The sequence below is a fragment of the Carassius carassius genome, chromosome 40 (genome assembly GCF_963082965.1).
Source record: "Carassius carassius chromosome 40, fCarCar2.1, whole genome shotgun sequence".
Taxonomy (NCBI): domain Eukaryota; kingdom Metazoa; phylum Chordata; class Actinopteri; order Cypriniformes; family Cyprinidae; genus Carassius; species Carassius carassius.
This window is the reverse complement of record NC_081794.1, coordinates 21,208,650-21,346,633: the sequence shown is the minus strand read 5'-3', so window position 1 is coordinate 21,346,633 and position 137,984 is coordinate 21,208,650. Positions and strand designations below refer to the sequence as shown.

At 37.3% G+C, this 137,984-nt stretch overlaps 3 protein-coding genes, 1 long non-coding RNA gene and 1 pseudogene across 4 annotated transcripts; 2 read left to right on the top strand and 3 right to left on the bottom strand.

The window, feature by feature from the left end:
- The first annotated feature begins 28,636 nt into the window (after positions 1–28,636).
- Positions 28,637–30,997, top strand: enpp7.2 (ectonucleotide pyrophosphatase/phosphodiesterase 7, tandem duplicate 2). Its single transcript, XM_059531551.1, is given in 7 exon segments — positions 28,637–28,889; positions 29,036–29,180; positions 29,363–29,953; positions 29,955–29,991; positions 30,079–30,322; positions 30,628–30,751; positions 30,860–30,997. Coding segments are annotated over 7 exon segments (1,449 nt in total). The 5' UTR covers positions 28,637–28,642; the 3' UTR covers positions 30,921–30,997.
- A 1,056-nt stretch (positions 30,998–32,053) lies between these two features.
- Positions 32,054–36,779, top strand: LOC132121888 (ectonucleotide pyrophosphatase/phosphodiesterase family member 7-like; annotated as a pseudogene).
- Positions 36,780–45,840: 9,061 nt separating this feature from the next.
- On the bottom strand, positions 45,841–47,592 carry nog3 (noggin 3). The gene has a single exon (XM_059531550.1). The coding sequence runs from the start codon at positions 47,117–47,119 to the stop codon at positions 46,448–46,450; it is 672 nt and encodes a 223-aa protein (XP_059387533.1). The 5' UTR covers positions 47,120–47,592; the 3' UTR covers positions 45,841–46,447.
- Positions 47,593–55,421: 7,829 nt separating this feature from the next.
- Positions 55,422–132,713, bottom strand: ankfn1 (ankyrin repeat and fibronectin type III domain containing 1). Its single transcript, XM_059532573.1, has 23 exons — positions 132,665–132,713; positions 132,409–132,561; positions 125,649–125,863; positions 114,618–114,847; positions 99,048–99,085; positions 91,501–91,629; positions 89,522–89,714; positions 88,159–88,369; positions 83,861–84,055; positions 82,357–82,470; positions 81,727–81,824; positions 81,551–81,641; positions 80,724–80,831; positions 70,324–70,423; positions 68,909–69,041; positions 68,037–68,153; positions 67,249–67,464; positions 66,937–67,103; positions 65,160–65,301; positions 64,169–64,337; positions 63,339–63,505; positions 58,178–58,391; positions 55,422–56,798 (listed from the first exon to the last, which is right to left on the bottom strand). The coding sequence occupies exons 1-23, from the start codon at positions 132,676–132,678 to the stop codon at positions 56,035–56,037; spliced, it is 3,978 nt and encodes a 1,325-aa protein (XP_059388556.1). The 5' UTR covers positions 132,679–132,713; the 3' UTR covers positions 55,422–56,034.
- Positions 132,714–132,740: 27 nt separating this feature from the next.
- On the bottom strand, positions 132,741–135,507 carry LOC132121797 (uncharacterized). Its single transcript, XR_009426318.1, has 3 exons — positions 135,048–135,507; positions 134,859–134,940; positions 132,741–132,777 (listed from the first exon to the last, which is right to left on the bottom strand). It is a non-coding gene; the product is annotated as an uncharacterized LOC132121797 (long non-coding RNA).
- Between the last annotated feature and the right edge of the window lie 2,477 nt (positions 135,508–137,984).

The following is a 137,984-nucleotide window of genomic DNA, read 5'->3' as shown; positions in this document are numbered from 1 at the left end:
CAACATATGCAATTTTCATACTTTCAATGTAGTTGTACCTACACTTTTAAGCATTTAAAACTACCATATTTTCCAGAATAAATATGGTGTTATTTTTATAATCTGAAATGTACTGCGACTCGTATTTCAAAGCGACTTGCAATTAATGCAGTTAACATCAAGGACACAAAACACGCACAAGAGCACATATTTGGATTCATGCCAAATGTGAGGTATGCAAGCCAAAGTTTATGTGTACAGCACATTTCCCACACGCCGGTAGTTTTGCTTTCAAATAAATTTGTCATAATATTGTGATTTCCTCATTTACACATGAATGACATTTCCACTATTGGAACTGTCCACTATTGCTTTGAGCCTAAACCACAGCAACATCCATGCCTCCTCGTCAATGTATCCACACCAGCAGGTGTCAACATAAAGTCAAAGACTTTCTCTACTCTGTTTCCAGGGAACTTAATCTTATGAATTTTAAAAAGAAAAAAACACTTGTCATTTCTGCTACAGCCACATGGAATTCCAATAGTGACCGGATCCACCGCAGACGCATTAACACGATAATGACTGAGAGCACTTTTTTTAACCGACCTTAACGGGATTGCATTTGCATTGCTGCCTGGTCCTTTTCCCATGCATTAAAACATGAGAATAATTAAGGGTGTGTATGATAATCGATTCACGTCATGTTTCACCCTGAGCCATGAACATGCATCGAAGAGGACGTGACCTCGACTGCAGGAACGATGAGAAGGCCTTTTCTTTGCTACCTTTTTTGCATTGTTGATCAACCCCCACTTCGCTCACAATCAATCAAAGTCACCACACCATTATTCATTACAAGTATTTGTTTTATGAAATCTCAGCCCAGAGGTGTGTTGTTTGTCCCCTTCCACACAGACATAAGCACATATGGACATACGCCCCTCCCACCTCTCGTAAAATTGTGCTTGTAAATGAAATCAGGCTTAACCATGCGTTGGCTTTTCATCAATCTCTGTGTGATGGCTGCTCGCCCTTGATTCATGGCTTCCACCCTTTTCGGCTCCTCCCTGTGTGTGCAGATATGAGTAATGACCCTCCATACCTGGCTCCCCGTCGAGCTGTCGACCTAAGGGACAACCACAGGAACCGAGGATCACCCCTATCCATTACCCTCTCTAAACACATTCATAATCACACACGTGCAAGTATACACAATGTTTGGCTCCTCCCTCCTTCCACAAAAGTCCCGATCCTGCAACATTCCCATCAAATGGATAGATTTCTATCCAGCCATCTGAGAAATAAAAAAGCAGTTGGAGGGTGTTTGTGTGTGTGTCTGCGCGCAGCCCTCCCAGATGCCCACGACATCTCTATCTGGCCGGTCCGACATGCCATTAGCATAAACAAGCACCTGTGTCTGTGTCTACCTGTCAGGGCCCTGTCAGCACAGGTCTGCAGAGAAGAGCACGGTGCATTAACCCAGGCAACTTATCTCCAACGCTGTCCACAAAGGAGGATTACAGTGCAGGAATTGCTTTTGGGAGAGCTGTCACTCAACCGCTGATTAGAGCCCCGCTCCGCTCCTCTATCGCCTCGCAAACAACAAGGGGATCCCGACGGCCCTGGCGCCATCATTTCTGATTGGACACATCACATTCCTGACGTTAATTGGCTGCTGTCCTTATCCTAAATCCGGAGAACTTGATGTGACCCATTTGGACGTGCCACCTCTTCATTAACAGCGTTTGCACATTGCAGCGATATGGCGATTCAAAAACTCTACAGCTACGAAAGGCTAATCTATCACAAAGAACTCGAGGTCAAATCGAACCGGCACAGAACTGCGCAGCTATACCGCCTGCTTAATTAAGCCTGGAACATAACGCTGATGGCTATATTTTTCTTCTGTCAGAAAAACATATTACGGCCAACAGAGGACTGACAGAAAGCAAGCAAACCTTTAAATTAGGCTTTAATTAGCTCTGTGTAAAAATGGAGAATGAGACGAGGCAATATGTAACCGATGACAGTTATCTGACGCTATCACACACAGAGACAAAGCCTAATTAGCCAAAACCTATGTAGCCTTTTCAAGAATCAAACAATCATTTACTTGTGTACAAGATCTGTTCATTCTTTCTGCAAGTACAATGTGCAATAGCTGAATGCAGAATGGAGAGATGGAGACAGTACAGTTATGTGCAGAAGTTAAGATAGCAAAATAAATATGCTTATCACATATAAGATGCTGATAATCAAAAAATAGACAAAAAAACAGAGATCATATTTCAGTGAAAAAGCTTGTTACTGGATAATATGGTTACTAGATAGAACATTTGGCCCAGTGTTAAGGTGGTAAATCTCCATTCTGTAGATGTTTATAATGTACATACAGTATAAAATTGTAAATCTTCCTATCCAGTTAAGTTCGGCATAACGCACCTGCAGATCCCACATGCAAACAACAAATTTACATTCATGGTATGCTGTTGTACGACCAAAATCTTAGTTGGTCAAACAGTGACTCTTCTTTTATGAATTGTTAAAATATTGGTGTCTGTAGATGGTAGTGTACACCATGAGATATTAAAAGCTTAGCTTAAAGTTATCATGATGAAATTGGTGAAAAAATGTAGGGTGAGACTTGATTTTGTATTTTGGAAATTGAATTGTAGGATCATTGTTGTTTAGATTAAATATGGCAATATTCCATTAAACAAAACTAAGTCAATTTTGATTTTAAAGACTTCAAATATGTTATACCGTATTTTCCGCACTATAAGGCGCACCGGATTATAAGGCACACCTTCAATGAATGGCCTATTTTAGAACAGTTTTTATATATAGGGCGCACCAATTATAGGGCACATAGAATAGAAGATGATGCAGTCAAACGTTTGACTGGGTTTGCGTTATGCATCCACTAGATGAAGCTGTGCTAAAGGGAATGTCAACAAAACCTTGATCCATATATAAGGCGCTCCGGATTATAAGGCGCACTGTGATTTTTTGAAAAAATTAAAGGCTTTTAAGTACGCCTTATAGTGCGGAAAATACAGTACCGTATTTTCCGGACTATAAGTTGCACTTTTTTTCATAGTTTGGCTGGTCCTGCGACTTATAGTCAGGTGCGACTTATTTATAAAAATTAATTTGACATGAACCGAGAGAAATGAATAAAGGGAAAATATTACCGTCTACAGCCACGAGAGGGCGCTCTATGCTGCTCAGTGCTCCTGTAGTCTACACTTGATATCATAGAGCGCCCTCTCGCGACTGCAGACGGTAATGCTTTCTCTTGGTTCTTGGTTCTAAATAAATGCGATTTATAGTCCAGTGCGACTTATGTTTTTTTCCTCGTCATGACGTATTTTTGGACTGATGCGACTTATACTCAGGTGCGACTTATAGTCCGAAAAATACGGTAAATGAACAGTGCTCATAAACGACTGTTGAGACAGTATTATCACTTGAAACATAACTGAAATTTGATCACAACTTATGTGGATTAAAGATATGTGCAGTCTGTGTCCTGAATCAAATCCAACTGAGAACCAATACTTTTGACAGGCTTTGTAAACTATATCAATTAGTGGTCGACCGATATTGGTATTTTGACAGCGAAAGCTGATGCCAATGTCTTGGAAAGCTGGGAGCAGATAGCCGATAAAAAAAAAATATATATATATAAAAAAATAATATATATATATATATTAGTGTTGGGCGATATGGTCATTTTTCAGATCGTCATATCGTCAGCCTGTGAGATCGACGATAAACGATATTATCGTGGATGGGTGGAGCCAGAGAGAGACTCTTTGTCCTTGTCAAATCATAACTATTGAGTGTTTTAAACCGCACAGGTGCGCGAGAGAGGCCTATGGAATCATCAATAATCGAAAAAATATACTTTCAAACATACTGATAAACTAACGTTAAATATAAAAATACTGTATTTAAAACAGCTAGTTCATACATATTCGGACGCAACTGTCATATCGCGCGTCCGCATCTGCGCAGGGAAGTTATCAGTCTAAATGTTCTGCAAAATCAGTCAACGGTGATAATCAATAGTAGATTTCATTTAGAGTCCAGCAGTTCAACACTACTATTGGGCATAAACGAACACATTGAATATAAAGTATTTAAAACAGGTAAGTTCATATATTTGGAGTAAGTTGAGTTGAACTGATGCATCAGTCATACAGCGCTCCGGACCGCGCGCCTCATGACGAGTCTGACGCACCGCCACAGAAACAAGAATGAGATGCGTTCTAACATAACTGTGGCATTAAACTCAGTTAGTGAGGGCTCGTTTAAAATATTACACATATAAAGGCCGTTCAGATTACTTGTTAAAGTTCAATGAAATACCTTTTACCTGCAGGCCATCTACGTCTGTTTGTGGATGGAGACTTTGTAACGGCCGAAACTATGTATTTTGCATGCATCATATTATAGTGCGGAGTGCATAAAAATAATAACTAGGCGGCAGATTGAATTTATTATCCATAGTGGTTCTCACGTACTCCTAAGTCATCACCACATAGTGCGTGTTATAAGTTAAGTGATCAGTCTTTAAGAGAAGGACTACGTGAGAACCACTATGGATGATAAATTCGCTCTGCCGTCTTGTTAATTATTTTGTCTTTACTTTATTTGTGACGCCAAGAAAGAGTTAATCTCTCATGTCTGAGAAGAGCGCGTTGCAGTGTAGCAGCCATTAAATGTGTGGGACACCAACTCCTCGTTTTCTATCTCTTTCATTTCATGGATTTATGAGTTATCCGAGTCAAAGCGGACAATTTCAGTGACTATACAGGCTCTAATCCTCCTTCGCTCGCACGCGCGCTGTGTGTATGTGTGTGTGTGTGTGTGTGTGTGTGTGAAATGCGGTGCTGAAGTGAAATAACTGGGCAGTTTGATAGCCGAATAATAATAAGCAGCCTAATAAAAATAAAAATAATAGTTATTATTATAATCTAATACATTAATAGGAAAATGAGCCTAATATCGTCTTGATTATCGACAGAGAAATCTGCTTATGTCGATATCTCTGACGATCGTTGATACACGATACTATCGCCTATCGGCACAACCCTAATATATATATATATACACATTAATATTTAAGAAATGTTAAACCAATTGAAAATGTATTAACAAATAAATGTGTAAAATAAACATACTTATACTTTAGATGACAAAGTATTTTTCACAAATAAATAAATATTTAAATACAAATATATTAAAAAGGAAGTAAACATTGTAACCAACAGGGCACTCAGTATTAAGGTAAGTTTGTGTGAATTGGGAATCACATTTTTCAAATAAAGCCAGGTTAACACTCATGCACAAAATATGATCATGTTTTTGCGCAGCTTGTCAGTGAACAACGGCTCTGTGTCGTTAATGCTGCTCCATGTGAAGTGCGCAGGGGATGGAGATTTACCACTGATTACAGAACTGGCTTTACTGACAAGGTGCGCATTAAATATCGCATTAAATTACGTGCAGCCCTATTTTACATACAGCACAACGAGAAAATTACATGAATATGACAGTGGAAAAATGCACAAAGCGCAGCATAATTTAAAATCATGAGTTTAAAGTTTAAAGCAGTGAGTTCACACGGAACGACCGTCACACAGAGATCACACGATCATGCTGGATAAAAATGCACACTTCACAAGATCTCACCACAAGATTCAACTAAATTTGCAAAGTCTGTGATATTAAATGTTCATTAGCCATTCAAACATTTGTTTAAATCAGGGTTCAGCAACAGAGTCATGTGGAGGGATAATCCCTGGCACGCGAGCAATAGGGAAAACTGCATGCTGAAGTACGGAGCCCCACACATGACATGCAGGAAAAAATATTAGGCTAAATCGTGTGCACGATTTACTAATTCGTTCCCTCAATGTACTAAAATGTGCACACGATTACTATTGCGTTCCCTCGATTTACTATTTTGTTCACTTGATTTATAAATTGTGCGCACAATTTCCTAATTTGTTCCCTCAAATTGCTAAATTGTGGGCACGATTTAGCAAATAGAGGGAACGCAATAATAATCGTGTGCACGTTTTAGTACATTGAGTGAACGAATTAGTAAATCGTGCACACAATTTATTTATTTTTTCTTGTATGTCATGTGCGGGGCTCAGTACATTTTAAGTTAATAACTCCTCATAGTCACACAGCCTGTTAGGAGCTATAAATACTTTTAAAGTGTGAAAATTAACTTGCGCTAGTCTACGGATGCGCGCGCAAGCGCTACATAGGCATTTCAGATCAAAGCCTCAGCGGACTAACAGTGCTCGTCAATGTCAAAATGACTGAGATGGCCAATCAAATCACAGTAGACGGGGTTTACTGTTGATAGAAGCAGAGTGCGAATCGTCAGTTTAACGTTAAAGGGTTCTCCACCCCCAAATTAAATTTTTGTCATTAATCACTTACCCCCATGTCATTCCAAACCTGTAAAAGCTCAATTCATCTTCGGAACACAATTTAAGATATTTTGGATGAAAACCTGTAGGCTTGAGACTGTCCCATAGACTGCCAAGTAAAAAACACTGTCAAGGTCCAGAAAAGGTATGAAAAGTCATTGTCAGAATACTCCATATGCCATCAGATGTGCAATCTGGGTTATATGAAGCGACGGGAACACTTTTTGTAAGCAAAGCAAAAATAATGTCACTCCATATCACCGTGCTGCGTATGCTCTTCTGTGTCCTCCACGCCACAAGGATGTGCTGTATTATTTTGAATCAAAGCAAAATACACGTAGAAATAACCTATCCTTGTGGCGCAGAGGACACAGAAGAGCATATGCAGCACGGTGATATGGAGTGACACAGAGTAGGCCATTGACAAAGGAATTATTGAATAAAGTCGTTATTTTTGTTTTCTTCACTTACAAAAAGTGTTCCCGTCGCTTCATATAACCCAGATTGCATGTCTGATGGCAGATGGAGTATTCTGACGACAACTTTACATAACTTTTATGGACCTTGACACTGTTATTTACTTGGCAATCTAGGGGACAGTCTCAAGCCTCCAGGATTGACAGAGAGAGAGAGATGTGCAAATTGTCTATGTCTGTCTCTGTCTACAAACTATGAAGCTCAGTTTAATAAGGCTACCTAAAAAAACTGATTTTACCCCACTCATTGCTGAGAAATATAATGTAGCAATTCAGTATTGATAAATAAAAGTCGCATGGCAGTGCTGACAATAAGTTTATGAGCTTCTGATTGTTACTTTTGCACAGCGCGATGTCAGATCTCTGTGTCTAAGTGATGTGTGTTTGTGTGTGTTTGTATGCGTGCAAATCAATTAAATCAATGCATTAATATAGTATAATATAATATAGGTCTAACTCACTCAAAGCAGCATCAATCTAGAAGAAATGAAAAAAAATACCTCTAGCCACATTAACTGCACAACCCTTCATGTGGCTTATAACTACATCAGTTGCTATAGTAATGACTTAAGCATCAGCATGACGTACATAAGACACAAGAGAGTAACTGTGAAAAGTAAGTACTCAGCTGAGGTCCATTCATGGCGTCTTGCCATCAGCGCATCAGACAACATATGCGTCAGAGGCAGGGATGGACTGGCCATTGGGACTCTCCGCGGTAGGCCAGTTGCTTTGTGGGCCAGCTGTTGAAAACCAAATTTAGACACAAAGTAAATATCCAAAGATTTAAAGTAAACAATTATCAGCATCACAAGACTGGACGTTTAATGTCCAGATAAAACATAAGAAGCAGAGATATTTTCCTTCATATTGTTACATACAGTACATCCAAGTGTAACAGATAATCAAAGAAAAAAAAATGTAGGACAGGGACCTTATTCAATGCATCAGCTGTTGATTGGATTGGGAGATGTGGACATTATACTCTAGAACAGAGGCAGATAAACTCGAGCTAGCAGTGGTGGGGTTTAAGTGACCAAATGATTTGAGAAGTCCTGCATACGTCATCTGAGAGAAGTTTATAATTTTTTCAGAAGACATTTATTTATTTACTTCAAATGACAAATGGCAGTTTGCCTAACCTGCTATTTAATATGCTGACATATTACAGCATATTGACAACCCAAGACTTATCTACGGAAAAGGATTAAGGCCAAGCAATAATAAACAACACCATTGCCCATCGTTTCCTCCCTCCGTTCAGCTCGCACTTGTTACTGTTGTACCAAGTATCAAAACCTGGGAGTGCACACACTTCTACCTTATCAGTACTAACCTCCTTTGCATTAACAGCATTGTCAGCACACATAAATTAATCAGACAGATCCACAGTATCCCTAAATTTGCGAGCTTGAGCTCGGGTCACAATGCATGTGCTAAATACATCAGGAAACTCTTCCTGCAGAAGATCACCCTCGTGCAAAATAGGAGTATCTATTACCTCAGGCAGACAAAAAACTTTATCACCTGCCAGATCATTGCCAAGAATGAGCGACACACCTTTAACAGGTAACTGTGTCTATGGGTATGATTCTCGCTTTGGGTGCGAGAGGTCCCGGGTTCAAATCCCGGACGAGCCCCCAATTTCTGTTACGACCACTAGGGGTCAGCCGTAACTGGAAAAGGAAGAGAGTCTCAGAACCAGAGAGATGTTGAATAAACTTATTTACAAGTTGGGGCTAGCGTCAGGGGCAGACAAGGCCAAAATAACAAACAAAATATCCTCTTTGTTAACCCTCTACACTTCCTAAATCAAAATTAGAGAAACCAAAAGAAATAAAATACAGTTTCAACTTACCTGACTCCCTAAACCCAAAACAATGTGAAAAGTGATATCAAAATAAAATGGCGTCTAACCCCCTACGTCCCTCAACTTAACAAAAACTAAGATTAACAAAATGTTTACAAGATATATATACACGAGTTAACAGCAAACAATTTACAATCAGAATCCAAAATCGTAGTCAATCAGGCTTAGGTCAAGTTAACCGGGAATATCACAGAATTTAGACAAAAAGAAAAAAACAATACAATATAATTATCACAGAACACAATCGCAATCTTATACACCAACAAACTATCTCTCTGGTAAGACACTCAAAACTTCAAACAAACAACAATAACAAGGCAAACAGCAAACTATGGAGTCACACGCGATGGCACAATCATGGCCCCGATTGAGTGTTTGGGGCAGTCCTTATATCTGGATCAGGTGAAGAGGAGAACCAATCGCAGCCTCCAATAAATTATCCCCAGGAACCGCCCATCTGAAACAAACATACACAGAGAACACAAGAGGGCTGAATGGAAACAACCAACAAATGACTTTAGCTCATAACACACTGGACCCATTAAAATGGGTGGTCTTTGTGTTGGACCATAGTAGATGGACTAACCTGTTGAGAATTGCCCATTATCATCTCTTGGCAACGCGCCATGGGAGCAAGGATCTTCTTAAACAGGTGTATGGCTGATTTCCTTGTTCACTACAACTTTAGATTTTATTATTATTATTGTTATTATTTATTGCAGTTGTTGTTGTTGTTTAATCTACAATTTTAAATTATTTTATTTTAAGTTGTTCATTAAAATACCAGAAGAGTTGGCATTGTTTGCACTGTATTTATGTGTGTTTTTAAGTCAATTTTATTGACCTGCATTATTTTTTTATTTTGCTCAGATAAATAATTATTTAATTTAAAATACCCCAAGTCTCTTCTGCTTACCAAGCCTGCCTTTGTTTGATCCAAAGTACAGCAAAAACAGGAACATTTAGAAATATTCTTAATATATAAAATAGCTGCTTTCTATTTTAATATATTTAAATGTAATTTATTGCTGTGATCAAAGCTGAATTTCAGCATCATTACTCCGATCTCCAGTGTCACATGATCCTTCATAAATCATTCTAATATTCTGATTTGCTGCTCAAAAAGCATTATTATAATTATTATTATTGTTATTATTATTATTATTATTATTATGTTGAAAACCGCGTATAACCGAGTATAATCTTTTCAGGTTTCCATACCTAAAATACATATTTTACAGTCACTGTTATGCATATTGATCATATCCACAGCTAAAAAGCTTCCTATATCCTTCATCTGCCATTTCCATTAGAAACCTTTGAAAAATCCAGTCGCCCATGCGTGGGCTTTTATCATCAGACCTGACCAGTGTTGGGAAGTAACTAGCTACATGTAACTAAAATACTTAATTACAAAATAAATGTAACTGTAATCTGTTACAGTTACTAAGGGGGAAAAAAGTGTAATTAAATTGCAGTTGTTTATGAAAATGTTAATGATTGCTAATTTAATTAAAATCTTAATGGTTAATAAAGGTTTTATTTCCTATTTTGGATTTTTTTCTTTTTTCCAAGGCATTGTTAGATGCCAGTGTTTCTTGTCACGACTGCAAATATTTGATTTCAAAAACAGTATCATAGCTATTAAACTATATCTTAAGATTTTAAATCTGTAACCTAAAAAGATCTCAAAGTAAAAATACAGGGCGGGATTGGACACAAAAATCATGGGATCGGGCAATAATGGTCAGAAAGAGTGGGATCGGGATTCAGAAAACAGTCCCTCGCAGTGCTCTAATACAAAAACGCAATGGCAACTGTAGAAAGCAAAAGCCGAATCCCTGACATTTCGGGTGAATCAGAAAACTAGTTCACTGACGAGATAAGACGAGACTAAAATGTATTCAAAAAGATAAAAAAAAAACTCTTTTTATTTTCGTCAATAAAGGAGACAAAATCTTATTGCAGAATGCTCTACACACATCTACTATTGCGTCTACGGAAGCTCATGCGTGCGGTTGCCAGATATCAAAAGTTCTAATCCCCGAATCAGAGCTTTTTTTTAATTATTGATCATACATAGTACAGAGGTCAAAATTATTGTACAAATACGATAACTATTGTACGTCTGGCAACACTCTTACTCTCCAACCTCTGCCACGGCAAACAATTTTTTTTCTAAAGAATTAACAACTTTTTTCTAGTTTATTCTCAGCATTTTATTTAGAATTTAAACATAGTTACTTTATTCTTAAAATTGAATAATCAATATTCTTTCTAGAATTTTCTCTTGTAATTTAACAAGTTTTTTTCTTGAAGTTTAACGACTTTAATCTTGAGATGGTTTCATTTTATTTTTATTTTTTTTATTGCTTTGCCCTAATCCTCTTCCATACCTATCAATTAGATAATAAATTAAATTAAATTAAATTAAATTAAAAAAATATTTAAATTTTAAATAATTAATTATTATTTTAAATAATACCTTAAGCAATAGTTTACATCAACGCTTCTCAACAAGGGAGCCTAAGCAAACTTCCTTGGAAGGCAAAGGATGACAAAAAATACGAAAACAAATGTAAACTGATATCAAATTTATTTTTCCTCTTAACTATTCTTTTTTTAATACAGAATCGTACACACACACACACACAAAAGAAATCACACAACAAATAATGTTACATTAATTTAAAATATGGTTTCTGTTAATAAAAAAAGCTAGAAAACAAGCTTGGTTGCCAGTGCCACAAATACAGAAAAATGAGGGATTGGGGAGGAGGTCTTCGAGTTGAGAGAAAAAAAGTTGAGAACCACTGGTTTATATTTTATGCAGCTGTAACAACTATAGCACAGAGCATCCAAAAGTACTAATACGTCCCATTTAGGAGTAGATAAGAGACAAAGGCATATATTTGAGGTTATTGTCTCAGTGACAAGCTGTCATACACCTTTCCAAAAATCTAATTTCAAGTATTTTTAGCCACTCGAACCAGAAGCGCAGGAACAGTGTAGAGAGCACATTATAAATATTATCGGCTTGGTTCATAAATATTAATTAGGTGACAATGACATTCTGCAAACTGATTTGCTGACAGGCAGGTAAGTGAGCACGAGCCATAGCAGGATTACTGCTCACATATTCATTCAGTCAAGCCTGATGTTACCAATTATATTTCTTCTTTCCACTGTTGCCAATCCAAAAAAAACTCTCAAAATATAATTATTATTTCCTAAAAAGTAGAAGGAAAAATTTCACAGAGCGTTACAATGCAACCTCTGGTTTAGGCTTCAAATTACTTAACGTGTTTGCATATGATCTTTTGTTTTCACTAACTGCCTGAACAAAATCCATCAACAGCATGGCTATACTCAGGGGCGCCGGACTGGGGGTAAAACCAGTACTGATTACCAGGGCCCCAAAGGAAGAGAGGGCCCTTGAAAAGTCTGGAATATATATTTTAAAGGGGGGGGGGGGGGGGGCCCTGTGCAGCGCCCCTGGCTATACTCTACCTAAATCACATGTTCCTTTTCTAATTTTCTCTTCCATTTTGGTCAATAACCAATACAGAGTCTAGCCATTGTGATTTTCAAACTCTTCTTACTTCCCAACAGCTCAACACAATATCCGACCAATATGCCATTTTTCTAATTGCCTGAAGTCCTTCTTCTGTAACCACTTATTACAAGAACCTGCCCTATTCCAGGGACCTGTTAACAGAAGTGTGGTTTCCTGACAAGAACATGGCCCTGTGACCCGAAGAGACCAACCTCACAGTTAACGAACCTCACGAAAACTCCTTCTCATTACCAGCACTCAACAAATAAAGATGTGAGGTACATTAATATTGTAGGAAAAAAAACATGAAATGCAGCATGTGTAACTGAAATCAATTCTGGGCCCTAATTTATTGTGAATTGTGCTAGCACAGAGCTCATAACATTGATCCTTCGTAGCGTTATTACTTGCTTTGAGCTTTAATGTCCCACAGTCCAACTTTTCCCCATTTTGTTCAGCATTTAAATGACCACATAACTCAAACTTCTGTACTCGATCTTGTTAATGTGAGAGATAATCAGTATATTTGGGTTATTTGTGTGTTCTATGCATAAGCCCACGGCAGAAACACAAAGAAGATGCAGCCACATTAATGTAGATCTGATTTGCCTTGATCTGTAAAGTACATTTAAATGAGTTTTTTCTTTTTCTTTTTACAAACTGCGTGGGAATGGGCTGTGGTTGGATGCCCTCTCAGCAGCTGGCTGCTTTGAAAAGAACGACTTTTTAAATTACCCATATATCACTGTCAGCACACAAGGGGCTGCTGTTCAGTGGCCTGCCAGCAGTCAGTGGAGGGCGCTAAGGTGGCACGGCAATCTCAGACCCTGCCCCCATCCCTCACTGCACCAGTCCAGGTATAAGCACACACACACACACACACACACAAAGCAATAGATTACACAGGCACACAATTTACTCTCACACCAAGTACACAATGTTCCCTGCTGGAAAAAAAAACGCTCTGTAACAATGGATTAAACAAAGCAGTGGATCACAGCACCTTCTAGGAAATGAGGATGGACTTTTTGGCTTGATAAGTGTGTGCACTAAAAATGCTTTAAAACATGTTTTTTTATTTATATTATATTATATTTAATTTATTATTTTAGTAGTTATATATTATTAATTACAGTGTCAATGGTCTTCTCTAAGGCAAATTTGATTTATTTGGTTATATGTCAACAAGTAAACAATATCAACATCAAGACAAAAACTTATTTAAATTAACAATTACATTTCTTACAGCATCAATATAACTCTACACAGTATTTATTTTTTATATACAATATTTTAACTAAATAGAATAAACGTAAATAGAAATTCTAAGATAAAATTCCAGGTAAAATCTCTGAATTAAACTGTTGGTTTTATGTATGCATTTATGGATTGTCGTCTAGTTATTGATTTTATTCTATTTATTTATTGAAATCTATTTATTTAAGTTTATTTATTGATTGCATGATCACCTGATTTATATCCAAGGCTTTATTTAAGGTAAGTATCTAAATAAATGTTAAAAATTTAAATTCATACTGCATTAATGTAACTATAAAATCTTTCAATTTAATTTGTGATCACAGGTGCAACCTTTTTTTTTATTATTAATGAATTTTATATTTATTGTTCTGGACATGTTGCATGACATACAGCTCAGAAACACACAAAACTGAGCCTTACCAAAATGTGCACCAGTATGATTGGATCTATCAACATGCAGCCCATTGACTACAAAAGAATCCAGTTAAAATGAGTCAAACCTCTGGGTCCAGAAAAATTGGCCTCCCCTGACCTAAAGCTGAACTAAACTCCAAACAAAGTCAGATTAACGTTCATGTTTCCATCTTTAAACACAGTTTTTTGAGAAAGAGTTCAACCTGAGTGGCAGGTAATTAGCCAGCTGCGGCTTTGGTGGAGTCTGAAAAGCCGATGACAGCTTATGTCCCCGTGATAAACAGCGTGAACGGGAGGCAGGAGAGGAATCCAGCCATACTGCACTCATCTGTTATACTCACAATTAACGCACTTAATTAATGAGAGAGATCTCGGTATTAGATCCGTATGTGACTGCTGCTGTGTAACAACATTTGCTGTTAAAACTAATTAAGCAATAAGAGTTGAATGCAAAGTGGTGTGGCTCAGAACGCATTTGCAACAAATGAGCGTGACGCAGGGCTGCGATAATGTCTCACAGCTGCCTCGCCAGCCATACGCCCTCAGTGATACAAGCGCAAATGGCCAAAAACGACAGGAAAACAAACATGCTACGATAAAGTGTACGGCATTATCCATTATATTTTACTATTACTTGTCTGTCCCAGCACCATTTTGTCGCTGATGAGTCACTATAAGACAAGATGACACATCTCCACAGGAAGCCTCTCTTCTCGCTTGATTACAAACCCTGGTTGACTGATACAACCACTTAACAACTTGTTTTCATAGGTTTCGCACAAACAATATCAATTCACACTTCCTACACGCATTCATTTTCCCCAGCATTATATAGTGAATGCTATCAAGTGGCTATAAGCGAGTGCAACTTTAACAACGTACTGTAAAACAATGTCTTCACTCGGTGGTATTTAACAAGCGTTAACCCCCACCCCTTTACCCTTTCAATTCAGGTTCGTCTTCTTGATTAGTTTGGACTGAGTCTTCAGCGAGGTAAACCCATAAAAAGGAGAACTATTAAAAGGCTCAGAACAAGTGTTACAAGGTGCCTTTGAAACTTGTAATATGATAGATGAGGATGCTTGACAAAGGCCGCAGTCTAGTATTTGGGGGCTTAGGATGTGTTATTTGAAGTGCCCGGTGCAGGCTTAAGACTAAACCTAACCAGAGCTTTACCCAGGCTTAGTCCTAATCCTGCTTGCACAGTGCCACATGGAGACCTCCACCCTCTTGGCCAACTACCAGGCACACCGGCTGTTCAGACCAAATAAACATTGCAAATATAAACCATATGGTCGATGAGCACAAAATTAAGTTTGCTATGACTTTGACACTCAGAAGGGGCCAAAACAGACCAATCATCCAATTCAAACGCGTGAATTTATTCTGGTATTGTCTTTCAAAACTTAGCAGCAACTGAGCAATTCATTATACAGTGCTACTTAAAATTGAGATGATTATTGAAACGAAAACAAAAGCTGAAATGTAAGGCATACAGCAACTGGACTAAGATGAAACTGAAGCGCGCGTCCGTGGACTATCTGCTTTAAAAACTATGCCTTTGATTGTGTGTGTATTTTAGTGTACGCATTAAAAACCAAATTATACTTTGGGCTTAAATGACTGGAAAAGTCCTGCACACATCATCAGAGAGAAGTTGTTTCATTTTCACTGGAAGATCTAGTTATGACATTTTGATAAAAAACTACAAGGTCAAAAAATGTAACATATGCACAATAAATCGTTCAAATTATTATCTATAACGTGCATTTGGAAAATAGATAGGGTGAATTTTCATTCCACATCGCCTTTTAAAGCTTCATAGGCACAGAATGAAAAACTAGCACTCTCTCCGTCTCACATGCCTTTCGCTATCTGTTCATGTATGTAGGTGAATGCAAATGAGAAAAATGAGCCCTGATGACAGTAATATCTTATCTTCCAAGAGATTAGGTGTTCACCTTGAACTTGTCCCAAGGCCAAGAGCAAACCCCATCTGAGCAACTAGCTGTCAGATGATTTGATTGACTTCAATAAGGTCACATCATAAAACACTACTGACCAGCCTCCAAGATAAAATACTCTCAGAGTGATATACGAATAGACGTCATTAGCATCGATATGCGATTCTACCATTTCTTATTTTATAAAAGGTCAAAAAGGGCAGTGATTTTAAACTATGTACTGAAGGATCCAGATAGTGCTGCTCTAAACACCAACACACTGTGATTTGACTTAAACAGGTAATACTTTAAACAGGTAATACTGATTTGTTAATCGTAGACTTAATTTTGCCAGTCTATTTTTGAGTCACAAAAAAAAGACAACATCTGGGCACATATGGTTAGTCCAATCCTGATGGTCAAACAAATTTGAGGAGCAGAACTAACTGTTGTACACAACCAATATGTTCAGGTTAGTCTATAATGGACTTCAAAAATAAAGCAAATGGATCAATATATGGTTACCAATAATCTAAACAAATGCACATAATGGTTGACATGATTCAATATCACCATAACTGCAATGAAACAAATGCCTGTATTACTGGCCATCACATTCAAATATTTAAGTTAGGTTGTAATCACTGCTGTAGATCTAAATTGTCCTTTCAATTTACCACCAGTTGTTTGCAGTACTCATCATGATACATTACCATGCGCTCAAACATCTAGAATTTGATTTGTCTTTAACCTAGCAAGCAGGCAGGGCAGGGGGGTGGGCTTGAGGGTAGAGGCAGGGTCTGGGAAAGTGCATCATAAACTGCATTATGAAATGAGATGAGTTTTGAGGTCATGAACATGTGTCACATGGAGGTCATAATATAAAACAAGCACATGCGTTCCAGTTATTGAAAGCCTGGGTCAAGACCATGAAATTACCAATAACACAAGTGAAGTAAATGGAAACTAAGAGGTTGTGTGTGCCATACAAAGATGTTCAAATGTTCAAAACATCTTGCAGGTCTAGACTACATTTCTAAGGTCTTTTTAACAAATCTGTATATATCTCACAAAAAACACCCCAATAGGATTTCCTGCAAAAATATAAGAGAACATGTATTTGTTTGTTTGTTTGTTTGCCTAATTCATAACACCCCTTATGTCTTTTATCATTTTTGTTGTCTGTAGTATGCACTGATCTATAATAGTCATTATATACAGGTGCATCTCAATAAATTAGAATGTCATGGAAAAGTTCATTTCAGTAATTCAACTCAAATTGTGAAACTCGTGTATTAAATAAATTCAATGTACACAGACTGAAGTAGTTTAAGTCTTTGGTTCTTTTAATTGTGATGATTTTTGCTCACATTTAACAAAACCCCACCAATTCATGTTCTCAACAAATTAGAATACTTCATAGGACCAATTAAAAAAAATAATTAGTGAATTGTTGGCCTTCTGGAAAGTATGTTCATTTACTGTACATGTACTCAGTACTTGGTAGGGGCTCCTTTTGCTTTAATTACTGCCTCAATTTGGCATGGCATGGAGGTGATCAGTTTGTGGCACTGCTGAGGTGGTATGGAAGCCCAGGTTTCTTTGACAGTGGCCTTCAGCTCATCTGCATTTTTTGGTCTCTTGTTTGTCATTTTCCTCTTGACAATACCCCATAGATTCTATATGGGGTTCAGGTCTGGTGAGTTTACTGGCCAGTCAAGCACACCAAAACCATGGTCATTTAACCAACTTTTGGTGCTTTTGGCAGTGTGGGCAGGTACCAAATACTGCTGGAAAATGTAATCAGCATCTTCAAAAATCTGGTCAGCAGAAGGAAGCATGAAGTGCTCCAAAATTTATTGGTAAACGGGTGCCGTGACTTTGGTTTTCCATATGGTTCATACCATAGAACAACTTCAGTGGTGACCCTTGTACTTTTAAGCTGGGCTTGGGTTGTAACTTCAAACCATTAAGAAACATCATTTTATAACAATTAAATAAATACAGTGGCTTATGTCATAGCGAAATTACAGTACAAGATATGCCAAAAAGGCTCACTCACTTAAGTAAACAGACACTACACCACCATCAAACATAGTGCCCTATCATACACCTGGCACAATGTGGCGCAAGTGGTTTCCCGTCCTGCGCTGTGTTGTTTAAATAGCAAATGCATTTGCGCCCATTTGTGCACCCATAGGCGTGTTGGTCTAAAAAAGAGGTGTGTTCAGGCGCATTGTTGGCGTGTTGCTATTTTGAGTAACTGTGGTGCCATATTTTTTTGTTATTTAAAGAGCGCATTAGTAGAAAATGTACCTCTGGGCAGGTCCACAACGCGCATTCACTTTGCTTTTTACACACAAGGACGCACAGTAGCACACAAACATGCCACATATTAAAAATTAAAGGATTACAGTCCAAACGCTTGGGCGAAGGCAGCGGACGGGCCTAACTAGTGATGGGTCGTTCTTGAACGATTTGTTCATTTGGAACTAACCTTTAATGTAATTTGGGAAGAACGAGTTGTCTCGGGGAGTGATTAGTTCAGTCGCGCATGCGTGAAATTCTATAGGCTCTGTACTGGAATAGTAGTTCACCTGTTTCAGTCAATGCAGTCTGAGCCGGAAAGAGAATTGATTAGTTCGTCTCGAGTCTTCAGGTTTTTCCGAGTCATTCTATCATCACGTGACAGACTCATAAGCATAACTAATGCAGTCTCGATCCGGAAAGAGAATTTATTAGTTCATCTTTCGAGTCTTCAGGTTTTTCGAGTCATTCATTCATCACGTGACAGACACATAAGCTTTAACCTATGCAGTCTGAGTCGGAAAGAGACTTAATAATAATAATAACCAACTCTTTATTACCTTTGTTACAACATTCAGTGTACGTATGGTTAATAACCATCATGACAGAAATTCACACATTAGAAGTAAAAAGCTACATTTGAGACCAGAAACGCAGTAACTGTAAGAGTAAATAATAATTATAATAATGATGATGATGATGATAAGAATAATAACTATGCTCCCATTTGTAAGGAGGCTTCTATTAATTTCTCTATCCATTGCTGTCACGTCATGTGACAAAAGAACGAAGATAGGTTAAAGCCTATTATACAGTATATGGTCAAAGCTTATGGGGCTGTCACGTGATGAAGGAATGACTCAGACCTGAGGACTCGATAGATGAACTAATCAATTCTCTTTCTGACTCAGACTGCATAGGTTAAAGCTTGTGATGTCAAGTGATCCAAGTAATGACACAAACCCGAAGACTTGTCAGGTGAGGTGAGCTAATCATAGACTGCAGACCCAGGTAAACAATTAATTAATATTTTCTGTTTCTTATAGCATTATAGTTTGTATTGTTTGTAGTGTGATCAATGTTTGCGTAAGTACTAGTAGACATGTAAAGGAAGTAACACATAACATTTTAATTATATTTTGATAAAAATGAACAAAATGACTCGAAAAAAGATTCGTTCATTTTGCTGAACGAGACTCAAAGGTCCAAGTCGGTATAATGATCCGAACTTCCCATCACTAGGCCTGATGGGCACAGGCCTGCCCACTATCATGAAATGCCCCACCCCCCAGTTTATTATACACACATAATATTTGTTAAATAATTATTGTTTAATCTATTTTAACACAGAGAACTATTATAACATATCAAATAACTAAAATAAATCAAATGTGTTTTTGCATAATTCTTGATTAGTTTTATAGCAGTGTTGTTTTTATATCCAGGCTGTTTAGGCATGTGGCGCATGTAAATTTGTGAGTGTGTACCCATTCAATTTGACTGTAATTTGCAGCTGTGTTAGAAAACAACAGCAATGCATAATTCTGTAAAATACTTTTAAAAACTCGCAATGACACGGGAGAGAGCCCGACCATCAGCCCGCGATTAATGGAAAGACTTCCGGTCCCACGCGGCGAACCGGTTTATTCTGTGAAGCCGGAAACTCTACTGTCAGGCCGACTATGAATGTAATTTGAGCTCAGTCAGTGTTTTCAGTCATCATTCAAATTCGTTTGGTGTGCGGTGTCTAAAGAATTTAAAACCAGCTGTTCCCAGCTGTCCTACCTATTTACTTATTTTATATATATAAAACGTTATATAACGTATAATTTTTTTATTTCGACTAATTTAATTTGTTTTTTGTTTTTTTCGACTAACTGCACCTGTTTCCTGTAGGCCTATTGTTTTAAATAACGAATTAACAAAAAATACATTAATTAATTAAAAATCACAAACATGACATTTCTGAATAAAATAATTTTATACACTTTAGTTATATCTAATTTGGTATTTTTTAATTAACATAGGCCTGTGACATTCTTATTAGCCTATTAGGCATATTATTGTTATTATTATTATTATTATCAAGTTAATTATTTAAAAGTTTAATTATTAAAAGTTTAATATTAAATTAATATTAGGCTACAATTAATTTGCCCCGCAATCATTTCATAGCGCATCAAGGATAATAAAGATTAGGCTAGTTTATGCTTAGCGAAGGTCTTTCAAAACAGGTTTATTAAACAATGAATTATAGACCTATGATTAAAATGATTAACACTGCAGTAAGCAGTGAAAACGCTTTATTTAAAAAAGGACACACTGTAGTATATTTACCTTATATTTTTGGGATCTTGTGAGTGAAGTAGTCAGGTGGCCCAATCTGTCAGCAATGTGCTCACGTGCTAATTTCTGTTTCCATAGAAACTAGAGTTGTTTGTCTTTGATAAAATGTCATATTAAAAGCCTTTTTTTTCACTGTTAATAATTAATATGTATATTAAAAAAATATATTTTAAATAATATCAAATTGTAATTCAATTAGCTTATTTTGTGTATCTCAACATTGTGACATGAGTTGTGTGACATAAACACAAAAAATACAGTCTATGGTTTGGACCTATAAATGGCAGAGCTTGCACGGCTATAATAAAATTTATTTTACTGTCTATGCTATAATCATGAATGGGTCCTACATGATTTCCTATTAACATTATACCAGATATGTTAATTATAAAAAACAGTCCAGCACTTTCAAAAGACTTGCACAAACCTTTCAGAAATCTGTTTTTTTCCAAAAGGTACTTTACATTGAAAATCCTGCAGGAATACTACAGGAATTCTTCTCTATATCCCACATGATAAGCAAGTGGACAAACCTACAGGCCACATGTAGAGAGCACCCTAACCTGGATTTTTATTCTGTACTGTTTGGTTCCTTCACGATTTCAATTTTCAGCACACAGAACTACAGACAGGACTCCTGCAGGGAACCAGAAACTAAAAGGTGTCTGGCACCATCAAGTGGCTATAATTGGAAACTCAACTACCAGTCATTTTAAGTGAAGGTAAATCATTTGGATATATAGGAATCAATAAGCACAATTTTTAAGGCTTTTGATGTCTTCCCAGAGGTCCAGAAGTCACAGCCGCAGCTATCCCAGAGATTTCTTTAATGACTTCCCAAAAAGTTCCTGTCATGGCTCTAACAAGAGCCAGTCTAGTCCACAGCTCAGGAGGTGGAAGACAGGCACAGAAAACAGGATTTACAGGGGGAGACTGAAAAGTAAAGACATAACAAACATTTGTATAGCTTTGAGAACTCAATTCATTGTTCAGTGTCCTCTGATGCTGTGTCCTCTGAACACTGATGCTGTGTTCAAAATGCCATACTATCATACTACTCTTACTATTTCTGCAGTATCCAGTATGTATGCTGTGCATAGTGTGCAAATGTTCTGTATGCATCAAATACCCGGATGACCTATTATATTTACCAGAATCAACTAAATATAACTCAAGTACACTGAAATCAGTACAGAAGCTGTGTTCCGAATGGCATACTACCACACAACTCCTAATATATAGCAGCGTGCTGCGTGTATACTGTGAATAGTAAGTGAATGTTCTGTATGCATGGAATGCCCGCATTACCTGCTAAATTTGCTGAAATTTGATGTAGGCCTATGCATCTGAAGACACTGCATGGGGTACTTTTTTCCCAGAACGCAAGGCTAGGCTACTCCTTTTTCCCACCACATATCAGATCAGAAAGGCATTTATTTTCATTAAAAAAAAAGAAAATATTTGAAAATAGGAAATGAGAAAACATCTCATTAATAATACAATGTTATTAGGTGATTAACAGTATAGGGAGGTTTTTTTCCCAATAAAGTTGCAATCATTTAACAATATTTTTAAGTATGATAATTTAAACACACTGTTATTGCTTACTGTTTTATAATGTACTACAATACTGAAATATAAATATCTACCACCTAACTACTATTATTATTAGTTCTGCTCAGTATGTAAAGTCCGTTAATTATTAAATGAGTTAAATTGGGAAATATAGCATTCTTTACTAGTATTAATCCTTAATTAACAAGCCTTTGTAAAAAAAAAAAACAGTTAGTACATTTATTTGTGAGGCAAAAACCTCAGTAGATGTGCTGAATTAATGTTTTGTAATGTGACAACATTTTAGCACACTACTCTGAAACATTTGTCACTTATTGTATACTGTTTCACACACTATTCTTAAAAAAAAAATAGTAGGCAGTATACACTGTGTACTGGGCAGTAAGCAAGTATGCCATTTCTAACACAGCCCCTTTCTCAACAGAGTTTGAATATTCACCTCCCTCTGGTGGTCAAGTTCATACAGCACGACGTGTAACAATTTGGTCGTCTGTTAAAGCAACCATCATGTAAAATGAATATGTAAGATACAGATGGAAAATCTGGACTCAGTCTTAGAACTCCGCAGAACAAAGTTTGGGAAACAACAAAAAGTAATGCCAGGCACACTTTAAATTGGCACACTAAGAACTGTACAAAATAAATGAAGGTTCTAAAGATTAATAATGTTTCATACACCTACCCAGGGCTTAATTTGTGCCGGAACAAGCCGGATCCGGCACCTCCGAAATCCGATCCGGCACCTCATTTTGGTGGATCCCCCTCCTCCAGGGGTGCCGTTTCAGTATGGCAGACAGAGAATAGCCAGATATGTGCCGTGAAAAACTATCCAAAATTCATATCTCTATTATAATTCGTTATTATTATTTTAAATCACATGGTTTTAGAAATATTTAACCAATGATAAGTATTTAAAGGAGCTTGTAAAACTTCGTAATGCCATTGGATCCTCAAGCTCTCGCGAAACCTCGTCACTTCACCCCGCCTCCACTCAGATTGATGTGCGCGCACAGCCTGCAGGAGACAGATCTCCGCTTATTTGCAAAGCAAGGGTAAACAAATAACTTTGAATAGTACAGCATTTCTTTACTCAAACACTATGTCTGTAAAGGCTATTGTTTTTGTGTGTTTGAAGACTGGAGAAGTAGTTTTTTTGCCATCTAGCCAATATACTTTTCTACGTTTAAAATATCCTGTGCATAAGTGCTTAATCGTTTATATCATGAGATTTTGGCCAAGTGTATTAAACAACAACAACAAAAAAACTTTATATCCTAGAAGGACGGTAGTCTGCGCATGTGCGTAGACTACCGTCATTTAAATTCTAAGACCAGGAAAGATGCATTTCTTCTACCTCGTATTGAGGAAACATTGGACTCGCTGGCGGGGGCACGTTGGTTTTCTACCATGGACCTTGCCAGCGGGTACAATCAGGTTCCTGTTACAGAGTGTGATAGATCTAAGACTGCTTTTTTTACTCCGTTTGGCCTCTTTGAATGGAACAGGATGCCATTTGGGCTTTGCAATGCCCCGGCACCTTCCAACGATTGATGGAACGGATGTTCGGGGACCAGCAGTGCCAGTCTCTGCTCCTATACCTGGATGACATTGTTGTGTTTTCCTCTTCAGTTGATCAACACCTGGCTCGGATGGAGGTGGTGTTAAGTCGGTTACATAGGGAGGGTTTGAAGGCCAAACTATCCAAGTATGCCTCTTTCAAACAGGAGGTGCAGTGATTTCGTCGGAAGGGGTATCCACAGACCCAGGTAAGATTGAGGCGGTTTCACAGTGGCCTCTTCCAACCAGTGTGACCGAGTTGCGGCCATTTTTAGGGTTTGCTAGCTACTACCGACGTTTTGTGGAGGGGTTTGCTAGGTTAGCTGCCCCTCAGCAAAGGTTGGTGGCTGAGCTAGCAGGTCCGAAGAGTTCGAGGCGGCAGAAGGGTGTCGCTGATGCCTGGTCTGCAGAGTGTCAGAGTAGCTTTGAGGAGTTAAAAAGGAAACTTACCACAGCCCCAGTACTTGCCTATGCTGATTTTTCACTTCCTTTCATCCTGGAGGTGGATGCCAGCCATGGGGGGCTGGGGGCAGTTCTCTCACAAGAGCAGCAAGGTAAGGTGTGTCCCATTGCTTATGGTAGTCGGGGTCTTAGGCCCACTGAGCGCAATACATCTAACTACAGTTCTATGAAACTGGAGTTTCTTGCGCTCAAGTGGGCCATGACTGAAACGTTCCGGGAATACCTACTGGGACATAAGTGTATAGTGTATACAGATAATAACCCTCTTAGCTACCTGAACTCTGCCAAGTTAGGGGCCATGGAACAGCGTTGGGCTGCCCAGTTGGCAGCCTTTGACTTCGAACTTAAATATAGGTCAGGTAAGAGCAACCGTAATGCTGATGCCTTGTCGCGGCAAAATTTTCCGGTGATGGGAGGTCAGGATTTGTGCCTGGGTGCCGCTGTCCCAGTTGTTTTGCGTCAAGCCACTCAATGTGGTTTCGTGACTTGGGTGCAGGGCCGGCTCTAGTTTATTTGGTGCCCAAGGCGAGAACACCCGCTGGTGCCAAGAGTGTGAGAGGTGCCAGTGTGCTAAGGGTGATCAGCCCATCCATGCTAGTTTCATGTGACATTTGTTGGCCGCACGGCCAAACGAGATTTTGGCTTTAGACTTCACGTTGTTGGAGCCCTCAAGTTCCGGCCTTGAGAATGTTTTGGTCATGACTGACATTTTCACCAAGTACACCTTGGCTGTACCTACTAGGGACCAACAAGCTGAGACTGTGGCCCAGGTCCTGGTAGTTGAATGGTTTTGTAAATGTAGGGTGCCTGGTCCATTCAGACCAAGGCCGTAATTTTGAGTCCGCCCTCATTCAGCAGCTTTGTGGCTTGTATGGAGTTGAAAAGTCGCGCACTACACCATACCATCCAGCTGGAAACGGCCAGTGTGAACGTTTCAACAGAACTTTGCATAATCTTTTGAGCACATTGCCAGTTTCGAAGAAGGGGGATTGGCCACTCTGTCTCTCTCAGGTACTATTCACCTATAACACTACTCCTAATCAAGCTACGGGAGAGTCCCCTTATTTCTTGATGTTTGGGCAGGAGCCTAGACTCCCAGTTGACTTCCTGCTGGGTAGGGATGAAGAACCACTTGCTGGTAGTGTACATAGGTGGGTCCTGGAGCATCAGGATCGGTTGCAGTTTGCTTTTGCGGGTGCTCGTGAGCGGTTGGGGGCTGTGGCAGATCGTCGGAAGGCCAGACATGATCTGCAGGTACGAGAAGCACCACTGAAGGAGGGTCAGTTGGTATACCTCCGCGACCATAGCGTGAGAGGTAGACACAAAATCCAAGACCTGTGGAGTTCAGTGGTGTACCAAATCTTAAATTCACCCAAGGAAGGGGGTGTGGTGTATACCCTTGCCCCCGCCACCGATTTGGGTAAAGTAAAGCACTTGCACCAATCCTTGCTGAAAACTCAGATTGGTAGAAACTTGTTCCCCATCTTGCCGGACCGTCCGGTAGCTGAACCTGTGCAGTTTCATAGAAAGGAGGAGTAAGATGAGGGAGACTTATTTGTTTTGGTGCCGGAAACACAAGTTGGTTTTGGGCAGGTGCCTGGGGGTATTGCCCCATCTGTTCCTCAGAGGTCAGAGGAGGTACCATCTGGTGAAGCTTGGAGGGCAGAAGAAGTTCTAGAGGCAGAGGTGAACTTGCAGCCTGTAGTAAGTCTTCCTTCAGGTTCTGCTGTGTTCAGGAGGACAGGAAGGAGTACTGCTGGGCAGCATCCTAATGTACATCACCTCCCACGATCGGTGGGGGCCGGTACAGTGTCTAGTATAGTGGGTGGTATAGCTGTTACTTTGTTTCGGCCTTGGAACTGACAACTCGGGATAGGTTCGGTTTAGTTCACCGCCGGGGTGTCGGTGCAGAAACTGGGGGTGGATTGTAACCGAATGAACCAGGTGAGTGGTGGTGATTGACATTTTAGTGAGCACCTCTCAGCGAGGAATTCCTCCTATTTAAGAGCTGGTTGGCTATAGCCTGGGATGCGTCACTTCTGGCTCCTCCCCTTCTTCTGTTGTTGACGGTAGCTGTAGCCGGTCTTTTCCCCTCCGTTTCCTTCGGCTTTTTTAATGGATTTGAGGACTGCTTACCTCTCAGGTATGTGTGACTTTTGTGGAAAGTGGATTGTTCGGTGTTGTGGTCAGGGTTCACGATTGGCTGATGTTTCGCGTTGTGTGCAGTATCCCTGTATTCCAGCTAAACGGCGGCTTCTATGAGCTTAGAATGTCTTGGCCTGTGACGGGATAAGCATCTTGTGTAAACACATTTGTCCCTTCCCGTTAAGTGTTGTCGTGCATGTAACCATTAGTTATGAGCCGAAAATTTTAACAAGTGGTGCATACATTTTATAGGTCTTTTTCTTTGCTTGTATTTGACTTAGGATTCTCCCTTTCATTCGTGATGATTGTTTTTCCTGCTAGCATTACCACTATAGCCCTGTCGCTTTTCTGCTGAGAAACTGAGAGAACACCATATCTCCCCACTCATAGAGGGGATTGTTGCTGTCTGGTTTTACTGATTTATAGTTTTTTTTTCTTCTCATTTTGGGGTTGACGCTCACTGGTGTTTTGAACAGGAGCGCAAAACTGTTTGCTCTGTGTAAGCCCGTCTCCACTGTTGTTGAATTGAGTTTCTTTTATTAAGTTTTTGTATAACATTTTTGATTTGCTTATTCATTGTTACTGTTTGTTGTTTTAACACTACACTGTGATATCATTTGATTGTTTGTTTATATGTGTGTATTTTATTATTTTTCTTTCAGGAGCTGGGGTCCCCTGGGTGACGGATTTCTTGTGGTGGTGGTGTTGCTGATCCAAACGTTTGCCGTGTGACACTTTTGAAGCATTTTGGTGGTGTGATCTGAGTGCACGGTGTTGTGTGTGTGGGAGTGCTTTTGGCCAACCTGCTCGGTGATCACTCCCCCTGTGGTGTACCTCAGCCCTGTAAGTTTGTAGTTCATGGTGTCTTTGTGTAAGTATTTATTTTTTGTTGTTGTTGTTTATTTGAAATTATTAGCCATACTGTACCCTTTTTCTTTTTTTCCCCAAGTCTTCAGCTACAGCCTTGTACAATGGCCGCGTTTTAACGTGATGTGTCTTTCCGCTTTAAATTTTGTATTAATAAAGATTTTGTACTTTTGATACCCACGTTTCTGCCTACCATCTTTTTTTTAGAGAATCGAACCTGGGTGACCTAATTACAATCTTGTAGGTGTCATTTATATTTCCCTGGGTGAAGCTCCCATGGGTGGCATAGGTGAAATTTCTTGTCTTTGAAGTTTGTCCCACTCCTTGCCACATACGCGCGAGCTTTGGATGTGACTGTGAGGGCACATAATACAGCCTTTGGAGCGCGTGAGTACCGAATGGCTTAAAATTCTTAAAAAAGGTGTGCAAATTATTATACATTTTTGTTACAATGCAACAATGACCCGATTAGTCAAGTGACAGTTCTGTCAGCTGTCCTGAAATGTGAGTGATATGAGTGTTGTATCGCAGCGTGCAGGTCACTGATGGGCTGATGAGAAGCCGCTCTGAGAGAGTTCATGGATTCAAATGACTGATTTAATCTTAGACTTTGTGTGGATTTATTTTATTATTCAAAACTACAAGCTCTGTTGAATAAATGCAGGAAACTCCCCCATTCTAACCTTGAAAGCTGCGATTAAAACCATGCGACACATAGTCCCCCTCATAAAAGTTTTTAGGCCTGGAAATTGCTGTTTTAAAATCGCATGGCATTTCCATGTTATTCATGACCTTACAGACCCTATAAAAGCAACTGATGCACGCTCTTAATCACTTAAACTGGTCCACCAATGTGATTGCGCAAATGCTCCGTTACCTCTCCCTTCTGTAGTCCCGTGCCGGATCCATTGCCCCGCTTTGTTTCGGTACCTCGCAATTTACAAGTTAAGCACTGCACCTACCGATTTTCTCAAAACTGTTAACCCACGTTTTATATAGACTGTTGGTTCAAGTACTGTATAGGTGTCTGAGAAAGAATGGTGAAGCCGGAGCTCTAGGTAACCAACAATGATTAACTGATTCTAAATATTATTCTAAACCAATTTTACCATACAGGTAGTTTACCAAATATAAACTCATTGTCATATCGCTTACATTTAATACTATAAGCCATAAGCTATAAATGAATTTTAAAACTATATGAAAAAAAGATCTGAGTTATTGCCTGTGCCCTATAACTTCTGATAAGACTGTCAGATAAGGCAAGATAACTCAAACATGCAATCCATCCCATAAACCCCAATGATAATGTGAACTTAAGTCTGCAAAAACTGATGGCAAAGCACAGAAGAATAAAGAGCAGAGAGCAGATACATTTCTATCCGTCAGATCATTCTGTGTAAAACAGTAGTAGTGGAATACCTGTCATGTTACTGGCACTGAGTGTCTTGCTGCTTATATTCCCTCCGACTCTCTCTGCTCCAACCAGAGATCTCTGCACCACAGGCAAAAACAAACTACTGCTGACCATCTTTGATGGGTTCAGGTGGGACTATGACCGAGATGTGGACACCCCAAACCTGGACAAAATGGCTGAGGAAGGAGTAAAGGCAGCATATGTCACTCCACCTTACCTGACCATCACTAGTCCTACAAACTTCACCCTGTTATCTGGTAAGGAGGAAAAGACAACAATTTTTTTAGACAACATTTTAGATCATTTTTGGTAACCCCTTAAGCTTAAAAGTCTTAAGCCAAATAATAATACATGCCAGAACCAACAGTCTAATGTTCATTTTTATTTTTATTTATTTTCCTAGGAAGGTACATTGAGAACCATGGTGTGATTCATAACGTGTGGTTCAACACAACCACACAACAAAGGAAAGAGTACTACATGACGCAGTTTGTGGATGAATACTGGGATAATGGCAGTCTACCTATTTGGATTACTGCTCAAAGACAGGTGCATCTCAGACCCTAGACAAAAATACTTAAGTTATCATCTTTTAAATCTAAGTGCAAGTTACAATAACAGTCCACTAATCTTTCTGGAAACACTGGTGCAATTAAGTGTTTCATTTATAATAACTCGATATTACACATGAAACAGATTTCTGTACAATAAATCTTATGTGCTTTTTTTGGGGTCTTAAAACAGGATCTTTACACTTCCCTGGCACTGCGGCCACTTACCAGAAAGAAACAATTCAGGTGAGGGAGGTAGAGCCAAAAGCCTATGACTACACCAATGAGACACAATGGAGGGAAAATGTGTATAAAGTCATGAAGGAATGGTTTAAAGATCAAGACTTAGACTTTGTCACCTTGTATTTTGGCGACCCAGATGAAGCTGGCCACAAGCATGGACCCGATTCTTCTGAGCGCCGTGAGGCAGTAAAAAAAGTTGACCGAACTGTGGGCTACATACGGGAAACTGCTGAGAAACACGGACTTAGTGACCATCTGAATATTATAGTCACAGCAGACCATGGCATGACCACTGTGTTTAAAGGTGGGCAAGTAAAAGAAATAGTTCTCACTGACATTCCAGGGTTCTCTTACAAAGATCTGCTGTTCCACCTGTTGGACTATGGACCTTCTGCGATGCTCTTGCCCAAAGAAGGGTTCCTTGACAAGGTTTATCAAGCCTTGAAAGGAGGGCATCCAAACCTTCACGTTTATAAAAAAGAAGACATGCCTGCCCGACTGCATTACTCCAAACATCCACGCATCCTACGTTCTCTTCGCAGACCCTGGCTATGTCATCAATGGGGTGAGGATTCAGTAATGGACAGAATAAACAATAATGAATGGAAAACATTATGCTGTATTTTATCATATGTTTTAAATGTTCTTCCAGTTTTACCCAATTCAGACCAACAAAGGTGAGCACGGCTATGACAATGAGGTCATGGACATGAAGCCTTTCTTCAGGGCAGTGGGACCAGATTTCCACAGTAATTTGTTGGTTGGACCATTTGAGACCGTCAATGTTTACCCTCTAATGTGCCACTTACTGGGGATAAAGCCAGAAATCAATGACGGGTCACTTGATAACACCCGACACATGCTGATATCCAACGGAGAGCCATGTGATTCTGGAGGTAGATCCAAATAAAAGTTGTTCACCTGTTTCTAAATTCAAGAAAATAAAAGTGGTTTGTTGACAGGTAAATATTTATTCATTGTGCGGACAGTTTGTCCCACTTAGTCTATAATATAAAAAAACATATTATCTGTGTTGTCCGTGAGTGAACTTCTGAGTTAGCTTGATAAAATTTACAGTAGATGCCTCCCTTCAACCCTATATTAATTACATTAACATACACTGCGATCCAATTCATCTTATCATCTATAAGATAACCTTTAGGTCAATCAATAAAAGTTTTTTTTTTTTCTTTTCTAACAGACGTTGCAGAGTCAAGTCTTCAGAATGTGTTCATTGGTCTTGCTGCCGTTGCTGGACTTTTATTGCTTGTGTCTGTGGTTGTTACATCCTACAACATGTATAAAAGACGCAAAATTAATCCAAAGTATGGCAAAGAGCTAAATTAAGACTTGTTTTTATTTTTGAGCAGTTTTCTCTTTTTTTAAGTTTTGTGAAAGATCTGATGCATTTCTTTACCTTTACTCTCCAACAGAGTGAAAGACACAGGAGACGAGGATGAGATAAAAGCCGACTCCAAGCAAACATCATTCTAAAAGGGACAATCAATTTTTTCTTAAAAGATCAAAGACAAATCATTTGAACTACAAAATTTCTATTACTTTTAAGAAAGTTTGTAATATTGTTCAGACTTCTAATATCATAAAAAGGAGATGGATCATTATTTATAGATACCTTTATCTCCAATGGAAGAGCATAAAATAAGCCACTTATTATTACATTTGTTTTCAATAGTCATCATAATATACCCTGAAACAGCAAGCATTTGACTGGATTTCATAGGTGATGGTGGGAGAGCGCATCATAAAATGCATTATGAAATTAAATGTGTTTTGGATTCATGAATGTGTATCACAGGAATGCAGCCATATTAGCATGTGCGCTTCAGATATTGAAAAATTCAAGCTGATGCAAAGCATATATGTGTGTCAGACAGCTCTGCATCATACCAGAAAAGAAACTGGACTGCAAATGTTATGGGACTGAACTTCTTGTAAATTAAGTTTTAAAACAAAAACATATCTTTATAGGTGCTTTTCTAATATAATTTAAAGAAACAGAAATGGAATACTGTGATTATTATTTTATTATTTTTTAAGAGAGAGAGAATCATCATAAAAGCAGCATAACTTGCATAATAACATAACTTTTAAATTTACTTTGAACATAATGGAAGACAGTGAAATATACTCATGCATCACGGATGAGCAAATTATGTCAAAAAGAAAGGCCTCAAACAGAGGAAAACACCATAGACCGCCCCAGTTTAGGTCTTGACTTCTAACTATAATTGAAATGCTACGCAATGTCAACAAAAGAACAGAGATCACATCAGAGTTTTATTAAGAAAAACAGTACAAAATTACTCCCAATTCTTGTGCAAGTCTGAACCACAATTTAGATTACCCTAAATTAGATTAAGAACATGAAACTATCACTCAAATGCATTACCATACAGTACTCATAACACAGACATTCCTTTAGGCCACATACTTACAATTTCAAATGTGCATAATTTCAAAATCAAATAAACCAAAGAATATGTATAATTTTGTGTGGTTACAAACAATGGAAATGGATTTTGTCAGCAATGACCATGCATAACTTAACATAACCTGATGGTTAAAGAACTAGACTGCAGGATTCCATGCCAAAAAGACCAGCAGGAATGTTCAAGCTGTTTAGTGTTGGGCAAGTTGGTTATCCAAAGAAACTGTGCTAGGTAAGAACTGGTGGGAATAAAACACAGAAAGATGTGGTAGTCATTTCAACAGGGATGATTCCCAAGTTGGTTAAGAAATTAGTCAACAAATCATGGGCCACTGTACTGTTCACACTTATACAGTTTTTGCAATGAAACAGCCCTTATGCAGCTTACATTCTATAGCTCTAATTTTATAGCACTGTCTGATTGATAAAGTCCAAATGCTTGGGTTTTCCATCCCAATTGCACAAGCATAAATAAATAGCTCACTTAAGTCTAATTACTGTTTAGATGATTATCTTTACCTACACACAATACAGCCCTGATACGAAACACCATGTTTCATTTTATAAGCAGTGAGCTGTAAATCAAAGAAATGCTTTTCAGAAAAGAGCTTTATAATTGCTTTTGCTTAATAACTTCTGATAACCCACTTGATAAGATACAAAAAGATAGCATAAGCATGTAATTCATCCCATAAACCTATATATATATATATATATATATATATATATATATATATATATATATATATATATATATATAAATAATGTGAACTTTACTTTGCAAAAAAATAAAAAACACACACAATCAAGAGTAGTAGTGGAATACCTGTCAAGCTGTTGGCACTGAGTGTTTTGCTGCATATTTTCCCTGTGACTCTTTCTGCTCCAGTCAGAGATGGCTGCACCACAGGCAACTACTACTACTAATCAGCTTTGATGGGTTCAGGTGGGACTACGACCACCAAGATGTGGACACCCCAAACCTGGACGAAATGACTGAGGAAGGAGTCAAGGCAGCATAAGTCACTCCACCTTTCTTGACCATCACTAGTCCTACACACTTCATCCTCTTATCAGGTATATGATCTTCATCCTCCTACAAACTGGTAAAAGAGAAAAAAACGATTTTTTTTTTGCCTGAATGCACTGCAAGTCACTTTGGTTAAAAGCATCTGCTAAATGCACAAACGTAAATGTAAGGAGAAAAAGCAAAACACTTCTAATTTAAAGTAACTTTATTTGTGACAAAGTCAATAATCAGGGAGAAGGAAGAGGATGGGGTCAGATTGACTGCTGCCGGTGATTTTAATTCACATTTAATAAATAAACAAAACTTCATGCTACCAGCGCTCAATATAGCACCGTTGAAAGTTCACAGGGCTCTCCAGATCAGGCACGGTCTCCCTCTCTCTCCTAGCTCACTCCCGGGCTCTTTATGTGGTCTTTCCATGCCAATTACTGGAACAAGACACAGGTGTTTGTCATTTGCATTTTACCCAATTAGTCACCGTTTGTCTCCCAACTCTCACGTGATTCTGGAGGTAAATCCAAATAAAAGATTTTCACCTGTTTGTAAATCTGATCTAGAAAACTGATTTTTTTTCTCAAAATGTTAAAGACAAAAAAATAAAAATTTAAACTGCAGAATTTGACCTTTTAAGAAAGTTTAAAATATTGTTCAGAACTCTAACATATTAAGAAGGAGGCGGATCATTTTTTATACTAATAGATATCTTTATCTCCAATGGAAGAGTATAAGATAAGTCTCTTACTGTCCAAAAGTTTTACCATATGTACATTTGTTTTCAATAGTCACATGAAACATCACCATACCCTCAAACAGCTAGCATTTGACTGAACTAAGTAGGTGATGGTGGGAGAGTGCATCATAAAATGCATTATGAAATGAAATGTGTTTTGGAGTCATGAATGTGTATCACATAAATGCAATCATAGCATAGCATAACAATGAATACTAATGGGATTGTGGATTTTAAGGAATAAAGAGCTTGTACTCTGAATATCTTAAAGCCCTGTAAATTTAAAACTAAAAGATCTGTCCAGTATTTTTGTGTTTCTTATATAAAATGAATAATGATAGGAAACGGTTGTATTCTCTTTGGTCTTGGTCTGAACATAATGGAGGCCAGTGAAATACTCGTGCATCATGGATGAGCAAATTATGGAGAAGTGAAAAGCCTCAAACAGAAGAAAACACCATGGAGTGGCCAAGTCAAAGCCCTGACCTGAACTATGATTGAAATTCTTTACAATGACCTCAAAAGAGCAATTCACACCAGTGATTTACAAAGAGGAATAGTACAAAATTACTCCTGACTCCTGTCTGAACCACAATTTAGAGGATTACACTAAATTAAATTAGGAACTATCACTCAACTGTTATACCACACTCATTACACAGACATTCCTTCGGGCCACATACAGTATGAACTTCGGCCATCCAAATAAGCACGTTCACACAGGCGATACATTTTAAATTTTTAACGGGTTAAAAATATTTAACGCAATTTACGCAGGGGCGGAGCTAGGGTTGGCCACCCCACTTATAAATGCAGCTTTTGTCTCTTTTTTTCTTGACAATAATTGTTTATTTATACACAGAACAATTTCATAGAGACATCAGTAGTATTTGGTATCAGTGATACTCTATTAACAAATATAAAAAATATATGTTGTTTCTACGTTAATTTGAAGATTGTGAAGTTATTCAAGCCATATAAAAGCTTTAATGTTATGTGGGAATAATCACGATTAATGTCGTGTTAATAAAATGTGCGATTAATTAGTTGTTGTTTTTTTATTGATTGACAGGTGAAGTCTCAGCAGAACACAAAACATAAAATTAGTGACAATGAATTAGGCCTATGTATTTTTCCCCAGGAAGCTACATTGAGAACCATGGTGTGATTCATAACAATTGGTTCAATACAACCACACAAGAGAAGAAACAATACCACATGACGCAGCTTGTGAATGAATATTGGGATAATGGCAGTCTGCCCATTTGGATCACCGTTTAAAGACAGATACATCTCAAAACATCACATCTTGACATAAATAAGAATAAAAATAATATTACATCATAAATATACATGTTTTCATGTTTTAAATAAGATATAAACTGACTTCTAAAAGTGTACACTTCCCTGGTACTGTGGCCAGTTACCAGAACGAAACAATCCAAGTGAAGGAGGTGGAACCGAGGTTTAATGACCGCACTAATGAGACGGCATGGTGGGAAAATGTGGATAAAGTCATGAAGATAAAGATTAAAGATAAAGACTTAGATTTCGTCACTTTGTAATTTGGTGAGCTAGATTCTACTGGTCACAAGTATGGGCCCGATTCTCCCGAGCAGGGCGAGATGGTCAAGAAAGTGAACCGAACTGTGGGCTACATATGAGAAACTGCTGAGAAACACGGACTCAGCGACCATTTGAATATTATCATCACAGCTGACCATGGAATGAGCACCGTGTTCAAAGGAGAGGACGTAAAAAGAGATAATACTCACTGACATCCCTGGATTCTCTTTAAAAGATTCCACATGGTGGACTATGGACCTTCTGGGCTGCTGTTGAATAAAGAAGGGATGCTTGACAAGGTTTATCAAGCCTTGAATGGAGGTCATCCAAACCTTCACATTTACAAAAAAGAAGACATGCCTGCCCGACTGCATTACTCCAAACATCCACGCATCCTGCCTATCATTCTCTATGCAGACCCCGGATATGTCAACAATGGGGTGAGGATTCAGTAAACACCTAATGGACACAGTAAATATGCATTATGCTATATGCGATAATTTCATATGTTCTAAATGTTGTTCCAGTTCTGCGTATTCCAGACCTACAAAGGGCAGCATGGCTATGACAATGAGGACATGGACATGAAGCCATTCTTCAAGGCAGTAGGGCCAGATTTCCACAGAAACTTGTTGGTTGGACAATTTGAGACCGTCAGTTTTTTCCCTCTAATGTGCCACTTACTGGGGATAAAGCCAGAAAATCAATGTCGGGTCACTGGATAACACCCGACACATGCTGATATCCAACAGAGAGCCATGTGATTCTGGAGGAGAATCTGGAGGAATCCAAATAAAAGTGCAAATCGGACCAAATAATTCAAATACTTGTTATACTGTATATATTTGTATATGTATAGTGTATGTATATTTAATATCTTAGAGGTCCGATACAAAAATTGTTTTGATTATTTTAAGAGGAAAAAATTATCACACTTTAGAAAATGTATACAGACAACAGCAATGATCTGCTATAATGCTATATTATACTGTTATATGATGTCAAACTCAATCTCTGCTTTGCTCTTAGCTATCTTTACAGTTAAAGACAACTTATTATAGTCATCAGATCTGGTTATTTTATTAAGGTCTCTTGATAAACCTTCATGTAAATTACACCATTAAAAAAAAAAATACCGTCAAATTGTATCACTTTGTCGGTTAAAAACCTGCAGGGAAAGTATTACAACTATTTTAATCTGTCTTTCACCACATGGCCCTATGAACCAATAACACTTGATGAACCAGCACTATCATCATCTTATCACAAATTACATAAGTTAAAGGTCATCAATCAACCTTTTTTTTTCTTGAAGATGTTCTCAAGTCACGTCTTCATAACGTGTTTGTTGGTCTTGCTGCTGTGGCTGGATTTGTACTGCTTGTGTTTATGGTTATTACATTTTACAACATGTATAAAAGACGGAAAGTTAATATGAGGTACGATAGAGTTCCATTATTGTTTTTTTTTTCAGCACATTACCTCTCTAGAAAAATCTGATGTATTACTTTACTTTCACTCTTCAACAGAGCAAAAGTCAAAGAGGACCAGATAAAAGCTGACTACTTGCAAACATAGTTTTGAGAGGGACATTCATTATTCTTGAATTGCTTGTCATTAAATATTACACTGGGATCCAAAAATCTGAGATAACACTGAGACAACATTTAAGGCCTTGTTTGCATTTAAACCTTGCTGTAAGGTTTTTGGAATTTGGGTGTTGGATGAATGGATGGATGGATGGAAAAATAGTTTAAAATATTTAATATTTAAGTATTAAGATCAAGACATCTCAAGTACATTTAGAGATATTTAGAAATTCATATTCAATGTACATTTTGACCCTTCATTCATATTGTTATACTGATAAAATAATTTGTAAATTAAATTATAAATGCTGAAAATATAGTTTGTAATTGTAAAAAGTGGTTTTAAAAAAGTAAAATAATTTGTAATCAAAATGTTGATTTAAAATAGGAGCATTTTGACTGGTTGTGTCAGACTCTCCACTGCTTTATGTTGATTAATATGCAGCAAATTTTATACAGTATATACTGATGCCATCTAGTGGAAATAGTGGAAATATTCAAACTCAAAACAATTGTGACTGTACTGTATGTGAACCAGCTGCATTCGAATAAATACTAACTGTTAACAATGAAAAATCACACATTATTTACTCAGTTCTTGAGATTTTCATTTCTTCCAATTCCCTTGCATGCACACGCACATTTAATTTAAACTACACACAATAGGCTGCACAATACCAGTCAGTTCTATGGGAAAACACAAAGCAGAAAAAGAGCTTATGAGGACTACATGACTGACAGAAGTTATCATTGCACAAAGCTGCAGATTCAGTGATTTATGGTGAAATCCCGTCCAGTCATGTGGAATTTTCCCAAAATAAGTTTAAGTAAACAGCTCATGACAAAGAGGCACTCAGAGCAGGCTGGTATGCATAAACAGTTTGAACAGTGTGCTGCAGTGTAGCCCCCTCCAAACACATTCACACATACACACACACGTAGCCTACACACACTCAGTCACCCGCCAGAGCAGAGCCAGTCTGGAAATGTGGAGTCTCCCCCTGGCACGCGCGCCAGACTCCCATCCATCTTCCAGTGCAATAACATTTCTCTGTCTCTCTGTCTCTGTCTATTGCTCTACTACTGTTGCAGGACACACACTCCTCTCCTGTCTGCAGAGATCATCCTTTATGCTCTTGGATGCAGGGTGCTTTTAAAGCAACATAGTCTTGAATGCAGAAATTTTGCACACTACAATCAATGAGATGTCTCTCAGCGGAAATATTAAACCTAAGCATATTATAAATTAAACTCAGCTGACAATACTTGTTGAAAACCACAAAAATTCATTTAGACTTTTCCCTCCTTTTATTTAAAAAAAGCAAAAATCTGGTGTACAGTAAGTCGCTTACAATAGAAGTGAATGGGGACCAATTTAAACTTAATACAAACGTAATATATTTCAAAAGTATCAAAGTGGAAACAATGTGCATGTCAGTGTTCTTTTGGTCTTTGTGTAGTTTATTAATATTTTGAATCATTTCTTTTTTCATTTTAATTGTAGTTAAAGTTTTAGAAATTGAGTTTTTTGTTATTTGTATTAGTATTTTCAATGTTTATATAGTTTTCATTAATTATTATTATAAATTAATAATTAACTAATATCTTTAAATTTTGCCTTGGCAACTAGCTGAAATAAAATATGGTTTTTATATTTTATTTCAATTAACATTCATTTTTTGAAGTATAGCAACATGTTTTTTTTGTTTTTATTTTTAGTCAACTAAATGCAAGTTTTTTCAAGATTTTAGTGAGAAAAATCACAAATTGCTTACTAACCTTTTCTGTAGTCATTTGCAAAGTTATATGCAATTTTAAAACTATGCCACATGAAAACAAAACCATTAAACAACCATTAAAATGACAAGAACTACTGTTAGTTTTAATCGAAGAAATAATGCAAGGTCCTTTTAGTAAATTACAACCTGCATTTTAAGCCTTCACAAATTGGCCCAATAGCTTCCATTGTAAGCTTCTCACCATTATATAATTTATTGCATTTTTAAAGAAATTTATAAAAAAAAATTGACAATTATTATGCCACAAATGCTTTCAATTGGGCTTATACTGAATATGTAATATTCTCTTTTGTCAATACAGACATGTATCCTTTTAAACTTCATCCAGTTTTGGATCTGTCAGTAACGACAGATAGGAGACGAGTGTTAACTGCTGTGTTTCCTCTTGAGACCTTGTTATGACTGTCTTTTTGGCCGGTCATAGTGTAAACACTTGGGAATTTCCCTCTGAAGACCTACATAGCACTTTTATTCTATCACAACATGTCAGCTCCGGGCCTCTCTAATATTCTCTGCTCTCATTCATTATTAGCTGTAAGAGCACATGTCAAACAGTCACATTCTTCTGAGTGGATTTTCTCCTTCCCTCCGACTACGCCCATGTCAGAAGAATGGTTGAGCCGGGAAACAAGCATGTTTACATCTGAGGCTTAACAAACGTGCTGAGCTGAAGGGAATGCTGAATGGAGTATCAAGAGGATCATGTGGATTATATTTCAGGTTCATAGTTTATTGTTTTTTTTTGAGTGCCCCCTTTATTCCTCTCAACGGGCAGAAAACCGAAATAGTCGTCTTATATTAATTTGCACAGTCATATAAATCGAAATTCAAATATAGAGCCTTTTTATTGTGGTCTATCCAATAAAACTCTCATTGGATGAGGTTTGCAACCATTTAAACTATTTCACAAGGACCGGCCAAGATGCACTGGTGGTCTTGGTCAAACGCCATGTCTTCCCGCGGCCTTGTCTCGTGGGGGTGGACAAGAACCGTGTCGCCTCGCACTCTGGTGAGACGTCTTAGGGGTTTGCGACGACAGATTTACTCTGACAAGCTCTGTGGTACGGCCGCCTGGCTCCGGACACCAGCACACCTCTCTGACATACCTGTCAATGAGGTGTCACGGCACAGAAAGCGCGCCATGCTTTCTTCTCTAACGCCACCATGGAAACACTGACTCAACACCTCCATATCCTCAGCTAGCTCGCTCCTACAGTCCCGCCCAAGCAGTTCTGATGAGGCATTCCTTTGAGCTGAAACAAGGCGTTAATCCATGATAACTTCTCCTCGTGCCAGCATGTGGGTGCAGGTCTCTCCTCCAATGCTTGCCTCATGCTTTCATGCCTGCCAGGTTGAATAACTCTAATGTAGCTGCAAGATTTAGGAGGTAATATCTATGTAAAGAGGGAAATGGTCTCAACAGTGAAGCCATAAATCTGTCATTCGTGCTTTGATGGATAGATGCTTCAGGATCGTTTTTACAAAGCAACCGAACACAAAAGCTGCCATTCTTCTGTGTCATATATGGTTTAGTTGTCTGTATTTGTGTGAGCAGTGAGGTGTGCAATATGGCAGTAATACGCAAGATGCTTTTTGCAATGTAAAAAACAAATGACGTCCTTCTGGGTGAAGGTTTAATCAAAATCTGGTTATGGATTCTCACGTAGGCTACATAAACAGTCAAATCAGAGTACAATGAGTCATGTGCTAAATGGAGCCAAACCTCTCTGACTGTGAATATCTAAGGCAAATTAACAAGAGGGCAACTGGCCATATGCCCAAAGGCCTATGACCACCTCACTTGACCATGTCCAAAGACAAACCTTCAAGGAATTGGAAAATGAAGCTAAACGTGAAGAGCTGCTTCACCATCTTACCTGGTCATGAAGAAGAACTATCAGACAGTATAGTCCAAGCAATCACAATCACTCTTCAATGTAAAAAAAAAATAATCTAGCGGTATAAATATACTGTAAATAATTAGCCTACCTATTTGCAGATGTGAATAGCCTCTCAGTTTATAATATTCGTGTATTCTAATAATTGTGTTTCTAAGTTTTATAAATTCATACATTTTCTAGATACAAAAGTCAATGACACGGGCACAGCTGTACAGTGTCTGTGCAATCTGTTTTTGGATTTATTGAATTAATTCGTGTTTTATATGGACCACTAGGGGGTGCATCGTGCATTGCATACACACAGTAGGCTAACAGAGGATGCTGCTCTCCACGTGCCTCAAGGCACTATGGCATTGATCATTTCAGTGTCCGTAATCATGACGACTGATCTAAAGCGATTTTAATGTGTCCTTCTGCAAGAGATATAAATTCAGAAGAAAATGAATCATGCTAAAAGAAGTTTAACTGAGTTTGGTTACCTAAATGCTGGTTAAAATGTGAAATGAAATCCATGAGCCAGTTCATGTCTTTTCTTAATTTGCCTACTAATTCTTCATAGTTATACACTAATATCATACAAATATATTTATGTATTACTGGATGAAGTCAGTACATTCACTAAATAAGACATGATAGTACAGAGTGACAGATTCTAAAACAATTAGATAAACCATCGCAACATGTTTGTTTTGTCTGGCAGTGAAAGAGAAGAAAAAGAATCAAAGATGAATTCATTTAGAAAAGTGGATTACCAATTCTCCTGCCGTCTCTATCCATCAAAAACACCACTCGTTTACTTTGGAAAAGGCAGCCGAGACATTAAATGCCAGTGTTCTTTACGACTGTTCACATCTTCGGCTACACCACTTCTCATGTTAAGAAAGGCTGTGATCCATAACATTTCAGTCCTGAGCCTGCATTTGGAAATAAATAGTGGGGCTATCATTCAAGACGAATTACAAACTTTGATTCCATTACATATACAGACACAAAAACATGCACTCAGATGCTGTCTCACAAACTCACCCAACACACACACACAAAGCAATGCTCATATGCAGAAGCACACGCGAGAGTGGCGCCACAGTCTGCTGGGTGCATTTATTATGGATCAGCTTTGCCAATACTTTTAACACCAGTCCAACCTCAGTGATGGATCCCGCTTTTGCGTAGAGAATCAATGCAGGACAAATAGTTCCTACTTCGGCCCGTGTCAGTACAGCCATCCAAAACACCTCTCAATCCAACTCCTAAATTCTATGAGTAATATTGATCTGGACAGCGAAATGCTGAGATTTTGGGCTTTGCTTGTTCAGTTTGCCACAGATTTCCCTGGTGGCTCAGTTGTTGAGCTCTTGATGAGCTTCCATGATGTTAATTAGCTTGAACACAAACAAAATACTGTTTTCACACGGACTGAAGGTGATCTGTTCCACCTCATTACAAATTAAACCTCCATACATTCATCTAATCTCCTGTAAATATCTATTGCAGCAGTCGAGCATGACGACAGCGCTGTGAAATTTCAAACTGAGGAACTTGATCTAGACCTGAAAATATTGAGAACGAAGCATACGGGTGGCAACTCTGTACACAGATATTTTATCTTTCAGTAAAGGATTAAAACATTCGTTCGCAGCGTTATGAATACAGAAGAAGAGAGCCTTCCTGCGCTAGGAGAACGAGTCCGTTTTTAACAATATAGACAGCGATGGGTGGAATGATGGCACAGAGCCCACATTGGCCTGGCGATTGGGGGAAAATTATAGGGCTACGCTGCCAATTTCTCAAGGGAAAAAAAGCAAGGAGGAACAAAAGGGAGATGAAGCTTGCGGTTTGATCAAACCTCAGTTGAGTCAAGTATTTGCCATCCCTCATGTTTGTGTAGTGTTTTTGGTGGGGAATAAATGATGAGAGCTCAAACTGAAGGCTGAAGGGGTTTTAGTTATTTCTATCTGTCAACCTTGAGGTAAAGTGCTCAAGATTTGCTTTCATATTTAAACAGTTGTTTTTCTTCCTCAGTAAGGAACCAGAATTCAAGGTTGCAAGACATTGAAAACATTTAAAATAAAACAATACAAATCTTAAGAAAAATTAATGATTTTGTATTAAATTAGAAAATCATAATAAATAAAAGTCAGCTGCATGCATTTGAATCTTTTTGGATTTGGATCAATTTGCAGTCTAGATAATTGTGCACTGATGTTCCCCTTTCATTAATAAGGAGACGTTCTTTCATCATATCTGGTACCGGCTCTCTTACACTTCAAAGTCAGTTTTTAGACTGCACGTCTGCAAATATAGCTCTGATCTTCCAAAATCTGACAGGCAATCATTGCCCTGACCCCATCGCTATGATCTCTGGTATGAACTTGAGATCACACTGACCTTTTTCTCGGTGATATCATCCTCAAGAGCACACTCAGAGACCCTGATAACACCTGGCCGTTTTCAAAGGTGCCTAACAACAGCATTTTAATGAAGTCCAAGACATACACAGAACAAATAATGCTATTGAGATTTTAAGAAAGAGGAAATAAGAATGCAAAATGAAGTGAATTTCCTTGTAGCAGAGTACTGACAGACATCAGCCTGAGGCTTATGTTGATACATGTCTCTTCCTGACATTATTCGAATAACTATAAATGTAAGCTATAATAAAGTTTTACCACATGTTTTTGAATGTCGCACTCTCATAAAATATGAGAAATGTTGACAAGTCAAGGCTGTAAAGTGACACATTTCACTGCCAATGTTGAAAACAACATCATGTCTCAGTTCTACAGATATGCTTTCACGGTTGGAGGCTGATTCGGTTTTTAAGAGGCTGGTTTGGTCCAGCTTTAAAAGTAGAATAGCAACAACAACCAAAAAGCTAATGGAACTTCACAGCATAGGCTACAAAAACAAAAACATATATGTCGTATATTATATGGTGGGATCCAAATGTCTGAGACTAATACTGAAAATGTTTCATATTTCATATTTTACATACAAAGTGTAAAGTGGATGTATATGTTATTGAGCATGATTTAATGGACTATATATATATATATATATATATATATATATATATATATATATATATGACCCTGGACCACAAAACCAGTCTTAAGTCGCTTTGGCCAAAAATCATTAGGATATTAAGTACAGATCATGTTCCACGAGGATATTTAGTAAATTTCCTACTGTAAATATATAAAAACTTTATTTTTGATTAGTAATATGCATTACTAAGAATTCATGGACAACTTTAAAGGTGATTTCCTCAGTATTTAGATTTTTTTTGCAACCTCAGATATATTCAAATATTTGTATCTCGGTCAAATGTTGTCCAATATTGCCCTAATAAACCATACATCAATGGAAAGCATATTTATTCAGCTTTTAAATGATGTATTAATATCATTTTCGAAAAATGAACACTTAAGACTTAAGCTTTGTGGTCCAGGGTCACATATAAATATTATATTACTTTTATATTCAAGTCTTTAATTCAGATCTTTTTATTGTGGCTTTAGGCCATATTCTACAATTTGACATTTAGCGAAAACCAATGTGTTTTATATCTTATTATTAAAGTCTTTTTTATTATAGGTCATATTCTTTTATATGATATTCACTTTTATATTTGTTTTATTAATATATATGTATATATATATATATATATATTAATAAAACAAATATAAAAATAATAATATATAATATATATATATATATATATTTTTTTTTTTTCATGATGCTTTAGGTCATCTACAAAAATTTGACATTCAGCCAAAACACTTAATATCAGTAACCTTTTAAGGATGGACATTGTATGAAGTTTAAACCCTGAATTGTTAAATGATTATGTAAATATAATTGTGAATGATTTTAGAGCACTTTTTTTTTAGTAAGGAGTTTCCAGCCCATTGGTATTGCCCACAAACCTACTCACGTCCCCATGTTCCTTTGGTTTGGGCTTCCTCCATCCTCTGCATGCCAGCTATTTGGTCCAGGCGCCAGGAAGCATGCACAAGGTTCAGACCAATGAGAGGCTTTTCTCTTTAAGGGAGTGTCTGTGCAAAAAAACAATCTGAACGTTTAATGACTGGTGGTTTTTCCGCTCTGTCATGGTTAGAGAGAGCGCCTGGGTGGCCAGACTGGCTTTCATCACGGGAAGGGTGCAGCGTGTAAGGGGGCAACTGTTCCTCACACCTGATTGTTAGTGATACTGGATAGACTCCAGAACTTGGGTGGCATGTTACTATGCGAGATGTAGTTTCCAGTTATATCTCCTGGGATGTGATGCCCTGAGAGTAATGAAATGGGATCATTCAGACCATCTATGAGTGTTTAGGTTCGAGGGTCGCAGACTGAGATGCATTAAGCCGGTGTTGAAAATCATGCATGGTGCTGCCCAGCTATCACTGTGGGAAAATATACCTCATGAAGAGAGAAAGAAAGAAAGAAAGACACTGGCACACAGCATTTCTTGTTAAGTATAGTGGAGTGACAGGTCCATAATCTTAGTTTATTGGAAAGCTGGAGGAACAGGTAGTGTTTTATTCTGCAGCAAGCTGAGAAGTAATATAAAGATGTAATGTTCCTTCACGTAAACCCTCCTTAGTGTGCAAAACCAAGTGATGCTGGACAATGTGCTGGTGGATCAAGTCAAAATCTATGTAACAAAAGTAGGATTCACTTTTTGCCATGAGGGAAAGTTTCATTTTGGTTTTAAAGCTGTGTATTAACTGTTACATTGAAGCTTATGCATTTTTACTCTTGGGACTCTTTGAAATGCTGCAGTGTGATGTAGAAATGCCTGATTATTGAGAAACAAAAAAAAGACCAAAGCCATCTCCATTACGTTTGTCAAAAAAGGAGCTTAAACCTAATCGATACAGAGCGGAACTTCGGTATCTTCATTCCTTTGTGAGGTCAGGTTGTTCTTTTCATGCCAATAGACTTTAGGCAGCAGACAGAGCAGAGAATGTTTTTACATGTGATCATCCATCCAGCATGTGTTTCAGGCGCCACACAGATTAAATGAAAGAATCTGAAAATGAAGGTCTTTAACTTTTAATCCTTTTACAAAGACCCTTCAGACTGTCTGAGGACGGAATGGCGTCTCAGAGGAAAAAAAAAAACAAAGTAACTGATCCACTCCCTCCGAGGAATACGAATCACCAATTGTCCATTACGATCCAGACTTGACTTCATACGTCAAATTAAAATAATATCACCTTAATTAGCGTCACATCAGCATGGAGGGCTTTATAAATAGCAGCTGGCGGCTTTTACTGCATGCAGTGTATGTTAAGCGGATTGCATATGTACAGCAAGTGAAATAAGCAAAAAACAGTACATGCCATTTTTAGTGGTTTTATTTTAAATGCATTTCGACTACATGGACATGAAGAATAAATAGTTTCTTTTAATTTACATGAGCAGTTATTTTCCATTCCCCTTATATTTACAGCACACCAAGACTGTAATCTATAATCTCCCGTCTGAGGTGTATAAAGATAAAGAATTTTTTTCCGAATAATGGAAAAAGCTTGGAATTCCTTCAATAAACGCACTTTGAATGCGAAATGTTCTTTGACATAAATATGTATATAGTTACATTACAACCAAAGTTACAGTAGACACTGGATATTATAGGCAAATACTGACCTTTTTTCTTTTTTCTTTATAAATGAATCAGGCACTACTTTACATTACAGTGTCCATGTTAGACATATTACTATAATTATTTACTATAATGACTATAATACCAAGCAGCTCCACAAAAGAATCACATGTTAAGTACACAAAGTTTTGTCAGCATCACTCGTCAGTACTTCTGTATGAAATTACACAGTAACATGAACACCAATGTAAAGTGTAACCTAGAATGGCACCACATATACATCAAATATACATTCTTACACTGGACAGTGCATGTGAGAATGAGAATGAGCACGGAGCTTATTTCAGTTCGGGCAGGAGCATTTGCACTCTGATATAATGGGGTACTGAACTGGTATCCAGACACATTTGAGCCCACCCTTTCTCTGCAGGCATCTCCATCGCAAAACCGTAAAATGGCTGGATTTGGCAGGTTTGCAAACCATCCCTTCTGGAACCGAACAAGACCTTTTATTGTAGCAGCTGCCCACCTTCACATAGCGGGGCCAGAATCGGTTCCCCAGGTCCTGCCATGTGTGCACCACCGGGCAGAAGGCATAGGACCACAGCCACAGCTGAAGCCTTCTTCTGAGTTTCTTACTGGGCTTGTGTTTTTTCCCATGCTGGATCTCAAACTCCATGGCTTTGATTTCTTTGGGCATGGTGCCGGTGGGACGCTTGAAGAGTTCGGACTCGTTCAGGTCGTCCTGTCCTGCGTATTTGTCCTCCGGTGGACTGATGGACATGAAGTTCTGGTCGAAGTGACTGCCTAACATGGCTCTGAGTTCGGTCTCGTTCAGATCCCGCTCCTTAGGGTCCAGTATGGGATCCGGGTCCTCCTTGAGTTCCACTATAGGCAGAGTGTCACTGGGAATGGGACGGAGGAGGTAGTAATGTTGACACATCCCTTCTTCTATCCTGAATCCGAGGGAGAAAATGAGCACGTATGTAGCCAGAAAATACGGCACGTTATCCATCTTCTCGGCTGATTAATCCTCGCGCTTGAGTGTTAGCTTGAGTTTTTGGCGAGCCTTGAGAGCGCACTCCAGCGCGCGCGGTGTCTACACACGAGCGTTCTCCTTAGAAAGTGTTCGCTCAATTCAAACGGCACTGACCTCGTTGCCACTTCGCGCTTAAATGTGATCGGAGATCTAAAAACGCTGTGTCAGTTTCTACTTTGTGGTGATTGCGCGCGTCTCGTTCCGCTTTTACGCACAGGTTCCCATCAGCAGAAGGGCTCATGACAGCATCAGGCGTTTTCAGCCGGATCCGGTCTCCTTTTTGAGCTCGCGGGCTCCTCGCGTCTGAATCCGGAGTCCTGGTGTTTGAGGATCCGCATGGTTTCTGGTGACGGGCGCCGAACTGAGAATCACCTGGCTCGTCTGTTTTATCCTCGTGGGTCGCGACAGAACCCAAAGACCCATTCTCAATTGTGGGTCTGTTGCCAGAGCTCCACGACACCTCCTTCTATTTAGGGAGGGGAGGGGGGTGGGATGGACCGGAGTGGGGTATGGGGGTGGGTGGGGTAGAAGGGGGTCTGGAGGGATGACTATCATTGGTCGCCCTCTGCCGGTGCGCGCACACATGTGTGACATGTCAAAAGATGAATGACTGCAGCGAGGTCTAGAAACGAGACTTTAGGATCTGTGTGAACTGGACTGAACCGTCAGTTGGAAAAATACATTCATTCATTTATTCATTTTAAAGCAACATTTTATGCTCATGTCACATATCAGCAAATATTATTAAATATAAGTAATATTTAAGTAATATATAAGTAATAAAAAAAATTTATTTACTGTTTCATTCCTTCATTTTCTAAATAAATATTAGAAGACTGAAAGAATATCAGAACTTCCAAGAATTCTATCCGTTTATTATAACTTTCTGCACAGCCTTGACATTTTAGACTCACCAAAATAAAAACAAAAAACTCTTAATACAAAAATCTTTGCATTATCGATGATAATAAGAAGTTTTTGAAACTGATGCAGACGAAAACATTTATTCAAAGATTTATTCAATTGTTCATTACTTGTAGGCCTGTTACAAAAGTGACATGAAAGATAAGTAATGTATGCTGCAGTTTAAATCATTCTCAATTGATATCAGCTTGCTCTGAAACGCGTTGTCAAATCAAATCAATGGGTGCCACTGTTCACATGAAATGGCTTTTTTTGGCTTCTCTTCCAATGACAAGGTTGCATTCAGACATCCTATGATATTCCTCTGCTCCTCTGTAACGTTTAAATTGACCTTAGAGCAATTTTCTGGATTGCTCCTGTGTCAGTGAGTGTCCGGCGCCAGTAGAATGCGAGTTCTTTTTTAAAAGAAAGGAAGTGGGCTGAAATTATGTTTTTGAGATAAGCTTGCCAACCGACTGTAGTGATGAAGGAATCTGTGGCCCTTGAAAATGGCCTATCCTCCGGCTAGAATTACAGAATGCAGGACCGGCACAGTCTCCCGGTGAACAAAGACATTTCTGAGAGCCAAATAAAGAGCTATGCTGTTTTCCAGAGTCCTCCATGTGAACATAAAACTGATTAATGCATTTGTGATGAACAGACGCCATACTGTCTTAGTATTAAATGTCACTCATAATAAGTGTTTTAACCTGTGAACTGTGGCTCAGTTGATGTATGCTGTTGAACTCTCGTGGATTCCTTCGTTCTGTCTTGTAATTTGTATGTATGACTGTTTGACTGTGTTACAATGGTTTCCATGGAAGTGTGTGTTTGGAGACATAGCAAAGTGGATAAGAGGCCATATTCAAATAGGCTCCTGTCAGTTTTAGCTGCGAATTGAGAACATTGCGTCATTCCGGACCTAATCAACAGATCATCTTCTTGATAGCAATATTCGCCACAGTTTGAGTTCGTTTCCAACATACACATACATTCTCATTTCTTCCCCTGAACTGACGGCCAGATCCACATGTTTCAAATCATCTGGAGGTATATTTGTCCTTTGATTTTCGTGGAATATCTGGGCAAAGGCCAGTCGTGCCTCCATGACCATCAATGTCTGATCCGACTCTGAAGTTCACTTAATCTTAATGACGGATCAGAAGGCCTCCCAGCTCGAGGTCAAAATATTCCTGATTCTTTCATGACCCAGCTGGATAAAAATGTCATTTGTTTTTGTTTAGTTCCCTGTGAGGACCTTTGATGATCTAACGAGAGCAATTTGAACGCTCGATTTGAAAGTTACGGTTTCTAAAATGCGGTCAGTTCAGTTTTAAATACAAACATACACACAAACACGGTCTCTGTTCAGCCTGTTTGTTTAAATTGTTAACATTGTAAACCAAGATTCTTATGAATTTCTTCAAAATATTGAACCTATATGAAAAACACTAATAAAATATAAATATATTATTAAAATTTCATTAAAATATACATATTTTTTTTCAGTTTTTTTTTATCTGTATTTAAACTCTGTAAGATTAGCATTTCCTATATTATATATTGTCAATTGGCCTGTGTCAATTGTTTACACTGTACACCAAGCTTCATATCAATTTATCAAAATATGAGAGTATATTACAAAATAATAATAATAAAAAATAATATTTATAAAATATAATGTTCTGTATTCTGTTTTACTGCAATTTTCTATATTTTTTAAAGAATTAACATTTCATAATTATACATTTTGATTGGCCTGTTTGTTTAATTTGTTAACGTTGCAAACTAAGTTTTATTTAAATTTATAAATGCATAACAAAAAAGATACAAATATAAAATCTGTATTCAACCACTGTAAGATTATCATTTAATAATTATATATTGTCAGATGTCCTGTCTGTTAAAATTGTTAAAATCTAAATGTAATATGTGTAATATATATATAAAACACATCTATAACAGATTTTATAATATATATTTATTATGGTAAATTATAATATAATTTATAATTATAATTTATAATATATATATTATTTTAAGATGTTTAAATATATAAAATGTTCATTGTCTCTGTAATTTGTATTAAACCACTGTAAGATGAACCAGCCAAAATGAAATTATATATATATATATATATATTTGTGTGTGTGTGTGTGCGCGCGAGTGCGTGCATGTGCATGTGCATCTCAAAAAATTTGAATATCATGAAAAAGTTATTTTTTTCGGTTACTTATTTCAAAAAGTGAAACTTTTTACATGTAAAAAAAAAAAAAAAAAACATAAAAAATGTGTTTTATGTTTGATGATTAGAGCTTCCAGCTCAATAAAGTAAAAAAAATCTAGTATCTCAAAATATTTAAATATTTACATTTGAGTTTCATTAAATTAAAATTTCTACAGTATAAATTCTGGGTATCTTTTGTTATTAGAAACCACAATAATGGGGAAGATTGCAGACTTGGCAGTGGTCCAGAAGACAATCATTGACTCCCTCCACAAAGAGGGTAAGTCACAGAAGGTCATTACTGAAAGGGCTGGCTGGTCACAGAGTGCTGTATCAAAGCATATTAAATGCAAAGTTGACTGGAAGGAAAAATTGGGTAGGAAAAGGTGCACAAGCAACATGGATGACAACAAGCGTGAGAATACACTTTGGAGAGCTTCACAAGGAGTGGACTGAAGCTAGATTCAGTGCATCAAGCGTCACCATGCTCAGAAATCTTCAGGAAAAGGGCTACCAAGCCACTTCTGAAACAAAAACGATGTCAAAAGCATCTTATCTGGGCTAAGGAGAAAATAAACTGGACTGTTGCTCAGTGGTCCAAAGTCCTCTTTTCAGATAAAAGTCAACTTTGCATCTCATTTGGAAATCAAGGTCTAGAGGAAGACTGGAGAGGCAGAGACTCCAAGCTGCTTGAAGTCCAGTGTGAAGTTTCTGAAGTCAGTGATGATTTGGGGTACCGTGACATCTGACGTCTTTGGAGAACTTTATGCTTCCATCTGTTGACAAACTTTATGGAGATGCTGATTTCCTTTTGCAGCAGGACTTAGCACCTGCCCACAGAGCCAAAACCACTTCCAAGTACTGTGCTTGATTGGGCAGCCAACATACCTGACCTGAACCCCATATGGAATCTATGGGATATTTTCTAGAGAAAGATGAGAAACAGTCGATCCGAGCTGAAGGCTCAATAGTGCCTCAGCAGTGCACAGGCTGATCGCTTGCATGCCACACCTCACTGGAATTGCTGGAATTTGTGCTAAAGGAGCCTCATCCAAATATTGAGTGCATAAATGAACATACTTTAAAGAACTTGAATTTTTCAATTTTTTTATTATTATTATTATTATTATTATTATTGATCTTAGGAAATATTCTTATATTTTGAGATACTGGATTTTTGACTTTCATGAGATGTTAGCTCTAATCATCAAAATAAAAAAATACAATAAAAAAACTTTTGAAATGTTCACTTTACATGTAACAAATCTAGAATATATATGAATATATATTTCACTTTTTGAAATAAGTTACACAATTTAAAATTAAATTTACTTGAATAGGTCTGAAATGAAAGAAACACAAATAACATATAAAATATTTACACTGGAATGTTTATTTTTTTATGACTTAAATACATCTGTCACAACGCCATATTCAAGATGCATCACAAAAAGCAAACAAGTTACATCAGAAACTTACATCAGACCAACCATCAAAAATACAATACTGTAATATATTATTTGGATCAATAAATGCATAATGCAAAAATATACAGATATGATGCTTTTTAATTGTTTTGGCTTGCATTGTGCACAGTATAAAGGTATCAAGACAAATATACCATATAATTTAACAATAATACCCTAACTGGAATGCCAGTTGTAAAGAGTTCAATGATTTAACTGGAATATAAGTAAAGTGGAATATGATAAATAATGCCTCATGTCTGTGGGCTTGTGATGAATGCATACTTAACACACCGGTGTGTCAGAACAATGTGTGCATTTACCCACAGGATCTGGAGCACCAGCTGACATCACTGTACATTAACCGGAAGATGAAATCTTTTTTTTTTAACAATCCTTCACAAGAGAAACTCCAGTTGCAACATATATTTTTGGGAAATCAAACATTTTGTGCAAATACCATTTTCCTTTCTTTTTTTTCATAAAAAAACACTACAAACATTAATAAATTGTTGAAACATTGCAACAGACACATTCACAATGTTGCTTGCTAAGCTGTCCTATCATTCGGGAAAAAAAATATTTCACTTAATTACAGGACGCACATATGGATTATGTGAATATACATATACTATATTCACAATAAATCTGTTAGGTAATAATCACAGCAAAATGAATGTGGTATGGTTTTACAGAATTTATGGTGCATTACTAAACAAAATACCTTTTTGGTTATGTCCTTAGACCATAACTTGCATTACAAATATCTATGGCTTTATTAACAAAATGAGTGCTGTGATATTAATAATTATGTAAGAAAAATAATTCCCTTTCAAATCATTGAAATATATGTTTATATAAGTGGCACAAATTTGCGGTACAAGCAAATAAGTTTCCTTCCTCTGCAAAAGGTCAAAGGTGGTCCAATTCAAAAGAATCCAGCCGTCAAACTCTTATTACAGTAAACGTTGTGGGAGGCAAATATACTAAATGTATAAAAAGTGCAGTTTTTATCATTCCTTAAACTTGCAAAACATAAGTGGTTTTAATTTCCTTTCAAAACAGTGGGTTACCCAGCATAAATAGGAACAGAAACAAACAAATTACAATGAATCTTCAAATGTGAACAATCACACACCACAAACCACCATCATATGGTAAACATCGCAAAACTCAAGGTATTTTTCAATGAAACACATCTGTGGAACAAATGTCATGCACTCTTCCCTTAGAACAACTTTTTAATTTGAAAAGGGCTCATGTTTGGTAACAGAGTCTGTAGTGATGGGACCATTTTTGATTCATCCAGTGTTTCTGAACACTGAAATGCAATCTATTAGAAACAGATGTAGTGTAAAGTGGATGATGCCACTTCATACATCAATTGTAAGAGCAAACAATACTAAATGGGCAGTGAAATTAGCAGATACATCGATCTTTCATAGCAAGTAAACACATAAACTGAATTTTAACTGACCCTCAAATCACCTAAATCCAAAAAACACCACAACAGAGCCAAACAGCATGTTACCGGATGTAAAAATCCCATTAATTTTCTCCACAGTGAACTTCAAAACAGACTAACCAGAGGTTATATCAATTAATTTAGATATGTTCATTTATTTTTTATAAAAAGCAATGTTACAAGTTTGTAGAGATATATAAAAATACACACATATGCATGCATATATTTAAGAAAAATTTTGTGTTTATGTATTATATATATATATATATATATATATATATATATATATATATATATATATGAATATAAATATATATATGCAAATATTTTAAAAATATATATTGCATGTGTGTATTAATATATACATATTAAATATACAGTGCACACAAATATTATGTGAACAAAAACTTTTATTTTGGATGCGATTAATTGCTATTAATCACTTGACAGCAATATATATATATATATATATATATATATACATTGCCAAATGTTTTGGCAGTGACATAAATTTTGTGTTTTGCAAAGTTTGCTGCTTAAGCTGCTGTGATGTTAATTCGCATCAGCTGCACATGTGAAAGTGTGAATGGGTACTAGTCAGGTGAAATCACTATCACACTAAATAGATTGTAAAAGCAGACTGATTTCTATAAAAGGAGGGAAGAAGCGCTTCCAATCATTGTGTTCTTGTTAGCAATGGTTACCTTCAAAGAAACACGTGCAGCCATCATCGTTTTGCATCAAAATGGCCTCACAATCAAGGAAATTGCTACAAAGAGTATTGCACCTGAAAGTCTTCAGGACGTCCCAGAGTGTCCAACAAGCGCCAGGACCATCTCCTCCTGAGGCATCAGCTACAGAATCATGTTACCAGTAGTGCAGAGCTTGCTCAGGAATTGCAGCAGGTTGGTGTAAGAGCATCTGCACACACAGTGAGGCCAAGACCTTTGGACAATGGCCTGGTGTCAAGAAGGGCAGCAAATAAGTCACTTCTCTCCAAGAAAAACGTCAAGGAAAGACAGAAATTCTGCAGGAAGTACAAGGATTGGACAGCAGAAGACTGGTGCAGAGTTACTTTCTCTGATGAAGCTGAATTCTCTGAATTCTGACTATTTGGGACATCTGGAAAATCAATTGTTCGGAGAAAAAGAGGTGAACACTACCATGAGTCCTGTGACATGCCAACAGTGAAGCATCCTGAGACCATCGATGTGTGGGGTTGCTTTTCAACAAAGGGAGTGAGCTCTGTCATAATTCTGCCCATAAACACTGCCACGAATAAAGAATTGTATCAAAATGTCCCGAAAGAGCGACTTCTTCCAACGATCAATGAGCAATTTGGTGATGATCCATGCATTTTCCAGCATGACGGAGCAGCATGTCTCAAAGAAAGAGTGATAAAGAATTCCATTTAAATTTTGGATCCGTAGCCAGGCAACTGCCAGGATCACAATCCTCAAAAGGCGAGTGGACAAGCAGAAGCCCACAAATTGTGATCCATTCCGGGAAATAATAAGGCAAGAATGGATCGCCATCAGTCAGGATTTGACCCAGAAGCTAATATCCAGCATGCCAGAGTCAATTGCAGAGGTTATGAAGAACAAGAGTCGACACTGTAAATATTGACTCATTATATATTTTTTTGCCAATAAAAGCCTTTAAAACATATGATATTCTTATCATTGTTTGTCAATATACCATAGAGATATGTGGAAAAATAATCCACAAATACTGAAGCAGCAAACTTTGCAAAACACTAAATTTATGTCACTGCCAAAACTTTTGACCATGACTGTGTGTGTGTGTGTATATATATATATATATATATATATATATATATATATTATATATTTGCTGTCAAATGATTAATCGCAATTAATCGCATCCAAAATAAAAGTTTTTGTTCATATAATATTTATGTGCACTCTGTATATTTATTATGTATATATAAATACACACATATGCATGTATATATTTAAGAAAAATATGTTATGTTTACATATTAAATATATTTATATATAATATAAATTATATGAATATAAATATATACATGTAAATATTTTCAAAATACATACTGTGTATTTATATATACATAATGAATATACAGAGTGCACACTTTTATTTTGGATGTGATAAATCGCAATTAATCATTTGACAGCACTATATATATATATATAAACAATGTTAAAAGTTTGTGTGTGTAGATAGATAGATAGCATGCACCTGATGGAATTTACCGCTGATTAGATAACCGGCTTTACTGACGAGATGTGCATTAATTATCGGCCGATATTTGTCGTGCACCCCTAATAGATAGATAGATAGATAGATAGATAGATAGAAAGATAGAAAGATAGATAGGTAGTTCAAATATGCTTGTAGCTTCTAATCCAAACTATAATATAGAGCTGGTTTGGGTTTTTTTCATGACTTCAAAGTCTTTCAGCCTGAAGACGTTTTTGAAACCCCTATGGTGATAATAAATGGGGAAAATACATTCAGAACAAAGGCAGCTGAAAAAGTGGGCGCTCACTGTTGGGCTCTATTGGCTGAGGCAATTTCAAGTTCTAAGGAAAAGCAGTGCTTTGTTTCACGTTGCATTGATATTTAACATTGTAACAGTCAGAGCCATGATTTATGAGTCCCGCAGTGTTGACCAGCAACTTCATCCTCTGCAGTGAGGATGCAAGAATTGATTAGGCTAAGTGTTCACTCATTACAACTGTGAGCTGTTGTAAAGTGTGCGGTTGGAGAGGAAAAAGGTCTGGAGCTTAGAGGCAATTTAAGTGGTGATAAAACCACACGTCTATGATGGAACGCTTATTTCATCCTAAAGAGTGCTGCTGAGGATCTCCGACACTTGTTCATTCGTTTGCTCATCAGAATCCACGTCCTGAGCTTCGGCTGTAGTGCCATAACCCGATCCAGCATCTCTGTCTGTAGCTCCTCTCGATCCCGTCTCCTCCTCCTCCCAATGTGGGGCATCTCTGCAGGGCGACGTCTTGCTGCACGACTCCACAAAAATCCTGCGAACGTTGGGCTTAGACTCCCTGTAGGACGGTCTGTACTCGTCCAAACTGTAGGAGGTAGTGGGCGAGTGCGATAGGGAGAGTTGGGTCTCCAGCGGCAGGTCGATATCGCTCTGTCTGGTGTAGATGCCTTCGGATAGCGAAGGAGTGTGACTCTCGCTCTGTACACGGAGCCAGCGGTGCGGCCCGCCAAAATAACTCCTCTGGGGATGGCTTTTGGACAGCAGCTTACGTTTTGTTGGTGGATCGGCCAGGAACTTGCTGCGGGATGGCTTGTCTGTGGTCTTCACAGAGTAAGAAGACAGTGACAGGTCCTCCATGTCCTTGGTGCACGATTCGGTTTCCAGGATGGACTTGGAGCAAGCGCTGTATTTGAGATCATGCATCTGAAGAACATCAGGAGCGCTTCCGCTGAGAACGTGCACGGCCTGATGGGAGAGATCCTGGGCTGAGGAGTAAACTAAGTCCAGGTCACGAGGGCTCAGAGCGTCACTGGAGTCGTAGTCACTGTCTGTGGGGAGAAAGACCTCCGAACAGCCCTCTTCATCTGAACCTGGTTGGGACTCTACAAGAGATGGGGATTGAAATAATAGGCCATTGGAATTAATAAGCATAATACTGCTTATCCATTTTAATAATAATAATTCATTACATTTATATAGCGCTTTTCTAGGCACTCAAAGCGCTTACATTGTCAGGGGGTATCTCCTCATCCACCACCAAAATAAAATAAACATTTTAAAAGAACAGTTCTGCCTCTAAAATCTGATTGGATGAACAATGTGCAAGATTACATGTCAAATAGCCGATGTACAGACCTGTTCAAAAGTTTGGGTTGGTTAGAAAGTCTCATGCTCATCAGTACTATTTATTTGATTAAAAATACAGTCAAAATAGTAAAATTGTGAAATATTATTTCAATTTAAAATAACTGTTTTCTATTTCAGTATATTTTAAAATGTCATTTATTCTTCTGATGGCAAAGCATTTTCAGTGTCACAAACATTACTTATTATTATCAGTGATGATAATGGTTTTGTTAATATTTTCTGTGATACATATTTGCTGCCACTTCACATCAGTTAAATTCATCCTTGTTAAATAAAATTACTGACCCAACCTTTTGAATGGTAGTGCATATTTATAATATAGATCAATTTACTGTAACATTGCACATATTAAGCATTCTATAATGTAATACAATTATAAAATATTTTAAAAAGTTACTATGAAGTAATATCTATGTTTTATACTGAAGGATTACGCATAGGTTCTTTCCGAAGGATTAACAAAAAGTTTTCATATTAAAATTAATTTTTCATTCAAAACCAATGTAAACGCGTATTTTATCAGAACTGCCGTGTTTTTTTTTTTTAAGATTGTTTTAAAAGGTAAAATGAGCAATTTGTCACTTCAAGATTTGTGCAATGCCTTGGTCAAATGCAAATTTATCAAATCAAGACACAGTGCAATTGGGTCCTACTAGAACAGACACAGCAATGATGACCGATGTCTGTGAATTATCATCATTTGCCAATCCTTAGTGAAACAGACCGAAATCTTAACAAGCCCAAATTTCCAACAATCACATCCTGCCAGAACATTACTTAAGTGAGCTTAATCTGTAATTTTTCTTGAAAACCATCATTTTAGAAACTCACATTTGTTTTATGCCAACTACCATCCTTTAATGCTCTGCAAAACACATGGCTTCCCAAAGCTTTTATACAGAATGGTTTATCATAACAATAAGTGTGTTGAATTATAATTAAGTCGATACACTGATTTCTTTCCTACACAAATGTTCTTTTGTGCTGTCAACAAATGCCACATACTCACTACTGCAAATATAATACCTATTTGAATGCAACACAGATGCGCAGTCAAGCACGACACATCGTTTTATGCCTGGATGAAAGAGAGCTATTGAAAAACAGCATTTACCGATTGTGGGCTTTCGTCTCCTCATTTCTGGAGAGGGTGAGGGAGTGGGCACGTAGTCTGTGTTAGAGGACGTGGAGTCATTCTTCTGGACAGGAGGCTCCACACTGACATCAACTAGCCAGGTGATAGGCACCCAACCGAGAGGCTGTTTATAGCGGGCGTACTGCAGAGCATTGGTGATCCAGCGGACGTCTCGCCACATCTCATCCAAATGCTTCAAACACACAAAGGGGAAAAAAAAACAAAGCGAGGTTGAGTGCAATGTTATTTCATTGGAAATGCCAAAAATAAGGTCAAAGCTTTAAAACTAAAGGGTGCTATTTAAATGTTGATTCAATATAAATGCAAATAGCAGCTTTCAATGTGAGAAATGCGGTATTTCCCCCACACAAACCTCGCGAGCGTTTTCCCCACAAACATCACAAAGCTTTTCAAACCATTAAAGCGCATTACACAAAAGCTTCAAAAGGAGGCCACACCAAACTTCCTGTGAAGTCTGAAGGGGCATGACCGTGACTAATATCATAATTTATTTTGTGTCATCTTCCTCTGTTCACCAATCACAGCATGCCAGAACTGAATTGTACATATTGCTCCTATTTAGTGTGCAGAAGCGAAATGAGAGGTAAAATGTGTTTTCAATCAGAGCTGTTAACCTCCATGCAGTGAATCTTCACAAGTACCACTTTCATATTTTCCATCCTTGGGACGTACTATAGCAATTGTATTTACAAGGAGCTTATTTCAAATTGGAAGGAAAAAGGCTGTACAAAAATGAAGCAGGGTAGACGAAAAAAAATAAAAACACTGCAATCTGAGCTCTTTCTAGCAAATGCCATGTGAGATCCAGCTTATGGGAATGAGCTTTGACACCACAGGATGACTCCTTTGGAAAATATGCTGGGCTTCTAACGACAAAGAGGGGACTCCATTATGACAAGGGCAATAATAAAGTTTTTTTAAGTTGCGAAATAGACTAATTCAACTAATAAATGTTTGGCTGATGCTGCTGGCTGGGAAATATTACAACAAATTAGGGGAAAATAATAAATAGGCAGGGTGGCTTATACCATACCCAGTGCTCCAATATAGCAGCTCTCAATCCAAAACTGAATCACAGGTCTGTTCTGATAGGGCCATGGACAGCAGGGAAAAATCATGTTAAATGGAAATAATAAAATGTAACTGACCATATAATTGAGCATTTTTAGGAGAGCAAGATGAATATGCCTGACCATTATTAAAGGGATGAGAAAATGTTTTCCCTTTCATGTGCGTCAAAGGCTGTGCAGTCAGACTCAACCGTATTTTGATGCAAAATATTTGGCAAAAGTTTTTTTTTTTTTTAAATAGTAGAGAGATCCAACATGGACAGGCTGCTTGTCAGCCCTTCCAATAGGGCCGTGGACTGCATGGAGAAATAATGTTAAATGGGAATAATAAAATGCAACTGACCATATAATCATGCATATTTAGGAGAGAAAAATGAATAGGCCTGGCCGTTAACAGAGATGAGAAAATGCTTCTTGTTTTATGCATCAAAGGCTGTAAAATCAAACTCAATAGTATTTTGATGCAAAATAGGCTGCTTTAACCTGAAGCTATAAAACAATAAAAAAAGTAGAAGAAAACATGACTCGTATTGCATTAAATAAAGGTTCAGTTCCAAGGAGAATAATAATTGGTTTGTGCTAAGTAAAATTTGTTTTGTGTAGTGAGTTATCGACTGTCAACGGAAACATTAAAATGAAATGAGAATTCATAGTAAACACTGGGCCCTGAACTAACTCTATAGCAGTTGAGTAATATCAGATGAACTAGTAGCTTATTTCACTCACATTATATAGCAGCAAACTTCTAAATCTGCCAACTTAAAGCCAAAAAGTTGCATTTGAGTGTCATGGAAGCTCAGTCTCAATGACATTTCTCACCACATGCATCTAAAACACGCATTTTTTGTGCTCTGTCAGTAGCTATTTGAGAGGACCTCACAGTGATATAAACCTGCCCTTTCGCACGAGAGCGGAGCACAAAGCACTTTCCACCACCGTGCCACAGACGTGGCTCTTTCTGGTTCGCTGCCTCCTGGAACATTAAGGATTTCACGCTAATTGATGACACATTGCTCAGCCCAACACACACATTCATGCAGTCACACTCATTGATCGATATTATTTTTTCCCCTCGTCGCTCTTAGGCGCTGTGTAATCTGTGGTCAGTGTGCTGCTTTTTTCCAGCGCCTCTTGGACCTGACATCACACAAACACTCTTGTGGTTTTGTGGTCAATCTCAATTAATCGTCCAGACCAGGGTGGCGGAGAGGGATTATTTCAGACCGGCACGCTTAACACACGCCTGTCTTTTAAGTCAAATTGTGAGAGAGTCTGCCGAGCTGTTATTGAAATTTCGACACAAGAAAAACAACTTGTTTTACAGTTTATATGTCTAGTAGTTATGCTTTATGACATCAATAAAGTATCCTAATTGGATTATTAGTTTAAATTGTTTTTGTAGTTTGATGTTTCCAACACTCCCAAGCGCCTGGGAATAAACATGTGATCCTCAGGATTGAAACATGAATGACGTATTGCTAAAAGTTGTAATTGAAACAACACAAATGTGGCTAATAAAAGGGAATGAAGCAGTAAAGCATCATTTCAGATAGTACACAAACAATTTTAAAATACAAAATAGCAATAAAATACCATCACTGCACTATCCTAAGCACCTGTTTGTTGCACATACTGTTATGCATAATGTATATTCTGACAAATGAAATCATTGCATTGACATAAGACTGAAATGATCACATGCCATCAGTATATTCCTGAAAAAAAAACATCAGTTTCCACAACAAATATTAAGCAGCACAATTTCAAATTTGATAATAAATTTGAGAAATTTTATTTGAGCACCAAATCAGCATATTATAATAATTTCTGAATCATTTCTATGGGACACTTAAGAATGGATTAATGACTGCTGAAAATTTATATTTGCCATCACAGGAATAAACTACATTTTAAATTATATTCAAATGGAAACTTCAAAATATTTCAAAATATTACTGTTTTTATTGCATTTTCTGGCCAAATAAATTATTGTCTTAGTGAACATAAGAGACTTATTTCAAAAACATTCATAACAGTACAGTAGTTTACTTCTCATTTATTCAAGGTTATTAATAAGTAGTATTTCAATGACTGCTGTAAATGCAAAAGCATATTATTTCGGTTAAAATCCCTTTTGTAGACCAAAAGCACCACCAAAAACACTGTTAAGCTTGGTTAAGGACGAAAATGCAAAATGCCTGCAGTGCAACAAATTACTTAAATTGGGAGGAAATGGATTTGTTGTGATGTGCAGAGTGGGCTCACATTGAGTGCACCAATCACAATGGAGATTCATTTGCAAATGATTCCTGAACTAACATGGTTCCAAGACATACAACAAGTTGGACTACAAACACACTACAACACAAAATAACACAGATATTATCACACTTCTATTTAAGAGTGAGATTTAAGTGAAGAAATTAGAAGAAAATTGTTCAAATGTTCAAATCAGGTATTTAGCTTGAACAATCACCCAAAAAGATATTGCTACGGAAAAATTGTTTGCATATGGTGACCAATTATTATTTTGTATTATATTTATGAGTCCAACCCTTTATTAAGTACTTGGTATTGTTTGTGTAAAAAAAAAATATATATATATGTAAAAATATAATTTTTAAAGAAGAATCTTTTTGTTTGTCATATACTTTGGAACATAAGAGAAATAAAATAAAAGAACAAGTATATATATATATATATATAAAACTATTTATTTAACCAGGTCCAGGTACTCAACAGTAAAAAAAAATGTAAAAAAAAAAACCTGCACCATCAATATTCAATAAAATACTGTACTATATTATATAAAATGTGTTTTATGAAGAGAAATCTGTAACACTTTCAATGAAGCCCATATTTATGATACATTATAAGGGTATTCTTAAGGCATTATAATGAATGCATAATGCATTATAAAAAAACCTTATAATATGTTGTATCATCTCATGAATAGTCATAACAACAGTTTTAATATATTATAATATTTACTTATTTGTGGTTATAGCTTTTAAGAGTATGATGATTTATAACACAATGAACATGTTGCATCCACTTTTACAACGGATTATATTTTCTCATAGCTATAACGTATTATAAGTCTCATATCTTGCCATTTTTCTGATGCTACTTTACTTAAAGCGGTCAAAGACCACTTTAATAAGTAGTAATAATAATAATACAAAAAAAATTATCTTAAACAGATGAATGTGTAATATGACACATTTGCCTTGAACTATTTGTATTGTAATATTAGTTTGATTGTTTTGATGGTACCCTTTAGACAGCTGTTGATAAGTAACTCTGCAACTACATGTCAAATAGCAGTCATTAGAGTATTAGTATGTCTGCTATTGTAAATATATGCTAACACTTTATTTTGAGTCGATGTTCAACCAACAGATAAACTGACTATAAGTGTCTTTGCAAGTACATCAACTTATTTCACCATACTAGATTCTACCATTCTTGGGCATACTAATACTCTAATGAGAGTTAGATGGCATGTAGTTGAAAGTTGCTTACAGTTGACCCATTACGGGGACCATCAAAATAAAATGTAACCATATAAAACATTGCATTTTTTTCAGTTGGAGTAACAAGCTCACATCAATTAATTAACATTTGCTTCACAGAAAACACTCTAATAACCCTCAACATCTAACCACTCTCAGCTGTAGTAAGATACTGTGCAGATCTTAAATAAACAATGTCAAGACATGATACAGTACATTATACTGTAAATGAAGTAGATTTAATAGGAGTTCATTGTGTGTAATAAATAATCATACTCTTAAACTTATAACCACAAATATGTTAGCATTATGATGTATTATAATTGTTGTTATGATTATTCATGAATTGATATAACATATGTTTTTTATAATGCATAATGCATTCATTATAATTCCTTAAGAATACCCTTATAATGTATTATAAATACGGGCTTCATAGACAGTGTCACCGAGAAATCTTTTTTGTTTATCATATAATGTGGAGCAAGGGAGCGCAAAAAAATTACAAATCACATTACTTTTCACAGAGCATACCTGAATGTAGTCCAATATGTGCTGGTGTCTCTGTTTGGCTGTTGACACCTCTGAGTCAGTGATGGCCTCTCTAAAAGCCTGCTGGGTAATTAGAGCATCCAGGTCCAGCACTGAGGACAGCCGGCAGTAAAGACTGATAAATTTCTCCTTATATGAGCAGAAGTGAACTGCACATGGGAAACAAAAAATATATAATGCCACACTTAGTAATGGACACTGTCATATAAGGGCAATGCTAGTCAGATATTATTGCATTTTTCTAATTGACTTTACTGGATGGTGTGAAATTGAGACCCTAGGAAGGTTATCATTAATGTCTGAAAAAACACTGACAAATCTTTTTAAAAGATGTTTTTGTAATGGAAATCTGTGGGTGGTTTACAAGTGTATGGTGTTTGGGTTGAAACTACCTCACAGTATAACGTTTAAAAAGTTGTTTGAAACTCTCCCCACAACAGCAGCTGAATAAGCTACTAAGGGTTCTAATTGGCACCACTGCTAAGCATACAAGCACACTGAAAACAAGCCATGCTATTTGAATGAAAATGATATTCAGTTCTTTAAAACAGATTTTATTGAATTATAATATTGATTTCTTGTTTAACCTTTCCTTATTTTACACAGTCTGGGCTCAGCGAGGGGGGTGGGTGGCTGTTTGGCTAGCCGTGGTGTGCACCACCACCCCGCTGGTGTCTGCATGTGTGTGTGTCTGCTTGATTTACTAGAGGTCCTGAGGGAGTGTGACTGGGGGCAGAGGGAGGAGGAATCTGTGGATTTTTATAAGGCCAACTGAGCTAATATTGTAGGGGTTGAAACAGAAGCCAGTGTACCGAGCTCAAACATTTGAAGAGGGAGGTTGAGGAACCCCGAGTGTGGTGTGTAGGGGTTGGTCTGTCCCGGGGCAGAGCAAACGTCGTCTGAGGCGGGCAGCAGCAGAAGAAAGGACACATTGTGACCCAGCTCCAGCACCTCGAGTGTGTAGAGACGGAAGTGCTTGGCCTGTGTGGGACACACAGAGACACACACACAGACTTTAACCCACAGGGGTCGAAGGGTAACAATGTTATGCCGTAACTAAGTAGCGAGCAAAAATTCCTAAAACTCAGTAGGACACACAAAAAGTTACTCTTACAAAACTATGGTAGCCACAATTTATCTGTAGTGTCTATAGTATAGTATAGCACAATCTATTTATACTATGTCTGTCTGTCTATCTATCTATCTATCTATCTATCTATCTATCTATCTATCTATCTATCTATCTATCTATCTATCTATCTATCTATCTATCTATCTATCTATCTATCTATCTCTGTCCTTCCATCCATCCCTTTATCTGTCATCCGTAAATTTTTCCCCTCGATCTAACCATCAATTCATTCATCCCCTCAATCTGTCTAACCGTCTTTGTCTAACATCTGCTTATCCATCCATCCCCTCTATCTATCCATATTTCTTTATCTATCATCTGCCCATCCATCCATCCATCCATCTGCCCATCCATCCATCCGCCAATCTATCCATCCATCCATCGATCGATCCAACCATCCATCCATCTGCCCATCCATCCATCCATCCATCCATCCATCCATGTCATAAAGTATTCCCATTTTTCCCATTACTAGTTTTATATAAGCTTTAAACTTAAATTGCACTTTTCAAACAACTTAATTGTAAGTATGCAAACTAAATAACCCCTTAATAACTTGAGCAATATTTTAACCATTTTATAAATAAAAAAAATATTGATAAACTTTCATTTTTGATGATTGTGGTGCTTTTCACCAAGTTGCCACAGACTTGTCATGTAGACTGCAGTACCTGGTGGAGAGGTAGATTGATCTGGTGCAGCAGACCCTTAATGGCCGTCTGGATCTCAGAGAAGAGGATGCAGTCTGTGGCCTGATCTGCTGTTTCCACCTCCACAGGGCCAGACAGTGATTGCAGCCATTCCCACTCATCCCTGGGTGGGAAGAGACCGCGTTTAGTCAACATACACACAGCTCTATATTACTCTTTCCAGAAGAGCCCTCGATAGAGTGGTTTCCAAAGGCTAGTGGGATGGCATGTCAGGTCTGATTTTGAGAGTAAGGTTTAGTGTGATGCTTGTGACCAACCACTCAACAACTTTTTCTTTTAATATGAACATGCTAGACTAAGAAAAGTACTAGTTTAATGACCAAAAACGTGGTACCTAGGAAAGTGACAACCCTTGGGTATTTGTAAATTATTGAAGAGAGAATTTAAAAATAACTGATTAGGTTTGAAATTATTATCTGTGTGAAAATATCCATAAATCATGTTGGCAAATTATAGAGAAAACCAGATTTTTACAGTGAGGTAAAATGATTTAAAATTCATTTAACTTTCTATAAATTTCATGAAAACTGAGAGGATGAAAAGCATCAGCTCACAGTACGCGGTTAAGATGACGGGGCAAAATATAGTAATTTGGTCTTAGACTCAAGGACACCCTCAAGGCTAGCGTCAAGGGGGTAGGTTGGTGGAAAAAAGGAAAATTTCTTTGCTCCAGAGGTTTTCCTCGAGCCGTGAGTGGGCATCGTCCTGTGTGAACCTCCCACTGACTTCCACAGTCCGGCCCCATAGTAAATTTAGTTTTACTGCCACACAGAGCTGCAGGATAATACTGTCCCTGTCTCTAGCTACCTACCAAGGTCAACACCATGACCCGAGATGAAAATAAATAAATAGCTCCTTTACCGAACAAAAACAAATAGCAGTTTTGTTTTGACTGTAAAAAATGGTGGTGTCAAGAAACTATGTAAGCTTGTGGTGAGGGGGAGTCCGACACGGAGTTCAGGCAGATTTCAATCTTCTCAGGTACACTCGCTCTGGAGAGCTCGAATTCGCTTCACCAATAAGACAAATTAACTTGCTTCTGTACTATAAAAGGTTGAAAACTGCGCGTCCATATCAGTAACATTCATTAGATTGTATGAAAATTTTCCTGTTGAGTCAAGATGTACATATAGATTTACTGGTACTTTGTTACAAGTGAAACATTTATAAAAAAAAATTATATAATTATATGCTTTAATTACAGACTTTGAATACATGCTTTAATTGTCTTAGTCCAATGCTTTTAAACCAAGGGGCTTTTATCTTCAATTCTCTTAAGGAGAAAAAAGGGCTTCTAAGAAATGCTTTGTGAACTGTGAAATGCAGGATGATTTGAGGAAAAAAGCATGCTAAAAACACATTCCCACTCATTTACTAGTTTAATATATTCAGAATATTCTCTTTTCCCTAAAGCAGGCCCTACTAATTCTCTCATTTGTTGTGTCACATATTATCAAGAGTCTTACTTTGTATTTGCATTTTTAATTTCAGTTTGTGGAAGTTGTTATGGAAGCTTATTTCCTGCCATGGGGTTAAAAAAATAATCAAAAGATAATTGGTCTTTTTAATTTAGACTTTTTCCTTGCAATTCTGATTATATTTCAGTTTATATTTTGCAATTCTGCCTTTTTTTCTACTAATTCTGAGTTTACATTATTCCTAATTTTTAGGGAAAAAAACCTGATTCTGAGAAAAAAATTGGCAACTACATTTTGTCACATTGAAGAACACTGCTAACCTTGACACATTCCAGTTGTCTCGTATCTTGGTGTGGCAGAGCATGTTGGGCATACGTTGAGGAACCAGAACTTTGATCTGGTCCACAGAGCTGCTGAGCTTCAGGTAACCCAGATAAAGCCCTGAGGACAGCCGGTGCTGACTTCGTCTCTGATAGGCCAGAATGTCCTACAATCACAATGACAGTTTAAATGTAATTCTTTTTCTGAATAAGAAACGAATGGTGGATTATTTGGAGTATCACTAATTTCTTTAGACTAAAGGTGCAAGACTCAAGAGTTGATATTTTGAGTTAGGACAGAGCTGTAGTTACCTGTATGGTTATAAGAAGGATGTCCAGGGCATATGGTTCCTCGGGAGTAGATAAAGACTTCCTCTGACTCTGCAGTTTGGATACCAGCATCCATTTCCCGTTGAAAAAGGAATAAAGGCTATCCATCTCCCTTACTGTCACAAGCAGCACATTTCCATGACGATCCTTAATGGGCTCATAGTGGACTCGGCCCAAATTGTGAGTACCCAAAAGATTCTACGTAGAGAAAGCCAGAGAAACAGAAAAGAATTTAACCCTCTGATGCTATGCATGGTGTCCACTACAAAACAATTGTTAATTTGTTTTCTATTTTATTTCAGGTGTGACATTGAAACCACAATGGAACGATAATGATATATGACTGTCCTCTTTAATGCATCGTTATGGTTTATATTTATGACAACAGAAATACAAAGCATGAAATATTTCTGGAACGCTGGACTGGACCGATGTGTAATTATCTCAAAATGTAGAATTTCTTTTAAACTCAAAGTCACATTTTTATATTTTATTTGTATTGCACTGAAGTAAAAATAAACATTTAAAATATATTCATTCAGTTTCCAAATAGAAAAAATAATGCATTATTGTACTAAAAAGCAGTTAAGTAATGTATGTTGGCCAAAATAATTGTTATGCAATATGAAATATGCTCAAACACAAAGACAGGCACACACTCCACTCAGAATCCCACATAAGAGATTATCCCACTCAATTTCAATTTGTAGTGAGATCAGATCCCATTAGAGTGATAAATTGTAAGCAAGGCTCATCACGGGCTGGCAAACCTGCAGTTGGCCTGCAGCCGCCAGCATCTTCTGTCTGGACTGCAGAGTGGAAGAGGAAGAGGTGGAGACGGCCAGGCTCTGTCTCAGCCACCGGACGTCTTCCCACATACAGGACAGCTGCAAAATAAACACACACGCACACTTGTGAAGTTGGAGGAAACTATTTACCTAATTCCTCAACATCAAAGTCTGTGCATGAATGCCAGAGAGTGCTTTATCTTCAGTGAGGTGACATCCTTGCTATAAGGTGCTTTAGATGGAAAACTGCATCATTCTTCGAGACGAAACCATCTGTCCCTGCCTGTTTATATGACTGTTTAACCTTCAAGCTATTTTAAACTGGGAGACAAGGTTTATCAAGCCAACATCAAAATTTGCCTTGACGAACTTTCATTTTTTAGTTGAATTTTAGGAGACAAGTTGAAAAATAAACATTTGGATTCGGACATGAGCGCTTAAAGCGCTGCAAGGCACGTTCTTGTGTGTATAACTTTACCTCCAATCTCACCATAAAATCTAGAAGTATTTGGCCATCAAACAAAGAGCTATATTCTGCTAAGACTCTCTCTGCTTCTTGCATCACACCACTTTAGCCTTGTAATGATGGGCTAATTACAAACACGCGGCCTAACGTCAAAAGTGTGTTGACTGTTCACTTTGACAGAATATATTTAGGACTCTAAGCTGACCACAGGCTGCATTTAGAAGAAACCAACAAAAATATTGACGCTTGTCAAAGAGATGTGTAACGAAAACATCGAAAATGTATGTTTCAGTTCAGCGTTAACAAAACGCATGTTACTTTAGTGCAGTATCTCCGTGCTGACCTCTCCGCTGCTTAATGTCGCGGTTGACTGTATGTTTGTGCATACCTTGGTGAACCACAGAAAGTCCTGCATGAGGGAGCTGCTGTATGAGTCGTCCACCTCTACTATGGGGATCTGATCCTCATTAGTCACTAGCAGACTGTCCTTATGGTAAAATACTGATGCTATATAAACTCCCCTGAAAAAAAACAACAACCAAGAGAACCTATTCAGAACAAGGTGAATTCAGCTATAATGTCAATTCTATAATGCTTGGCGCTTTCCAAGAATAGAGTATAAAATAGGCTCTGAGTTTCCTAAAAAGGAAAAATTTCCTGAAAATATTTAGTAATATGTGTTTCTTAAGGTTTAGATAAAAAATAAAATATTACATTTATATTTTACATATCATTAGCAGATATACCAAAGCAACTTAAAAATTAGGAGTACAACAAAGCAAACAAAGTTTTATAGTACATTGTAATAATTATAAGAGTTTTATTTTCTATTCATTAGAAAAAGTTTACAAAAAAGTTTGTCGTTTTTGCCATTAAATGTTTAAACCCCTAGACAGCTATTTTGACATTTTCTAGCAAGAAATATTACATAAACATCAAAATTGTTTTCGGAATTTAAAATTAGATTTATTTTTTTTACTGATAATTTAATATCACGATTAATTATAAATAAATGATAATTATAAATAAAGGCATTATAAAGGCAAAATATACAGTTATTTAGGGACAGATTTACTAAACAGGGCAAATTAGTGTTAGAGCGCAATTCCATAGAAAATTCTGCATGTGGTTTACTGACAAGATGCACATTAAAGAACACAGATGGAACATTTCATTTCCATAATGACCAGCACAATCTACCAAGAGCAGCACAAATTACCACCTGCTTTAAGACTAAGCTTTAAATAATGGCGCAAATACCAGTAATTTCATGAACGCAAATGTTCGTAAATCACATTGTGCGATTCATTTTAATACTCTCCTCCCATGAATTTTGCGTCTGAAAGGGAAACTCCTACAAATGCATATTTAATAAGGTCAGGTGCCAAAATAACTGTCCATGCCTTTTAAGCGCCAATTCATCAATGTGCATCCTGACAGTACAGTTTAAACAGTTTTAATGCCAAAAGACAGTTTGCGATGGTCCAAGCTGTTAGTAAATATGGTCCTTAATTATTAATTCAAATATTCTTCAAAAATCATGACATTGTTGTTTGATTTTGATTGCTGTGTTCAGTTGAGAAGGTCAAAAACACCTGAGGTGGAAAATTGCCAAATTACCATTTTAAGGCTGAGGGCAGAAACATTTCATGTGGTCAAAATTACTTTCATGCATGTCTAAAAGCATGGCAATACAATAATAACCATTCATGCTTCTAATACTGTAATAAACTAATGTGACACCAATATGTAATCAATCTGTTGGAAGTGCCAGATATTTTTTTTATAATATGCTCATACCACCTTTTGAGACTCTTGACAAATTTAGTAGAAGAATGAAAAAGGTGTTTCAGGCTCCGGGACACTGACTGTTTACGACTTGGATTCTGCAACTTTGATGTATCTGGAAAAAAAAAAGAGGCAAGAAATGGAGTCAAGGTGAACAAAGAGCTGAAAACAATAACATTTTAATACAAAACTCATGTGGGAGACTAAAGATAGTGTGAGAGACCTACAATGGAAAAACAGTGTGAAAAATCATACTCTAGTCAGTTCAAAAAATCATACTCTAGTCAGTTCTTGGATTCATTCTGGCTTCCTTAAGATTGACTTGTTGTTTAGAAAACCAAACCATTAACTTGAGTATGAACTATGTAGTTTTAATCATCCTCTGGAGAGTAACACTTCAGGATTACTTGAAAACACTCGTCATCAAGACAAAAATATCATTGTAAAGAGCACAACAGAACAAAAAACATGCTGAATGAAGGAATAAACATAAGGAAATTTGAAGACAGACAGGGTGAAAGAGCCTCAGGGGTGTAAGAGAGGGTTCAGGGGAGTCAGGCCACCGACAAACTGGTTATCTGGAACATTTCAGCTGCGTATCTCCCACTTCAAGCGCAGCCATATCAGCCCACATTTCAGTGATGCCAATCTTCAGACGTCCCTGTTTTCATGAAATTAAGCGTCACGTAATTGCCCCCCGTGTAAACAGCAGGGCAGACGGAACAATCCATTTGGCTGAGAAGCTGTTTACATCGTGAAAGTGGCCGTCAGAGCGAGCGAGTCACCGTGAGAGCAATCACGCTAACCCTAGTCTATGTGTCTCCACCGGAGGGGCTTGAAAAGGGAGGAAGGCAGATTTTCCGTTTGAAAATCACTATTGAACCCCTCAAGGAATAATGTGTCTTAAAAGTCCCTAAAGAAGATAAACTCTTGGCCCCTTTGACCCTACAGTGACGACTGTTAACAGTACGTGATTACATGCACACACTGATTGTTTCCTGCTTGGCTAGATATCGACATAACGTAACCTCAAAACCGCAACACAGAATCTTACTGGAATCTCAAGACAATTAGGTCCCTATTGAAAAAAAGTCAAGTTTGATTACATACACTGGAATATCACAACCAGATTTTAAGGTTAGGATGTCAACCGCAATTTTTGGATCACAACAAGTAGGAGTGAGAACATAATTATCCACTTTGGAAACACATTAAATGCGTTTTAACATTTTTTATGTGAAGTTCAGCAGTAGTTCCCAGTCTACACAAATAGAGCCATTGCACGTGTTGATAAGCTGAGTGCAGAATTTGTATTTATTTCTCCCTCAGAAGGTTAACTGGCTTTGACAAGCAGATTATAAGACATGAGTGCATTGGCCTCCTGTGCCGCCAAACTGTCACACTAAATAAATAAAGAAATGCCTTTTCATTTACGGAAGCAAAAGGAAAAAAAATGGATCGCCTTTGATTAATGACTTGGCAATCCATCTGTCTACCGCACAGTGAGTGCAACTATGAAATAAGGTGAGTGAGCGAGTGCTGGTAGCATTCTTTATTATCTAACTAATTTAGCTGGGGTCAACGGACCCTTTTCAACATATGAGAGCGAGCGAGATCATCCATAACGATCGTGGCCAGACTTTCCAGGCTTTAGCTGACAGAAAGTGCTTACATAGCCACGGCGGAGAGCGCGGAGGTGTGTGTGTGAGCGATCGCGTTGTGCTTGTGGGTGTTGCTGTGTCTCATGCTGGAACACTGGGAGCTGTGTGCGCGACTTACACACACACCCCTCGGCTTGAGAGCAACCTCTCAGTTCCACATATACACATCATAAATTATGATAACCTGTGCTTAAACGAGCTGCATTTTTTCAGAGCAGTTTTTATAGTGGTGTCATTGTACCAATGCTGATTAATTTTGCAGATTTATTTTTTGAACACTGTCGCACCAAAAATAACTTGGGTAAATACTTTGCCTCTGCCAACATGTGTGCTTAAGGGGACATGTAATGCAGACATATTGCTAATAAATTGTATAATACGTTTTTTTAAATCTTGTTTTCTAGTAATTATCGATAAATGTCCTTAAAACTAGATATAGTTCTTAAGAAATGTATTCTTATTGTTATTTTTTTGCATTTCAATCTCAAAAATTTAGCAATTCTTACTTACATTTAAAACTTGACATTGTACACCGCGAATATAATTGGCTCAAAAATTTGACATTCCTACTTTTAATAAGATTCTTTGGATAAAAGTGTCTGTCAAATGAACAATGAATAAATTTAAATTTAGAAGCAAGACTGAATAAGACAAAGTGTGTATGTTTATGCTACATTATGGGGACAAAATGGCCCCACAAGAATAGTAAAACCTGAAATTTTGAGATCTGAAACCCGACTGCAAATAGGTTTTCTGTAAGTAGAATGGTTAGGGTAAGGGGATAGAAAATATAAAGTCCCCACAATTCACAGAAACAAACATGTGTGTGTGTGTGTCTATATATATATATATCAGATTTGTCTAAAATAAAAATAAATTAATTAAATTTATGCATTTAGCAGATGCTTTTATCCAAAGCGACTTACAGTGCATTCAGGCTATCAATTTTTACCTATCATGTGTTCCCGGGGAATCGAACCCCCAACCTTGCACTTGATAGCGCAATGCTGTACCAATTGAGCTACAGGAACACTTTTTTAATTTGGCTGACACTCCCTCTGAGTTAAAACAAAACAATATCCCAGAGTAATTCATTTACTCAAACAGTACACTGACTGAACTGCTGTGAAGAGAGAACTGAAGATGAACACCGAGCCGAGCCAGATAACGAACAAAAGACTGACTCGTTCTCGAGTCAAGAACCGTTTCTGTCAGACGTGTCCAATTCAAGAACCAAGGAGCTGATGGAATGGTATGGGACGGGATATTGTTTTGTTTTAACTCAGAGGAAGTGTCAGCCACATTAAAAAAGTTAACAGCTTAAGTCATTTGCGGATTAATGCTTATTGGAGACATGAACCATTTTAAACGATTCAGTTCGATTTGGTGAACTGGTTCAAGAAGATCCGGTTACATCGAATGATTCATTCGCAAACCGGATATCACAAACTGTTGTGTTTTGAACTCTCTCACAACAGACAGGGAAGAGAAGACAATGATGAATAAAGTCGTAGTTTTTGCTATTTTTGGACCAAAATTTATTTTCGATGCTTCAAAAAATTCTAACTGACCCTCTGATGTCACATGTACTACTTTGATGATGTTTATCTTACCTTTCTGGACATGGACAGTATACCGTGCACACAGTTTCAATGGAGGGACTGAGAGCTCTCGGACTAAATCTAAAATATATTAAACTGTGTCCCGAAGATGAACGGAGGTCTTACACGTTTGGAACGACATGAGGGTGAGTTATTAATTACATAATTTTCATTTTTCGGTGAGCTAACCCTTTAAGTACCATACTATAGAAGGGCTGGGATTTGATACTAATATCAGGATTCGATTTGATTCTCATTCACAAGCTTTCGATTCGATTATCAATTATATTCGATTTGATTCAATATTGATTATTTTGGATATATATCAGGTATAGTACTTGCCAAACTTATACTACCAAACTTATGCTGTAAAATATAAATTAAAGTCATTTGGCACTACATTACTATAATATTGAAGGTTATAACTGACTGATTTGTATACTATAGTAGGGCTGCTCCGATCACGATCGGCCGATCGTTATGCCGATACTACACTACACAGAGCCGTTGTTAACTGAAAAGATGCGCAAATCCACGTTCCTTTTCAGCGTTTATTTGCACATCTTCTCAGTTAACAACGGCTCTGTGTAGTAACAGCTGCTCTATGTGAAATCACGCACCTGAGGGAATTTACCGCTGATTAAAGAACCGGCTTTACTGTAGAGATGCGCATTAATGATCGGCCGATCGTGATCGGAGCACCCCTATACTATAGCATACAATTGTTAAAATTACACAATTAAGTTTTTAAAATAAAAAGTTACAATTACATAATAATATTTCTACTTCAATTCATATTTTATAAATATAAAAATGTAAATGGTGGCTGTCATAAAAACTGATGAATTTATTCAAACATAAATTAAACATAAGAACAGTAAAAATTGTCTGTTGAACTGATTAAACAGTGCCAAAATGCAATACAATGGACATAAATTGAAACCTGAGACTTTGTATCATATTAAAAGCACCAAAGCACAATGCTTATTGTGATTTATTGTATGGGAAGTGCCCTTCAATGTTCCATCTATTAAAGGAAAACGCTACCGTTTTTCATACATTATAGTTATCATTTTTATGCCAGTGTTTATTTTGTGTTACCATACTTACTCATGTAACTACTCATGTAACTGTTTTTAAATAGGGAAAACATGGAAGTGTTTGGTAGCTTCTAAATTCATCCCTGTTTGGATCCTAAGGCATGAATGGTGCTAAACTAAACACCAGTATAATGGCACTACAGCGATTGAGTGCACGCACTGAGATGGGAGAGGTACGTATAAACTCGTCTAAGTTGAGGGAAGAATATGGTGGAATATGGAAAGACGGTGGCGTTTACTTTTAACTTAAAGCAGGTTACACCAATTGATTCTTGGGATTTAAGAATCATTATCGTTCCGTAAAAAAGAGAATCAATTAATATCAGATATTGATATTTTGACCCAGCCCTACTAATTAGCCTATTACAATTTCATTGTACAAAAAGAGAACAAAGAATCTTTAAATTAACAAATTATTTTTTCATGCAATCTCAGAAACTCCCATAATACTCTCTAAAGCTGTTTACAGTGTGAAATTAATATCTACATTCATAAAGCTTCACTTTCTTGGTTCTGATTAGAGAATTAGCCAGAGAATTCAGTCAGACAGCACGCACGGTGAAACAGCGTGTTTCAGCGATGACTCATCTGAACGCCTCTGATTGGTCCTTGTATTCATAAACTCAACAGAATCGTATGTGATTGGTTCCAAATTTAGGGGGGCCAAAGTGGGGGCAAAGCTTTTTGACGGGGCACTGCCCCCCACCCCTTGGCCACTCCCTAGAATCGCACCTGAACATAGATGAGCCTAGAAGAGATGAATCTGCGAAACACTGGTTGCTGTATGACAAATCAAAAAACACCCTCACATGAACAAAAAAAAACTATAAATATTAATTACATTTATATATTTGATTTGAGGATAATTTTTAAGTACTTTTTACACGTTCTCTCTAAATGAAAACAGACAAAGACAGGTGTGTTATTTTTTTTTGCATAGTTTCTACTGTTTTCAGGCTTTCCACATCAATAAAATCTCTCATACGGTGTTTTTCTCGTAGAATCAATTCAATAAATTCATTTGCGAAGGTGGCAGCCATCGTTCTGACATCATTAGTGTTGACTTCTAAACAGATGAGTGATGCAGGTTTTTTTGTTGTTGTTTTTTTTAGCTCACCCCCCTCCTGCTTGTGGCTGCATAGCTAGCTAATGAAGTTGCTGTTTGTGCGCAGCGCAATACTGTCAGGACCAGGAACAGCATTCTTCTATACCTCGGCAGCCGGCCTCTGGGTTAGAGAGTGGGCTTTAGGCCAAAGCAGACTGTCTATGCTTCATGCTACGTCCAGCCTGCCTCGTTTTTAAAGGTGTCTATGCTCAAGCCCGGTGATTTACTTGCTGCACTTTACGGATGACATGTTTGACACATAAATGTTAATTTCTAAAATGGATAAATGTATTAAAACATTATTTATTTACATGTCCTCCTCCCCTGCCTCGCTACTTGCGTGAAGAGCGTAGGAGTGGCAGGCAGCAGGAATGCTGAGAGAGCGTATTCATACTGCTCTAGATGGCCATACTTGAGTCAAAACACTTTGACCATGCTTCATTTCGTCACTTTAATACAGAGTTAATCTACTGGAAGAAGTGCAGACTTAGAAGACGAGAGGATGATGGGAGGGAGGGAGGGATTTCTAGTGAGTGGGCAGATGGGTGGAAGTTAGAGAGAAATGGGCAGAGAGAAAGAGATGATGAGAGTGAGAGACACATGAGGAAAAGACCAAACACAATAAAGAAAGCAAATAAAAGAGCATCAGCTGAGCAAAAAAACAGAGATGATGAGGATGAAGTCATCTGGTGAATTTCACAATGGATCTTCCTGCTCTGATACAGAGGATATGCAGTACAGCCTACTTTTAGAAAGATATATGCAAATAATTTAAAAAAGCAATAAGTGCAAACTGTCTAACTTGTCAAATACATATACAGTCGTGGCCAAAAGTTTTGAGAATTACATAAATATTAGTTTTCAAAAAGATTGCTGCTAAACTGCTTTTAGATCTTTGTTTCAGTTGTTTCTGTGATGAACTGAAATATAATTACAAGCACTTCATACGTTTCAAAGGCTTTTATCGACAATTACATGACATTTATGCAAAGAATCTTTGCAGTGTTGGCCCTTCTTTTTCAGGACCTCTGCAATTCGACTGGGCATGCTCTCAATCAACTTCTGGGCCAAATCCTGACTCATAGCAACCCATTCTTTCATAATCACTTCTTGGAGTTTGTCAGAATTAGTGGGTTTTTGTTTGCCCACCTGCCTCTTAAGGATTGACCACAAGTTCTCAATGGGATTAAGATCTGGGGAGTTTCCAGGCCATGGACCCAAAATTTCAACATTCTGGTCCACGAGCCACTTAGTTATCACTTTTGCCTTATGGCATGGTGCTCCATCGTGCTGGAAAATGCATTGTTCTTCACCAAACTGTTGTTGGGTTGTTGGAAGAAGTTGCTGTTGGAGGGTGTTTTGGTACCATTCTTTATTCATGGCTGTGTTTTTGGGCAGAATTGTGAGTGAGCCCACTCCCTTGGATGAGAAGCAACCCCACACATGAATGGTGTCAGGATGCTTTACTGTTGGCATGACACAGGACTGATGGTAGCGCTCACCTTTTCTTCTCCGGACAAGCCTTTTTCCAGATGCCCCAAACAATCGGAAAGGGGCTTCATCGGAGAATATGACTTTGCCCCAGTCCTCAGCAGTCCATTCACTAATACTTTCTGCAGAAGATCAATCTGTCCCTAATATTTTTTTTTGGAGAGAAGTGGCTTCTTTGCTGCCCTTCTTGACACAGGCCATCTTCCAAAAGTCTTCGCCTCACTGTGCGTGCAGATGCGCTCACACCTGCCCGCTGCCATTCCTGAGAAAGCTCTGCACTGGTGGCACTCCGATCCCGCAGCTGAATCCTCTTTAGTAGACGATCCTGGCGCTTGCTGGACTTTCTTGGATGCCCTGAAGCCTTCTTTACAAGAATTGAACCTCTTTCCTTGAAGTTCTTGATGATCCTATAAATTGTTGATTTAGGTGCAATCTTAGTAGCCACAATATCCTTGCCTGTGAAGCCATTTTTATGCAACGCAATGATGGCTGCACGCGTTTCTTTGCAGGTCACCATGGTTAACAATGGAAGAACAATGATTTCAAGCATCACCCTCCTTTTAACATGTCAAGTCTGCCATTCTAACCCAATCAGCCTGACATAATGATCTCCAGCCTTGTGCTCGTCAACATTCTCACCTGAGTTAACAAGACGATTACTGAAATGATCTCAGCAGGTCCTTTAATGACAGCAATGAAATGCAGTGGAAAGGTTTTTTTGGGATTAAGTTAATTTTCATGGCAAAGAAGGACTATGCAATTCATTTGATCACTCTTCATAACATTCTGGAGTATATGCAAATTGCTATTATAAAAACTTAAGCAGCAACTTTTCCAATTTCCAATATGTATGTAATTCTCAAAACTTTTGGCCACGACTGTATATATATATAAAAAAAAAAATATATATATATATATATATGAGGTCAAAGGAACTGCTTGCAGAGCTCAGAGACAGGATTGTATTGAGGCACAGATCTGGGGAAGGCTGCAAAAACAATTCTGCTGCACTGAAGGTTCCCAAGAACACACTGGCTTCCATAATTCTCAAATGGAAGAAGTTTGGCACAACCAGGACTGAGCAATTGATAGAGAAGGCCCATGTCTAGACTGTTGACCAAGAACCTGATGGTCACTTTAGTTGAGCTCCATGACCATATACTGTACTGTATGCAGATGGGAGAAACCTACAAAAGGACAAACATCACTGCAACGCCTCACGGATTTGGACTTTATGGCAGTGTGGCCATACTCAATCCTCTCCTCAGTGAAGACAAATGAAAACACACTTGGAATTTGTAAAACAGTAACTAAAGGACCCTCAGACTCTGAGGAACAAGTTTCTCTGGTCTGATGAACCTCAATTCTAAGTATCAAGTTTGAAGGATACCAGCTTTGTTCATCAGCTGTAGAGTACCATCCCAAAAGTAAAGTCTGCTGGTAGCAGCCTCATGCTGTTCGGGTGTTTCTCAGTGGCAGGGACTGGGAGACTGGTCAGGGTTAAGGGAAAGCTGAATGGAGCAAAGTACAGAGATATCCTCAATGACGGATATCCTCCTGTGTTTTGCAAAAAGATGTGATGAGGTTTAGGATTTGAGATTTGGATTTCCTCAGAAAAAAAAGAATGAAGCGCTTTATTCAGCAGAGATCATAAACATGAGTAAGTCTCTTTTTATTTATTTATATATTTGTACTAGTTTTCACATAACATTGTGTAAACATTTTACTAGTTAAGACTTTTTCCAAACTATAATTCCTGACTAAATGTATAATCAAGTGAAACATTATGAATTTTCAATAACAACATACACTACTACTGTAGGTAAGGAATGTATATTGTCATTCCTTACCTACTTATTTGTATTTTTTATTCTTTTATTATGTGTTTTTTTTTCTGTCACTGTCATTCTGTTGCACTGCGGAGCTTCTGTCACGAAAACAAATTCCTTGTATGTGTAAACATACCTGGCAATAAAGCTAGGTATGTAAAGCTATAACCAATGTTCTTTATGTGTTTTATGGCCTTATTCAAGTGATTTAACATTTTTACTTTTTCACTAACCATGCATAACATTTTTTTATCTCAAAAACACAATCATGTACATACATGCTGCTCACATATTATTATAGCCCAGTTTGTGCGGATTACAGTGAGATTAGACTTTAGCCATTTAGATGTTTATAAGCAACTGAAAAAAGCACAAATGTCAGGGCATGACAAAACTTCTTCAGGCCCCAAAAATACCCTTAGACTCCAGAGGGTTTTTTGACCCTTTGACCCTTATGACTGGTTTTCTGGTCCATATATGACAATGAACCTCAATTCTGATGAACCTCATATATATAGATATATGTATATGTGTAACATATCTATATATGTATATGTATAAATGAATTAAGCAATCAGGAATCATACAAATCTATATTAGTTATTAATATTAAAATTTGACAATCAGCTGGATATCACATCTTTCTGTTAAAAATGTGTGTTGTCTACAAGGACCTACTGTATAAGTCATGCAAGAATAATGTCAATTTATGAAAAGTGCCAAGGGGAAGGTTTGGTTCGTGACTGGACCGTGTAGAATCACTTTACCACTTAGAATAATTCTGGTCTAAAATTTGTCCCTGCCTGCACCACTGATCACAACGCAGCGGGGATGAGATTCCCAATGTTTTGAACAATTTACAGTGTAATAGTTTTTCAGGCTCACATGGGAGGGCAGAGATATTACAGAAACTTTGAAACATGATTAAATACACCTACGCGGCTGTGAAAATTCATGATGCTCTGAAGGCAGGTAGGAGGACCAGTTTGATATCAGGAATAATAAACATGTTGCTTTAAGACAAATGGGGATGTTGACCATTACGAATATACTGTAATTGTTTAATCCATCCAAGCTCATAAAACTGAAATATGTTTGAAACACACTATCGCAAATTACTATTTTAAATTGTAATTCAGAATTGTAATCCATTCCTGTGATGGAAACGCTGGATTTTACGTAGCCATTACTTATTTTTATCTAAGCTGAAAAAATATTTTTTTGTAAACCATGATATTTTCTAATTCAGATTCTTTGATGAATAGAATGCATGAACAGCATTTCTTTGAAATCAAAATTGCATTAAATTAAATGTCTATTTAATGCACCTTATCTGAATAAAATGATTAATTTCTTTAAAAAAAAAAACAAAAAAAAAACATTCTGAACAATAAATGTAGATATTTTACATGTGTGCTCTTACACTGACATCACATAAGATAATGTAAATCCACTAAAGTATCCCACAGGAGACATCACAGGTCTCTTGTGTCTTGCTACATCACATCATTTCTCGATCCCAATCTCATTTTTGTGTACAATTATTTAAACAAAAGATGACAATAAATAAAAGACATGATATTGTTCTTACACTTAGAAATTTTAATGATCTGTGTGTGTGTGTGTACCTCCACAGCAGTAGTGCTGGTGTGTGGCTCGAACCTGCTGTAAAAGCCTCTCCATAGCCTCAATGTGACCTCTCCTCCTGGTCTCTCTCCCATCACAGTCCTTCCAGTCTAACAGAGAGAACTATTATACAAAACTGTTTTGTTATGTTCTAGATGTCAAAAGACATTTCATTTAAATCTGTCAGACTTGCATAAAAAAGAGCAAAGCTTAATCCTAAAATACCCCGAAATAAAAAAATTAAATTAGGTGAGACGTTGTTGGGGCACTTACTGAATTGTGACTCATTACCAAGAGAGGGGTCATTTGAACACAGTGTATTATAAAGAATAAAGAATAAAAAATTAAAAATAAAAACTAGAAGGAAGGACAGACGTAAATTCTCTTTCGAATCTCTTTTATAAAATCTTCATTTCACCCAAACAATTCTCTGTCTGCATTGCATACATGCAGTTTTATAATGCTGGATTTGTTACTGACGCAAAACTTGTCACCCTGTGACACAGTTCGTTTTTCTTTGCAGCGTTTATTTGAAATCTGAAACTCAAGGCCAGATCCAGAGAGTATGAAAGGAGGCAGGGTGAGTAGAATTCGTGATGGTTAAATAATAACGCAAGTCCTACATTCAAGGATGCTGGCTACAACCATTATAATTTGATCTCCTTTTAACAGACATGATATTTGAACTAGAAGCACAAAACTATGCCGCCGACGCAATGCTCAAAGGTTCAAGAACTTTCCAGACAATGACGTTTGGAGCTGTAGTATGCTTTTTATAAATTATCCATAATGCGGTACTCGAGAACTGTGGCTGCTTTACTAAACTTACTGGAGGGAACAGCAGAGGGAGGTTGAGAGAGTTGTGCCAGACCCCAGCCTTTCATATTGTAGGCGGAGACTTGAACGTAGTATTGTCTACCCTGTAACAAACCGAAAAATAACTCGGAAATCATTTACGACACAACAATAAGCTGTAATTACAGTGGAGCTTAAACTGTATCTTACCGTGGTAAGACCGGATATTGTGCATTTCAGGGACTGCAGGTTCTCGAGGATCATCTCTCCGGCTAATAGAGAGAAGTCCTTCAAACAGCTCCATTCCACTGCAGTAGACATCATCACACATTAAACACACATTAATAGATGGAAACATCAATAAATTTGTGGAGTCTAAAGAAACGAAATAGGACAGAATGAACTGGACCATTATAACATCATCTATTGATATTACAGCTAAAACAACATTTTAGCTTGAATAACTAGATATGTATATTGGAAAACGTGAGTGGTTTTGTCCATGATTTTGTCCTCTTCTTCTCCACCCCTTTCAAACAATTTGTTAGTTAAGTAATGTGGAATGTTAAATGATGAACAATATGAACAAAATTTAAAAATTGATTTAATTAATTTACTTGATTGTTAATTAAATTACTTAATTTTAATGACATTATTAAATTAAATATTAAATTAAATTAAATTAAATTAATATGTTTGGATGGGAAAGTTGTAATTTTTCTATATTTTGCATAATACATTTTAATTAAAAAAAGCAATTGAAAAAAATTAACTCTTTCTAAAGGCAATCTGGTATATGAATGTGTAATACAGAAAAATGCAAATCAAGGCTGCACTGACCTTTGTATTTGGTCACTACGGCTGAGTTCATGCTGGCAGGTTCCTGAAAGCTAACAGTGAGTGACGTGCTGCCGGTCACACTTAGACGCACCATCAACGGAGCCTCTGGTGGTCCTGAAAGAGCCAATTCAAAGGTCACATAGCATACCTTGCTTGCTTGCATTGTGATTTTACTGTAGGGAGTGGAGAACAATTGGTGTTGATAATTAAATAGCCATAAATACAAATAATGTGCATTTTTTAATGATAAAATATTCCTTAATATAAGGAACTAATAAGTGATCCATTTGAAGGATGACTCCCCGTATGAACACTGTACCAACATTAAAACATTTTGCTCTGTCTGAGCATCTCAACCAGCAGCATTAGTTATGTATTTGCGGTAATATCTGTTAGGCAGACTAATGGAAGAAGGGGAGAAGCGTTTGAATGTCTGCACACAAAAGTGACTCGACTGACCATATATTTTTACAATGATTGAAAATAAAGTCTGAAATTGCAAACGCCTTTAAATGGACATACTGTTAGTTTAAATGGAGCCGTTGTCTGCAAAAAGGGGAATCCGAAAGCAGTGGAAAACACTGCAAAAATGTATTTTCTGAAGGTGCGGTCACATTTACCAGAGCTCAGCAAACTTCTTGAGGGTGAAATCCTCTCATTTTTTAACAGAAATCCATTTTGCGTGAGAGTAAACCATTTTTCAATGCAGATTTCATGTTGGCTTCAAGTTGGTCATGGTTTTTCCTAACCCCATTTGCAGATATTTTTTCTAGTTTTAAGAATAAACTCATTTTGATGAATGTTTCAGAAAACAAGACTTGATATCTTACATTATTTTGTTCCTTAAGTAAATGTATCTCTATTTAAGAATGCAAACTGAATCTAGCTATAATTTGTTTGGCTGAATGCTGTCTCTTTTATGTCCATTTATATGTACATGCATGGTTTATGCAGTTCCATTGCCCTGCTGGCGCCTTCATTTTGTACTTGTCACCCAAAGCACACAGCCCAACTAATGGTGCCCTTGTGTTTCCTGAAATCCTTTTCATAGATACCTCTGAGTATTTCGCGGCAATCTTATTTTTGAGAGTGTCTGTGGCAAAGCGTTGCTGATTTATCACGGCTGCCTTCACTTGAGGTTGTTTACAAAGAGAAGCCAATGAAACTCGCCTGATATAACGAGTAATCAATATGACAGAAGGGTGAGAGGGACACTATTGTGTGTGTGTTCACAGCTCAAGAGTCATTTCAGGCCAATCAACCTGATATTAATATCTGTGGGCCAAATGATCATAGTGGCTTGTTTGCGGAGTTTTCCCACTCCAATAAAGTGAACAGGTGGGGCCGATATGGGAACAGATGACCTTTCCGCAGAGATGCTGATAGATTAGACAGGACTGATAGTAAATAAGGCCAGTTCAATGCGTGTTGTATTGTAGCATCGCATATGAATGACTTTTTTATCCCCTGAGAGGTCAGGCATCAGAACTCAGGTTTGACTTACGTGCATGCTCGAATCCTGTGCGCATTCGCTTGTAGAGTTTGCATCTCCACTCCCAAGCTTTGAGCTGTTTTTCCTTCTCAGATATTTCCAGGCTGAGACTCTCTCTCATCACCTGTGTGGACAGCTCGCTGGCTCTCCTTTGAGCTTCCTGCACCAGTGCTGAGAGATGGGCATCTCTGCTCTCTAAACTGACAACTGAAACACAACACAGAGGTCTGGTAATGAAGCTTTTTATTTATTCCAATTAGGATTTTTGTAGCATTTCAGTTTAGAGGTGAAGTGTAAAGTCACAATGTCATACTTCAAACCTGTATAGTGTAGAAAATACAGGTTCTCTGCTGTAAAATGAAAATGAATGACACATTTGTGCTTTTGTATAATACAGCACAACACTGGTTATCAATTTTTCAGTGGCCTTGGAACTGGAATTATTTTTATTTTTAATATAATCATTTCCTCTGTGGGCAGTAAAATATTTTTCAATAATGTGTTTTACTGGCCTTTAACCAGACCAACCAGCTCTGAGATGAATATTCTAAACTTTGTTTGGAAGCAAAAATATTTGAAAACAGATACCACAATACATACGTAAATTAATTTACAAGCAAATTAGGTCTTCATTTTATGTACCATTACAACATTACAAACTACAGTAATTAATGCCTTTAAGTCATATTAACAATATATTTTGACTTTATTCCAAAATATATACAGTACAGACCAAAAGTTTGGACACACCTTCTCATTCAAAGAGTTTTCTTTATTTTCATGACTATGAAAATTGTAGATTCACACTGAAGGCATCAAAACTATGAATTAACACATGTGGAATTATATATGGAATTATATACATAACAAAAAAGTGTGAAACAACTGAAAATATGTCATATTCTAGGTTCTTCAAAGTAGCCACCTTTTGCTTTGATTACTGCTTTGCACACTCTTGGCATTCTCTTGATGAGCTTCAAGAGGTAGTCACCTGAAATGGTCTTCCAACAGTCTTGAAGGAGTTCCCCGAGAGATGCTTAGCACTTGTTGGCCCTTTTGCCTTCTGTCTGCGGTCCAGCTCACCCCTAAACCATCTCGATTGGGTTCAGGTCTGGTGACTGTGGAGGCCAGGTCATCTGAAAACTCTTTGAATGAGAAGGTGTGTCCAAAATTTTGGTCTGTACTGTATGTATTTTGAGAGTGTATGGAGCAGCAATCTCGGTTTCTGATTGGTTTATCTTTTTTTAGTAATATGGGTAGTATAACAAAGAGGCTTCCAAGCTATAAAAAAAGTTTTAAACTCATAAAAAAGCATCAAATATCAACACAATACTCAACAGCTACAGAGGTAAACATAAACCAGTCACCAAAAACAACACAACCAATCAACCAATAGAAAAACAACCCGAGTTTGAAAGAAAGAAGGAAGTGGACACAGACAAGATACTAAGAAAAGCTAGATAGATTAGCTTTGTGGTTCTTCAACAGAAGTATAGTTATTTTTCTGAGATAAAGTTAAATCCCACTTGTGAATCATAATTTAACAGCCTCTGAGCTCATTTTAGCTCTGTCCTAAAGGGTTTAAGTGCTACTACTGAAAATCAATTTCTCTATGGAGATAATGACCAGGATTTTTACTTCCAGAAAAACTCCTGTAGTTAAAAAAATAAATAAAAAAAATCATGCACATATTGACTACATGAATTAATATAATATATATATATATATATATATATTTACACATACACTGTAAAATTATTTCAAGGAAATACTATTTTAGTCTTCCTACTTCAAAATTTAATAGTGAAATTTACTAGAAATGTCTAATAAAAATATTTTGGCAGGGCATACTAGTTATTCTTTGCTTTTGCAAATTCATCAACTTGTTTAAAATCAAAACTGTAATTTGAAAAAGACATGCAATATCAGACTTATCAAATGCATCTCAAACTTACATGAACCAAAAATAAAAGCCCTGATTGAAACGACAGGAAGTCCATTACACTACCATTAATTCTCCAAGTTCACACTTCTTGTGTCAGCACAGTGGCACATGAAGTCAGCCGTTTGGGGTGAAGGGAAGAGGTGTGGATGAATGTAGTCGTCGGTCGTCTGGAACACACAGGACTGTGTTTGGCCATATAGATTTGTCACGGTAAAAATGAATACCGCCTGACCAGTCCTCCTCATAGGCCGTGAATACTACTGCATTTTCTTTCAGAGCCTTAGTCATAGACCATGACAGCAAAATAAACAAATAAATACATGGCTGAAGAAACCCTCTTTCACTGGCCCAGCCCGAACCCCCGGAGACGAGAGCCCTCCGGGGGAGATGATAAAGTGTGTGTTGTCAACTCAAAAAAAAAGAGTCTAACCTAGCCTAGGTCTTACACGGGGGTCCACGGCGCAGTGGAAAAGGTAGCCATATTAGCAGTCCTGAGGTGCAATTTCCTGTATTCTGAAGATTGACATCTGGCCACTACATGTGGTTAATTGAACAAACTATAAATTAATGGGCGAGCTGGCTGATATTGCACTGTCACACACAGTTGGCATTGTCGGGACTTTGGGACGGCCCTAAATATAGGCATTATGGGTCCCAGTCCTGCCCATAAACATGCTTTAACTTCAGCCTTTCGGTCGGACCTCCAAACTGTCAGGCGTCTGGCTGATTGATTTTCTTGGCACTTCTGGCCTGACATAAATATAATGCTGAAAGCCCAAGAGGGGAAAATAAGGCAATGTTTATTTTCTGTTTGTTTACAAGGATTGGATTGTGCCACGATGAAATGTTTTGAAATTTAACTGCAGCCTGGGTACAATAAATCACTTAGTATAATTGCCCCCCGTTACATGCACCATTGGAAAAGTTAAACCATTAAACGACAAACCTTGTTAAGATTTTTCTGAGGGATGCCATGTGCTGTCTACCCCACCCCGACCCCGCTCCGGCTGCAGTACAGTGCTCCCTGTTTGGTCTCAGACAACATTCGGCTTTTTCATGATTGCACCGAGCGCTCGGGTTTGGAGGACTTTTTTTTCCATGTCTTTCAAGGTAAGAAACACCTGTTCTACTGTTGCCAAAGACTCAGGGACTGAATATGCTATTGATTAATCCAAGGGCAATGGGTGCAGATATTTTTAACAGATCTGTTCTTGATGCATTAAAACCCAATACCACACTGTTGGTCACAGAAATAGTTTGGTAAAATGCAAAATACCTGAACGACAACAATGATTGTTTTATTCTGTGACACTGTACAATGTGATTTCCAAAATATTACATAATGAACAAAATGTATTAACTCGTTAGTGGTCACGACAGATGTCATTCGACGTTTAAAGTAGAATTATGAGTGCTTATGGCAGCTGTCATGGAAAAGTTTATTCTTGTATTCCAACTTGGAGGCGATTATTACACGAGCCCCTAAAGCAAAGTGCCAAACCCTCAACTTTGGCTGTTTATCGTCAGCTTCATTCTAAACAGCTTGTCCAATTACAGAGCATCTGCTTTTTGTCGCCAAAGCTAAACAGGAGTGTGTGACGCAAGAAAAACCTTTTGATGGTGAAGCCACATAGAATTCACTTCTATTTCTTGGGGAAGATGTGATGATAAACAAAACATTCAAAAGTAACATAATATAATAAAAAGTAATAAAAACCTAAGTAACAGATACACATTTGTTACCAAAAAAAAAAAAAAAAAAATATATATATTTTATTGCTAAAGTGATTTTTAATTTTTTTTTATTTTGTATATATACAATATATACAATTTAAATATGCAAAATTTCATCACATAATTTGTTTAGGTGTTAATAAATCGGATTGTACATACAGACACAGACATGTCTATTGGTGTGTGTGTGTGTGTGTGTGTGTGTTCATATATGTGTGTATCTATGTGGCCATATGTATGTATACACTCACATGTGTGTATGTATATATATATATATATATATATATATACGTATGTGTGTGTGTGTTTGTGTGCCTACATATGTATATAATACTAGTATTCTAGTATAGTACTAATATACAGTATTGTCATTTGTAATATTTTATATAGCATTATGCAACAGCTGACATTTAATGAGGGGACACAAGACTTTAATCAAATAAAATCTATTTTGGTGAAAACTATTATGCCAAAATTTCACAAAGAACTAGATTAATTAATTGATTCACTACAGTCAAATTACATTATGAATATTGAGGATGGTTTAGTCGCTCTTTAATAAAGAAACACTTTAGACACACTGAGGGAATTGGATGTTTAAAGCTTGTCGCTGTTAAATATGCATACTCACAGTGAGGGCTCTCCTTCCCTCCTGCTTTGAGCAGCAGTTTGGCTATGGGGACGTTGTTGGTCATGATGGAGATGTCCAGAGGCGTCAGGCCTTCACTGTTAGGAGTGTTGAGGTCCAGTTCATCAGCTGTGTACTGGAACAGCAGGATCTGCACGGCATCAAGGTCCTGCTGTTCAACAGCCTCGAACAGAGCCTCATTGCTCTGAATGTTCTGAGAGGAGAGAAAAAAAGTTGAAGGTACAGTAAGCACTCATGATACTCTGAGTAGTCATTTAGCAGACACTTACACAGTAACTTATTACAGGAACAGTCCCCCCAGTGCACCCTTTTGGTTAAAATCTCTGCTTAACTGTACAACAGCAGTGAAAGCTAGAACTAAATTTGTGGCTCAAAAGCTCAATTGATTTCCTTAGAAATCTGGATGCCCAAAATTAAAAGAATTCTAGCTAAAAATTTCTACCAGTTACCTGCTCACTTTTTATATATATTTGTATGATATATGTAAAGCTGGACCACAAAACCAGTCATAAGTAGCATGAAGTATTTGAAGCATTAGTTTTGCAATCATTTTAATAGTATTTTGAAAAATTTAAAAATCAAATTATCCCCTATCTATCATTAGTTAAGTAAATAGACTTATGCAATCTGTTTATCTAGTGTTGTTGTATTGAACTGGATAAGATGCTTGAACAACTCATTTTTTTCAATGCACTACACAGACATGTTTATGGTCCTCAGGAAAGTCAAGCTATTAATGGCTTATTTTTGGATGTTTGTGCATACGTTAACTGTGATCACAGAAAATACTCTAAATTACTTAAAAACATTCACAGATTTTCACCAACAATCAGAACGGAAAACATGAAAAAGAGCACAGATTGCTCATGGATGATTACTCATGGGTTTGACCTATAAAACCTTACAATTACCAGCACAGATGCATGGTAACCAGGCATGCACCAGAAGGTAGGCACAGAAATTACTAAACGAATGCAATAATTATTAGTAATTTCAAATGCGAATTCATCTAATCTAACAGCTACAGCAGTTGAGTTTCTCCTCTTCAATTGTGAGTTAAATCCATGTATGAAAACATAAAGGATGTCTTCGGGCACTTGAGTCAACAAGATGATTGCTTGATCTAGCTCTATATAATCAGTGACATTTGAGGAAGTCCTGAGAGCATGAAACGGCGCTGACGGTCTCGTGAGCACCCGAAATGTCATTCCAGTTTAAAACATGTCATGTGTATGTTCAACTGAATGTTAACATCAATTGATTCTACAGAATATAAATGTAAATGTCGACTAATGTCCGCTTTTTATTATAAGAAGAATTATTGATACCCATTTTCTTTACTCACAGATACTTTACGGATACGGTCGGATCGGCCAAAGAAGTAAGCATCCTCAAAGGAGGAGTGGCTCCCCTTGAGCTTCTCAGAGAGGTTTCGGTAGAGGCGCTTGGCAGCGCTGGGGGAGGCGGGTCCCGCCCCCTTCTTATTCTGCGTCAGCTGCAGGTTCTGCATCTGTTGGGTCATACTAATGGAGAAGTTCCTATGGAGTCGAGAAGGGAAAGAGAACAGACAAAACACATTTAGGTGTGATGCCTGCTACATCAGGGTCTGCACTTGAAATAAATTTGCAGCATGTGTTTCGAAATGCAGTTTATGATAATATCCAAGTCAGCAGTGTCTTGGTGACAGATGGCCACTGGTTAGTCATTAATGCTTCAGCTCAAGCAAAAAAAATACTTGCAAAATAACTGCATACTGATGCACAGGTATTTAGTAAAAAAAAAAAAAAAAGAAAAGAAAAGGCAAATATGTGACTTCTAAATAATCCTTTCTGATTTTTTAGAGAAATTCATACTTTTATTTAGCAGTAATGCATTACATTTATTACAAGTAAAGACATTTACATTGTTACAAAATGTAAATTATTTAAAAAATCCTGAACAAAAATTGTTAAGTTTTCTACAAAAATAATTAAGCAACACAACTATTTTAAACTGAGATAAGAAATGTTTCTTGAGCAGCAAATCAGCTCTTTCTGAACAATCATGTGACACTGAAGATGAAAGTTCAGCTTTGTCTTCACAGGAATAAATTACACTTTACAATATGTTAAAATAGAAAACAGTTATTTTAAATTGTAACAATATTGTTACTGTTTTTACTGTATTTTTCTGTCAAATACATAAAAAAAAGCTTTGATGAGCCTAAAAGATTTCATAGGCATAAACTACATTCCTTAAAAAGAATTAAAAAAAAAAAATTGTCAGATTAATTTTATGGCATTACTAGTCAATGTCAAAACTGATATCGCTCAGTGAACCATAACAGACAATTTTATTAACAATTGCAGCCAGACCGTGACTCACTGCAGGTCAACATAGTCTGGTTGTCACAGATCTCCTCAATGTCCTTATACCATAATAAAATCCTCCAGGAAATCAATTAATTCTGAGCTAAGAATAACAGTAAACCCAGACAGTGAATTTATAGTAGCTGTTGAGAGAATCCTGTTTAAAAAAAAAAATGTGTTTCTGCATCCCGAAAATGTATATATTTGTAAATGAATATTTTGAAGACTGTTCTGATCGCCTAGTAAGTTGTCTGCAGTTTATGTAACCACAGACGAGTAACACTTCTATATCAAAGATCAATCTCTCCATGTCGTGTAAAAACAATTAATATAAATTCCTAAAAAAAGACAAGATCTGCTGCATTTGCCAAAACATCTGGCATGAGTACACACAGTCTGAACAGAGCAAAAAATACTGTTGCAAAAATAAATATGAGAACTAAAAGCCCTCAGCTGCCCTTCCAACACCTTTACTAAAAAAATAAAAAATAAATTTAGCAATGACATCAAATTTGTCCTTAATTGACATTCTCCTTAAAAGCTCTGAACTGACGGGGATCTGTGTGGCATTTCTCATCCCAGCAGTCTATAATCCTGTCAGACATGACATTAAGGCAGTGTCCTGTTGTTTTTTTCTTGTCCGCAGTTTTGGGTGTGCAAACACCCACTCAGAGCACTAATAACAATGCACTCTGCAGTGCCAGAGTGAAGCTTCTGACACCAGTGAGTAATCGAGCGAGCGAAATGAGAGGTCAAATTGGAGCGGTGCTCTAGGGTTATGCCTTAAATCCAATTAAGCCAATCAAAAAAGGAAAAGACAGCTGCCAGGATGAATGACAAGCACCTGTGGGACACAGCAGGGGGTGGTGGGTAATTTTAGCAACACTTAATGGGAGAATCGTACTGTCAGAAAAGTACACTTCCAGTGAGTGACTGCGGGTGGACGAGAGCGAAAGAGATGCTCAACTCAACTCACCTGTCCAAGCTCTGAGAGCTTCCCAGAGAGCCAGAGAAAAGGAAGAGGGGTCTGAAATCCTTAATCAACGCAGCATCGTTCTGCCTCTGGTTGAGTCTCTGAGCCAGTCGGGAGATCCTACTCTCAGATCTGATGAGAGAAAGTCCGGTAAGATGTGGGACCGTGTTTGATTCAGGGCACAGGAAGAGGGAAAGGGTCAAAACAGACACCCCTGCTCTGGAGTCGCCCGTAGTTCCAGGTGTTCACCAGAGCTCTCCTCTTCACGCGCATCTCGCCGCGGTGTTGGCTGGCTAATGTGTGGTGAGAGGAGAGGAGATGGAGGGGGGAGGGAGAGAGAGAGAAAGAGAGAGGGAGGGGGAGAGAGGGGCATTCTGCAGGCGCTAGGATGAGCGACACAGACAACAAAAGCACACAGGCATTTAACGCAAGTTTCTACTGAGCATGCCCAGAGCACGCTGTGCAAACGATGGGTGGTGGGGGGACCTGTTGTTCTTTTCTCATAATCACTCCAGTTGTCTCATTCTCTGTCTTATCTGCAGAAACAGGCATCTAATCCCCAACACAACAACAATCTGGCATCTTGACTGTCATGAGTGGATCTGAGCTGGATCCACAGGTGATTCACCTCCCATGTGCACACGTTTGCTGCTTCGAACTGAGCTGTCTAGCTACACGGTATTTTAAGACATCACAGGAACGCTGTTCCAAAAGGTAGACAGTGTAATTATAAAGATTATGTTTCCCCCTCTATGTCGATTTTATAATAAGGAGCCCAACCAGCCAGAGTTTTATATCAGATTCTTGGAAAATAGAAATAATACAAAATATAAATTCATTTTATTTGTAATAATTTTTAAAATATAACTATACACAAATAAATACACTTTTACTCTTATTTTTTTTCTTAATTATCAATAAAAAGAAAACAATATGGTGATGCAAAATTTTGAATAGAAAAGGGTTAAAACTTGACCGCATTATTCAACAGAGATTTAGGGCTGTGTTCTTTACTAAAATTTATTAATATATTCCAACAGACTATTTCTATTAAATCAATTTTAAATATAATACTATTTTTAATTTTATTTAATAAATTATAAAAATAATACTTTTTATAAATTGTATTTATATAAATATATATATATATATATATATATATATATATATATATATATATATATATATATATATATATATATATACACACACACACACACACACATACATACATTATACCTTTTAATTACATTTTATTTTATATCTATATATACACATACCATTTCAATTCAATTATTTTTTTATAAATATATATACAGAATATATATATATATATATATATATATATATATATATATACACTCACACACACTGTAGTACATACATTTATATGTGTATACATAATGCACATACATTTTTTCTAAAAAGTATATCTATTATATACAATAATCTTTAAAATACACTCTTAAAAATACTTTTTAATTTGAACTTTCTAACTATTTTACCCAAATCAGTTACTTTTGAGTGTCCATTGGAGCAGCTGCCTATGTAGGCAGTAGCAGTAAGGCAGTTCAATTGGAAAAGGGCCAGTAAACATGAATCACAAAAGCAATCTGTTGAAATCTCAATTGTGACTAGTTGAACTCTTCAATATAAAATGTGGCCAAAGGACAAAATGCATAATGCTCCAACTTAATCTAGGCATATTCAAACTAGAACATGTCCTAATTTCCCCTCATTATTGATGTTGTTATAATAATGATCAGAACATTATGGAAAAAAGGTTGTTTGTGTCTTTGTATTTGTGAAGACCCTTGGGTTTCAAAGCAATATTGAGAATGAGTGCTCAATCACCGCATGTAATGCTTTTAATCCATTAATACTTACTTAATAGCTGGAATGCTTGACTGTGTGTTTAGTGCCCTAGTGCACAAAAGCATGCCCTGATTTTTATTGTCTCTGACGGCCAATGGAAAATTACACTTCCATTAACTAACAGAGGAGATTTCGAAGAACACACACTAAACAAAAAACATGTACTGTGGGAGGATGTGCTCAGATTAATTGTAATTCCACTCTGTCTATAGTCGTGACATGGTGTGAAATGGGTCTCCAGGGGAAAAAGGAATATCATACTAATATGGCTTATTATCTCTCCACCTACTTGCATATTAGCGAAAGCTTTAATTTCTCATAGAATAGCTCAAGCCATTTGTTTCTTATGCAAAATGGTCTCTGAACACAGAAGGGCTAATGGCAGTCCTTCAATGTAGTTGTAGCTACAGATACGTTGATGACGAATCCCCTCTGTGCATCCCCTCTTACCCAACCATTCCAGCTAGAGATAAAGACATGTTTGAAGAAAGAAAAGGGGATGATTCACACGACCACATGGACTGACAGCTAAGTGACAGACAAGACACTTTTTCCTACTACACTCTCACCCACCTCTACAGTGCAACCACATACATGCCATCCTGTGTTAATTCAACCAAAAACCTCTAAGAAGAGAAAGACACCTCAAAGAAGAAATGAGGAGATAAAGAGAAGAAAACAATAAGGTGATGCAAAAAGGTGAATAGAAATGGCTGCAATTTGACAATGGTATCCAGCTAAAATATTTAGGGGTGTGTTCTTTATTAAAGCCAATGAATATATGCCACCATGAAAGACAGCTTCAATTGTTCCTTATCTAACATAAAACTTGTGTCGTACAGCCACAGACGCTGCAATTTACTGGGTTCCTCTACTAAAACTGCTGTTTTTTTTTTTAGGTTATGCTAATTGACAAACAAAAACATATGCCTTATAAACAACACTAATATTTTATATTCACGTTTAGATAAATTGAAATATTAATGAAATGTTGTGTCCAAAATTGCTCACTCATTCACTATTCTCTGTATGGCACATGTTCTTTATGAAAGAACAAATCAATAATCAGATTTAATAATCAAATTTACTGATGTTAATATATGTACGTTATTTTACGTGAACCTTTCTTAAAACTATAAATGTTCTTGTTTGCTTTGTTGTTTTGGGAATTGTACGATTATATAATAAATGAGAAACAGTATTATCACTGTAAAAAATGATTAAACTGATCAAACTAAAACATTATTACAGTATATTTCAGCCTTTTGAGTGAAATTGTAAATCCTACAATCCTAAAAAAATTCATAATATATAAAATTCATAATATTCATAATATAGAATGATATAATGTATTATAAAATATTTTTTTATATAAAGTACACACAGCACCTAATATACTGTACCTGTATACTGAAGAAAACAGCAATTTTAGACACAGCTAAACTTGAATTTTAAAATATTTATATATTAATCTCTTTAAAACTACTTCTCAACACATGCTTTCAGGACTAAAACTGTCACACATGCAGTATTCAAATTATATATGTGGAAATTACACCATAAGGGGTCGGCCTCTTAAAATAGCAAAAATATAGAACATTTTCCATGATTGCAGAACAAAGCTGTTTCCATAGACGCATCTTAAAAGCAAAGCTCTCATCATCTTGCATGGGAGCATTCAGGGAACACAAGCTTAATGAATACTGACACTAATGGTACAGTGAGATACCCGTGTCATCGGTTCCTATCAGTAGAAATCCTTGAAAGGGTATTAGAAAATAAATAAATAAATAAAATACAGCAACATTGTGCAGCACTCAGCCCAAAGCAATTTCTGATAAGAAGTAAATAAATGAATAAATTAGGATTTCTTGAATGTTTACTGCTACTTTTGCACAGTGCTATTGCATACCGTGGCCTACAGGAATACCTCTGTGCAACATTACGCTTTATAAAAATCAATTTCTCATGTTTGGCAGCACTGGGACCAATAACTCTGTCAACATACAGTGGCTCCTTTAAGAAGGGCTTGGTTTCTTTCTAAAATCAAGAGGAAGTTAAAAGTGACATTAGAAGGAAACAATAAGGAAACCAGGCCAGCAAGTAACGATACATAAGCGCAGGTGTAGGATGACTAAAAGTACAAAAGGAAGGTGTGAAAACAGGTAGAACCAGTGATGCAAATGGAAGAAGATAAAAAAGACACCCTTGCTTCTTTGTTCCAATTGCTTGAAGCATGAAATGGCTTCATGGGTACTCATGGAACTTCATGTGAAGTTGTAGCTATCACAAAACCACTTCTAAACTCATGTCATCTCCAACTTGATCCAGTTGTCTCACATTGCAGCTGCTTCCAGATATTTCGACTCATGGAAAGACAAGAAACCAGCAGAAAGGGGGCTATGAGAGGAGCGCACGCACAGCCAATCAGAAGGCAGTATACCAAGTCACGACGGCGTGAAAGAGCAAGTGCTCTCTTCTCAGCAGTCTTTTGTGCACGGCTCCTCTCTGCAGCTCAAGGCTAAGTGTTCCATTTGCATGGCAGGCAAAACATAGGCCACGACAACAGCTCTGAGACACACATCTCATCGGGGGTATGGGCTTGGAGGCTTGGTTTCTATTAGCATTTTGTTCAAAAACTAAAAATACTGTTTACTGGCAGTCAAATCCACGATATCGTGTGCCGATTCCTCAGGCTAAGAGCAAACCATATGTAGGATGTCGATTAGTCTTGAAACAGCTACTGCTATGAACAGAAAAAGTGGGAAGTGGATACTAGAGCCAAAATCATGTTCCAAGAACTAGCAAAGTGAATTATCAACTGTCTGCAAGATTTTATAAATAAAATGTTGATGTTTGTGTAGCTTAAAGGGTAGTGTACCACAAAACTCCAAGGTCATGGATATAATACTTATCAAATGTATAGCTTGACCAAAAATTAACAACAAAAACAAACTCCACTCACTCTTATATCGTTCCAAACCTGTATGCCCTGAAGTAAGATTTAAACAAATTGGAGCCCACTGACTTCCAGTGTATGGATATCTTTTTTTATTCGCCAGAAGACATAGTTTGAAACAACACAAGGGGGAGTAAATGATGACAGAATATTCATTTTTGGGTGAATTTTGAAGGCGCCCACTAAAGGCAACAAAATTTAATAATACTTTAGTTCAGCAAACTGTGACTGTGTTTTAATGACTAAATTTGTTCAGCTAAACTATTGGCACACGATTAAGGACTCAATGTGATTCAATCCTTCAGAGTATAAAAGTCAAGTGTCGTATAAAGCTTATATAAACATTAAAAAGATCTTTACGTAACCCTCCTTAACAAACTCAAGTGTTACCTCTATGTGTGGGCAACATGGATTTCTGAGTCAGTCTCAATTTGACTACATACCCAAACTATAATTAAGAACAATTTGTGTCAGTGAAAGTACAACTCATCCTGAGAACAACCTGGACTCTTCTTTTTTTGGCACAAAATTCAGATGTCAAAAGCAATGTTTCGACTGGTAGCATCACTTTAAAGTCTCCGTGTCACGAGCAGGGTACATTCATCAGTGAAAAGTGAGCCAGTGACTGTCCCGACTGACCGAGCATAAATCAAGCAGCTGACAACTGGTCCTGATGTTATCATTGTTCAACGGAAGCGAATAGATGATTGTGACGTTCAAACTTTTATTTTAGTCTGTGAAGCCATCTGCTGTTTTAAAGATAAAGTCTTCATTTGAAATTTGTACAATGCTCTACTATTAGTATTAAATCCTGTCAGTATTTACTCGCTTTCTTGTCTTTCAAAATTGGTACAACTTTCTTTTCTCTGTGGAACACAAATGGAGTTTAAGCTGTTCTACTCTATACAATGAGAGTGAATGGTGACCACAGCTGTCAAACTAGATTTTTAGTGAATAACTTAAAGGACTAGTTCAGCAAAAACTGAAAAAATTGCAGAAAATGTACCCATCTTCAGGCCATTCAAAATGTAGATGAAATTTAACATTACATCATTTGCTCTGCAGTGAATGGGAGCCATCATATAGAAACTAAAAAGCTGATAAAAACATCAGAATGATCTGCAAGTAATTCACCGATCTTGTGAAATGAAAAGCTGCTTGTTTGTAAAAAACAAATGCATCACTACGACATTTATAACTTTAAACCATAGCTTCTGGCTTAATAAAGAGTCCGCTAATCATAATATTGCTTTCTCCAGTGAGAAAGTCATCTTAGCTGAAATAGGAAAGAAATGAACAGATCAAGCAAAAACTGTTCAAAAAGTTGTAAACAAATATGTTGATATGAAGAGACAACAGGGGATTGACTTTCTTACTGTAGGGTTTTTATCCGTTAATATGTGCTTTATAAATACTAATAAACAGCCAATATGCTATTAATAGGCAAGCTAATAAGCAACTAGATAAAAAGTGAGAATTGGTCCCTATACCATAGTGTTGCCATTATTTAATAAAGTTGAAATAATATGAATCATGAAATTGCAAAACAATACAGTGTATCACCACCACACTGTTGCAGCATATATCTCTGGAATGAAAGCCAAAGGACTTGATTATGTCTTCTTGAGGCTTAAGCGCAGCTTCCATTGAGTTGATCTCCATGGCAACGCTACTAGTACCATATTTCTTAATGGATACCATGGGCTCCACTGATTCACACTGCAGGCAGCACGGTTTCTCACCAAGGGAAAGCATTCAAAACAGTTTCCCTCTGCAGCTATTAGATGTGTGCATGCAAATACACTATTACCCAAACAAACTGACAGATTATGGGTTTAAAAACCTCATAAGAGGCTCTTCTGACTGGAGAAAATGTATTATTGTGTTGAGCTGAATACAATACTTGACTGTAAAAATAAAACTGCTTCAAAATGAATGACAAACACCTGTAGGCCTGTTACACACTGGCAATTGCCACAGAACCCAGCACAATTTCTAGGTGTTATATTAACAATAATTCCCTTTCACTACAACAAAATGGATTAGAAGCTGAGAATATGGTGTCAGAAAGTGGTACCTTCAATTTTGTTGACCTAGAATGTCAATGTATTCTTCAGCAAATGCATTGTTTTTGCTCATGAATAAATTGCATAGGATAAATGAATAAATAAATACATGATCAAACAGTAAATGATGCAGATAGTTCAGTGAGGTTGAGATGTCACAAAGCAAACCTTCATAAAGCACAATCTGAGCAGGTGACCAGAACAGCCAATTATGTTCTAAAAATAGCATACATAACACTCTTGAATATTGGCTGCTTCTGAGTAATGGTTTCTATGCCTAAATAAACCCCCATGGATTCATATTGATAAAACCAATGCTTCTCTATGCATTTTAATTAGATGAAAAATTGCAGTTTGGAACACAATGGATAACAATAACAAGAGCACAAAATAAACAGGTATAAACTTCTTTGATAACAAGACCATCTGATTTCTTGTTTTTGAAGTCAGAACATGTTTAAACCAGAAATCGAGAATTCTACTTCCTTGCATTTATTAAGAAATAAATAAAGCATTCATACCGAGCTCATTAGGCAACTGTAGTTACACTTACATCATATTGCAGGTTTTTGAACAATATGACATGAAAATTCATTTCTGGCAATTGCATGGAGTTTTAGAAGGTAATGTATGTAAAATGAACCACTTACTTTTTATGGGTTTCGTATCTGCCAGTGGCTCCAAGACTCTGCGAATATAAATGTACAAAAAAGTAGGATTTTAAATATTATTTAGATTAGTATTAATTATAAGTTAACCTTTATAATAAGATTAATTCTTAAATCATAAAACTTGCTCAAAGGTTCAAAACTTTAGCTTAGAAAGAAAATTACATGTTACATAATTATGAACTTTTAATGCTAGATTGTATATTTATTGAATTACCCTTAAGTCCTATGAAGGCAAAATGACAAAAATGCATGAAACTGAAGTGGCTGAATTAATATTCTAGAATTCCACAACAGACACGCCGATGCGTAAAACAGATGTGTAAATGTGGCCCCTCGTTGCTTACATGAGGTGAGTAAATGATTTTAACACTCTCTACTATCACAACGCCAAACAGAAATATTACATTTTCTAATTACACCGTAATCAATGCAGACACCAAAGCACTTCTGTTCCCAGAAACTGTGTCCTCACGCTTGGGAATGGCAGTCTCACTGTTGTCATAGCAACCTTCGAGAATAGGTTTCGAAAATTAAAATACTTGTAGTTTTAGATAGTTTTGAAAATACTTTCCTGTAGATGTTCATATCTTTTCATCTGACACCTAACGTCATGTACAACTGCTTAAAACTGACTACATCAATCAGCTGTCAATGCACAAAACTCACCCAAGGTAAAATGTCATAAGTATTATTGGTGAAGCATGCAAAAAATAGATTTGTACAATGCTTGACCTGTTACAGTGTACAGTACATTATGTTCTTACACACACACACACACACACACACACACACACATATATATATATATGAATGGGTCAAACTAATTGGACCGTTTATAAAGCAAACAAATTACCACACAATTTGGTCATGACTGAATCTTAAAACAGCTGAAACATGAAATGTGAATGAGCCAGTTTTAGATATATTTTTTCATGTCTGCAACCATCATCACACCTGTGGAATTGATGACTAAAGGTGTAAAAAAAAGGTGAAGAGAATAACTCAAATAGTACAAAAAATATTAGATGAAAAACAGTAGTGACAAATAAAAGCAACACAAAATGCATTTGCTGCATTACTATTATTGATTGTACTGTATTATTTTGGAGCAAAATAATAATGATAAACCTTAAAAGTGTCCTAATCTGACTAATATTTAAATTTTAGTAGTTTTTAATAAATAGTAAGCAAATACACTCTTAAAATAATCTTTTTTTTTTTTAAAGAACCATTTTTCTTTAATGTACAACCCAAAGAACATATAAAAAGTGTCTAAAGAACGAATAAAGAACCTGTTGTGTAATGGAAAGGTTCCATGAATGTTAAAGGTTGGAACTTTCAATGCAATTAAAGAACCTTAAATGGTGCTAAATACCCAGAAATGGTGTCAAAGTAAAATTGAAAATGCATACTCTCAGGAGAAGTTGCTTCCTCAATTCACACACCACTCAAAGATTGGTGCCCTCTGGTTTAACTGCATAATTTCTTCAAGGAAACCAACTCTTAAAAGGTTAATTCAAAGTTAATTCTCATGAAAGGAGCCCTTAATTAGCTTTAATATGAAACAGAAACAGGAATGCCTATACAGGAAGACAATCAGCTTTTAAATAACCAAACTAAAGAAATGAGCAATTAAGAAATAATTATCTGTAGACCTGCAGAGGATCTGCAAAGCAATATCGTATGTGCTTGTGCCACTGGATGTTTAAAATACTTTTTCAATCAATATCTGCACCAAAATAACATCACTATATATCATACTGACATAAAAAGAAAGAAAATACACTTGCTACACTGTCCAGACGGTTCTTCTGGTTAAAACAGACAAAAGGTTCAATAGACATGAACCTCTTTCTCCTGAACAAAAGGAAGAAAAGCATATTGTCAAACACTGAAAGAACACATCTTACAGTATGTGATGTGACTCACATAACCGAGATGTTCAAAACAAGCTGAATCAATTTCCATTGAGGATGACACATTTGCCACAGTGTGAGGTACACAATGTTCTATTCCAAACCCAGCAGCATCTGTGACTGAAGTCATGCTTCCTAACAAAGCTCATAGCGTGAAGAGTCGTGAATCTATCCAAGAGGGACTGAGTCCCCCATGATCATTGCTTATCTGCTCACATAGCGTATTGATGAAATCAGCTGGAGATGAATGACAATGATCATTAAGAGTGTAATTAGTTAAAAAAAACTGACAATCCAATTCCCCAACATTTCCATAAACGACTCTTCCTGACAGGTTAGACGCTTCACATACTGTAAATGCTGAATATCTGATACAAGGTGTATACACAAAGTCATACAATCCTTGGGTAAAGTTTTCATGCTAGAATGAATGAACCACTTGTTGAAATGGGAGAAACTTTCGATATGGCAGGTGTAAGTGATGCCTTTTTGGGTCAGATTTAACAAATTCTTAAACAACAACACATTCAGTATGTCACAACATGGTCACATTAAAAATAGATGTCCTTATTAAAGTTTGAGTTCAAATGAAAATCCTAATGTTTAAATAAAACCTATGCTATGCTGCATGCACATAAGTTGACTAATCAAGGAAAAAAAGAAACATTTTGTGTAATACATATGTTTGCATTTGCATTTAAATAATAAAAAATAAAACATGATTTTCTTTTGCCCATTAAAAAAAAAAAACTATTTAGATTAAACAGCTAATTTAAGCAATTAAAAAATCTAGACCAAGAGATCACTTACTGCTTTTTATTAAATGAATACATGTAGGCCTATATGTAACTGAAGCAGTGCAAATTAAGTAACAGTTACAGAAAGTGCATTCTGTCAACTTTTTAGTGCATGCAATTCACAATTTAAACTATGCAACTAGGATAAGTATTTATTTTTTTTTTTTACAAGTTTTTAAGCTAAGAACACAAGTCTGTCAACTGTCTGTGGTTTTAAGAGAAGCTCTGTGGCATGAAACTATGTTCCTACTGACACTAAAAACCCTCTTAGATGGGGAGCTAGTTGCTGAAGCACATAGCTATTTCTTATATATAAATACATATAAATGAATACCAAAGACTTTTGCATTCTCTCTGTCTATATTATGGAAACTGGTAAACATATCAGTGAAATTCCCCAACAGTAATTCCAAATGGCCATAGCCTATGTTTCTCTATTCAAACATCAGCGGTCGAGTGCATTTATTTTGCGATCACAAATGCAAACAATACAGTTGAGATCTCACGACAGAACACAGACCGGCTGAACGACACTTTCATTAGATCGCTCAATTCCAGCTTGTTAGTGTTTTCAGATTATCGTCAGCGGCTCTTCCGCAATGAGGAGTGAGCACGTGCGCATGGTTGCCAGATTGCTTAAAATAAGCAAACACCGGGCAGAAAATGTATCCTTGTAACAGTGGAGCTCTGATTCGGAGATTTAAACTATTGTTATCTGGCAACCGCTATCATTAAAGCTCTCGTAGTAGAGGGGCGTAGAGCAGTCAGCAGTTACAGGTTCCTTTTTGGACATTCGGCGCGTTCTTTTGGGAAAGTATGCTAAGTATGCTAGTATAAAAACTAATTAAAATGACAAAAAACACCAAACAAAACCTTATCCAGAATATTAATAAAAACTATTAATATGAATAAAAAATATAGAACTAGCATCTCCCTAATATTACAATAACACTGAAAAAGGTCAAATTGTAAACTATAAAGTCACAAATACAAGAACTACAATAAATAAACTTACAGTTGCAAATGTGAAATCTAAAGTCACAATTATGACAAATAAAATGCAAGACAAACATTTTGAAACAAATCTGCAATTACAAGAAATTAAGTCTATTGACTTTTCTGAAAATAGTCCCTAGCAGCTCTGCAACTACACAAAGTAGCTGGGGACTATTTTCAGCCACTGCGTAATATCACTGCGCCTGCTGCACCCATGGTACAGCAGCAGAGTTCCTAGATTATTACACCAGAACAAGAGCATAGTTCCCAGCCATATCTACCTAGATTAAAGCACAATTTTTCATTTTCCATTGTAGTACAATGTAACTACAGAAGTGTCAAGTTTTAAATAGCAAAAATATTGAAACTCTTTGGTCATTTCTGAGCGAGATATATGCTAATGGTCTAATCAGATTCAATGATCTATGCTAAGCTAAGCTAAAAGTGCTACCGCCAGACCCGGTGATCGGCTGAATGGATTCGAAAACGGTAAAACCCAACGGTTTAACTCTAGGGGAGTTGGAAAATGAGCCTATTTTCAAATATAATGGAGTTTTTCTTTAAGACTTCATTCATACTCAGCAAGTCCATGTTTTTGATATGAACAACCAGATCAAACAAAATCCAGCAGAAATGAACCGTGTGGAAATGTGAACACAGCAAAATGTCTGAGAGCAGCAAATGCCAACCGACCAGCTCTTTGAGCTAAGCGGCTTTGAGATTTCTAATCGAGAGAATTGCTATCGACAGCTTGTTGATTTTGGTGAAATGTCACACTCAGGAAGCTCTATTGGGAACACAACACAGGGCTGCTCATGTCTGCGGCTTCTTTTTTTATGTCAGTGGACCTTCTGGGCTAATACGACAGTTCAGGGGCGACAGCTGTCAATCTATGGGAGTAAAAGGAGCATGGAAGGACTGTAACTGCTTTAAAACACAAACTGATATGGTCTGTGATGCAGAGCAGACACTGAAGGAACACTGCTCTACTAAAAGTTTGTCCATCCTATGAATCTGACAGGTCTGAAGATTGAACATAACCTTAAAGCAAACAGCAAAAACAGAGTTCATTCATTCATATAATAATGCGTTAAAGTGAGGCATCAAGCTATAAAGCAGGTGTCTGAAAGCTCATACTAAAACTGACACCTCCACACAGCAGAAAAAAACGGGTCGCAGCTGTGCATATGGTAGACAGATAAATACTGGGAGCAAACACTCTCACATCAGAACCTAAAACACTGGCAGACAGGAAACGGAAGCATTCACCAACCCAAAATATCTGCTTGGATGGAAAGGCATCTGGTCTTGTGAGTTTACAAGTGAGGACTTACGTATAGATTGCTTTTACCATTTCCCTTCATAAAGATGTCAATAAGAACCACAGCATTTCTTCTTTTCACAATACCGAATCCTGCTTCTGCCACAGCGGCATGTACTAAATCTCTCTTCACTGCTGCATCACCGTTGATTTTCACATGAACATCAAGAATGTGTTAACCAGTGATGGGGCAGCTAATCTGAAACTCTGCTTCACGTCGGTTGATTCTTTGCCTCCACATTGTGCAATAAAATCATTTAAAAATCATTTAATGCACAGCTAGCCATGCATTATCCCGCTTATTAATCTATCTAATCTATAATAAAACTATTATTAATTATCATGTTAATGATCTTTGTAGCGCAATATTTGACTGGAAAGGTAACAAATTATGGTTATTTTCAACAGTTACAGCTCATTATAGCTCTAGCGTTCTGCCTGCTTCAAATCAGACATACTGTAGAGATGAAATTTGATTATTTGAATGAATTACTGCCTTTATTTGAATTAATTATCGATCAATATATATATATATATATATATATATATAGAGAGAGAGAGAGAGAGAGAGAGAGAGAGTGAGAGAGAGAGAGAGAGAGAGAGAGAGAGAGAGAGAGAAAGGGGCTGTTTGTGTGTGAGAGTTACCTCTATATTAAAGCAGATATTTTAGACTTTAAATTTTTATAATATTATTGTTTTATTGTATTCTTGGTCAAAAAAACACTTGTGCATGAAAAAATATATATATTTTTAACCACTCACTTATAATTATCAGTACAATTACATATGATAAATGCATAGATGTATATGAACAATCTTAAAGGACTGACCAGCACAAGTACTAACTAAAAAAATTTCACAATTTGTGTGAAAAAGTAACTTGTTACCAGAAAGCTACACTGTTTCTGGTTTGCTATTTAAGCAAACTTTAAAGGGAAAGAGTAAGCCACTTTAAAGGGATAGTTCAAACAAAAATGAAAATTCCTGTAAGACATTTGTTCATCTTCACAACACAAATTAAGATATTTTTGATGAATTCCGAGAGCTCTCTGACCCTCCAATAGAAAGCAAGAATCCTCACATGATCATGGTCCAGAAATGTAGTAAATAATCCATGTGATATCAGTTGTTCAACCATAATTTTACGATGCTACAGAATACTTTTTGTGCACAAAGAAAACATAAAGTCATCAACACGTCTCCTGCGGCCTGGCGCCATTTTGGAGAGAAAAAAACATATGCAATGTATGTACACGGATACAGTACGTTGTTTAAGCTTTGATTTGAATGTAAAAAGTGTATCTGCATACATACGTTATTTACATATGTGATACTCTCCAAAATCGCACCAGGGTGACGAGGAGGAGACTGATTAGGGTGAGTAATTAATGACAGAATTTTCATTTTTGGATGAACTTAAGCTAGTTACTCCCCTTTGAGCCAGTCAAAGCTATTTGTCCCCAAACTAATCAGAAATCAGCCAAGAGAAAAATGCAATGCTGTAAGGCAGAATCTTTTGTGTTCTAACATTCCTCATTTGCAAGTCTATTTGAATGAAAACATCCGCTACTTGAATAAATGTAAATGTTGTCATCTCATATCATGACACATTTAAAAAAAATAACTAAATACAGATCAAGGACCTACACGGTGTTTGGAAGCGTGCTAATTGGACAAATTAGTTAGCGTGAGGGCAGCTATAATTGCAGCCCATGAGGAAGCCGGAGGTGTATGACCTCAAATTACTGTAATCAATAGTTCACTTTGACTATATATGGCTCAGTCAAGATGCATAGAGGATGGCAGGGCATTTAAATGCTAATTTCTTAGCAGCCAGAGGATCATTATGGATGGCCAGTTTATTTTATCTGCCCTCTGAACTCTGCTTCTTGACCCTTCTCATACCAGCTTAAACAATCAAACTCCGCTGAAACTGAAGCCTGTTTTCAGCTCTGGATGTAATGAATGAAGTGAGCAGCTTGAACTGAACTCAAATAACCTCTTTCTGTAGATTAGGTTAGGCAAGCTCGGAGCTGACAGCCAAGACAGTCAAGGGCTTCTAGAAATTCTCACTTCACTGTGCTAATTTGAACAAGGCCTTTATTTTTCTATTTGTCAGTAGAGTAAACTGTAGCATGGTTGTTAAACCTCTCCCAGGCCCAATTAGGGGAGCAATGCTAGCATTCATAGCCCAGATCTCGCTTCTGGTCTGGGAGGAAGAGGGGGCTGTGGTGATGCCCCTGGCAGCCCGGTCCTGGCAGCTACCAATCCTTGTGGCAGCAATATTAAGTGACTGCTGAAATTCATGGCCTGCGCAAACATTTTATATGTCTAGGTGACAACCGGCTTTCATATGGCACGGGCGTTCAGCAACACATTAGCAAATAGTGCCGTTTCATTATTCATTAGGGTGCTGTCATGAGGGAACGCACCGGCCTGGTGTGAAAAACATCAGTGTTCCCTTTACAATGATTACCAGCAGTTCTTGGGTTATCAGACTGAAGCTTCAATAGCTGAAGCATATTTTGCAACAAGCTGTTATGCAAGTGTGAAAGTGCGTTTAAAGTGGTGATATATGGCTGAAAATGATCTCAATCATTAACATATTAATTAACTTGTGTTGTTCTATATGCAGATGGTTGACACGTCCTGCAGTGTTACATTCTAAATTCAATCTAAAACTACCCGACACAGCATTATTTTATAATTATCATACATGCAGCTTTTGGAGCTTATATTAATTGAGAGACTACAGGGAATGTTTGTACTTTTAATTCATGTGACAACGCACAATGGTAATGAACGCAAAAAAAGTGAGTTAGATAAAAAAAGTTAGATTTATTTACCTTCAGATTCCAGATATTCAAATAGTTGTATCTCGGCCAAATATTGTCCAATCCTAACAAACCATATCAGTGGAACGCTTATTTTTTTAGCTTTCGGATGTATAAATCTCAATAATAATAAAAATGTACCATTATGACTGACTTTGTGGTCCAAGGTCACATATATTTTAACATATTAAAAAGGTTCACTGACACATTATGTATCAAGCACCTAAATGCAAGCATGAAATGTGCAAAGCCATGGTATGTAGGGTCCAAAACTGAAAATTGGTGATTTCTGTCATGTAAATCTACAAATAACAGTTTTATTTTAATATTAGAAATGGCAAGAAAGTAGAAAAAAAGTAAATATTTAAATAAGATTCTGTTATTTTTTTCAAAAGACTAATCATGGGACAAAATCGGATTCAAATCATGATGGAATACATTATCATCAGATTTTTTACAAACTTGTGGATTTCTGTCAGCTTGAATGCAATTCTGAATGCATATATTTATGCTGATAATATAAACTGCATTAATAAAGTTTTTAAAAATTTGAAAAAGACTTATAACAAGCATTTTCATTTGCAATTTTGAACCCCACTGTACCTTTAATCTATACTTTATGGTAACTGATGGATTACATTAATAATTCATGGAAAACATAAAAGTTTTGTGCATCAAATTCACAGCTTCTTATTCTCCTCTCATAACTTCGTAAGATGCCCTGGCATTTTCTTTTCCCTCTTAATGTGCAGCTAAATTAATTCCACCCACACAAACAAGACATTCATAAACATCTGAAATCAGAGATTCAAACTAGGCTGCTGCACATTGTTATCCAAATTATTACGACGTCTGGGTGCAACACGGCTTTGAAATTGTTCTGAAATTGTCCCACGCTCATCACCTGGGGCTAGACAGTGGCTCCGTCATGGCAGAGAGAGGGCAAGCTTGCCCCCTTATGGTCTCTTAATGAAGTAAACTTTCATATAAGGCCACACTTAAACCTGTAGAAAGCAAGTCTGTCGAACTAGACCACCACACCCCATCCAAATGAAAAGAAAATAGCTCTCCCCCGTTAGACAGCAGGCAAGTTCTCTTTTTGGCGGCGCATGACTAAGTGGACTCTGTAATGAGTCTGGCCGCCTGATTAGAGTGATAGACACGAAGGAATCCAGCAGGCATTGCCAGAGACCGCCACAACGAGGAGGAGGGGAGGGGAGACAGGACAGAACGTCTGAGAGAAGTCTGGAGGTAAACATCCCAGAAAATTCCTAGCAGGAATGCAGACCTTACGCTGGATTGAACTAGGGGCACTAGAAGGAGGGGTTGGAAAGTGAGTTGGCGTACACTACATTAACCTTGAAGACGATGAAATTGTAAAGAAAAAACTCTGCAGGAGATTCTCCATACAATCCATTAATAATAGTTCTTGGATGTTTCTTAGAACAGGCTTTGCTAGTATCAATCAGCACTGATTGGAATCCATCACGTAATCATGTGAAGATGGCTATGGAGATGCTATTCTAGCATGAATAAAGGCTCACATGGTTGTTCTGTAACAGTTATAGAAAGTACATTTTTTCAAATACGTTCTTTTGTCTAAAAATGTTGAGTCAAATAACCAGTGATGCCCAAATCAGTAATACATGAGATAAAAAAATTTCTTGGGAGCCAGTTTTTGGAAAGATTGGTTTTTAAAGCTTCTGGATCTTCAATCACATTACATTGTACGCTCTGAGCACCTTGAGCTAAAAGACTCGACCCTCAGACCAGCACTAACCAAGCACCATGGTAACGCGTTTGACCAAGGGCAATAAATTGCTGTATCCGTCTGTAGCATCCAACATGTCCTTTGTCGGATTTTGCTCTGCAATATGCAGTGAGGTTCAAAGTCGGAGAGCACACTGGAAATCTAGGAGTCAATATATTATTTAACCTGTTTTTAGGATTTTGAAGAATGTAAACCAAAGAAAGACTGATGGCAAAAATAAGTAGAAATATTTCAAAATTAGTTCACACAGTTCAAAATAATTTAAGTAGTGTGGCACGAGGTTATGAATTGGTTTCATTATGCTGGATATCTAATATTCTCATTAAGTGTATAGTTGTTTTTCTTACGGTTTCGATGCAGATCACCACTTATGCATCAATTCAGATTTTCCTATGTCAGAATATCAACCCTTGCACAATAACACAGGCATCAGAACAAACCCTCTAGCCTTCTGAATTTCATGGCCATCAGTGACTGACACAACCTGGCAACATAATTACACAAATAGTGCTGCAGACAGCCTTCCAGACTCCGCTTTCAGGTACATTTCGATTTTAAAGGCTTTACTATTCACCATAACAAAGGAGCTCTCCACTGACATTTTCCATGCAGTCATGCCTGAGCTGGGAGCAGGGAAAAATTCTGGAATATCTGTGTAACTGTGTTTTCTCCTGCCATGGGGCTATAAAGTTTGACAACTCATCCAGAAGCATTCTGGGAATGAAAAAACAGAACTTGGGTTGTGGACTGGACACACATTTTTTTCTTCTTCTTTTTCTATGTCCACATCACTTCTCAGAAATCCTTCTCTTTGGAAATGGCCCAAGGATTCAAACGGACTGCTTTATCATGCCACAATTTCATTTGACAAGGTGTTAAAAAACACCTGGGTGACATGAAATTCTGCCTGTGGTATAAAAACCGAACAAACACAAACCCTAGTCTCTAATATTTTTGGTCACAGAACAATCTATATGGAACAACTGTTAGGAAATTATGGGAGAGTTAGGAATGTAGGAATAATAAATAAATAATCTTTATAACATATGCAGATTATCAATGGGCCTTGAGCCCTATTATTTTGTTAGCCTGTCTGGAGGGAATGAAATAAAAAAGTAAGTGCTGTCATTATTTACTCACCCGCATGTCATTCCAAACCCACAAAGACAAAAGAAGATTTACACAAATCTTGCCATAGATTTTCTATGTCTTTTAAAATCAGAAAAGGACTATTAAAGTATCATAAACGTAGGTTTGAAAGCATATGATCGATGGGTGAAATATTTCTTTAATGCTCTCATGAGATGTGTATGCTCAAGCAATCCTCTGTGCATGTTTTACATTCAGCTCTGAAGGATTTGCATGCATCAATAAAACTTTTATGTGATGTTCACTCTCTAACTGACAGGAAAAAAGCAGGGATTAACATTTTTATTAAAAGTAATTAGTATCATAAACTGTCTCATATGGGCAATGTTTGTCTCCACATTTAATAAGTAATTTTGGAATCATCTCCAAACATATTTGCTTCTATAAATATGCAATAAAGATCTGGTGCTGGATTTTGACATTTTGAATGTTTTTCTGAGACCTCGCTGCAGTTGTTGCAGTTGAGTGATGAAATGCGACAGTGGGATGTTGTCTCCCGCACACAGCTCTCAGACATGCACCGTATCAATCCCAGTTAAATAAAATAAAAATAAAAACATTTAAAATCTACTAACATATGATTCACTCTTGGTTTATTGAAACAAAAGGGTGGATTACTATTTTATGTTTTGGACTGTTTTCACTTGTGCATATTTCTCTCCTGATTCAGACGAAATAACTTATTCACTGGATAAAGCAATATTATGGATAGAGGACTTGTATTTTAGTATTGCAATAATCTATTTTTAATTGATGGAGTGGAGTTGTAATGAAGAAACAAACTCATCTACATCTTGCATGACCTGAAAGGGTAAGTACATTTCAGTAAATGTACATTTTTGGGTGATCTATTCCATCAGTGTTTGCCCTGACCAAATCTTAACAATTGTGACTAGCAAACTCAAGCCTATAGAGACCATTTGTAAAAACAATCTTGAAACAAATTAGACAGATTGGAGTGCACACAGATGATATCAGTGGTAGGCCTATATTATTTTGCCAGCACTTGTTTAATGACATCTCCGGAGATCTAAATGAACTCGTTAAGGAAGAGACCCAAGCCAAACTAACCACACTAAAAATAATCACAATCAATTTTCTTTTCAAGAACAGACCAATTACTGGATGTTTGTTTTCCACTTTACAACTCACAAACAAGAAGTAAAAATCTTAGCATATCATGCAATTCAAAGATTCTTTAAGTTACATCAACAATTGTGCCTTGAATGCTACACTGTTGACAAGTTACGTAATTTGACTTTAAAACACACGAAAAATCCAACTTCATTCATTCATCACTATGGACTGTAGCAGAAAGAAACCTGAACTGATGGGTGCAGCGTCTGTGTTTGTGTCATGTGTCCAACTGAACCATATCAAGTTCTTTCACTGGTCCCTGACGACAGATTCCTGTGGTGCTCTAGCTAGCACAGCTACACATTATTTTCACATTATGAGCTTGTATCTACTCATAACATCTGCTTTGATACCTTCACAGCATTTCCATACACCATATTCAAAATTGTTGATGTGCAACAGGATACCATACCTCGCAATATCATACACAGTGTACATTTTTTAAATGTATTATGAACAGCATGATTTCCTTCTGGAGATAAGCACACTCATTTCTACAACCCGAATTCCGGAAAAGTTGGGACGTTTTTTAAATTTGAATAAAATTAAACCTAAAAGACTTTCAAATCACATGAGCCAATATTTTATTCACAATAGAACATAGATAACATAGCAAATGTTTAAACTGAGAAAGTTTACAATTTTATGCACAAAATGAGCTCATTTCAATTTTGATTTCTGCTACAGGTCTCAAAATAGTTGGGACGGGGCATGTTTACCATGGTGTAGCATCTCCTTTTCTTTTCAAAACAGTTTGAAGACGTCTGGGCATTGAGGCTATGAGTTGCTGGAGTTTTGCTGTTGGAATTAGGTCCCATTCTTGCCTTATATAGATTTCCAGCTGCTGAAGAGTTCGTGGTCGTCTTTGACGTATTTTTCGTTTAATGATGCGCCAAATGTTCTCTATAGGTGAAAGATCTGGACTGCAGGCAGGCCAGGTTAGCACCCGGACTTTTCTACGACGAAGCCATGCTGTTGTTATAGCTGCAGTATGTGGTTTTGCATTGTCCTGCTGAAATAAACAAGGCCTTCCCTGAAATAGACGTTGTTTGGAGGGAAGCATATGTTGCTCTAAAACCTTTATATACCTTTCAGCATTCACAGAGCCTTCCAAAACATGCAAGCTGCCCATACCGTATGCACTTATGCACCCCCATACCATCAGAGATGCTGGCTTTTGAACTGAACGCTGATAACATGCTGGAAGGTCTCCCTCCTCTTTAGCCCGGAGGACACGGCGTCCGTGATTTCTAACAAGAATGTCAAATTTGGACTCGTCTGACCATGAAACACTATTCCACTTTGAAATAGTCCATTTTAAATGAGCCTTGGCCCACAGGACACAACGCCGCTTCTGGACCATGTTCACATATGGCTTCCTTTTTGCATGATAGAGCTTTAGTTGGCATCTGCTGATGGCACGGCGGATTGTGTTTACCGACAGTGGTTTCTGAAAGTATTCCTGGGCCCATTTAGTAATGTCATTGACACAATCATGCCGATGAGTGATGCAGTGTCGTCTGAGAGCCCGAAGACCACAGGCATCCAATAAAGGTCTCCGGCCTTGTCCCTTACGCAGAGATTTCTCCAGTTTCTCTGAATCTTTTGATGATGTTATGCACTGTAGATGATGAGATTTGCAAAGCCTTTGCAATTTGACGTTGAGGAACATTGTTTTTAAAGTTTTCCACAATTTTTTTACGCAGTCTTTCACAGATTGGAGAGCCTCTGCCCATCTTTACTTCTGAGAGACTCTGCTTCTCCAAGACAAAGCTTTTATAGCTAATCATGTTACAGACCTGATATCAATTAACTTAATTAATCACTAGATGTTCTCCCAGCTGAATCTTTTCAAAACTGCTTGCTTTTTTAGCCATTTGTTGCCCCCGTGCCAACTTTTTTGAGACCTGTAGCAGGCATTAAATTTTAAATGAGCTAATTAAGTGGATAAAAGTGTAAAATTTCTCAGTTTAAACATTTGCTACGTTATCTATGTTCTATTGTGAATAAAATATTGGCTCATGTGATTTGAAATTCCTTTAGTTTTCATTTTATTAAAATTTAAAAAACGTCCCAACTTTTCCGGAATTCGGGTTGTAGATGATTTGTGTTTATATTGGATAGAACAGTATTGGGGTGTAATTACCTAAAAGTGGCATCGCTACAAACTTAGGGTTTTGTGTGTGTGTGTGTGTGTGTGTGTGTGTATGTGTGTGTGTGTGTGTGCGTGTGCGTGTGTGCGTGTGTTACTGTAGCAGAGTAACGTTTCCATTAACAAGCTACTTCGTGCTTTGCCCAAAAAGCGGTATCCCTTGTTTTTATATATCAATTACAGAGCTTCTAGTTTTATTAGATACATGTACTGTATCTATGCGGTGTTACCTTGGAGGTTTTATTTTGGAGGTACACAGTAGTGGCCAAAATATTTTCACACGCTAAAAATGGTTTTACATCAGTTATTTCTATCTTTTGAAGTAACGTATCAGTCGGAAATATCAGTTTACATTTCCAAATATTCATTTTGCCATTAAGTGTAATAGTCCAGCAACATCTCCAAGATGCTTCAAGAGACCTGCATGCAAAGCTGTCTGAAAACCTATGCACAAGTCTCAGTTTCTTCTGCTCTGTTTCTTCATGCCATTCCAGACAGACTGGATGATGATGAGATCAGATCTCTGTGGAGTAATGGCTGTTGTCAGACCTGCTTATGCAAACAAGAATCTCACTGGATTATTACAATTAATGTCAAAATTAATGTTTGGAAATGTAAACTGATATTTCCCACTGACACACCACAGCAAAATATAGAAATAAGTGAGTTATTCACCATTTTTAGCTGGTGAAAATACTATTGTTTTAATAATTTTGGCCACCACTGTATTTGCTTTTTCCATTTTATAGATGAGTATGTTATGAGCAAATGACTCAAACAGCATGTGCTGTATCCTCCACACCATATCTACAAAACATTAATGAGCTTTAAACAAGGTAAAGTTTGATGCAAACCACCCATAATCCCACCCAACCATCCATTCTGAGAAGCTAGAAATGCACAGATCCCATTTTTATTCATGGCCATGTCATTTGTGCCTGGCACATAAAAGCCTATGTCAAGAACACTTCTTAATCTATCTGCACTAAACATATACATTTATTTACATAACAGCTTTCTCAGAAATGTACAGAAGGTGATTCTTTACTATAGTAAATGTATGCAGATGGAATTCATGTTCCCTAATGTAAGGTTACAAGGCAGTGCGTCCTCAAAGCACTGACTCACTGGTGTAGGATGACAGATGAGTGTTCGCTGAATAGACAGCCATGATTAAACTCCAGGATGAATTCTGGGCAAGTGTACCTCTTTTTTTGAACAGTTACACAACTGCACGTCTATGAAGAACCTCAAGGCAAAAGCACAGCAGCTGTGAAACTGTCAAAACACTGTATGCGCTACATCAATATCCGCCTACAAAGGTGGATGTGCTAAGAGATGTCCTTAAACACAAGAATAAGTGCAAGTAAATAAACAAGACATTGCAAGGAACAAGCAACGAAGGGCACATTTATAACTAGGACTAGTATGGAATTTCCTATAAGCTGAGCTCTATGAAACATCTCTACCACTCACATTAATGTTCCTGAGTTTCTTCTTGCCCCTTTCTATTCGGCTGAGGAGTCTGTGATGTTCTCTAGGCGTCTGCTGGAGAAAGCTGTCATCGATGGATATGGTCTTCCTAAGAGGCACTCTTTCCCTCCAAGGCTCTGGGACACGACTCTCCGAATCCACACTCCGAGGGAAGCGCTTCACTTCCGACAGTGACGACGTCTCCCCTCGGTCATGGTCACGCAGCACTGACCCTGAAAGAGAGAAAGAGACACCTCAGGTGATAACTGACACCCGGAGAGAAAGAAAACACCAGAGAACGAGGAGAAGACCAAAACCTCACCTCACAAGAACACACATTTTAAAGTGTTTCTTGTTTTAAAATGAAGGATACACTTACAAAAAATACATTTAGGCCTAAATTTAGCATGTATGTATTTGAATTGCATAGAAACTTCCCATCTATTTGGTTTTAACACAAATAAACTACTAAATTCAATCTGAAATACATACATATGGAAGGGTTATTGTGACTCTTTATCGCACATTTTTCTTGCAATTTTGTCTTATTCTTTTAGGATTCTAAGATATAAACTCAGAATTGTGAGATAAAAAGTTGCAATTACATGTTTTTATTACTTCCTGTAATTCCTTACATACATAAATGAATCAGGTAACACAAAGTTTAAATACCTGTAATAACCAACTGAATGTCTTTCGAATACAATATAATGAGGTTTATATGTTTATCATTAAATTCCATATTTTTTTCAATCTCATATATTTTAACTATTTTAATATCACTTATTCAACAATGCAAAAAACAAAAATTGACTTGTTTCTTACCGGTTTCATTTATGCATAACTGGCAAATATGCATGGCATTAAGTGTAGTTAACATTAAAATTGTGTAATCCAAATGGATGTAAATGTAATATGCCATTGAAATACATGAATCTAATTTTTGTTGAGTATAGAAAGCAGCAGGACTGAGAAAGAATTTTGTATAAATGAAAAGGGGGAAAAAAAACTGAATCGAACATTTCAAATAGCCCATCCTCTCACTTCCTCTAAATTCTCATTTAAACTGCTCCGATTAAACATCGTCCCACTGCTTCTCTGGTGAGTCATGTCCGTAACAGTTCCACCGAAATGAACACGGTGTAAAAAAATTTATTACCAACAATAGTACCACATAAAAGTCAGCTGAATGGCTAAAAATTTGACTTCCACCTCAAGTAAGATTAAAGTATTCAAGTATTTTGAAGATCTAATAGAGCAGTTCTTGTAAACTGGAGGTTTATAATGTAAACACACACATGCACTGTGTGTTTCTAGGTTTGTAAGCGGGGTGTTTGGTTTCTCTGCACCATCAGCTGGTGAGCAGCAGTTCTTGCTTTTCATCAATTGAGCAACACATAGCATGGTTTCGTCTCCTCCACTTACAATTAAAACTGCATGAAGACCTTTTATTGTCTTCCCCTCTGCGACTGTTGTGAAGCGAACATCCTGTGAAGTAGACGTCAAATAAATATTTATGAATTCACTTTTATAACTTCAATCCACCATGTTTTGCGTCTGTAATGAATTTTAAAGGTGTCCTGACAAAATCTGACACGTTTTGATAACCAAGCTCAAATATATGATGCCGATTTGTGAAAACAACCAACAAATCACATAAATGAGGTGAATGGAGATAGTAACCATGGTACATTATTTCATACTTTTAAAGATGTGTATATGTGTATTTTTTTTATGGTGATTTTTTCCTTTTTTTTTTTTTTTTACCAGAAGAGTGTACTTTCACAAGAGTGTCCTGCCTAAAATACAGTACAATCAGTTTCATCACAGATTTACACAACACAAACAAACTAAAAACACTTCAAACATTACATATCATTGAGACATCTTCCATTTGCCAAATATCTTTTTTTTTTCAATTGAAGACGATTCCAGTCAGTCGGAGCTGCATATATGAAAGCCTTCTTACCTTATATCAGATCGAACAAAAGGAACAGAGAGAGTATAACAATTTTGTGAACAAAGGAAATATTTCTCAATAATTTTATGTTGTATAAGGCAACAAAGATATGAAGGCAACATCCCCAAGATGGCTTTATAAATGATTACATACCAGTGCATTTTTCTTCATTTACTCTGTTATACAAGGTACAGTATAATGATGAGTTGAGGTTTACAATCTGATAAAATCTTAAAGCACCATGATAAACAGCATCTAAAGAAGAAAGAAGATATGATGGTGCAAACATATACACTACCTCACCATAATCAAGTACAGATAATTCTTATTCTTATTTATAACAATAATCTTGGCTTTAAAAAAAATATATACTAAATAATTATTTCAATATTAAAAAATGGCACTGATCTATACTGCTAGCCAATTTTGTGAAACAGCATGTACATATTAATAATCTGACATACAAAATGCAAGCAAGACATACAGTACAAGTCTGTTTTATGCCATAAAGTTTAAAATGAAATTTTTGCCATAGAATGCCATTAAACACAATACATATTGTAATTTGAGATTAGGAAAATGACAGTGTGTACAAACACTTCATTTTCAGTTCATTTTCTCAAAGTCCACATGGCAAGAAGAGCCCATATTTCAAGAAACATCCACATACCATGTTATTAATAATTATCATATTCATGTCCACTGTATTTACATGCCACTCCAAGATACTGCAAGCAATGCTGTGGTATTCCAGTCCATTTTCTTTCAAAAACAGCTCAATCACTAAACACCCATGTTCTATTGACAAATCCACAGAAATAATTCAATGAAAACCTCATTTAACATCTCTTGTCAGTTATCCAGGTGCCAATCCAAGCGCTACAGCCTTACATTACATAATCTCACTTGTCAAACACATAGACTAACTTTGTTAGCACATTGCTATGGAAACGATGGTGACTGTAGCAGAAAGAAACCTGAACTGATGGGTGCAGCGTCTGTGTTTGTGTCATGTGTCCAACTGAACCATATCAAGTTCCTTCACTGGTCCCTGACGACAGATTCCTGCGGTGCTCTGGCTAGAGCAGCTACACATTATTTTCACATTATGAGCTTGCATCTACTCATACCATCTGCTCTGATGCCTTCACAGCATTTCCATACACCATATTGCTATCTGACATGCAAATGACATTATTAAAACAATACATTATATTGCCAACCTGATCCTGTTTGTAGCATTTAGATATCCACACATCTGTTGAATCTTTATATCTTTGTACTGATGAGTCAATGACACAGTGTGAGGTTTATAAGATTTGATCCCAGCAGTCTGATGTCAACAAAGACTCAGAACCGAGCAGGTCTGTGTTACATGAAGCTGTTATATCACATCACCTGTGGTGACACAATTTGTAAACCCTCCTACAGCTTGAGTGAGCGCACTTACAAATCAAATGAGTTTGCATAGCATTTTTTACAAAACGACCCCACTTCAAAGTCAAACGAGCGATCAAAAGCCAAATTGTGGGATTGATCCAATTTGTCCAATTACCCATTTTGTCTGAAAACCACCCATGGATGGACACAAGGACGTCAGTGTGTTGATGAAGCGCTGAGGCTGTCTTTTAAGCGCGCTCTAGAGTAAAGCATTTGATAAGTGTAATTTAACACCGAGTTCAACTAAATTAAAGACGTGAGAAGAATCTTAAGACCTTTAAACAAACCACAGCTGGGGCTAATGATCCCAGTTTCCATGACAACCATTTGGGTTCCATCTTCGTCATCCTCAAAAGCAAAGGGTAAGAGGTGCTGGCTCTAGGGTCACTGTTCTGTTCATTCATCGGGAAGGCCAGATTTATTGCCAAAAGACACACAGCATGTCATCGAGGGCCATTAGAGAAGGACAACATATCTTTATTAACCATTCTAGGAAAGTTTAGCAACATATTTACTGATAATATGTAGGCTAGTATGGAGATATGACCAAGAATCATGATCTACTGGGATTTTACATGCGACTGTACAGAATTAAGTACACTGAAAATAATTAATAAACAACTAAATCATAGTTACTTTTTGCAAATTTTTTTTTTTTACTAGTAAGTCATATATATATATATATATATATATATATATATATATATATATATATATATATATATATATATATATATATATATATATATAGTTTTTTTCATTAATACTTTTCATTAATTGTTATTATTGTTGAAAATAAAAATTTTTATTTGTATTTACATTTATTATTTTTAATTTATTATTCTTGTTTCTATTTAGTAAGCATTTACAGCTTAAAATGAAAAAGGTGCAAAACGTAATATATGTTACAAAGTTGATTATTTCTTCTTTTTTAACCATGCTGTAACAACGCATCAACAGCCTAACACAACATCTTTTGCTCAACCAATGGCATGAGTCTGGCGGCTGGATTATCTTTATGACTGACCAATGACAGATGGCCAGTGTGTGATCATTATTTTTACAATTCTGTATGGTGATATACAGTAAGTGACTCAGAAAATTACACACTGCACCTTTAAAATATGTGGTCTAATATACATGAAACAGGTTTAATGTATTTTCAATTAGCAAATGTAACCACACATCATGAGCAAAAAAATGGTGATATTCATCATAGGCACCTGTGCAAATCATGTAACATTTAACACAAAGTGGCTGCAGTTCCATTTAATGCTGAAACATGGCTGTGTTTAATCACCAGTGACAGATTGGGAATAAAATGGCAGAGCTTCTACAGCCCTACATCATGTCCTGCTAAGAATTTACAGAATTTACCTTTAATAGAGCTGTGGGTTGAAAAGCATAAATAACTTATTTTGTTGCTTCTCAATCAACCCTTCAAGAGAACCAACAGGGGTTCTGTTAATATCTACAGTATACCCGAGCTCAAATGCAATAGCGACCTCTATTGGATGACTGGGGTAGCGCATGAATTAAAAAGTCACCAAGGAAATACAGTATTTATTTAATCAAAAATACAGTAAAAACAGTAATATTCTAAAATATTATTATAATTTAAAGTAGCAAAAGTTTTATCGATTTATTCCCTTGATTGCAAAGCTGAACTTTCAGCAGCCATTACTCCAGTCTTCACATGATCCTTCAAATATTATTTTAATATTTTACTATTTGGTGCTTAAGAACATTTATTAATACTTAAAACTCAATGTTGAAAACAGTTGTGCTTGATATTTTTGTGGATATTAGTTTTTACAGGATACTTTGAGGAATAGGAAATACAAAAAAAATTTAGGAAAAAGTTTTAATAAAAGTACTAATTTCTTTAATAAAAAATGTTCTATTAATTAAAATATACTGATCCACAGACTTTTGAACAGTAGTTGACATGAATTTACAGAAACAGTGTTTTTATGTGATTTAGTTTACACCAACGTAAATTTTATATGCAATTGAAAAAAAAAAAAAACATAACATACATGAAACATACAAGAAATGCACATTCTTATAACATAATCAGAGAATTTTCATACAAAAAAAACTGTAATAACAAACAAAAGATGATCTTTATGAATGAACAAATGAGTGAATGACTGCTTTCACCCAGACAACCCTTTTAGCTATAAATTCCGGCTTGTGCCATTTAGCGATTCCCTGTACACAGGGGTTATCTAACACTGATTGTATCATTTAGTACATTAAGGCTGAATCTCACATCCCCAGGTAAAAACAGAGAACCCAGTCGCTGAAAACAATCCGCCTGCAGCACTCATTCTATTACACACAATGGTGTCGTTAAAAGAAGATAACACCCAGAACCAATTGGAGCTCTTTGGATAAAATATTGATTCTGATGCCACTGCTGACATCAATATGAGTACACTTCTGTGAAAACAATCCCAGAATTCCTAGAGGGGCATCACATCAACACCACTTTCCTTTTCATGTCTTTCACTTTAAGCCCAAAGGTGAATTTAGGTATGGAAAACTAGAACAAAGCAGAGAAATCGTTGTTCACCATCATGCTTACATTGACATGGCTAATGTTTCGCAAATCTTTGAAGTTGATAAAACTTGTGCAAAAGAACAAAACAAAACAAGTGTTTTCAAAAGCAGCTCACCCAGGCTGCATTTGTTTGATCAGAAATACTGTAAAAACAGTAAAATTGTGAAATGTTATTAAAATTGTAAATAATTATATTTTTATTCTCTATTTTAAATATTTCTATTTTAATAGATAATTTAATTTTAAAATGTCATTTATTCTTGTGATGGCAAAGCAGAATTTTCAGCATCATTACTCCAGTCTTCAGTGTCACATGATCTTTCAGGAATCATTGTAATATGCTGATTTGCTACTCAAGAATCATTTCTTATTATTATCAATGCTTAAAAAGTTGTGCTGCTTCAGATTTTTGTGGAATCCATGATAAGTTTTTTTTTTTGTTTTGTGAAAACAAAAACAGTATTTAAAAAAAAAACGTATAACTATTTTTGTTTCATAATAAAACTATCACATTACTATCACATTTGATCAATTTAGGTCATCCTTGTTGATTAAAAGTTTTAATTTCTTAAAAGTGTAAAAAAAAACTTTTGAATGGTATTGTATACAGTATGCTAAATACTTTAAAAGTTACACATCATCAACAGTATTATTAATTATTTTCATAGAACTATGTTGCAAGTTTAGTGAATCCGCTTACCACCTCTATATTAAAAACAATCATTTTTGACAAAAAAAAGAGATACAATATTCTTAAGTCTATCATGTTCATTCATAGATAGTAATTCATTTACTGTAAATGCATATTTTACATTTTGTTACACAGTTTACAAAAAACTCTAGTCTTGTTGTACAGTATTAATAAATGCTGATTATCTGCACGTTTAGGTAAATGTAGATTATCCGCGTATTCTATGCATATATAAAATCTGCACACTACTGTATATACATACTATTAACTGTAGCAATTATAAGAGTAGTATGCCATTATGGCATTCTGATCGCAGCCTCATACACTCTTAGTTCACCAGAAAATTCTGTCATTATTTACTCACCCTCGAGTCATTCCGAACCTGAAGGCTGTATTCTTTTTATGGAGAAAAGTGTGAACATTCTGCCTAAAATCTCCTTTTACGTTCCATGCAGAAAAAAATAAAGTGGGGTTTGGAATGACAAAAGGGTGAGTAACTGATGACAGAATTTACATTTTATGATGAACCAACTCTTTAACAATCTTCTAAGTGCCCGGTAACACAATTCACTGTTTACATACCAGTCATATGCTCTTCAGAGATAGGCAGAGCTGTTTATGGCATTAACAAAAGTCGTTTCCTTCCATTCTGCACCACCCCTAAAGATAGTTAGGGATGATTCAATTTTGAAGGCTAGGTGGAGTTGGAAGGTGACTAAATAAATATCACTGCCTCTTCTTCATTTCTCAGTACAAGAAAATGTTGGTCAGTGTGACGTGAATTGCTCATTATGCCATCCAAAGATTCACCACTACTATTGCCATAGTGCTAATGAACATCGACTGCAGGGCAGTGCCACAAAGAAACCTGCAATTAGGAGTCATTTTCACATACAACAAGAGCACTAATGACAGATGGACAGCATAGCAGCATGAACTCCAGCACTGGATGAAGTAAGAACTAATATAAAACATACAGTCATATGTTCTGTAAGATATTCTCATCATTTGAAAATTTGCTTTAACCCTCATATATAATATATATATATTTATATAAAAGACCTCTAACACTAGTTTGCTCTATTCTTTTTCTATTCTGTCTGGTTTCTTTTTATTTATTATATTATTTAAAAGCCCTTGCTATGTGTACTGTGTTTAAGCTAACTGAGACTTGTTATAGCACTTATACAGTACAGACCAAAAGTTTGGACACACCTTCTCATTCAAAGAGTTTTCTTTATTTTCATGACTATGAAAATTGTAAGTTCACACTGAAGGCATCAAAACTATGAATTAACACATGTGGAATTATATATGGAATTATATACATAACAAAAAAGTGTGAAACAACTGAAAATATGTCATATTGTAGGTTCTTCAAAGTAGCCACCTTTTGCTTTGATTACTGCTTTGCACACTCTTGGCATTCTCTTGATGAGCTTCAAGAGGTAGTCACCTGAAATGGTCTTCCAACAATCTTAAAGGAGTTCCCCGAGAGATGCTTAGCACTTGTTGGCCCTTTTGCCTTCTGTCTGCGGTCCAGCTCACCCCTAAACCATCTCGATTGGGTTCAGGTCCGGTGACTGTGGAGGCCATCACTCTCCTTCTTGGTCAAATAGCCCTTGATGCCTTCAGTGTGACTCTACAAATTTCATAGTCATGAAAATAAAGAAAACTCTTTGAATGAGAAGGTGTGTCCAAACTTTTGGTCTGTACTGTATATCATTGCTCTTTTTGTTGTTTTTGATTGTTTCCATTGTCCTCATTTGTAAGTCACTTTGATTAAAAACGTCTGCTAAATGACTAATTGTAATGTAAATGTGAATGTTATGTTCCATTTTGACCCAGAGAGGATTGTCTTTTTGCTAGTTAATGTTATCACATTGGACTAAAGCTTACTGACTTTACTCACACAGTGTATAACAACTTTCCAAAGGTGTTTTTTTATTTTTTTATTTTTTTACTTTTTGGGGATTTCAAATAAGACATTTCGAAATATTGTTTTATTTTAATTAGCAGAGGTTTTGTATTTCTTTTTTGACTCTGATTAATCATAGGCCTCATTGGTCTGAGCTTATATGCACCTCAGTATTTGAATGAACATTGTAAAAATAAATTTCAATAATTATTACCAAAAATAATGCTTTTTTACTAAGATGCATAAACTCAGCTCAATGAGGCCTATGATCATTCAGAAACACAAAACCTGAACTAACTGAAAGAAAAGTTGACAAATAGATTGAATACAAGGTTTGGTAATAATATAGGACAGAAATTTTTAAAAGGCCGGCCATTTTTGACCAGGAACAGCAAATTAGGCAAATAATTTTCAGCACAACACAGGGTTAATGTCTGAGTCTCATCTATTTTGTTTTAATTTTGATGTGCTTTGTAGTGAACATTTTAACATTTATACTAATTATATAAAATTAATTAACATGATATGTCTAAATATATGCATAATAAATGAGCATTTCATATACCTACAGTCGTGGCCAAAAGTTTTGAGAATTACATAAATATTGGAAATTGGAAAAGTTGCTGCTTAAGTTTTTATAATAGCAATTTGCATATACTCCAGAATGTTATGAAGAGTGATAGATGAATTGCATAGTCCTTCTTTGCCATGAAAATGAACTTAATCCCCAAAAAAACCTTTCCACTGCATTTCATTGCTGTCATTAAAGGACCTGCTGAGATCATTTCAGTAATCGTCTTGTTAACTCAGGTGAGAATGTTGACGAGCACAAGGCTGGAGATCATTATGTCAGGCTGATTGGGTTAGAATGGCAGACTTGACATGTTAAAAGGAGGGTGATGCTTGAAATCATTGTTCTTCCATTGTTAACCATGGTGACCTGCAAAGAAACACGTGCAGCCATCAATGCGTTGCATAAAAATGGCTTCACAAGCAAGGATATTGTGGCTACTAAGATTGCACCTAAATCAACAATTTATAGGATCATCAAGAACTTCAAGGAAAGAGGTTCAATTCTTGTAAAGAAGGCTTCAGGGCGTCCAAGAAAGTCCAGCAAGCGCCAGGATCGTCTCCTAAAGAGGATTCAGCTGCGGGATCGGAGTGCCACCAGTGCAGAGCTTGCTCAGGAATGGCAGCAGGCAGGTGTGAGCGCATCTGCACGCACAGTGAGGCCAAGACTTTTGGAAGATGGCCTGTGTCAAGAAGGGCAGCAAAGAAGCCACTTCTCTCAAAAAAAACATCAGGGACAGATTGATCTTCTGCAGAAAGTGAATGGACTGCTGAGGACTGGGGCAAAGTCATATTCCTTGATGAAGCCCCTTTCCGATTGTTTCTCATCCAAGGGAGTGGGCTCACTCACAATTCTGCCCAAAAACACAGCCATGAATAAAGAACGGTACCAAAACACCCTCCAACAGCAACTTTTTCCAACAATCCAACAACAGTTTGGTGAAGAACAGTGCATTTTCCAGCACGATGGAGCACCGTGCCATAAGCCAAAAGTGATAACTAAGTGGCTCGGGGACCAGAATGTTGAAATTTTGGGTCCATGGCCTGGAAACTCCCCAGATCTTAATCCCATTGAGAACTTGTGGTCAATCCTCAAGAGGCGGGTGGACAAACAAAAACCCACTAATTCTGACAAACTCCAAGAAGTGATTATGAAAGAATGGGTTGCTATCAGTCAGGATTTGGCCCAGAAGTTGGTTGAGAGCATGCCCAGTCGAATTGCAGAGGTCCTTAAAAAGAAGGGCCAACACTGCAAATACTGACTCTTTGCATAAATGTCATGTAATTGTCGATAAAAGCCTTTGAAACATATGAAGTGCTTGTAATTATATTTCGGTACATCACAGAAACAACTGAAACAAAGATCTAAAAGCAGTTTAGCAGCAAACTTTTTGAAAACTAATATTTATGTAATTCTCAAAACTTTTGGCCACGACTGTACAGTATTTCACAGCATCAGCCATTTACTTTTGGTAATTGCAACAAACACAGTGTGAGTATCATTCCCGGCAGAAGCAATTAGCCAGATTACTGGAGTCATTAATCTTGCAGAGAACCTTCGCCCTCAAATTTCACAAATATGTATGTCAAACTGTGCAAATTGCTTGATGAAATTGGATGTAACAGGCAATTGAGCAAATAAAAACAAACAGCAATGCTTGGCAAAACATAGCAAGACAAGAAATCAATCCATTCAAGAACCACAAGACCTCCAAATGTGGTTCCTCAAACTCAAATTCAGGCATTGCGTACTACACATATGTATTTGCCTGAAAAAAATGTCAAACCACAGCACTGGCACAATCATGCCTATTGAGAGCCAAACGAGTTTTGGAGAGGAGTTGGTATCTGCGACTATGATGAATGGATGCAGTTTGTGATTGGCATACCTGATGCGTCCCAGTGCAGTCCTCCAGGGCTGGCTGCCAGGCGCCGGCGTTTCTTCACACTCACGCCACCTTGACAGGAGTCTCTGGTGGGCTCGGGCAGAGGAGTTGAGGTGGTCCGCAGAGGCGATGAGGACTGAGGGGAGGCTGAAACTGGCAATAGATGGGTTTCCTTCTCCTGACACTGGCTCAGATGGATAGATTCGTTCTCCAGGGGCCTGTGGAACAAAAGAGATTTCATTTCCGCTGTCACTCCACTATAATTAGCTGTCATAGCGTGATGTTTTCATGATCACAACTGCGCTCCCCCATACTGCACAGCGTGTCATACCATCAGTGATAAACGCACATCTTTTCCATACCAATCAACTTTAAAAAATTTCAGCTTTTAGCTTTATGTCAGAAAAAGAAAGGAATTATATGTGTGGAAAAAGTGTGAGAACAAAATGTCAGAATATTTGAAATCATGATATTATAGATGTCAAGCTGTATAGACAATATTATGTGTGAATTTAAAGCATAGTTTGAGTTCATTGTGTCCTACACTGCAAAAAAAATTAAATAAAAATCCTGTCATTTTTACAGAATAAATTGGAAGCTGTGGTTGCCAGAATAATTCTGCTAAAAAAGCATACAAATACTTACAGAACAACATCTACATGTTACAGTTATAAAAACATAGTGTCCCATTAATGTATACTGACAACCATTATAATAACATATTTTTTTTATAGTTTTTACACTGTAAATTATATGACTTTTTCTTTTTTTATCTCCAATAATTTAACATTTAATAGCATTTTACTGTAAAATCTATTTTCAGTTTCCCTGGTACATAAAAGAACTTACAATAACCAATTAGCATCTTTTTACCATAGCATTTTTACAATCTTTTACACTTACAATTAGTCATTTTTTCACTTGTACTCATACTTTAAGATGGCTTTTGAAAAAACTGAACTAAATTTGGAAGATTAAATATTTTTCAATTGCAGTAATACATTTAGTAGAAGCCTTAACAAAATACTAAATAGATATACGAATAAACAAAGACCAATTTGACTAAAAACATCCTGTTTTACAGTACCTGGATTCAGGAAGGGTATAGCTTTGGCTTTTCCATGATTGTCTCTTGCAGGATCCTGATTTTTTTCTTCTAAACAAAAACTCAACAATCCGTTCCATTCTAAACATGACGCCCTCATAGACGACTTCTCTTCACGTATAACAACTTATTAAAGATTTCCCATCTGATTCCGTATGAGTAGTGAGCTGCATATTAATTGACTGCACCTGATTGATCTAACGCCACAGTTTTTGCCCAGGACTTCCCGTAGCTTAAGCCTTTTCATAGTCAAATCAACAACGTAATCATCATGGGATAAAAAAAAGGCCCCTATTTCAAAAAAAAAAGCAGCCCCACTGAGCGTTCAGCGCCTGGCATAAATATTAAATTGCACCTTCGGCTAAAGTGTGCCAACCACACACAAAAAAGCCATATCAGTCTGTCAAGAGTCAAGTGTAGCGTACATCTGATGGTAGAGTTGGCTATGTTGCTTTTGTGAGGCTTGATTAACTGTAGCAAGTAAGGAGGGGTTTCCAGTGAATGCTTTGTTTCCACTGAGAGATGTAATAACACCATCACCGTATGAAACCCCGCTTTTTGTTTTTAATAAATGGCTCTGCTGCAGCTTATGAATGTAGCCTGATTACATAAAGTTTGCTGGCGGTATGTTTCTTTTTTACCCCAGGCAGGATTAAAACAGTATTAACTGGTCTTAGTCATTGTATGCAGTACTTTTTTGTTCTTACTTTGTAGCATATGGTTTTTGGGTGCTTTGATGATTCATTTTTTTTGTTGAGAGTCCTGCATAAAAGGTAGCTGAGAAAACATGATTGGTTTTGATTGGCTATTGAAACCACAAGAGCCACACTAATTCTACGTGTGGGAGTTTGGCTGGCACTATCAGAGTAATTCTCTCGCCTAATTTCAATATGTATTCAAAGGTGTTGATTAAAAAAAAATCAAGCATGTTTAATAGGATTCTCAAAAGTAATCAAAAGGTTGTTAAATATGGAGAGAAATGTTTAGTGAGAATTACGAGCAATTTGAATGTCCGTCATCTTTGATTACATAATCACGTTTTTAAAGATTATTTTTAATAAATTAGGCTTTAGCTACTGTTGATTCCGAATGTTCAGGCAGGACACAAAACGTCTCAAGGTTACGAATGTAACCCTGGTTCCTTGAAGGAACGAGACGCTGCGTCGAACGCTTTGGGGAACGTCCCTGACGAGACCGACTCTGAATATCGTGTGCAATCTGTCCAACGGAAGGGCGTGACAACACGGGCGGGGTGACGTAGCGACCAGGAAGCTATAAAAGCACGTGCCTTGCAGCTGGCTTCAGCTTCGAGTAGGGAAGCAAGCGCCGGCAGGGGTGCCGGGAGTATGGCTCTGCGACGCAGCATCTCGTTCCTTCAAGGAACCAGGGTTACATTCGTAACCTTGAGACGTTCCTTTTCAGGAACTCGAGCTGCATTGAACGCATTGGGGAACGATGTGCCCACGCTGCCAGACTTCCAAATCCCTGCCTAGTGTGTATCCGAAGAGCACAGCTAAGGCGAGAGAACAGAAGAGCCCGGAGTGGCTCGCATGTCAAGGTCATAAAATCTGACAAATGTAGAGGGCGTGGACCACCCCGCAGCGTTGCAGATGTCCAAGAGGGACACACCTGCTGAGAAGGCCTTAGAGGCCGCCATACCCCGAGTAGAGTGAGCCTTGGCTCCCAAAGGAAGGGGAAGACCAGAGGACTCATAGGAGACGTTGATAGCCTCGACTATCCAACGACTTAGGGTCTGCTTGGAGGCAGGAGAACCCTTTTTAGGAGGACCGTGGCAAACAAGCAATTGGCCGGATTTTCTCCACAGGGCAGCTCTGCTGCTAAGATGCAGTGCTCGCACTGGACACATACAATTTAGCTTTTCCTGGTCTGGCTCCCGAAAGGGAGGAGGACAGAAGGCCTGCAGTACGATAGGTTTTGGTGTAACAGAGGGAACCTTCGGAACATAACCCGCTCGAGGGTATAAGAATGCTTTGGCCATACCAGGGGCAAAGTCTAGATAAGTAGGGGCCACCGAAAGGGCCTGAAGATCTCCAACTCTCTTTAGTGAGGTGATTGCCAGTAACAGGGCAGTTTTAAGTGTCAGATGTCTATCTGAGATATCTTGTATCGGCTCGAATGGAGCTTTACAAAGAGCCTCTAAAACCACAACCAAATCCCAGGGGGGAACACGGGATCGTACTGGAGGTCTCAGCCTCAGCGCACCGCGGAGGAAACATGTAACTAGAGGGTGTCTACCCACTGACTGATCATTGAAAGGGACATGGTAAGCAGCTATGGCCGCCGCGTACACCTTTAAGGTGGAGTGGGTTAACCCCGCAGAGAGCCTAGCTTGGAGCCAAGGTTTCTTCCACATGTCTAATGCACGAAGGCATCGCCGCGTGACCTTGATAACACGAAGTGGATTTCCCCTCGGGGAAAAGCCGTTGGACTTGAGCCACCACTGTAGGGGTCTCATGTACAGCAGGCCAAAAGGTATCACGTTGGACGCAGCTGCCATCAGACCTAACAATCTCTGAAATTGTTTGACAGTGAGTGACTGGCCCTCTTTGACTCTCTCGACTGATGTGAGGATCGACTCGATCCGAGCAGGAGACAGACGTGCCTGCATCGTGGTCGAATTCCACACTACGCCTAGATAGGTGGTTCTCTGAACTGGAGAAAGTACACTCTTCTTGGCGTTTAGTCTCAAACCCAGCTCCCCCATATGTACGAGAATGACATCTCGATGCCGAACCGCCATCTGCTCTGATTGAGCTAGAATCAACCAATCGTCCATATAATTTAGAATGCGGATGCCCTGCATACGGACGGATACCAGAGCCGCATCTACACATCTCGTGAACGTGCGGGGTGAGAGTGCGAGGCCAAAGGGAAGTACTCGATATTGATAAGCTTTGCCCCCGAAAGCGAACCTCAGAAATTTCCTGTGTTGTGGAAGGATGGATATGTGGAAGTATGCGTCTTTGAGATCTCTCGTGACAAACCAGTCCTCGGATCTGATTTGAGCTACAACCTGCTTGACAGTGAGCATTTTGAACTTCAGTGGCATAACTGAGCGGTTCAGGTGATGTAAGTCTAAGATCGGACGCAACCCCCCATCCTTCTTTGGAACTATGAAATACCAGCTGTAAAACCCGGATTCCCTGTCTAGAAGAGGGACCACCTCGATGGCCTCCTTCCGTAATAGGGTATTCACTTCTTGTTCCATAACCATAGCCTGCTGGGGACCGACCACTGTCGGTGTAACCCCGTTGAATTTCGGCGGTGGATGACCAAACTGAATGCAGTAGCCTTTTTCTATTGTACGCAGGACCCACTGAGATACATTTGGCAGTAGTTTCCACACTGCTAAATAATCTACTAAGGGAATCAGTCTCTCGAGACTGACCTCTGGTGTAAGAGGTCTTCTTCTCGCGGGCGGAAATAACTGGGAGCAGCGCTCGCTGGAGGCCGCTGCGCCCTGAAACTCTGGCAGGGTTGGCAGACCGACCTCCTGAGGGCACTGAGGTGAGGCGGGCACCGTATAATGAGGTGGACCACGCTCTACCCCAGTAGGGGCTACCCTCAGGATCATTAAGCCACTGGCGTCAGGATCTTTTTGTCGAGGACTTCCGGGCCTCGATAACTGTTCTTAAATCGAGCTTTTTAGATTTGGAAGTCCCCGACTCAGAGCATCGCTGAGGCCCTCGGCCCCGTCGTGGGGGAGCACGAGCAGCGACACTCTGTTTTTTGCGCTTCCCTATATGAGGAGCCAGCATGTGGCGTGGTCATCTCCCGCCCAGATGCACCACGAGAGCGACGAGGGAGGAAATTCTAGAACGCCGCCGCCTGCTTTCGTGCCTCCTGGAACCTGTCGACGACAGTATTGACTGTGTCGCCAAACAGGCCAGAAGGCTGAAGCGGGGCGTCCAGGAGGCAGACCCTATCTCTTTCTTTGATTTCTGACAGGGTCAGCCATAAATGCCTCTCTGCGGCCACTAAGGCTGCCATAGACCGCCCATTTGCACGAGCGGTCTCTTTAGTGGCGCGGAGGGAGAGATCAGCGGTCTTTCTAAGCTCTTCAATATCTTCAGACTTGATCCCCTCTCCCTCATCGATATCTCCCAGCAGGTCGGCCTGATAAGCTTGTAGGACTGCCATGGTGTGAAGGCAAGCCCCAGCCTGACCTGCTGCCACATAACCTTTGCCCACCAGCGATGATGTAACTCTGAGAGGCTTGGTGGGCAACGTCGGAGCCTTTAGAGACCGCTCTATAACCCCGCTCTCCCAGCCCCATCACGTTGCCATAGTATAGTGAATCGGGGCCAAAGAGGCGGGTCGAATAAGGGTGATTCCACGTTTCGATATTTCTTCGTGGAGATCGGGAAAGAATGGTAGGCTCCGACGTGGAGGTGGTTGCCTCAGCCGCAGAAAGCATTCATCTAACTTGCTTCTCTGCGGCTCAGAATGTTTTTCAGCAGGCCATTCGATTTTTAATTTATCAACTGCGCGTGTAACAACCTCCAAAAGCTCTACATATTGGGGCGACAGGGGTGGTGAATCCCCAGCAACAGTCTCCACATCGACCTCCTCGGAGGAAGAGAGGTGAAGAGCTGATCCCTCACCCTGGGGGGAAGAAACCGACGAGCGTGCTTCCGAACCCAGGGTTTGGGCGCCGGATCTGGCAGATGAGGAAGGAGATAAGGACTGGCCCGTCTCCATTCCCTCTGACAGATCCACCTGCGAACCCCACGAGTGCAGCAGCCGTTCTGCCTCGGCAGAAGCTGGGCCACCACCGCGGGAAACGCTGGTGAAGGCTCCCTCCTCGAAGAGAGCCCTCCGGGATCGAAGCGTCCGCATTGGCAATCGTTCACAATGCGGACAGTCGGCCCCCTCGAGAGCCGACTCAGCGTGCTTCAATCCCAGGCAAGCCACGCATAAACTGTGTGTATCCCCACTCGTAATGTAGCGAGGCCAGGGAGGAACACACAATCTATAACGTGGCTTGGAATCGCCCCTCACATGTTTGGTCTTTGCTTTTACTTTAGGCATATTGAGCTGTTCTTATTGAGCGATATTGAGCGATCTTTTTAATGCTTAGGAGACAGACAACAATAAATAGGACCAATGGGACAGACTTTTGACATGCACACACAGAGCGCTTGCTGACAGACGCGAAGCTGAACCCAGCTGCATGGCACGTGCTTTTATAGCTTCCTGGTCGCTACGTCACCCCGCCTGTGACGTCACGCCCTTCCGTTGGACAGATTGCACACGATATTCAGAGTCGGTCTCGTCAGGGACGTTCCCCAAAGCGTTCGACGCAGCTCGAGTTCCTGAAAAGGAACTGACTTTAATGTGTAAAAGATCAAAAATTGCAGTCCAATAACTGGACTAAACTACACGTTATTTATAAATAACTGTGCATTCTATCAGTTACTGCATGTCTACTTAACAAGTAAATGAGTAAAATGCAAATGTGAGCCAGAATTATTTGAATATGTGGGAAAAAATGTGTAGTTAGCTGCTTGTCAATAGTCAAATATATAGTTCAGAATTCATTACACAAAAACTAAGTGTGGAGTAATCTAAATCTCTGTAAGAAAGAAACAGGAACTATCCAGACCCATCCTTAAACTTTTCTCACAAACATGTTACCTGGACTCTTTGTCTGTGTCTCCAATGCCATTCTCATGGGACAGTAGCGGCAAGGAGCAAACTGAATCCCGGCTCCTGGGTAACATAGAAGAGGGCATACACAGCCATGTCTCCAGATCAGAGAATTTGGAGTAGCTCAGCATTTCTAAAACACTGCAATACAATACAAATAAGACATATTTCAGTTTTGGTGTATTAAATAGTTTATCTATAGATTATTGTATAATTATCATTATACATAATGAACTTACGGTACCTGTCCTCTCCCATTCCTGGGATTTCATATTTGTGGTAACCACATGGTGTTTGTGATTCCTGTGGAGCCAGCAGACAAGTTTTTTCAGTCTCATAAGACATCTTGAGCCATCTCTGACAAAAGCAGAACAACCTGTTAGTTTACTGTATGCTGATCATGTGAGGTTTTCTTCCACAACCACAAATTAAGTCAAATTGCACAGCCAGTTATCCACATGGCTAATGTTTTGGACATGAGCTCACTTCATGGCACAGGTCCCTGCTGGTGGTGCCAAACAGAAGCTGGTAAATCAAGCCTGTGCACATTATTAATGTTTATCTAATAAATATAACATCTGGCTAAGTGACCTTTTAAGTTTTAATACAAACTGCAGTGTTTCCCCTAGGTTTACAGCTTTTTTGGAGGGGTTGGGGGGGTCTGTTTTTGGACTCCTTTTTAATGGTGAAATTTTAATTTCTAAAGCATGTCTAATTAATTAAAATCATGAAACTTAAACAATTTAACATTAATGTATTAAAAGTAAAACATTTTTATTATTAATACGTTTAGGGCCCAATGAAACATTTTATTTTTCCAACGTTATGTTTCATTGTTTCCAAATTCTGTGTTTTAGAATGTCTAATTATTTGAAACCATAAAAATAAGTTTAATTAATTTTTACAATAGCCTTATGATCACCCCCCACCCCCCAGAAATTCTGTGTTGTGAATTAACAATTTTAAGACATAAAACATTCATTTAATTAATCTTTTAATTAATGAAAATCTAACTTTTTTTTTGGAAAATAATGTGGATTACAATTTAATCATTGAATAAATAGTGTATGATTACTCCTTAAAAATAAGGTTTTAATAATTTTAGTAGTAGTAGTAGCCTAATACATAGCCTACATTCTACTGAACAACAGTAATATATTTCTGCCCCAATGTCTTCAAGTTAAATCAAACTTACATTTACATTTCTGTGTGAATATGATGAGGATATTTTTACTCAAATGAAACGGTCAAATGCTCATGTGACAAGTGATTCTCAGAGCATTTCTGGACATGCTGTGCACGTATTTATGTCCTCATTAGTGAGACAGCAGACAATATCACCGGAAGTTTGCACCATTAATTATCACAGAGACATGCAGAATTCATATTTAAAAAGTTGTTTTGCGGCTTAATATTTACAAATACTAGTGTGAGTCTGAGTGTGCTTATGTGTGGGCACTCGTGCATCGAGGCAGAGCCAGAGACATGCCGCAGTGTAAGTAATATAAATAACATAAGGCTATTTAGTTTGTTTAATAAAAGAACAAGGTATAGACCTGTTCTATAGGAAAGGTAACTTTAAATGACTTCTGTTGTGATCTCACAGCTGGCTATGATACTTGATTTGAATGATTTGAATTTCTACTGGCCTTTTTAATTTTTTTTGTGTTTCATCAATTGCTTTACTGTTTACATTTTACTGAAAAGTCTAATTAGGCAGGTTCCATTGTGACAACTTGCCCCATATGGTGTGACAGCATACCCTGCCATTGGGGCACGTTGTCAAAGAACAGGGGTGTCAAACTCAATTCCTGGAGGGCTGGAGCCCTGCATAGTTTAGATTCAACCCTAATTAAACACACCTGATCCAACTAATCAAGTCTTATGGGCTTATTTGAAAGCTACATGGAATGTGTGTTGGAGCAGGATTGGAACAAAACTCAGCAGGGCACCGGTCCTCCAGGAACTGAGATTAACACCCCTGTCATTGAAGATAAATAAATTAATGGAGTCTTTTTTTTTTCTTGGGCAGTAACAGTGGAAATGTTCAAAAGCTTTTTGTAGCCTAGAACTTAAAGTATGTGACTAAACTTACACAGAAACTTACTTTCAAAAATAAACTATCATGATAAACATTCATTCCCTTAATCACTACAGAAAAGCCTTTAATCAAATGATCTTTAGCAGAGGTGTGGTTCCGAAATTAGCTTTAAAATCTCCTCACTGTTCCCATCACAACACTGTTCATATCCCACATGTATCCATCTTTAATTACTCCTCTTCCTTTCATATAACACCCCACCTAACGTTACACTGCAAACACTACAGTTGAGATGTACACTGTAAAGCTTACAGATTGTCAGGCTACGTCCAGTGCAGGCAACTTCACTGAATACGAACACGGACTCGGTTTGGAAAAGGAGGGAATGTAACGTTACCTCTTTGTTCTCCGGTTCTGGACTCAAGGAACCGTTGCGGATCCTCAGAACATCTGCATCCTGTTCCCGTAAAACCCTGAAACTAGACTCAAAACTTCCCGTAACGTGTCTTCCACTCAGGCGTAGTGAAAACTCGAACTCCTGCGACTGCATTTAGGAACAAAAGCTAAAGATTTCTGCTAAACTCACCAAATGTGATCCCTGTTCGCCATCAGGAAGTGAAGGAAGCCTGTCATCTGCTCCGAGGATATTCACTTTTCATTACTTTTCAATAACTATAAACTACGTTCCACGGAGTAACGTTTTGATAGCCTATGTTTTGCTAACCACTGTATGAACATTAAAATGTCGAATTTCGTTGAAACCCGTCCTGTCCCGATGTTTTTTTTCTTCTTCTTCTTCTTCTTTTTTTGTACATGACTGTGTAAGATAAGACAGGAAATATTTATGTAGTTATCCAGGAAAATGAGGGACTGCAATTATCTCACATAAACAGTTCTTCATCTTCATGTTGATGTAACCAAACAACATCTCCATTTCCAACATGATGACTAGTATATCCTCAGTGATATAAACTACGCGGTTGTGTACATTCGTGAGAAATATGTACTTTAACACTGTTAATTAAACTATACACTTAATAAACTGCCAATTCTGCCAAACTCAGTGTGCTTCATGTGTAACTGTGGTAATTAACTTTTTTTAAATTAAAGGAGCTACAGCCTATTTTAGTCAAAAATAGTATACATTATGAAAATATAATTGTATTAAAATATTATATATAACTATTATTAAATATTATGACTCGCTGAATCAACCTGACTAAATTAGCTGTTTACACAATGCACATTTGTTTTAAAGTTCAGTCAGTTTTGGATACTTTTTTGTGTTTGTGTTTTTGTTTTGTTTTTTTTGTTGTTGCTCCCGTTTTTATTCCATTTGCTCATAAATGTGTAGGTATTATTGAAACCATGCCTATAAACAGTTTTGGAAATTAATCTAAATTCTAAACTCACTTATTTTAGCTACTCAAGTCCAACATTATTTAAGCCTTCACATTTTGACATTTAAGGGACATAAAATACTTAAACTACAAAAATTCTTCAAGATGTTTTATCTTCCATTTTACAATTGGTATCTGACATGACTAAACTTTGACGTGCAAAAATTTGAAACATTAACCTTAAGATGAGCTGACTTTTAGTTTTTAGATAATAATGGTGAGCTGATTGCACAGTTTTTATACCGTCATGTGAGTAAGAAATCCCATTTTAATGTTTTCCCAGAAATTAGGCCCACTCGTTCTCTTCAGCTGAAAAATGCTTTTTCCCTGTTAGTCACTAAAAAGACCACATGAGGGAGCTTTATTTTCAGAGACTGCGTATATTTCCTGAGTAACAGCTTCATAAATCCATCTGAAGACTTTTCAGCAGAAATAAGGTTATTTTCTGAGAAATGAGAGCTTCAGTGAGTCTCAGACCTCCTTGATGCACTTCACAGATCACAATGCAGATGAGCAAGATCCCAAGCACAGCACCCAGTTATGGGAGTGGGAATAAGATGAAAGAAGCAAAGAGCATTGAACATCTGTCTGTAATTGACGACATGGCCAGGGAATCTAGGGGAGTGTGTGGCCTTGCAGCTGTGGAGCACAGATTTGTTTTCGTTCCTTGGATACTGTGGCACCCTGGTGGCCCAGAAACTGACCCACCACAGGAATGATTCTGTACGGTTCCAATGGATACGTGCAGTCCGTATGTAGAGGGTTAAATATCAAGGTAGTCTTTAAAGCAAGAGACACGTATTGAAGAAATATTTCATTTCAGTCTGGTTACCACTCCAAGGCACATATGCTTCATCTCATGGTAGGTTTCTCCTTCAGCGTCTTTGTTTGTGAAGCTTTTATCTTTATGCATTAAACTAACTGTCTGAAAGTAGTGAACTCTAAACTAATTTTAGGCTGCATTTATAGTCAAAATACATTCAAAACAGTCATGTTGTATTTTGTTATAATTTAAAATAACTTTTCTATTTTAATATATTTTAAAATCTAATTCATTTAAAGGAGCCATTACTCCAGTCTTCGATGCCACACAGTCTTCAGAAATGTTGATTTGGTGCTGTAGTAAAAAAAATAAAAAAAAAGATATACATTAATTATCATAATATTATGTTGAAAACAGCTGTGCTGCTTCATATTTTTATGGAACCATGAAACTTTTTTTTTCAGGATTCATTGATGAATAGAAATCTCAAACGAACAGCATTTACTTGAAATATATATATATATATATATATATATATATATATATATATATATATATATATATATATATATATATATATATATGTATATATATATATATATACACAGTATATATATATATATATATATATATATATATAAATATATATATATACACAGTATATATATATATATATATATATATATATATATATATATATATATATATATATATATATATATATATAATGAATTAAATTGTATTTTAACTGATAACCAGCCTTAAAATTACCGGATTACAAAACAAAGTGACTATACAGTAAACTATTTTTTATTTATTTTTTGCCATTCTTAATTGTATGTATTTTTAGGATATGATATACTTCATTAATCACCTGAGGGAAATCGAGGCATTGCAGCAATAAAAATAAATCCTAGAATAACTAGCAATAGAATATAACATCATACAATACATAAGTAAACATTAGAAATGCATATGCTCTGAAAAATATGTACATTTATTTACCACATACTTGTATTCAAAGCTAATCCAAAATAGTATTGAAAATTTCATTTTTAGTTTGATACTTTTTACTTTAGGTAGTATAGTTTACAAATTGATACTTTGTAAATGTACATAGTACAGTAAATGTCTGATTAAATGAATAGATGGTAATAAAAAGAATGGATGGATTAATCAATGAATACATGAATAGATATTCACTTTTCATCTAAGGATTCTGAACCCGAAAGTAACCAAGCAAAAGTGAATTAAACATCCCAGCAGCTCTCACTGGACCATGAGCACTGATCATACTGCACTGAAGGGTTCAGCCCTGGTTAATGGAGCAGACCTGACGACAGCCACTGGAGGAGCGGAA

Excerpts from the sequence above, each read along its gene's own strand:
- nog3 (XM_059531550.1), bottom strand. The coding sequence starts at position 47,119 with ATGGATAACGTGCCGTATTTTCTGGCTACATACGTGCTCATTTTCTCC.
- ankfn1 (XM_059532573.1), bottom strand. Across the intron at positions 82,471-83,860 it reads CACAGGATTCGAGCATGCAC|GACCACCAGAGGCTCCGTTG; the intron begins GTAAGTCAAACC and ends TGGCTCTTTCAG. Across the intron at positions 80,832-81,550 it reads TCCCTCTGCTGTTCCCTCCA|ACTGGAAGGACTGTGATGGG; the intron begins GTAAGTTTAGTA and ends TCTCTCTGTTAG.